At 38.4% G+C, this 134,206-nt stretch overlaps 8 protein-coding genes across 8 annotated transcripts in view; 4 read left to right on the forward strand and 4 right to left on the reverse strand.

The window, feature by feature from the left end:
* LOC140244459 (uncharacterized) overlaps nt 1–16,701 on the reverse strand; it is a 178,986-nt gene extending 162,285 nt beyond the window's left edge. Inside the window, exons 1-14 of the mRNA XM_072324097.1 lie at nt 16,640–16,701; nt 15,912–16,087; nt 14,976–15,062; nt 14,000–14,313; nt 12,663–12,825; nt 11,975–12,205; nt 10,762–10,914; nt 10,020–10,190; nt 8,539–8,654; nt 6,988–7,251; nt 5,985–6,171; nt 5,377–5,544; nt 4,250–4,845; nt 3,283–3,511 (exon numbers count right to left, since the gene is read on the reverse strand). Of these exons, the coding sequence (XP_072180198.1) occupies nt 3,283–3,511; nt 4,250–4,845; nt 5,377–5,544; nt 5,985–6,171; nt 6,988–7,251; nt 8,539–8,654; nt 10,020–10,190; nt 10,762–10,914; nt 11,975–12,205; nt 12,663–12,825; nt 14,000–14,313; nt 14,976–15,062; nt 15,912–16,087; nt 16,640–16,701 (2,917 nt within the window). The remainder of the gene's footprint in view (nt 1–3,282; nt 3,512–4,249; nt 4,846–5,376; nt 5,545–5,984; nt 6,172–6,987; nt 7,252–8,538; nt 8,655–10,019; nt 10,191–10,761; nt 10,915–11,974; nt 12,206–12,662; nt 12,826–13,999; nt 14,314–14,975; nt 15,063–15,911; nt 16,088–16,639) is intronic.
* A 2,682-nt stretch (nt 16,702–19,383) lies between these two features.
* On the forward strand, nt 19,384–26,319 carry LOC140244514 (transcription initiation factor TFIID subunit 9-like). The gene is made up of 6 exons (XM_072324144.1): nt 19,384–19,667; nt 21,104–21,240; nt 23,009–23,143; nt 24,473–24,512; nt 25,078–25,254; nt 26,162–26,319. Exons 1-6 carry the CDS (start codon nt 19,535–19,537, stop codon nt 26,278–26,280), a joined length of 741 nt encoding a protein of 246 aa, XP_072180245.1. The 5' UTR covers nt 19,384–19,534; the 3' UTR covers nt 26,281–26,319.
* Nucleotides 26,320–31,806: 5,487 nt separating this feature from the next.
* On the forward strand, nt 31,807–48,712 carry LOC140244612 (synaptic vesicle 2-related protein-like). Its single transcript, XM_072324233.1, has 14 exons — nt 31,807–31,938; nt 33,954–34,048; nt 35,017–35,187; nt 36,360–36,484; nt 38,690–38,753; nt 39,719–39,844; nt 41,106–41,240; nt 41,719–41,795; nt 42,936–43,012; nt 43,966–44,064; nt 44,689–44,800; nt 46,338–46,419; nt 47,927–48,016; nt 48,568–48,712. The coding sequence occupies exons 1-14, from the start codon at nt 31,827–31,829 to the stop codon at nt 48,682–48,684; spliced, it is 1,482 nt and encodes a 493-aa protein (XP_072180334.1). The 5' UTR covers nt 31,807–31,826; the 3' UTR covers nt 48,685–48,712.
* A 6,852-nt stretch (nt 48,713–55,564) lies between these two features.
* Nucleotides 55,565–56,580, forward strand: LOC140244460 (uncharacterized). The gene is made up of 2 exons (XM_072324098.1): nt 55,565–56,158; nt 56,374–56,580. The coding sequence occupies exons 1-2, from the start codon at nt 55,565–55,567 to the stop codon at nt 56,578–56,580; spliced, it is 801 nt and encodes a 266-aa protein (XP_072180199.1).
* A 2,340-nt stretch (nt 56,581–58,920) lies between these two features.
* On the reverse strand, nt 58,921–94,755 carry LOC140244623 (uncharacterized). Its single transcript, XM_072324243.1, has 13 exons — nt 94,488–94,755; nt 93,725–93,830; nt 92,977–93,067; nt 91,802–91,920; nt 91,175–91,397; nt 90,664–90,855; nt 89,916–90,116; nt 88,330–88,425; nt 79,140–79,220; nt 76,509–76,625; nt 61,006–61,119; nt 60,035–60,133; nt 58,921–59,371 (listed from the first exon to the last, which is right to left on the reverse strand). Exons 1-13 carry the CDS (start codon nt 94,744–94,746, stop codon nt 59,129–59,131), a joined length of 1,941 nt encoding a protein of 646 aa, XP_072180344.1. The 5' UTR covers nt 94,747–94,755; the 3' UTR covers nt 58,921–59,128.
* Nucleotides 94,756–96,804: 2,049 nt separating this feature from the next.
* On the forward strand, nt 96,805–112,175 carry LOC140244178 (S-formylglutathione hydrolase-like). The gene is made up of 11 exons (XM_072323808.1): nt 96,805–96,970; nt 101,625–101,703; nt 102,253–102,341; nt 104,157–104,255; nt 105,215–105,339; nt 105,574–105,638; nt 106,894–106,948; nt 107,714–107,812; nt 108,524–108,589; nt 109,423–109,524; nt 110,417–112,175. The coding sequence occupies exons 1-11, from the start codon at nt 96,874–96,876 to the stop codon at nt 110,489–110,491; spliced, it is 951 nt and encodes a 316-aa protein (XP_072179909.1). The 5' UTR covers nt 96,805–96,873; the 3' UTR covers nt 110,492–112,175.
* A 3,017-nt stretch (nt 112,176–115,192) lies between these two features.
* On the reverse strand, nt 115,193–121,582 carry LOC140244647 (uncharacterized). Its single transcript, XM_072324267.1, has 8 exons — nt 121,446–121,582; nt 120,576–120,798; nt 119,984–120,156; nt 118,652–118,805; nt 117,474–117,573; nt 116,938–116,998; nt 116,198–116,220; nt 115,193–115,478 (listed from the first exon to the last, which is right to left on the reverse strand). Exons 2-8 carry the CDS (start codon nt 120,766–120,768, stop codon nt 115,421–115,423), a joined length of 762 nt encoding a protein of 253 aa, XP_072180368.1. The 5' UTR covers nt 120,769–120,798; nt 121,446–121,582; the 3' UTR covers nt 115,193–115,420.
* A 3,557-nt stretch (nt 121,583–125,139) lies between these two features.
* On the reverse strand, nt 125,140–131,021 carry LOC140244624 (mediator of RNA polymerase II transcription subunit 4-like). Its single transcript, XM_072324244.1, has 6 exons — nt 130,934–131,021; nt 130,547–130,607; nt 128,884–129,054; nt 127,772–127,916; nt 126,950–127,069; nt 125,140–126,298 (listed from the first exon to the last, which is right to left on the reverse strand). The coding sequence occupies exons 1-6, from the start codon at nt 130,990–130,992 to the stop codon at nt 126,105–126,107; spliced, it is 750 nt and encodes a 249-aa protein (XP_072180345.1). The 5' UTR covers nt 130,993–131,021; the 3' UTR covers nt 125,140–126,104.
* Between the last annotated feature and the right edge of the window lie 3,185 nt (nt 131,022–134,206).

Below are 134,206 nucleotides of genomic sequence, written 5' to 3' on the forward strand. Positions count from 1 at the left end.
GCGGACACATCTACAGTCAATTAGAAAGGAGGGCTGTTCAAACTGCAACAATTCACATCGGAAGATAAATCCTGACATTTTGTGGGAAGTTGCAGGGCAGCTGTGCCACAGGCCAACCAACACAGCACCAGGAAAATCACAGACCGGAGCAATTTATATGTTGTTAGAACTTCCTATGAAGTTTGCAGTGACAGCATGCAAAGAGAAAACATGCAAAAGGGAAATATTGCGGCTCATATCATGTGACCTTCACTCCATGTTTGCATTCTTCCCCAGGGCGACACACATAACAAACAGCTAGCCATCAAGGCTATTGTTACTTGGTAGCTTTAGCTGTGTACAACAGATTGCTCTGCCAAACTACGTGCATGCATCGGGGTGACCAAACTTTTGAATATGATCTAATACTGTTTCTTTTCTTTCTTTTCTTTTCTTTCTTTTTCTTTTTTTTTTTTTTTGCTGCAGTGTGAATGGAAAGCCTAAACATTGTGACTTTCACTGATGCCAAATTTCGCAACGAGAATGGGCCTATCATATCCGGAGAGGTCACCATTTAATGACACTGTCAGCAGGGCTAGACACTAACTTATTCCTCTGGTGGCCCATTCGGGGCACTAAAATCACTGAATTTGAAATGTTGGTGGCTCATGGAAAAAAAAAAGTACAGTAGTGCTAAATAAAAGGAAATATGGCAATCAATTTGAATCTTGGGTTGCCAAATTGGGCCACCAAAACATACGCTTTTTGACAGTTGGTGGCCCCACATCGATTTTTAGTGGCCCCGGGCCTTTCTAATTGACTGTAGATGTGTCCGCAAAATGGACGTCCTTGGTTTCTTAATAGGTTGCGCTATTTCTTGGATTCCACAAAAGTCATTTTACGGTGGGTTGTGGGATATAAAAGGGAAATAGAGATATCGGTCTTTGGTGGGAATGCATAAATTTGGGGGTATAATATCTGATGTCAAACCCTGCTTACAGACAGACACACACACACAAGTCAGGGGAGGATCCAGGAATTCTGTTAAAAGAAAACTGTTCTGACATTTTCTTATTGTCTGATAATTCTAATCTACATTTTTTGATGCCTACTACTGGAAAGAGAGGATTCTAAAACCCAGGATAAGCCTGTAATGATTTTTTGAAAAAAGTGAAAACGAGCAAGCCATGGAACGATCCACACTATTTGGCCTACGTCACAGGTGCTCTTGGTGCACAACTCCGACATTAGCAAGACAAACTACATAATGCCAATTTACTGATGAAATCTCACACGAAGTACTGCAAAAGCTGTTATTGAGTATAATTGCAATATGGAGCTATAATAAACATGTTAAACAATATCTATTAATCTTTAAAAGCAATCTCTTCAACAGCTTTTTATTTAGATAAAACTTGTGGGGAAATTCCAGATATGCAAAATGAAATTGGCATCGTTATCCGAACGTGCTGCTCATAGAAGACTGTGTGTAAGTAACGTTACGCATTGATGATCATGATCGAGCGATGGTTCGCCAGTAAGTTCAAACTATCTAACGTAAATGAGGGCTGAGTGAATCTAAATCCAAATGTAGATAGACTCTCTTCAACGGCACGCACGATTTACGCTTAGTAAGATGAAAACGGTACCCAGTACACATAGACTCTGAAATACTAGAACTAGGACTAGGACTACTGAGCAGTCAAGGAGTAGGTTCTACGTGGCAGTCCAAGTTTTGATGAGTAGGCCCTACACCCACTCACCGTCGACATTGCAGCTGTAACGTTTGTTAGGCCCTATGTGCACAGCGCTAATAAGGCACAGCGTAACGTTACATACCCCTGCTGCCAGAACTTGAAGAAAGTCCAGACGAAAGTCCAGACTCCAGATCTAGATCTGGACCCTTGTCCTGCAGGCACTGTTGTTCCTGTGCTGGATTTTTCAGGTAAGGTATCTGCTTTATGGATTTCCAATGTTTTGTAGTCGAGATAAATCTCATAGTGGTGTTATTTACACCAAGGACTATAATGTTAGATCTAACAGTTTGTTTCAGTAGGCCTACTACAGGACCCATATCTCGGAAGAGTGGCCTGACCACGTAGATTCTAACACAGTGTCGCCGCTTCGCAATCCCAGCGCTGGTGTAGGTATAGTGCTAGCGTACTTCCGTATCCATGTAGATATCTCAAAATTCACCTTGCCAAATGGCACCAAACTCACAGGAAATACTTTATGATTCATATCCAACAGCTCATGTTAAGTGGAAACAAATCACATGTCGGGAAGCGTAAGTGTAGATGTCGACTTTCCTGTCGGCGTCGCTAAAAATAATCTGCTCTAGATCTACGACTAGAACACGAGTGATTGCGGCCAGGCCCTACCTACCTGCTGCGCATGCACAGACTGAAGTTAGCCATTTAATATCATGAGACAAATCTTTCAAGTAATCGGGGGCAATAAATAAATTTACAAATTATTTGTGGTAAGTTGAATGAAAAATGTAGTTCCTATATCACACAAGTCGCAAAAATCATTACACTTTTGAGTTTAGTTCTCGCGTAAATTCCCCGTTCGCACAGTACTAGTCGGCTAACTTCAGTTCTAGATTGTGCATCTTGCGTTCACCAAGATCTCTCGCGAAGAGTGAGTTTTTTTTGAGTGACGACTTGAAAGTCGACGTCAATATTGATACTTCTCGATTACTGATTTCATTCAAATATAAGAGAATACTTTGAAATATGCTATGAAGTATATCCTGTAATTTTGGTGCGATTTGGTTCAGTGAAATTTGAGATATCTACATAGATAGAACAGTACACAAGCGCCGCCTGCTAGCTAAATTAGGCCTAAGCGTCGTCTGCTACTCGATACGAATTAACGCACGCGTATGCGGGCACTTGTAATCAGTAATAGTGAGAGCACCTGTGACATCATAACCTTCGGGCTCGTCAGCTCATTAGCATAATTCTCACCTAAAAAGTTCCATTTTTAACATTAAATTACGGACTTAATCGTTATGAAATTTTGATTCTGTTTGCACTGCTGGGTGTTTTAGAATTAAAAGAACAACATATTAAAAAAAATAGAAAACCGGTACAATGCCCTTTTAAGAGGGGGCGCCTTTACAAACTTAAAGGGGGGCGCACGCACCCCTCCCCATTTTTTTCTTTTTCTTTTATTTCAAGCAAAAATAAAGGCAAGGGGGGGGGGTGAGTGCCCAGTGCACTCCTTCCTGGATCCGTCACTGCAAGTTTTGTCATGGAATTCATCCGCTCAATTCATTCATCCACTGAACGGACTCACCCTGGAAGGACAGCATCTCGCCGGAGCTGCCGGGGTCATCCTCCCTCTTCTCCTCCCCTTCCTCCTCCGCTTCCCCTTCCTCCTCCTCCTCTTCCTCCTCCTGCATCCTCTGACAGGACAGGTCCTCCAGATTCATCTGGGTGATGTCAAAGCTGGAGGAGGACTCCATGACAACGCTGGCCAGGGGCCCCGCCCCGGGACCCTGGGTCACAAGAGATACAGCTGGTGCCTGTGTCAAGAAAGTCACACACAAAGCCTGTTCAAGACATCTTTTTTTGGCAACAGGTTTTCCCTTTACAAGGGTGTAACATATCTAAGTTGTATACAAAAATAAAAGATTTAAACTGAGGGGCAAAACAAGGTCCATGTATATGAATAGTAAACATTCATTTATGCGCAAACCACTTTATATGCCAAATATTTCTCGAGGTTCTTATTTTCACAAATTTTGCAAGTCGGGTGCTATTTGCGAATTCAAAAAACTGTGACAAATATTGACTCTGATCCCGACATGAATGTGACATGCATGCATAAATTTCTTGTACTGTACACAACTGATCACAAATTAAACTACTCACGAAATCTTCCAAAGGTCCCGATTCGTGAAAATTTAGACTTGCTAAATATATGGCATATATACAGCATTTGATTGACCACGCCATGGACACAACACTGTTTCTCTTATTTAAGGCCACTGCACACTACACGACTTTCTGTGACACAACTGACCAACTCTGGATCCGAAACAAGATCCCCGGTGGTCTCGCGCTCACCCGAGTATTGCAAGTTCACCTTCCATGCATTCTTGCAGACTCTCACCTGAGAACATTGGAAACTTGTGGTGTGGGGTAGCTTTGAGAGCTGGGGGCACGGTGTCCATTTGCATATTCCATCACACTGGTAAAAATACCTGCCAAGTACACCATACTTTATAGAATACAAATAGAATGTTATGAAGGGGTCTTACCTGTTGCACCTCAGCTTTAGCACCCTCTGTTGAGACCTGTTCCGATGGCTCTTTGGCCTCAGTTGCAGCCGACCTAGGCGGCTCCTGCTTGTGGGTGGCTTTCCTCATGGGCGTTGGCTCCTTTGTTGACACTCCCTCCTCCACAAACTCGAACGGATCCACCCCAGTGTGCTCCACCTTGGGATCAGCCACGCCCCCCTTAACCTCCTTGGCTCCCTCCAGCTTGAATGGAGGAGAACTGACCTTTGGCACCGTCACTGCCTTCTCTTTGGACGTTGAGGCAATGCTTGGTGCCATCAGCCTCCGTCTCAGCTCGCTGTCCGAATCTTTTCCCTCCTTCTTCTCCTCCTTTTCCTCGCTCTCCAAGAACTGCTCAAACTGGTCCACAACGCTGGAGAGCTGGTCGGTGGAGAATTCCAGGCGCTCCGCCGATCCCCCCTGCACCTCCACGGTGACTATGGAAGGGTTCTTGGTTGGTTCCTTTGGCTGTCCTCCTGCTGCAGTGCTGGTGGTGGTTGTCGTGGCAACAGTTGAAAGGTGCCGGACAGCTGAGGGCATCATGCCCGGGATGACTCCAGGGATGGAAACTTGTTTGACTGCAATAGAATTCACAAGACAGTGTGTTCACTTTTCAATGGATCATTTCAAGCTCTATCCCGTAACTGATTCCAGATTTGACCAATACATCTTCTTTCAAGCAAGGGTGTGCATTCGTTTCATGCATGAATACCTCATAATAATTCATAATTTAAAATCAAATCATGTGAGCAGTTATGAGTTTGTGTAACTATTATCATATGTGATTTACATCAGTGGTCCCAGATTTGATCACTGTTTTGTGAAAACATTTGAAACCTTAAATTTGTCATAACTTTAATTCTGATTGCTGTTTGATTTTATTACACATATCAAGGTTACCTTAACCCGTTGAAGACAATTCCAAGTATACTCGGGCAGGTGTCTATGGGAAATGTGTGTAGTAGCAATATCAGCCTGTTCTCAATGGGCTAAACATGAAAAGGCAAATACACATTAAAAACGCAGAACAAATTAAGGCTGAAAAGATTCTTTACAAATTCAGAAAAAAAACAAAAACAAAAACAAAAAACAGACAAACATGGAGTCACCTGACGCTGGAGCAGGAGGTGCTTGACTTTTGAACTCCAGCAGAGCCTTGATGGCGGACGATGCTGACTGGCTGGCTGGAGGCGACCCATCATACTCAATCCACTCCGTGTTAGGCTTGCTTCCAGTCTGAAAGATGAGCGACGACTCTCGACCAGCCATCTTGGCAGCTTCTGCAGATCACGGAAGTGAAATCATCAATTGATACTCAGCAGTCAATAAAAAATATGTCTTCCTCCTAGTGTTTGATCAATCTACATCATTTACAGAGCAATTCAAGACTTATCATCACAACTCTAGAATGGATTAATTAAAGGCATTGATAGATAATTCTATCAGTTGTGAGGAATTAGTTATCTCATTCACCCAAGATATAAACCAATTGGGCTATTCGTTGTGCTGTAATCTGTGTATTTTGACACATGTGCTTGGTGGACACAACTTAGCACAAATGGATGAAACTATGGGAGAAACTATGGGAGAAACTATGGGAGAAACTACAGGGGAACTGAGGAGGACTTGGGGAAAAATAGCAATTAATGCTACTATATTCATGGAGATGCCTCGTGGCAGGACGTTCAATGTGACATACCTGGTCCACCGATCGCACTTCGCACCACTCCACCAGCGAGGCTCTCCACGAGCTTCTGCGAACTCTGACCCGGTGGCGATTTGGAGGAAGACCGCCTGTGACTTTTGATCTTTGCCTGCATCTCCGGATTCGTGGGGAGAGGACTGCGGGGGGCTGACAGTGTGGCGATGGTCTGGGCGATGGGCGACTTGGGTCGCACCATCACCTGCAAAGGGAAGAGGAGTTGTAGTACACTGGTTACAGCATTGGTCTTTACTTTGAGGCCTTCACTTAGGTCCAGGAGCACATTGCGATATGAGGTCAGGAACAACTGTACAGCGAAATATTCACGGATACTATGACGGCAGGTCTGCAGACATGATTTACCTGTGAGCATTCAAGTTTGTGCCATATTGTAATGACTGCAATTACAGTAACTTGCCATGATTGCAACTGTCGTATTATACACATGTCCCTAATCAGGCATGTAGTGTGTGAGCAGTAATTATGGCATTGTCCTTAATAGTATTATTGAATGCCTCGTCGGGTACTGTTCCAATTATGCAAATTCTCATTCCAACCTATACTGGAAAGCTGTGTTATACTTATTTTTTGGGTAATTCATAATTGTCAGAAGTTCCTGTCAGCTCTTATAGTTTCTCCCTGCATAATTTTCAATGAGAACGATTATATAGAATGCCAAACTCTGGAGACAAAACACAACACCAAACACCAAACAAACACCAATTGTACACAACACACTCTGAAGCCAAATAGAAATAAAGATATTTTGTTCAGAAAATTGGAATTTTGCAGCTATCAAACATATCAAATCAAATTTGTAAAGAAACATTTTTCATTTCAAAACCATATTTTCTCATTTTTTGCAGATCTGTATTCTATGTGAAAATACTGAGGTATGAATTTATAGATAGTCATAAATTCTCTGAAATTCAGCTCGAGCAGTTTAAGCCATAATTTTGTGTTTGCATACAGTAAAATATGAAGCTTTACTATGTTTATATGATCTACAATGCCTCACCTGCCCTTTGGATCCGATCACTTGTCCGACACTCAGTGGACTGGTGGGGCTCCGCCCACGACTCAAGGTCCCACTCACTGCAGTCCCGGCACCCACGGGGGAGGGGCCTCGTACCATCTTCTGGGAGGAGACGGAAGGGGATGGGAAGCGTATGGACGGCGAAGGACTACCGAGGGACGTGGATGGTAGTGGCACCACGCCTGGGTTACCGCTGGTCATCGTCATGGCGATCTTGGGGCGGGTCAGGATGGAAGTTGTGATTGTCTGGAATGGAGACAAAAGGTTTTTGTTCATTAATTCATCATTCTTCTGTATCTTGAGATCAGCAAGTTATGTTACTGATCTGTCTGGAGATGTGATTAATATGCTTTTCAACAAATGATGACATAAATGGTACCCTGGGGTACCAGAAAAAAATCGGCCATTTTGTTCAATTATTTTTTTTTTTTTAGGGCTGTACCCTGGGTTACCAAAAAGTGGGAAATTAATTTTTTTGTGTGTGATTAATTCTTCAACATTCAATTATGGCCATTGTTCTTGTAAAAAAAAAACCCTCTTCATCCTGTAGTTTTCTCAATTAATCCCTGAGCCAGCAGGGTCATAATAATGCCATCTGCCTCCGCCTTATCCCCGGCGTCACTGGCCTTCTGAAACACCTCCAGAACATCGGCGGCCCCTTCCTTCCCCAACTTCCGAGTGGCGCGAAGCCTCGCGTTTTCCAGCCTCTCCTCTCTGGAAATTTTCCTTCTTTTCCGGCCCTTTCCTTTCAGTGCGGCATAGCCCCCATCACCTGCTGGCATTTTTGCAGCTTGATCCTAATTGCGAAAGGATATTTTGTTCGGCACAAAGTGCACAAAGCTTACAAAATTACGGGATCGAAACTACGTCTACGAGATCGTAACTTTGGCACAGCTAGCGGGCTATTATAATAGTGCGTGTAGTCAGTGCATGAAGCGCTATACTGAGTATCGCACAGTACCACGGGTCAGTACAGTGCGCATACGTAACGCAGTAACTCTGCGGTTGTACTCGAGTGAACGTGAGAGGGCGCTACACAACGTGGTACCCCGGGTTACTACGATACCCCGGGGTAGCGCGTGGTGCATCAAATTATGGTCAAACCTGTCTATAGTGGCTACCCAAGGGAGACCAAAAAAAAAAAAGTGCCTGTTATAGAGAGGTGGCCACTAGACAGAGGTTTTAACCCTAACAAAGATTTTGGTATTTTGAAAGCGTTTACCCAAGGTCACATCTTTCTCGAGGCACCTGTCAATATTGACTTCAAAACATGTCTTGTTTGCTTCTTCTTTTTTTTTGAGAGCCTCATGCATCTTACTGTAAAGCATGAAATTGTTGTGGCATGAAATTTTCTCAAACTGAAGCCGACAGCCTTTTTTCGCAGCATAAAAGTTTCATGTATTGTCACTGGCATTCAATGCACAGAGTGTAGACGAAAACTTTTGCTTGCACTATGATTCCGTGAATCTCTGCCCTTGCAAAATTCGGTAAATCACAATGCACACAAAAATGTCTGGTTTTACAGTATCTCACCATGATTCCGGGAGCTGTTGACCTGGATGAGCTGATGGTCTTGGATTTGACCTGCGATTTCTGGACGACGATCACGTTCGTCTTCCCCGGCACCGTCCCTGGCTTGGTGACGACAACTGCAAAAAGTGAACAGATGCCACATTTGTCCAGATTATGGTTGTCTTCATGTTGTTTTCATTATACTGTCATCTCACAATTCCATATTTCCAACAAAGAAAATGACATAAACAGTGAGGATAACATGAAAGGTTGTTTGCTACCCCGCGTCATCTATGGTATTATTAGGGAGTTTTCGCTACACGACGGGAAGATCGAGAATACGCGGAAGCAATCAGCTGTGACAGTCCCCGTACTCAGACTCCTGTCCCCATATCTAAGCAGTTTTGCTTTCCTTAATAGGACGGAGGCGTGGGGACAAGATCGCTGATTGGCTGGCTGGCTGGCTGGCTCACTCAACTGCCCAGCATCGGGACTGAACGCTATTTTGGCCGAGTACCGTACTCGTTTTCCCCAGGACGGGCATTTCTCGGATTTGATCGTGCGCAGAAGCAGATTTTGCACACGGCACACTCAACTACCGGCTGCGTCGTGTAGCGAAAACTCCCTAATGTGAGCAAGAGTCAGGAACAAGTGATATACACACTAACTTCCCCACATCCTGCACTCACTGAACCAATTGCAGACAGCATGCTTTACTTTGGGAAGAATATAAATGATGTGAAGTCAGTTCATTTTTCTTTTGTACTGGATTGAGTGTAGAAGTTTCACCTTTTGGCACACTGCCATCGCCATTCAGTGACTTTGAAAATGTAAACACAAACTTCTTAAGGCAACACAGTGTTATACACTTAAAATTACAAGTGAAAAGAAAAATTATGGCGGGGTTGTTGTGATGGATTCAAATTGTTGTAAATGAGCAACAAATGTGAAGATTTATCAAATACTGTGAATGTTAGAATACTTTGGCTGTTTGATGGTAAACAGAGACTCCAATTCTCGCTCTTTTGGCAGGAGAGCTCTCATTTCAAGGCCATATTTCCCCAAATCTTCCGTTCTCCTGCTCGAGTTTGAATTTTTTCTGCTCTAGCTGTATGTTTTCAGTTTCAGTCATATTTTCTTCCACTTTAATATGATTTAGCTTTCTCCTCCCCAAATACCTCCTCAAAATATTTCTTTTAAAAATCACACAAAATAAAAACATTCATGCTCTTTATCAGTGGATCAGTGGATCAAAAAATCATTTTGTTAAGTCATATATGTTAGAGAATAAAGCAAAGATATCACCAGAGAGCATCTATAACTCTACAGCTGGGCCCAAGCAGCAAGGGACCTCATATTCTGGATTGTGAAGTGTGCTGTGTGCACATAATATTTGAACATGTCCACACAATCAGCATCTCAACTTCACTAGAGGGCATAGGCAAGATAATCTCCAGTTTAAGAGATGCTTGAGGTTGGAGTCTCTGGGAAAACCAGGGTACCTGTAGTTGTGGTGGACTTGGCTCCGGATTTCTGCAGCGCCATGGGAGATAATGTGATAACGTTGCTCATTGTTGGCGGGGACCGGCCGGTGATAGGACTAGGCACTGTCACTATCCTTGGACCCGTCGTGGAGACCAGGTTCCTCACCCCCATTATCGGAGATGACGACCCTGTGACAAAAATGGCAACATCAATAGCTGTATAAGTATGTGTGGATAACACACCTCTCACAATCAGGAGATATTTACATAGAAGACACCACTTGAAAAGTTACACATTGCTACACAAGATACTGCATGAGAAAGCTATGCTTACCCGACACTACACTATACCACATTTCCTGGCACTTTGCACGACATTGTGCAATGTAATGCAACACCTTGAGCATTATATTGTACCTCGCAATATACTGCACCAGTCATTACACTACTGTACAACACAAACTACATAGAAACAGGTCTTACATTGTGACGTTAACTGCACCACATTATACTTTACTACACTACATTACACTACACTGCATTACACTACACTACACTAAACTACACTACACTACACTGCACTACACTACACTACATGATCCAAAGCACCACACCCTGCAATGCACTGTGTACTACACTGCCCTTGGGCACTACACCGAACCTGGCAATACACTCCATCCAGATTCTACACTCCACTACACACAACACTACTCAAGGCCTTGCAACCATGCAGTCATCACGATTCAGTGCATCTTCATGCCCTTACCTGCTGACACCGAGGTCTTCGACGCCGGAAGAGCTATGGTGGTGGTTCTGACGGTCGGGGATGATGCTGTGGTGGAGGATACCTGGTAGGCTTTTGAAGGCATCCGCCCACCGCTGCTGGCCACTGTTTGTGTGATTAGCTTCATCCCTGACAATGGAGACAGACAGTTTTAATAATCTCTCAGAAGCCCTTGATTCTATCCAAGTTTTCTTCTTCATCTTTATTTTTCAGATTTTAACTTGTTTATTTCCTTTTTTTTGCTTTCATTTTTTACTTTCCAACTCTTCATTTAAATTTGACTTATCTTTTTTCTTCTATAAAGTCGGCATCATAAAGCTATAAAAAAAAATGTACTTTACAGATCATTCTCGATATTCTAAGAAAGTTGTTCCCCAATTTATAAGTAAAACACAATGGCATATTGATGTTAGTTCAGAATGGGTATTTCAAACAAATCAAAACACATTTGACTTTCAGCATGAAAAAAAATGGGAGCTACGTGTATTTCTCAATACACTCTTCTCAATAACAAACTTGTTATCCCTGGAGAATCACATGATCCTATATCACATCATGATCCTATTGAAAGCAATGCAAGGGGCCACAACCCCATTATACTCTAAGCCTTGTACTCATCAAACACGCTTTTGATCCATAATACAATTTTTCACAACACACTGCCTGCAAGTTTACGGCTTCTCAAATTTCACTTCCTGTCAACAGTGTCTGCCAGACTGCTAAAAACATGGCACTCACACATGAGCCACAGTAGTATTTACTACACACAAACAGCAAACTGCACCAGGCAAATGTACATCCAAACTGCTCTGTGCAATAGGCATACTGTAAAAGATGGCATTTTTGCAGAGTGAACACCTATATGAATTTTGTGCAACACGAAACTAACATGAAAATAAAAGTGTGCATGTTTGTCTTTGTTTTTGTGTTTGTGTTTCTGTGTTTTGTGGTGTTTTTTCTGGGGGGGGGGGGGGGCGGGGAGAATATTATAGGTTTTATTGTATGCTGCATTAGCACCATGTTCCTGGCAGCCATGACAGTCACATTTCAGCCACCATGGACAAACCAAATGGTTACATGCATCTGTTTGACACCTCTCCTACTTCAACCTCTTTGAATCATGGGATGTAGAAAGCATAAATCATGATCTTCAATGCTAGAGGAAAGTCAGTGAATAGGTGATACCTACCAGGTTCTGGTCGCTGAGAGCTTTGGGAGGTCCTCTTCCCACTAGCCCCAATCACAGTCGGAACAACACCGCTACCGCCGGTGCCGGTGACGGACGTACTGGTGCTCAAGGCTGAACCTTCGGTCCGCGAAACGACCGTGGCGGGCTTCGGCACTTTCTGCTTGGAGCCACTTTTTGATCGGTGGTGCTTCACAGCCGGTTGACCCGACGTGCTGATCCCAGGCATAGCTTCTGTCAAAGAGTAGTTTATGGAAGCATTGTCAAAGGGTGAAAATTGAATGTTTTAGCATTGGGAGTCAGTTTTTACATGTTAAACACCTCTGTCTTTGATAGCTTCGGATATTTGTACGATTAATGGGAGATATATACCTGATTAAACCCACTGCATCTTATTTGTGAGGAAATCTAATTCAACCTAAAGTAGAAGAAGGTACACATCAAACTGTATTTTAGTGAGCTTGTCAAAAGAGACCACAACACTGTAGATTAACTCTTTATTGAACAAGTTCCAGCCGGGAATTATATCGCAAAACAGATGTAGGAATTGGGGACTTTAACTAGAGCAGAGTTAATATTTTGCATTGCAAGTTGGAATAATTACAGAGAGAATTCCAACTGCCACACCATTAAAGTTTTGAAAATCTCTCAGATGCTATTCCCCATCTGCATCCCCTCAAACTACTCATACCTTCAAGGCTTAAGGGATGGCTGGAGGATATTGCTTGACTCTCAGATGCAGTTGCCATGGAGACCTTACTGGAGGGTGGCAAGCTGTGAGACCGGTGGAGAACGGCATCCGAGGACAAGGTCTGTGATTGGCTGGTGGAGTTGGCACTCGAAACTATGATTACCTGATGAAACAGGGGGAGTGAATGTGGAGAATACTTGAAAATTTATATGAAACAAGATTAGGTACAGGGAAGCAGAAAAATGTGAAAACATGGTATGTTCAATTATGCCCACACATTTGGAGGTGTAAGAATACTGACCTTTTGGCTTTCGCTGAATTGAACATGTGAATCGTATCATTTTGTTCAGTACTATTTTGAGGACTTTAAAGGAAATGCTGTATGAGACAATCTTGGAAGGGTAAACTCTTACAACATAAATGACACAAACCCATTCCTCTAATCCTATTAAAGTTCTCATCAGTTAACAGTTCTAATATACTGTTTGCTTAGACTAACAGGTAAATTGATGCATCACTTGGATCAAGGTTAAAGCGTTGAAGGAGTACCATGCACCGAGACCTATCAATGAGGGTTTTATTGCTGATAACCTCAGACTAAATATTCCCACCTGATATGATGTTTGTATATATTGCAGGGTTTTTCAAAAAATATTTCCTTCACTTGCCTTGGGCATGGTTCCTACACAATTGATTGGTAAGAGCCCTATCATGTTACTTGCAAAATGTTGAGTTTGAGTTGCACAGGGCAAGCAGGCAAGTGGATTTGTAGTGCCCTGCATTGTGCCCTTTATAGAATATCAGTCTACCTATACAGGCAAAATGTATGATGTGTGTGTGGGAGTATGTCTGGTTGAATACATGAGTATATACGCATATGCGCATTTTACACATTAAAGGGATGGTATAGTTTTGGTCGAGATGGGGGTCCAGATTTTAACTTTTTGCAAGACAATTAGAAGCCAATTTTGAAATATTAGAAAGCATACAATTCTAAGAGGATTTCTAAAGAACACCTGTTTTGAAATGGCCGAGATATCCAAAAACAAAGTAAAACAAAGTGGTCCTAATAAAAGGTGGGTCCTACCTTTTATTAGGACCTCTTTGTTTTTTAATATTTCACCAATTTCAAAACCAATTTTCATCAAACAAGTTTTGAATTCCTCTTAAAAATGAATGCTCAAGTATTTCAAGAGAGGGTTCTCATTATCTCACAAAAAAAGTTGGAAACCTGAAGTCCCATTTGAACCAAAACTATGCCATCCCTTTAAGCGTGCTGTAGATTCTTAAAGATGTGGTGTGAGTTCATCATGGAGGTCAGGGATCTGCGGATGCACCTTCTGTCCTGCCTGTGTGGTGGTCAGAGTGGTCCCAGTGGACATCTTGCTGAAGGTGATCTTCATGGCGGAAGAGGAGGCACCGCCAGTGATGGTGCTGCCGGTGCTGGCGGTGCTGCTGGATGACCTCACAGTGACCTTTGACCCTGACCCTGATCCCGAGCCTGCTGTAGAGTGGGACGATGTGTGCCTGACACTACTGGTGAGAGCACTCAGAAAAGAGGCTGGATTGCTGGTGAAGGGGGAAGCGGAAGAGGCAGCGGCCGCACTGCGGGACTTGGCTTGCTCCTCCAGGCTTTGGAGATCTGGGGTGGCTGTGGTTGGGTTGGGTGGTTTGAAAGAAAGGGAGGAAGGATTTATCACAAAAATGGACAGAATTATTTCTAAGGAATACAGTGACAGTGAATACAGCACGAACTATGCGAAGGTTTGAGCATAATTTAACAAAGGACAGGAGAGATATTACTATCTAAATGTTACTTTAAAGCTATGAGATGGGGCATTCTATAATAAAAAACAAAAACAAACAATGACATTTTGGTAATGTTGCTTTATTCTCAAGTAGGAAAGACTGCTCTGTATATGACTCAATTTCAGAATGAAATTTTACAAATGTGAGCTACCTTGACATAATACCTTTATCTTTACTGTTTGGGTTGCTTTTTTGTAATACCACGAGATACATACCAGGGATATTACATCCATACAAGTCTCAGCATATACATTGCAACTCATGAATCTATCTTGTTGATATAAAGACACGACATGTCCATTCCAGCATTCAGATTCATGAAAATACATTAATGCTGGTATCTAATTCTTTATTCATCTACTTAATTTCTGTTTTACAAAAATCCTGTAGTCAGATGAGTCACAAATTTCAGCCTCAATAGGTTGATACACTTTAAAACCTCCATTCCACAATTTGCTAACAAAGGGGTTCTGTCTGAAGTTCCCCATGGAAAATTTAACTTACTTTTCGGGAGAACGGTTCCTGGGGGCAGGACAATGTGATTAGGGCCAGAGGTAGCCGGTCTGGATCCATCAGCAAAAGAAGAGTAACCTGCAAAAGGTAATCAAAGTTAAATCAGAACGGACTATGATCATCTCACACCCAATTCACACCCATAATATAAGCACTGTCTTTTAAAAGAAAAATTAATGTGACTTGTTAAGTATGTCATCGCATTTGAGCAAAGCATTTTGTTTGTTTGTTTTCTTTAAATAGTCAAAAGAGAAGCAGTGAGCCTGTTGGTATGGTGCTTTCCTTACTGAGACCCCCGTCACAAAAAAGTTTGCAATTATCTTAAAACTTTATCAGTTGGAATCTCCACACTATCAGAATGGACAATGCTCATCTTACACCCAATTCACAACTTGAATTTGAACAATTTGTCTTTAACAACTTGACTAGAATGTTCACAGCTGATATACATTTTTTTTTTAATTCCACCTGCTGCCACACCACTGACTCATGTTTTAAGTTAATAAACTTCATAAAACAGACCCCCCTGGCTGAGTGTTGTGTTGGAACGTCTGTGTCTACTCTGGATGCGAGAGTGTTTTTACAAGTGAAAAAACCTACTCCGGGTGTTCCAGAGGTGTGTTCCAGCACACTACTTTCTAAAGACACTGTGTCTTCGGGCTCATACTGGAAGTCTTGTACGAGAAGAAATTACAATTAGGCACACAAATCCTATCAAAAGTACAAGCATCATATCAAATGTTTCATTCATTGTATATCTCAAAGACACCTTGCAAGAAGTCATTATTATCTCTGTGTAAATGAATTTAGAAAATAGAACACTTCTCTATATGCTTCATGATCTACTACCCCCTCCCCCTGTCCAAGTCAAGGGTGAGCACAAAGTGTTTGACTAGGGAAGGGGAGTGTGATGAAAGTCGGTCTTACCATCTTTCCGTGCCGTCTGCTCCGGATCTGGTAGCGTTGCATTGTGGGCGTGTGCCATGTTGGCCACCTGATTGGCTGTCACAGTGAACACTGTCTGCGGAATGTGTCGCGGCATAAGGGGAACCAGTCGTCTGCCCTCTACTGACCACTCTATGGAGCTGTTCTCGCCGCCGATCCTAAAGTAAGCAGCAACAGAAAATAATGAATCAAAAACTCATCTTCTCTTTGGGTCTACGTTTAGAAAGTTTTGGTATTTCAAATTTTAATGTTTTCTTGAAAAAATAGCAACCACATCATATGCAAATTAGATGAAGCAATGGTGCTATGGCTTCAAAAATCTACTGACCGACACTTGTATCTTTCTTAACCTGTTCCTCCCGCAATTTTCCGAGAGTCTTCAATGAAGTAATGAATCAATAACATTATTCTTTTTGGGGGCCTAAGTTTTGAAAGTTTTGGTATTTCAGATTTTCATGTTTTTATGAAATAGTAGCAACCACATTACATGCAAATAAGATGAGGCAATGATGCCATGGCTTCAAAAATCTACTGACCAACACTTGCATCTTTTTTTTTTCTTTTTTTGAGGGGGAGACAGGAATCAGAAAGAAAAGATTGTACAGTGTATCCTTGATATCATATCTTTGTTGTACTGCAGTAACTTAACAATTATGACTTTTAGGGGCATGATTGTATTTCCTGAATCATTAACCACAAAGCATCAATACAAAGTGAAAGTGTCAATTAAATTAAAGATCTCTGATTCCAGCTTGGCACCACCTAGCAACATACCTCTCCGCAACCGTTGTGAGTTTCTCATCGTTAACAGCCCTACGAACTTCAGCCTTGTGTCTCTCTGTTGATATGCTGCGGAAAGGAGAATCGAGAACAAGTAGAAATGTGAAGCAAGTCTTCTGGCCTAATTTTCTTGCCCCATATCTCCTAGCCACCTTTGATTGTTATATTAAAGATCTTGATAGTCAAATACTCAAATTCATAATAATGACATAACATCTATTCATCAAAATCAAGGTATGAAATTAAAGACAGCTTTGAATCAAGATGTTTTTAAAAAGCCAAATGGTTGAAACAGATATAAACATCCTTGACAAGAAAAAAAGAAAAATCATTATCTTTATAAGCCTATCTCTCAGCCAACCAGACTAAAAACATCTTTAAATATCTGTTATCAAAATGAAATGTTACAACTTAAAAGATGCTTAAAATGAACAAACATAAAATTACACCAATGCAGTATTATTTCATCAAAGTGCTATACATCATGGCATAGCACATTCTTCACACAAGGAGGATTGCCAAGTACATTTTCTCCTGAGAAATACAAGACAAGCACGTGTCTGACACTTGTACTGCAAAAGTGGAAATTTTTGCGGACCACTTTTTCAGACGGTGCCAATTTCAGTGAATTCTGCTTGTTTGCATATTCACAGATTGGAGTCTCTTTGCACAAATTTTATGAGTACTAAAATGCTTATTTGTTATTATTTTACCATAGTTCACAGTACAAGCATGTAAAATTTTGATTACCAGGTACCAGAAAACATTTTTTTTTTTTTTTAATGTCAATACAGAGAAATTTGAGAAATTCAAAGTACAACTGTATCTAGTACCCAATCATAAACACATCATCATCATCATAGCATGATTCTAATTTTAAAGTTCCAGACCTTGATAATGAGTTACCACCACACATATTCTGTACAGCTTATACACCTTCATGATTGTTGGATTGTACAAAATGTGACAGATTCACATTCTTCATCTATTAAAATTACCTTTTCCCCCTTTTTTTATGGTAGCATATGAAAACCTAGCAACTAAAAACTCCACTCCCTGATCATTGACTACAGAAATTTCTTTCCTTGCAACAAAAACTTCATGACATACCCAAGAGTAGAAGCCACATTTCTCAAGAGTTGCTTTTTCTCAGCATTGAGATCTCCCTGGGCCCGAAAAGCACTGACCACAGACGAATAAGCCTCTAGCTCCAGTCTTCGAAGCAGGAGCTTGCACTGATCCAGGTCCATGTCTAGTAACCTCGGCCACATTTTGGCAAATGTGGAAAATAGATCTACGGTGTACCTGGATATGGTGGAAAAAGAATGAATCACTTCATTTAGGATTTGGGAAGAAACACACAAGATTGTAAACACAAAGTTAACTAAATTTTACTGTAGTGTTAGAGCTACGGGTATAAAAGATCTCGAACATGTCATTGTATTATTGATGTGTATGACCTTTATTTTCTTGAGCACTCACATTAGTCACAGCTCAAAGATAGTTGGTGTCCAACACATTGACACTGTACATTGAAACTGACATCTCTGTATTTGCTGCATTGTGCATACAGGACGAACATTCACGCACGAGACTATGCACAGAGGTTTTGCATTCTTCGCTGGGGATGTGAAAATATCCAAATACCGTATTACTGAAATACCTGAAAATAAACGAGATCAACAGCAAAACAATGATACCGTACATTATAAATGCACCATTGGAAAAGCATTACGTGCATTTCACACTTATCATGCTTATTGTCAATACTAGAGTGTGAGGGTGTTGCTGTTCAAAACTACAGCGTTCGAAGCAGTGGTCTTGGAGCGTGTATTGCAAATCGCATTTTTAATGCATGCGTGAATTCAGAGTATTTTCTTGACATGTGAGTAAAATGTCGGGCAAATTGTGAGACATAAGTTTCTAATGATAGAAAAACATAGCATGATTAGGGTGTCAATGTGTTGACTGTTGCCAGTTGGACACCCAACCATACTAATTTGCTATATTATATTTGACTGCTATCGACTCTCCCATATTTCATTTCATCCTTACAATTCTTATTCACCCAACTGGGAGCATGGTTCCATTTTGCAATGTGGATACTAGTACAACGGCACGCTGACAAGGTTGACCTATCGTTTATCCAATAGGTTCCCCATCCAATAGTATACACTCACCGGTGTGACTGTGTGAGAAGAACTGCAACAAAGTTACAACTTTCGTGTTTCTTCTCCGTATTTTCTAGAAGCCTAGAACCTGGTCGACTGGTGGTCAACACGATAATAAAAGGAAATAAAGCATGATCACCATCAGGATCGGGATTTGCTTGTACTTAAGACTTGTGTGGGCCTTCTCATCGATACTAAATGAATAAGAAACGGCTCATATCAGCATCAAGCGAGGTATCCTTAGTTTGGTTTGACCACCCAGCACAACAATGAGTTGAACTTTCCGCGGGTATAACACTGGTACGACAGGTGCAGACACCGAGGTCCCAACAAATCCCAGGCCGACAATCCAGGCGGCGGACCTCCTCGAGTGTGCGTGGACTGCTTAGCTAGCTGCACGCACACGAACAAGCTTGACCGGTATGGTGATCGTGAGGCGCTCCAGTAAAGTTGGTTTGGAATCTGAGATTTGTTATTTCATATTGCTGTTTGTGAATGTATTTGGCATTAAAATTAACTTACAATAATAATTTAAGACCTTCTATAATACATTTATATATTTGAATAGCAGTTTTTATTTATTTTATGGTTCTATATTATTTCAAATAATAAGATCATCTTTGTTTAGGTCTAATCCTCAAATTGATATAGTGTATGAGATCCGTCAAAATGTCGGCCAACAAAAGTACACCGAGGGACGCTGAAATTATGACAGCAATTTTAAAAGACATGGGGGTGACAGATTACGAGCCAAGGGTCATCAATCAAATGCTTGAGTTCACATATAGTAAGTTCTGTGCTTTTGCGTTCCAAGGTATATGAGATTTATGAGAATTTACGCTTGGTAAAATGGTCAATGAATAATGTGCATTCACCTTGTATTTTGTAATTTTTGGTGCTGATGAAATTTGTAGCATGTATGCTCATTGCAAATGAGGGAGCGACTCAAAGCGAGTGCGGTAAACAACGGCTTGAATACCGATATAGTGTTTAGGAGTGGTTGGGTTTAGAAACTCTAAATTACTTGTGTGTCGTGTGCATGTCGTGAACCAAAGAAACACTGGGTGAACCTGTCCTATCCTGTCAGCTGTCCTGTCCCTTATCTGATAGAAAAGTGCTGCATGAAATTTGAAAGGTTGCAAGACTCGAGAACGAAGGAGGAGGCAAGCAGCCAGCTCTTCCGTCTCATTTAACTGTAAAGTGTTAACACGTTAGAGTAAAAGCCCCAATTTTTAGAATCGGTGCAACTATTCCAAAGTGCGCGCGTAACTATTAGGAACTGTGTAAAAAATCGGGGTGGCCGAAAAAGCGCTAAAAATTGAAAAATTACGCCATTCTGTTGTGAGATTTTTCGCTTATCACAAGCTCAGAGTGTGATGGTATCCTCAAAAACACAAAAGAAAAACAAAATCTCCGCACCCATACGTGCCGATGCAGTGAATATCAATGTACAGGGGCTGAATGCAAGTGCAGAGTCACCAAGATTTGGACATGAATGGGCGCCGCAACGTGCCCGATTGATGCAACACCTTGCGCCACCAAGGTGTGGCATGCGCTCATTTGTCAGCAGCCTTGTACAGCTTTATGCGTATTGACATTGAACATCCGAATTTTGGAGAGGCTGTCCGAAAAATTGGGAATTTACAAGGTGATAATACTTGGGGATTTTGTGAAATTTTATGATGTATTTAACAAAATCAATATTGGGAAAATGTAGATTGATGTAGAATACATTGTTAAGATATAATTTTGTAGGCCTAGAGTTTTTTGGGTTTTTTTGTATTGTATTTTTGTTTGTACCTCCTCCTTGGCTCAACCAATAAAACCTAAATGATGTATCCGTGTTAAAAAATTTGAAAATTTGACGACATCCAATTCTATTGATCGACAAGTGACAAACAAGTCAAAAGTGTTATAACCCCGTCCGGCTGTGCATGCAGAGACTGACCAGTTCCGATACTCTAATTTTCCATCTACAGTAATGCTACTAATGGATTAGAACCCCGTAAGTGACTGCGTTGTAAATTCGCCTTCTACCAACTCCCTCAGAGCTCAAGAAGGCCATCAATACATCCTTTTAGAACACCCTGCACCCTCTTTCTATCCAATGCGTTTACACCCAGAAGGACCCTGCATCGCATCTTATGGGGTTCTACATCCCGATCCAGATCAAGCATTAGGAGTTTAAATTTTTGTGATTTTCATTGCTGCCATGCTCTGCAGGGTATGTGACAGACGTCTTGGACGATGCCCAGATCTACAGCTCTCATGCTGGCCGCAAGGATGTGGACATTGATGACATCAAGCTTGCTATTCAGACCAGGTTGGATCACTCCTTCACTACACCTCCCCCAAGAGAGGTATCTCAATTTTGTCTGTTTTTGGACATGTAGAATTAGAAAAAGAGTAGAGATAGAAAGAGAGAAGAGTAACAGTCGGTGAAGAGTTGTGAATCTGTTACTGTTAGTCCTGTATTTATCCCTGACTTGTGAATTTACAGTTTACATTGGAGTAGCAAAACCTTAAAGATGATAAAAAGTTTTGGTACCTCAAAAGTTTCCCTGAATTTCCGTGTTTCAGGTTAAAGTACCTTTCATATAACTGACACTGTGAGACTTACTCGCCCCAAAGTGCTCTAATTTCTTAGTAATCATGCAATTAACTGCGACCAGCAGTCCCATACGCATAGCGACCAGCAGCCCCATACGCATAGCGTAATGGGGCTTCACATTGTAGCATTCAGGATCATGACAGATTTAGTATTGCGGGTAAATATCAACTTAAAATCCAAAAAATTCTTCAATTTGAAGACTTACCAATTAAGTTGAAGTCTTGAAAACAGGCTTCGGGCAACGTTTGGGTCTGCCAATAGTCCCTTTCTGTTCGAATTGATGACTGAATGTGACTCTGTCGAGAGGACCTTGGGAGAGCTACATACACTGATTACTGCGGCCAGCGCATTCGCACACATCACATGCGAACAAATTTCAAATCCATGAACGGATAAGATGTTTATGTGCGCATGCGCTGGCCGTCAATTCAGTGTAGCTCTCCCAAGGTCCTCTCGACCGAGTCACATTCAGTCATCAATTCGAACAGAAAGGGACTATTGGCAAAACCAAATGTTGCCCGAAGCCTGTTTTCAATACTTCATCTTAACTGGTAAGTCTTCAAACTGAAGAAATTTTTGGATTTTAAGTTGATATTTACCCGCGATACTAAATCTGTCATGATCCTGTATAAAGCTACAATGCGAAGCCCCATTTAGCTATGCGTATGGGGCTGCTGGTCGCAGTTAGCTACTCAGTATGTGTATGGGGCTGCACGCTGCTGGTCGCAGTTATCATGCAATAATGGTTTCTTACAATACGTGTACTACCTCGCCGCCGTACGGCGGCGGCTCTGGTACGAAACCATTATTGCATGATTACGAAGACATGAGAGCACTTTGGGGTGAGTAAGTCTCACAGTGTTAGTTATATGAAAGGTACTTCAACCTGTAAGACAAGGAAGTTCGGGGAAACTTTTGAGGTATTACCAAAACTTTATATTATCTTCAAAGAGATGGTATACAACTTGTAGTATTGGTGGAGATGATGATTGGGCTTTTAAATTTTTGCAAGATACTAAGAAACCACTTATGAAAGAGTACGGAGCATAACATTCTAAGAGGTATTCAAATTTTACTTGATGAAAATCGGTTTTGGAATGGCTGAGACATCTAAAAACAAAGTAAAACAAAGCGATTTTAGTAAAGGGTGGGTCCCACCTTTTTAGTTTATTAGTATTGCTTTGTCTTGGATATCTCAGCCTTTTTAAAACCAAATTTCATCAAATGTTGGATTCCTGTTGGAATTACATGCTCTTTCATATTTCATAAGAAGTTTCTCATTATCTCACAAAAAAATGTTAGAAACCTGAAGCTTGTTCTCAACCAAAACTATACAATCTCTTTAAGACTCTACAGAATGACGTGGTTCTGTTTAGCTACAAAATCATGTGGTTCTTGTACAATCTGTACCTATTTGAAAAAGAGAGACTCGTCTCGGCCTTTATAACATTCAGATACAGATATGTGCATAAGTTTAAGGTGTGGTAACTTCACTCGTATGATTTCATCCTCATCAGTTTTTGATGGAAGTCGCCAAACAGAAGAACAGCAGCCCCTTGCCCGCCATCAAACCTCACAACGGGCCCAGATTACCACCCGACAGATACTGCCTCTCTGCCTGCAATTATCGACTCAAACCGCCACAAAAGAGGGTAAGTTCTTCTTTCTAGTTACCTCCGCCAAGGAAGGAGGTTATGTTTTCATTAACGTTGGTTTGTTTGTTTTTTTGTCTGTCTGTGTGCAAAATAACTCCAAAAAAATTGTGCACGGATTTGGTTGAAACTTGCAGGAAAGGTTGAGAATGACACAAGGAACAGATGATTAAATTTTGGTAGTGATCCGGAAATGTTTAAATGGATTTTATGAAGGATTTTCAATATTTTGGCAGGTAGGGTCAATGAACTTGGGAGTTCAACCTGCACATTTTTTAGGTTTTCATGCACGCACTAAAGTGCATGCTCTAATTTCTGCTAGGGCGAGGCACGCCGCGCAGCTTAGGGTTTATGACGTAACATAGGCTTCTATATTGGGAAATCGGGTGATTTTTCAGTGGGTCGTACTATAGTAATCACTGATCTCTATGGAAGAGCAAGATCATCGGTGGAAAGTAGCTGCTTGGCAGAGGTCTGCGCTCTCGAGAGTGCTTTTCTAGTTATCTCCTTTATTTAAGAATGACCAGACAAGGGGGTAATGATTAAAGCTAAACCTTTTAAAAAGCATGGGGAAATGATGATTCCTCTGAAAAGTTCACTAGGGAGATATTTGTCGTAATTGAAATGAAAATGTTCATGTTGCATGGATGGATGCCCTCAAAATTAGAACCCTTTGAATATTTCATTATCAGAATCAACTGAATTGTGATGTGATTGCATAGTGGAAATCAAGTGATTCTATGTTCCATTGATTTTCACTTTTGTTTCTACAGAGGTGATTTCGCAAGAAATTATTAATACCATGTTTACACAAATCCTTTTCACCAAAGTTGTAATGTAAACACACAACAGTATTTATATCAGCTTTAAACTATTTGCTTGTGTTTTTGTGTCTTAAGTGTTATGCAGGTGAAAAGTTGGATGTCCAATACATAATTTACATGAAGCCAAAATATCCTAAGGAATTGATGATGAATATTTCATAGTTAAAAGAAACTGACTTTCTTCTGAATGCAGACTGTTGAGAGTTTGGTTATCAAACTGCAAATGGTAAAAGTGTTTGTTAGCCTGTGTATCTGTTGAAACATTTGTTTTTCAAAGAAAAATTGTTGATAATATTATCAGAATCAGGTAATGCATTAATGGTTAAGCTCCCGGACACTTTACACATTACTCTGCAATGTGAATGATAATGTACTGGCTCAATATGCAGATCAGTTGTAATGAAATACGGGTACTTCATTTTATTCATATATATGGTCATGAAATCTACCACTAGTTTTCACACAAAAATGCTCTTTTCTGCCTTTTGCAATTTCATTTCCACAGCCCACTCTCACAATCAATCCAAGGTTATCACTTAGCTCAGGTAAGAAAGAATCCCGCTTTTTGCATTGTCATGAGCACATCATAGCAGCTTGATTTCAAAACTGATTTCTGGTAAGATATCATCATATTTACCCCACATCTCCAAAAGAGAGTTATGAGATCAATGACTGCAGAGCTGATTGTGGCCATTTCTCCTATCTGTCCCTCCTTTTTTTCCAGGTGTTGGTTAATTTTATGCCGTTATTAGAGGACTTTATTTAAAACAGTACATGTTAAATATCTTGGAGTCAGAAGGGGCCTGAGCATTGGATCCTTTGCAGAATCTATGTCAGAGGGAAATGGTCATTTTTCCTCTAATGAATATTTTGCTTGGATCATAGCTTCAGGCCCCTTTTGACTCCATTTTACTCCACTGGCTCGGCACGATTGGATTAGCAGTTTTCAGCAGCTATTTTTTTTTTAATGCTACCTTAAGTTTCATTTCTTGTTTGAAATATGTGATCATAAGAGATGTAAGTGAATGAAATATGTGTACATGTATTAACGATTAACAGAAAAGACAAAAATGAAATTAGAAATTGACTGAATTCTTGTAAATACTGCAGGTTTAGGAGCCAAAGCGAGCCCAACGTTCTCACTGGTATCAAAGAGTGGTCAGTCCTTCAGTCTCAAGAGCAGCTCATATACCATGGTCTCATCATCCTCATCATCATCAGCAACAGCATCCAGCACTCCCAAATCATCCATTAGCATCATATCTGGAGGAGGGAGCAATTCCAAAGGTAGGTAGACCAACCCAGTGTGTTTTTTGGTTTCATGACATTTGCTCCTGCAACAATTGCTCCCATGAAATACTTGCATGTTAAGCCAAACATAAATTCTACCCACAAACATAACCCTAACCCTAATCCTAATCCTCATGCCAAACTAAACCTAAAACCCTATAACAACACTAACCCCAAGTCCTTGGAGAAAATAAGACCAGAGCAAATGTCGCAGGAGCACATGTCATGTCACCATGTTATATAGTTTGTTTATGTAATGGCTGCAACTGTATGTCCAAACGGGTGATGGATATTCTGTAGTTGATTAAATGCCTATGTCCCCTCTCATAGGGTGCCTGAGGCATTATGTTTTAGAGTTGTTAGGTGGCTGTTTCCTTGGTGGTTATCGTGACTCAGTCTCTGCTTTTGCTGCAGACCATTCCTCAGTTGGCAGACACGCCCATTGATGTTTTCAAAATAGTTCCCCTGCCACACCAAATTATTCTGCTTGAAGAACTCTGCTAGATTTCCCATTTCCTTATACAGACAAGGTGTACTAGACAGGTATGGTAGTGTTACTTCTTTCATTGCCTTTCACTGCATGTACAGTTCTGTTATCTTCTGCAAAAAGTCTGCACTTTTTAGCTATACTGATTTGTATGTTAATTGCCAAAAAATCTTGAAAAGAAAACATGCTACATAAAAAATCTTCAACTTAAAAAAAAAATCAAAAAATTTGTCTACATTGAAGAGTAGTTTTAGTTTGGGAAACATCCCAGACATTGACACGATGTGACAGCAAAACAAGTGTCATTGACTTTAGTGATGTTTTTCATGCAAGCGAATAGTTTTTTTCTTTTCTTTGTAGTTGATCACATGATGATGATCCACATGACTGACTCACATATTGATTTTTATGTCGCAGGAGGTGCATCAACGGGTTCCGCATCAGGCTTAGACATTAAACCTGATATCAAGCCCTCAGTGAGCATCGTGACCGAGATGAAAGCAGGCATGAAGCGGAAAAGAGAGGAGAATGACTAGCCAGATAAAGGAAACACGACAATTGAAGTCATCTCACGTGGAACACAATCACGTGGAACTCATCATGCTGAGCGAGACTGAATCGTGCATGATATCAGTCTATGGACTCAAACAAATGTGCAGGGATGCGATGCAATGTATGAATACTAGTAGCTCATCAACCTGTAGACCTCTACATTGTATGTCGCTTTGCCTATTTTGAAGTGAGGTGCTTTGCTGAAGTTGTTTTGGCAAATGTTTTGCCAATAGCTGTTGCTGCATGTGTATGGGGGAATCTCTATGATCTTTGCATGACAAATGGTGTGTCAACACGAACAAAGGGAACAGGGGGTGTTTCATCAACGTTTGACAGCGCTGACAATTTCAGCAAAATCCTTGGTTTTGATTGGCTGAGATGCTCTGGTCACTGACTGTTACTATGGTGATTCAAGTTGTCAGCACTGACAAACGTTGATGAAACACCCTCCTGATCTAACAAATCGGCCATGATGACAAACCTTTTTCTTTGGTCTCAATTTGATATGTTTGGGGGTTTTTATCTTACTTGGCTTCCGATCTAACAACTTCTCTGATGTAATGAATGAAAATGCTCCCACTCCTTGAAACTCATTCTCCCAAGTGTTTCACCATTCTGTAATGGGAGACATGGTTGGTATGTTTGATGGAAAGCACAAAATGGAGTTATTTGCCAAGTTTGCTAGCTTAATCTTTGTCTATGTCCCCACTACTAACACATGGATGCAAGGATATTACGAGCAGTCATTGCCTTCCCTTGCTGCCAGTTGTAAATTGAAATTTGATGTTTAAAGGGATGATGTAGTTTTGGTTGAGGTGGAGATTCAGCCTTTAACTTTTTGTGAAGTAATTAGAAACCACTTATGAAATATTTAAGACGATTTTCAAAGTTTACTTGCCGAAAATTGTTTTTGAAATGACTGAGATGTCTCCATCCCCCCCCCCCCCCCCCCCCCCCCGGCTAAATACTGGTAAAGTGAGATGGTTAGAGTGAAGATTAAGGTTAGGGAATATGTTTAGGGGTGGGTTAGGATTACGTTCAGGGTTATGATTAGGGTTAGGGTCAGCTGGGATGGGTGTGGGGTAATTGTCCAGGGGTAATTGCCCTAAAACCATTTGTAGGATAGAACAGATAATGAAATTCCATCATCGTCTGACTAAATAAAGTACACTGTGATAATTTCCTTGGCCTCTAAGTCATAAATACAGCAGTAATTAGTGTAATGTATCATAGATCTAATTGATTGGCGTATCATATACCAAAAAAAAAAAGTAAATGAATAAAGGTTTCCGTACGTGTGGGAAAGAGTTCTCGCCTAAGACTCGGTTCGGTGTAATAATGTCAGAGGTAAAGTTGTCGGTGGTCGAAATGTCAGTGGTCAAAATGCCAGAGATAAAAATGTCATTGATGAAAATTTAGTCGTAGAAATGCAAGAGGACGAGGTAAAAGTGACAGATTTTTTTCTTCATGTTTCTGACACCTTTCTCGCAATACGCGCTTTCTGTGCCTTCTCCTGAAATAAAGCACGAGGGAGACCGGGGAGAAATGGGACACTCATGTAACTTGAAAAATACTCGGCCAGTCAACAATCCAATTACATGTATATCAGTAAAAAGATGAGCCTCGGTACACCTGAAAATGGACATATTAACCACTATACAGGTATCTTGTCAGTGAAATATTAAACTTACTATAGATCTGATAGGTCCTATACTATGTTAATAGGTATTTTAATAAGTGTGCAAACTTCTGAAAATAAAATTGCCTGATAACAGAAATGCAGGTATGAAAAATTGGCAGGGATCTTTTACTGTTTCTGTTACCACTAGGAGAAATTTAATAGGGCAGTGTTACATTTCTCCCCGCGGCACATGTAAATCCTACTTTGGTCATGATGGTTATCCAATTTCTCTCCAGGTTGTCTCATTTCTCCCCGCTTGATGTCCCATTTCCCCCAAAATTAGGGGTTAAACAAATCATTAATTACATGAAAATGTTTTATACATGTATATATATAGGGGTATCACTAAATACTCTACTATAAGCTTCAGAACCTATACTACATAATTATGATTATGACCTAGCTTGACAAAATATTTTAAAAGTTACAAGGAATCTTTCATGATGATGCAAAAAATGTAATGTCCTATTTCTTCCCGGTCTCCCCTACACTTTCCTGCATTTTTTTTTTTTCTCACGGATACCCTCTGCGTTTTAATGGAAAGGACCAAACCTCCCACCCAGCCCCCAACGTCTCATCAAGTATTGCAAATGGAGCATGTACAAAAATTGTCCAGAATGAAAACTGCATTCCTTCACGACCAGTAGGACCTATACGTATACATGTACAAAATATTTCCCTCGTTTTCCTCACTTACAGGTAGAATGCATATCGCCTCACCTGGCCTCTTTCTGGTTTATCCGAAACATTTTCATCGGGTTATTAGATAAGAGTGCATAAATCATGACGTAAATTATGTACGTTATTATAAACATTAAAACGAAAAAAAAAAGTATACATGCGCTAGAAAACACGCGTAAAGGTTTTATTGCACGTATCATGTTAAAGGTGGCAAAATTGCAGAAGTCACCCCTGTTCTCAAAAAGGTGACCCTCATGAAATCGACATGTTTTTATCTTGCCTAATGATTTCAAAATACTGTACAAATAATTTATAATAGACAATATCACTTTTTGCAAACCCCTAAAATACTTTTTACTAAAGCGGTTCCAGAAAAAAAAAAATAGCGAAGCACTCTGAGAACGAAGACCTCCGCCAAGGATATCCTTTTTGTGAGAAATTTGTCATTTGTATATATTTAAGGAGCCTAATTTTAATCAATGATGAAAAAATGGCTTTACATCATTTTCCATGATTACTTCTCATGCAGCAGAAGTGTTGTAATCGATCTCAATGCAGGACAGAGCTCTGAATTTGCTACACGAGCAAACCCCGGAAATAACTATTCAAACTGAACTGCTAATAAAATAAAGAGTTCTCAACCAAATTGATTCTGATGTTATTTCAATGAAGAATGGATGCTCCACCCAACAAGCTAAACTACTATCGCATTCTATCCCAGCAAAGTCCTTAAAAAACCTGCTGTTCCATTTTTTGGGCCACCCTGTATAGTGTAAGCTCACCGTAACATTGGCGTTTATCTATTTGCATCTAATCATCAAAGTGCTACAGTTTTCGTAGCATTGTGGTCTTTCCAAGCAAGTGTAAATGGCCCTATAGTACAAACTCTACCAAATTTAGTGACTTCCCATGAAAAAAGTAGCATTAGTTCTCACCTTTAAACTGACATGGTGCAATCTGTATAGTCACGTAGATTATCAAAATTTGTAAACAGTTTTTGAATGCATACATTATAAATCAAAATCTGGAAGTCAATCACGAGCCCCAAATGTTCCTACACTCCTGTGCTACATACTACTTAACTACCCCTCCCGAAAAAAAAAAATATATGTTTGTGAATCTAATGAAATGTTTTTAACGATCAGAATGGTAAAATCTTGGTTTGACACCTGGGTATATCCATATTTTTGCTAACAAATATTAACGAATTTTGAGCCTGTATATATTTGTTACTCCCCTTTTGTAATTTCAACTGAAAGATTCGTATTACTTTTCAGTGAAGTTTTCTTACTGTTGTTGTATAATGAGTGAACAACGTCATTTTCGGAGGCTGAATCTACCAGTCTTTAGCAACACACCATGTAGATAAATTTACTACGTTAATCATAATGGAATCTGACTTTGGAGCAACAGCTAAGTTGAAAGGCATCAAACATTTACTTTTTTCCCCTGCGGATTCGTTCAACAATTATTGAAAGAAATCCCATGGCAAACTATCGGTTTTCACTCTCACTAGAACAGTCTATTGCTAAAGTTCGTCTCCAGTTTTAATAGGCATAAGTTTGTAAAGTGACCACAAAGTGTTCATTAAACTTCAAGATATTTGTTTTTGCGCCATGTGATACTTGAACAATGTATTAAAATATTTTGCAAGAACTTACTTATGTCTGCCGATACATCTGCTGTAGTTTGTTTGTTTGTTTGTTTTTTGCGTTTTGTATTTTTACTTCTACATCATGTCGTGATCAGGCCTTGTGAGATAAATAGGCTCCTACGAAACCTGAATGTGAGAAAATAACATAAAACAGGTGAAAAATTAGCGGTTTGTTTCGACTATGTCTCCTTCACTTCTTTACACTAAACAGTTCAAAAAATGAAAAATAATGACAATATAGCCTGGAAGTGAGCGGAATTCGTTTGTGTAAGAGTGTGTATGTGAGAGTATGTATATCTGCGTATAGAAGTATATGTTTATACCAAAAGTGGGTTCGTGCGTGTGTGTGTGTGTGTGTGTGTGTGTGTGTGTGTGTGTGTGTGTGTGTGTGTGTGTGTGTGTGTGTGTGTGATAACTTTATTGGGCGAAACAACGTAGGATTATACTGTTTAAGGGGTTTGCAGCATTGTTGGAACCCCCTTATAATGATAGATAATAGTAATAATAATGATAATAATAATAATAATAAGAAGAAGAAGAAGAAGAAGAATAGTAATAATAATAATAATAATAATAATAATAATAATAGTAATAATAATAATAATAATAATAATAATAATAATAATAATAATAATAATAATAATAATGATAATAATAATAATAATAATAATTTCCCATAGGCCTACTAGGCTCTTAGCTGGTTTAATATTCCTCTGAACAGACAGATTACGCCACTGCACTTGAATCAAACTCAGAATACTGAGAGTGCTCTAATCTTTTTAAAACAAATTCCATAAATATTCTTCAAATCTGCAGTTTAGATTTGATAATTCGATAAATAAAGTTTGCTCTGGCTAGGTTATTATTCAAAACCTCTTCATACGTTTACTTCTGACGAAATCGCTCTCATTACTTCTGACATTTTACCTCTGACATTTTTACCTCTGCCATTTTTACCTCTGCCATTTTTACCTCTGACATTTTTACCTCCGCCATTTTTACCTCTGCCATTTTTACCTGACATTTTTACCTCTGACATTTTTACCTGGCACCTAAGAGGTTACCCCCTGTTTAAAATATTAATAGCGAGTGTAGCAGCCTTCCAATCAACAAGAATGATAATACAGTGCACTATGTAAATATACTTGAGCTCGAATCTTTTGAAATCATAGAAGCGTGAGGATCTATTGAAATCACTGCAGGTTACGCTATGTAAGCGCAAAACGAAGTCCCAAGTGAATATAATCACGAAAGGACCTCGTACTAAGATCAGTTCTATATGTCATGTCATGTCATGTCATAGCTAATCGCATCTTTGTTTCAAAGTCGGTGAAACAAACAACGAATCAAGAAGACGACCGATAGTTTGATTCTCGCGTTATCGGACAACTCGCCCGTGGTTGGCGTGCACTCTGCCGCCGTCTGCTAGCTGCCCTTGTCTGCTGCAGTTCTCGTCGTCGTGCGGCAGTCGCTTGACAGTTCACTAGCCTGCCACGGGTGCAGCAATCAAAGAGATGGACGGTGATCTCGAATACTCGTCTGCTGCACAACTATCTCTCTCCAACGGAGATTCTGACTCAGACCATGAGACAGAACGGACACGGCTTCATAAGCCTGTCGACAACGGTAAGTTTTCTCTTCATACGCTTCTATCTCCCCCAACCCCCAACCACCCCCCCCCCCCCCTCAGCTCTCTTTCGTCAAGTTCGGCATACCAAGTTCATGGTAAATGCCGCGTAGCATAGCACCTTTGTACTGAGTACATTTTGTATATACACATATATTATCAGTCTGTTGGAGTCAAATTCCAAATCTATTTGCTTTTAATAATCGTTAATGCAAGTGAGTAATATGGGTTGAATGGAGAGGGAAACAATTGCACATAATGATATACAAGTATATACACACACACTCAAATACATGTATATTTTCATTCAGTATGTATTTACGAACACACATACACACACGTATATATTTATGTACATTATAATATGTGTGTGTTAATAATCACACACACACACTCACACACTCACACACACACACACACACACACACACACACGCACACACACACACACACACATACCTATATACAAACATAATAACACCATGCACTTATATACCTCAGTACACCCTAATAGAGGGATGATCACTTCAAGGGGTGAAAGCACGTAAGAGATTAGCGACTAGAATGCCCTATTCATTATACGTATATTGCATACCGCAACTTGGCGACGCCACCTGGATGGTTTCGCATTCAACGAGCTGGAATTTCTAGTATACGTATAGGATGGTGCTCGCTTGAGTACCATGATCTCAAAATCATGCGGTGTAGAATCCTATACCATACACTTGTTAACCACTAACCTGATCAAAAACAAGACCAAAAAACAAATGTTATGCCAATTATCTGTGAAGATGTTAAACTCATAATAATAATAATAATAATAATAATAATAATAATAATAATAATAATAATAATAATAATAATAATAATAATAATAATAATAATAATAATAATAATAATAATAGCTGGTTTTTATATAGCGCATTTCACACACACTTCAGGGTTTCAATGCGCTTTTACAGACTATTATTACCCCGGTCAACTGGATACATTATTTCCAACCAGCACTAACAGTGCTCATTCTCCACTCCCTGGGGAGCATTCCAGCCAGTCGCAGCCATTTTACAGGCGCGTACATGCTGATCAACCAACATAAGCTTTCTCATCCTGCCGGGTACCCATTTATACTCCTGGGTGGAGAGCAGCAATGTGGATAAAGTGCCTTGCTGAAGGGCAAACGTGTCGGGCTTGGCATGGGCTCGAACCCACGAACCATACCACGCTCACGAGCGCTCTTATCCACTCAGCCACGACACCTCCTCATAATGATTGTATGATCTCCATTCTCTCTACTCCACCTCTCTCATTTTACATTTTGTTTTCAATGATTATATTCTTTTGAAACTTTTGCTAGCAGCTGATATGCCTAACAAATGAGATGATTTTTGAACTTAGCCCTTTGAAAACTGCATAATCATGTCATCCAAAGCTTAAAAAGCCATTGTTAAGTCCAAACAAGGTAAGTCTATGCACAACTAAGAACAAAATTTAGAAAACATAATGACTTGCATGCTAGCATTCAAATATACCAGAATTTCCTTCATCCATTTAGCCAGCATAATATCTTTACCTTCCATTTTCCAGCTTACCGGCTAGATAGTTTTGACCTATGGTAAAAAAAAAAAAAAAAAAAAAAAAAATGGTCGGTGTATTCCGATAACTTTGTAAAACTGTGATTAATATCAAAAGGGTGCATTTTGGGTATTTTTTCAAGCGTTGTGTGTCTCGCGGCGAATTGCAGTTTCCATTTATTTGTAAGCTTACATATTTTATGCTGTATATTGTGTGTAGGATAAAGGTGTAAAGCTAATAAATTACATTTGTATGTTACTACCCGAAACGTTATATCAGAGCAAGTCAATGGAATATAAATTGTTCATGTTTGAATGTGCAACTATGGAAGAATAAAGATTATATTTCAAAGTGTATGTGTGTGTTTGTGTGTGTGTGTGTCAGTTTTGTCCTTTTGGCGCAATTAAATCATACATTTTCTTTTTTTCGAAATGATCTTACAGATGATGAGGAAGTTTTTACCGTGGAAGAAGCAGTGGATGCCCTCGGATTTGGCTGGTTCCAGATCAGAGTTTGCTTTATTGTGGGCTTCCATGGAGTGAGTAATGATTATGCTTTGTAATGATGATGAGGATGATACCACTGTATCTACCATACCATTCCTATACTACTACTACCACCACCACCACCTGTAGGTCCTATACTACTACTATACACTTCTACTACATAGGACTATACTACTTCTGCTGTTGTTGCTGTTGCTGTATAGGGCCCTCTGGCAGAACAGTGGCAACACTGAAGAGGCTACCCTGGATAAAGAAGACATTATTATTGTTATTTATGATAATAATGATAATAATGATAATAATAATAATAATAATAATAATAATAATAATAATAATAATAATAATTATTATTATTATTATTATTATTATTATTATTATTATTATTATTATTATTATTATTATTATCATTATTATTATTATTATCATTATTATCATTATCATCACCATCATATTACTACTGTAGTACAACCACTCATAACCAGAATAATGATGCTTTGATAATTTTGTAGAGATGACACTTGCAACAGCAATAATAGTCATTAAAACATTGCCTACGATTATTCTCACCTTTTCTCTATCACATAATCTCCTTCTTGCTCAACTTCTCCAGCATTTGGCTGATCAGTCCTAGTCTGTTTGTCACATTATCTTTATGGTAATCAGGCGAGGTTTTAGATCAAATGAGTTGGAATGTCGGAATCATGTACAAAGGAGCAGATTGATATTACTGTTTATAAGCTGTTATTTTCGCGTACAGATAGTTTCACGAATGAGGATGTTGCGTACATTTTCCCGAGATGTTGTTTTCGCGAATTGACGCCGACGCTATCCTAAATTCATTATTACAATATATCGCCAGGCAATAATTTAACGTGTTGTTAAATTCGCGATCCAAGCTGTGATTCGCGAAATTTAACCCTCGCGAAAATAACAGCTTTTTTTCATAGATGATTGACAGTATGAGCTAAATCTCTCTGTCTCATTTTCTTGTTTTGTGCAGATGGCCGATGCATTCGAGATCATGCTGGTCAGTGTCCTCTCGGACAAGCTGAGGTGTGAGTGGAGGTTGTCGTCATGGCAACAAGCCATGATGACCACGGTGATCTTCGGGGGCTACTTCCTCAGCGCTCCCGTTTGGGGTGCTCTGGCCGACAAGTTCGGCCGACGTGGTGTAAGTTTTTGCGCCACATACATTATGGGTTACAGCTTGTCATACTCTGCCCACTACAAATATACCTTTGATGAATAGACATTTTACTTGCTTGGGTTTTGTTTATTCTTTGAAAGGTGAAAAATTCGATGCATGAGAAACAACAAAGTAGTATAAGTATGTACCATTGTGCCTCTAAAATCCTCCCAATCCTCCCGATTGATAGGAGGATGGTTATTCCGTTATTACGTAATAGTAGTAGTGTGTCATCGAGAAGAATGTTGAGATAGACATGGATCTGTAGGTCCATGAGATAGATAACAAGTTTGCAATGTACGGGTTTTTTTTTTTTGTGTGTGCAATGAGTTTCGTAATTGACATACATTGTACTTCAATAATTTAGGAAGGGAACGCATGCTCTTATTACACTTTCTTTTCCATTTGTTAGTAATTGCCGTGTTGTGGCTAACATTCGACAGCTGTGTTTTATATTGATTTCTACTATTTTTAGAGAGAGAGAGAGAGGGAGTACTGTTTACATTAAGCATAATTATGTCTATACAGATCCTCCAATAATCAATCTCTCTCTCTCTCTTGCAAATATTACTATTTAGGAAAAAAAGGCCGGAATAATCTGAGGGAGTATTATGCAGACTATTATATTCATGCATTGTATATCTCTGCTGTATTCATCAAGGACTGTAGTCCATTCGTTACTACTCAGAAAATGGAAAAGGGTTCGTTGATCCAAATATTATTGTAGCGTTATTCCGAAGGTTCGTGTGTCCGAAAATGAAATAAGTTTCTTTTTTTTTCGGATAAAGGTTCGTTAATCCGAAAATGAAATAAGGTTTGTTATTCCGAAGGTTCTCAAGCCGAAAATGAAATAACGTCCGTTCGAAGGTTCGTATGATCCGAAAATGAAAAGAAGCGGCGTACTAACGCACGTTCGGAATTACGAACCTTACTTCGTTTTCGGATTAACGCATATCCTCGTAATGACGACCCTTCGGAATAACAGACTATATCTATTACATGAGTAAGGCAGTGTTATCACATTTGACTATGGTCACACACATTGTTTAGTCTCGGTAACTTTTATGGTTTCTTGTTGTTTGTTTGTTTGTTTGTTTATCTGTTTGTTTAGTTTTCTTGTCATCAATAATTTTTACCCTGTCTCTGATCTTCCCAAGACGCTTGGATTGTGTTCCTTCCTTGTGTTCTATTTTGGACTTCTGAGCTCCTTCTCACCCACCTTCACGTGGCTCCTGATCCTTCGAGGACTGGTCGGCACGTCACTAGGGGGCGCTTCACAAGGGTATAAAATTTAAACCATCACCCTATCATGATTATATATTATCATAAAGTCAATGCTGATAATTTACCGATAACTGCATGCAAGAGGAAAGAAACGTACTGGACTGTGCATCACTCCTAAATGTACACTTTGTTTGTACATGTAGGCCTGTGTATTATCAACTGATTATTCACGTGATTCTGATATACCATAATATGGGTCACAAGGTGTTAGAATACAATAGACATGAAAGCCGTTTCAGTTTTTCACACCATTTGTGGCATGCAAAAGTATGTCATTATGGTCAGGGACGGGAAGAATCATGGACCAAATTAGATACTAAAATTGCCAATTCTGCCATGTAGGTAAACTACTGTGGTGTGAATTCGCCTCATAACTTAACCCCACCACAACAAAGAAAGTCTGATTTGATTATAGTGTTTTGATGCCCCTGCACTTCGTGCTCAAGGTAAAGGTCAATGGTCAGGGTCAAAATCTTCAAATTTAACTATTTTCCCATATTTCTTCAATGCCAGAAGGTATTTTCCAAAAAAAAAAAAATCAGTGTATACCTAACAAACATTCTGTAGGAAAAAGGTTAAGTGAAAATGCTAAACCTTTTTTTTTTTTCATATCTCGGAAATGGCTCAAGGTGACTTCGTGAAACTAATGCATACTAAGATGATAGTATTGCCTTTCAATGACACTCTTGCGTAGGGAAGTGTTTGGTCATGAGTCAGAGGGCAAGGGTCAAAGGTCAGGTTTAAATGCTAAAATTATTCCACTTATTTCTAAAATTACATTTATTTCCTCCATTCCTTGGAAATAACTTAACATGCAATTCACTGTCTCACAATGATTTTGTAGGGAAGAATTATACTGTAGGCCATGGTGGCTAAGGTCAAGCAAATATGCATACATTTCATTATTTTTCAATATCTTGCATTTGACCCATCTTTTTTTTTTTATATATTACCTTGATTGAAGAACGTTGTTGGCCATTGGATCAAAGGGCAAGAGTAATGGATCAAGTGCTCAAATTCTTGAATACTTGCTCTCTGAAACAAGTTTGCCATCCAACAAAATTTGGTGGAAAGAATGTTTAACCATTCAACGCATTTGATATTATGCGATCAAATATGTCATTTCAATTTCTTGCCAGTCATACTGTCGTCTCACGTTGAAGATGTACTACAGACCTATCGGGATGATAATACGATGATATAGTTGAGGCATATCAGTCGCCATAAGAACTTTTCTTGTTTGTTTGTTTGTTTGTTTGTTGTTTGTTTGTTTGTTTTGGGTTTTGTTTGTTTGTTTGTTTGTTGTTGTGTTGTTGTTGTTTTTTTTTTTGGGGGGGGGGTTAAGATTCAGTGTCGTGTTAGTGAGTGATGAGTGAATGTCTTGACGGGATGATAATTAACTGCAATCCAATCAATGTAAGTTCCTCGTTATACACTGCCATTATCATGTGTTTTAGTACTCTGTTTATACACTTATCCGGCCCTTGTGTTTCAAAGGAAGTGAGTGAACTTTACACATTATATATTTCACACACAGGAAATTTTGCGTCTGTGCGTGATGAGCAATGTGTGTATGGGGGGTGGGGCGGGGGGCATGGATGTGAAATATAGGCCTATAATACCCGATTGACATTGACAGGTGTTGCTTGCACCTGTTGCATGCGTTTCACAGCTATATCTATTCATGTTTCTATAATCATATCTATGGAATAAAAATGACAAAGTGTAGGGCCTACCTCCATAATACAGATATCTCTTCGTAAGTGAATCAATAGCCAGCCATGCAGTTCAACTAACCGCTCAATTTCGGATAAAAACATGACAAATTTTCGACACCCTATATATCTTAGTCACAGACTATACACAAAGTAAAAAACAAACAAACAAACAAGAAGATTGGAAACAATCAGGAACAAAACATATGTGGTCCCTTTCTCCCATTCTCTCTCTCTTTCTTTCCCTCTTTTATCTCTTTTTATTGTATTTTATAGCTATCGATCTCTGTCTCTCTCTCTCTGTATTACATTTATTTATTCATTTATTTACCTATTTATATATCCACATGTATCAGTAACCTAACACATAGTTCATATTAGAACTACACATCTTTTTTTTTTTTTTGCTTACCATTGGTATTGTTTATTCTGTTGTATTACTTATTCAAACTTAGTTATTGCTCTCTCTCTCTCTCTCTTTCCCACAGGTTTACTATTTTAGCTGAATTATTGCCTTCCAAAACAAGAGGTCTGTGTCTTGTATTTCTTACAGTGAGTAATAAACATTGTTCTATATACACTTGTACATGGTATTGTATTACATTGTGTCCTGTTCTAGATTGTCTAAAGCTGTTTAAAGATTGAAAAGAATGGTGATATTTGCCAGCTTTAATTTTGATTTCTTGAAAAACATCAATAATCGAGTGTTGAGTCCTCACACATGATCTCGTTTTATAGCTGCGATAGTATTTTCTTCTTTGTTCATGTGGCGTGATTAGTAATCACAGTCACAAGAGTGTGTTCACGAAAAAGACTTGGGTCCCGTTTCATTAAAAAAAAAGAAAGTTGATTTGATAACAATTTTTGCTGGAATGGCAATTGTCATGGTAATAACAAGAATCCAGCTTCCTGATTGCCTGTTGCTATTGAAAGTTGCCATTCCAGCAAGAGTTGCTATCCTAACATCTTTTATGAAATGGGGCCCAAATGTCGCCGTTGCTTTATTATTCGCACTTACCCCTACACTGCATTATTTATTTTTTTCAACAAGGATAATGTGTTATGACCGATATCATATTCACAGATAAAACACGTTCAATGTAAACATTCTGAAACTTTTTTTTTTAATTGTCCAGACTTGGAAATACGATTTCTCAATTTTTGTTCAATATTTAATGGTCTCTTAACGTCGAATAACTATTGAGTAGAGTATCCATTATAATAAAAAATGACACAGGAGAGAAAGTATCCGAAAGTTGAGTACTATGTCTATGTGGCATTGTACAAAGAAAGTGAAATAACAAGACTGTGAAAATTAACGTGTTCTGTGATTGTGACTAAGCAGTTATTGTGGAACCTTATTCATATTTGAAAGACAATTTACTGAATCAAACAATTACCAGCAGGTATATGAGAAATTGTTCAAACATTTCAATATTATACGAGTGTGCGAGAGACCAGACAATGATCGATATCATATATATATATATATATATAAATAATTATTTTTCTACTAGGTGTTCTGGATCGTTGGAATCTGTCTCCAGGTGATTCTTACCCTCATCATTATGCCAACGCTGGGCTGGCGCTATCTCATGTTCTTCTCTTCGTTCCCTCTCCTCATATTTCTCCTGCTCATGAAGGTATGGATGCCCACCTTGATGTCACGTACGCGTGGTTGAAGTATGTTCAAATTACGTTAGTAACTTAAAGAAGAAATCATTCCCCAAAATGAATAATCTTTAAAGAAAAAGAAATATATTCCGTATACAGAATGATACAGAAATGACAAAATCGGATAAGAAATAAGAGAGATATGATATTTTGAAATTTCACATATTTTTTTTTTCGGAAAACATTTCTTGACCAGTCCTTCTGAGCAAGATGATGATGTCATATCCTCACAATTTTTCATGTATGTTATATATCAAATTCGGAAAATGATTGTCTTTAGCTAATTCAAGTAAAACCATGTTCCCGTACCAAGATATATTTATATTGTTATTTTTAATTTTGTATGGTTTTAAGACATGTAAGACAAGTTTTGTATTCATTCAGCTGAAATATGAGATTTTTTTTTTAGTCAATTCTGTATATGAAATGATTAAGAAATTGAGAGAGCTTGACGTCGTCAACTTGCTGATTTGAATATTCACCAGGACTGGTCAAAAGTGTTTACCGGAAAAAATATGTGAATTTTCAAAGTATCATATCTTCCTTATTTCTTATCCATTTTTTTTTTTCATTTTTATATCGTTATGTGGGAAATTTTTCTTTCTTTCTTTCGAAGTTGATTCATTTTGGGGGTAGATTTTCTCTTTAAGAGAGTATCTCATTTGCTTGGAGACTATACTGATAGTTGGAGACTTGGTGGCGATAATAGAATCTATATAACTGATCGCGGAGTCGTCTCCGCGACGTCTCTGCGACGTCTCCTGGAGACTCTATTGGCTTGCTCTCCGGGGAGTCGCGAGAGATTCGAACAAGTCCGATTATTTTATTCCGGAGAATTTTTTTTCCAGTCTCCAGCTAGTCTCAGAGAATCCTCAGCGAAGTCACCGCAACCTTGCGGAGAGCCATGACCCCATAATCCCTAAGCTAGCTTTATATCAAATGGAGTAAAAATCAGATGAACAAAGTTTTAGAGAATTCATCAAATTTGAACCTATGTTTAAGCACACACACACACACACACACACACACACACACACACACACACACACACACACACACACAAAGTTATATGCAGAACTGTAAGTTTCAGTTAACCTCGGTAGCATTAGTTGCGACTATACACATTCAAATCTGAGTAGAAAAGTAGAAAAGTTGGCAAACTTTTGATATGTTTGATTGTTGTTTGTTTGTTTGGTTTGTTGTTGTCGTTGTGTTGTTGTTTTTTTTCAGTATCTACCTGAGAGTGTCCTGTATCAGCAGACCATAGGTGACTTTCACGGTGCCATGGCAACACTCCGCCTGATCTCATCACTGAACAAGAGACCATTGCCTCGGGGTCATTTGTGCAGAAATGTCAGAGAATGGGTGAGGCATATACCAATGACATTTTGATGCAATCGGCTATAATTGGATGGTACCATTGGAGTTGTACTATGATACAGAACATAGGTCTAAGGGGAAAAAGTTGAAGAAGGATAGGCCCATGCATGCGCTATGTAATATGCTGATTTACAGCCATAATCATATATTACACCATGTATACATGTTCCATGACTTACTGATTGATAGTAATAGAGACTCATCATCCTTCATCCATTGGTATATTGGTTTGATTTTGTGTTATTTTTTTTTTGTCATTTTGGTCCATGAAAAATGGCAAACCATAATGTTTCTTTCAAATTTAAATCATCATGCTGAAGATTGTATCAGAAAGTGTGTTCGATCTTCTCTACCTAGTCATAAAAAAGAATAATAAGATCTTTTATTGCTTTTAATAATGAGTATTTATAGTTTTTCTTGTTTATTTGTTGCTTTTTGTTGTTTTTGTGGGTTTTTTTTTTAGAAACCCAAAGGATCATTACCAGAACTCTTCAAAACGAGAACCTTGGCAATAACTTCGTCCCTTCTATTGATAATATGGTGAGCACTATCAAAGTTGTAATGGATTAATGTCTGTGGGGGTTGCGCTCAATTTGTCTTTCAGATGCATGTCACGTGTTCGACACCCACGAACCCACGAATCATATAGCCCACGAATCTTATTGCCCACGAGTCATACAGCCCATGAGTTCTACACTAAGCAAACAAGGCCCACGAGACCGACACATTATGCCCCGTGTTGTAATGTCGAACTCCTGTGCTGTTTTTTCCCATAGTGTCGAACACATTGGGTCTCATTTGCCTTTATAGCGTCGAACTCATGGGCTGTATGACTCATGAACTTTTTTTTTTCAATGTCGAACTCATGGACTGTATAACTCGTGGGCTATAAGATTCGTGGGCTATATGATTCGTGGGTGTCGAACACGTGAACAACTATTGAGATGACCCAGTGTGCCAGCATAATTATACAGTATAGTTCCATTCATAATCGGACGCGCTACACTATACCACAATCTGCATCCCATCTACTTGCAGACTGAAAAAAAAAATAGTGCTATAGTTTTGGACTTTTATGTTAATCTGCTACCTCCTGATCTTCCAAAGACAGAACATTTGTCTTCGTGGAGTACACGTCAGATTTCTTGCTTTCGGATATCGACAGTAAGGGACGATGATTGTATGTTGATATCTATTGTGTCTGCATCGGAGATCAAAAGTTACAATAATTGTTTACACTGGAATATGACCTTCGTACCCAAAAGTGCCTTATGTTTTTTGATAGCTTCTTAATCTGCTCTACTGGGAACTCTTTAACAAAAAATAGCTATGCTCAGGGTGAATAAAGTTCGTCGTGTTGGATAATTACAAAGTTTAGGCTATTATATAGAATAAACACTTTATAAAGGTGTGATCGAAGAAAAAGCCATAACAGTGACACGTCACAAAGTCAGAAGAAGTTTGCATTCTTTTACAACGATGTTTACGTTTAACGTAACTCTTGGCCATGCAATTCATGATACTGCTTATAGTGATCAACAATCAAAATATATAAGACAATGTTTTGATAATTATTCGTCGGTCATATCAATTTGGCCATTTTAAATGCAAGATATGTTATTTATTTTCCTCATTTCCCAAGGAATTGGATTATGTTTTCTTATCCATGAATTCTTTCAGGTTTTGTAATGCTTTTCTGTATTACGGAATGGTGCTGCTTGCCACGGAAATCTTCTCTTCTGGCAATACATGTGCCTGTGAGTATGCGGTGCATAATACTGCTTGACATTTTTTTAATACTTATAATTATGTCTCTGTCTTGTGTAAAGCAAAATTGAATGGTTATACTCCAATGCACACTCGTTATAACGAACACAAAATTCTCGTTACAACTTAGTAAAAATCCAAATCCCAAGATAACTGTCTGTATGAATAAATTCTCTATACATTTATTTTGTTCGGCTTTAACGAAATTTCGATATAGCGAAAGAAAACTGTCGCTCCCGATGACTTTGTTATAACTAGAGTCGCCGATAATACAGTGTATATTAGTCATTCTGATGATTCTCATTATGATGCTAGTTATTATCAGCATTGATACATAAATGGTTTTCTGTAACAATATGTACAATATACAATGAACAGATCCTTCATGCAGTTTCTGCAAGTTTGCATTCTTGTATCAATTTGTATTTGCCATTCAATAATGTTCCTGCATCATGCCCCAAAAAGCCCAAACGTATAATGATAGGAATATTTAGTGATAATAATAATTATTATCATAATAATCATTGTCGTAACCACTATATCGTGGTCACTAGCATTGTCATAATCAGTGATAATCATTATTGATATCATTATCACTATCACTTTTATGATCGTTATCAATATTGTTGTTACTATAATCACTTATTTTGTTTCGCTATTGTTTTGTTTTGTTTTGTTGTTGCTCTATTGATGTTAGTAACTGTGCATTAAGTTATACATAATCATTAAAAAAAAGAAACGTTTCCACAAGTGCACTAGTGATGGTTGCAAATATTAGACTACAAAGAGATTTAGTGGGAAAATAAGGAAATGCAAAACAACACATCAATCTTTTAACTCCATCTTAAGTTAACTCACATCAATTCTGATTAGTGGCGCTTACCTTTGCTCCGAGCAATGCATAATTTCAGTTTCTAATAGAAATCGATTGTTTCACTTTCAGCTGAGCCTGCACCGGAAATTGAATGTTTTGCAGCGTGTAAATCGCTAGATGTTTCTGGCTATGTTCACGTGCTAGAGACTTCCTTTGCAGAATTTCCCGGTAAGAAGATGCTTCTGAAATGTGCACATAATTATCTATTAAATCCTCCCAGTCTATGATGTCTCCACTGAACGCTATTGGTCAAGGTCACATCTATGCAAATTAGATGAGATGTTGATATCCTCATCTCGCATACTACGTATAGTTGTAATAATTACTTAGCATTAGTGTGGGATGCCGTTTTTTTAGGAAGAGGATAGAGTTGGTAGTTGTGTTGAAACTCAAGACGAGTTCTTAAACTTGCACATCATGGACTTATCTTAGTTTCCTTTTTGTTTGACTAATTTTTTATCCTTTTATCTTAAGATCTCATTTGAACATAGATGAGAGTTTGTTGGAGCACTATCAAGCTTAAACTAATAAGGTCCAGTGTTCAAATCCTGCCCGATGCAGTCTATCTTTTACAAGACATATTTTTCCCTACAATGTTCCCCTCGAACAAGGTGTATAATAAATGCCTACGTGGAAATACTGGGTGGTAGCAATGGAATGATGCTCTTGTAGAACAGTGGCAACACTGAATAGACTACCCTATATATATAAGATTATCATATTGTTGTCAAAATATGAATCATTCCCACAATTTTTGAATGTATTTTTTTTTTGTCCGTTTTTATCTCCCAGGAGTGCTGATTACTTTCGTTATCATCGAAGTTTTAGGGAGGAGGAAAACTATGGCTCTTCAAATGGGGGCAGCTGGTCTCTTTACATTCCTTTTACTTATATGCACAACCAGGTAAAGTTTGTTTGTGTGATTGGGGTGCACGTCACGAGACCGACACCCATGAGTCATACAGCCCACGAGTCATACAGCTCACAAGTCATACAGCCCATTGGTTCGACACTATTCAAAAGCCAAGAAGGTCCACGAGACCGACACATTAAGCCTCGTATTGTATCTGTCGAACTCGTGGGCTGATTTTACCGAGTGTCGAACTCATGGGCTTTATTTGCCTATAGTGTCGAACTCATGGGCTGTATGACTCGTGAGCTGTATGACTCATGGACCTGTTTTCATTGTCGAACTAGTGGGCTGTATGACTCGTGGGTGTTGGTCTAATGGGATGACCCCGTCTAATTGTATGTTTGTGTTTTTGCTTGATGTGTGTTTGTGATGTGGTCATTATAATTGACATGAATACTTTTATACAAACACGGGTTCGTTTCATTAAACTTATGAGAGACTTCATGATATGGATTTCACACTTTGAAAGTGTTTCATAGCCACATGACCATTTTCAAAGTAACCTGTATATGTTAAGACTTTTATGTAATGAATTTATGAAACAGACCCCATGCAGGTATATATGAAGAGGTTGCAACCAAAAGGCGCTAAATCCATTAAAACATGATGGATTTAGCGCCTTTTGGAAGCAAGCTCTTCTTATATATATATATATATATATATATATATATATATATATATATATATATATATTATATATATATTATATATATATGTATATGTATATATATATAATATATATATTATATATATATTATATATATATAATATTATATATATATATATATATGTATATAACGCATGAGGTTTACTCCTTTAACACTCTAGAGATATCAAAATGGAAATACCACGATGGACCAACAATTCATGACATTTCAGGCGCATATATTACTGTCTATGTATTACTTCTATAGCTCTAAAGTAATCTCCAAATTCATGAATTCTTGTGTCGAGTCGTTTTCTATTACAACTAATTGCCAATCCACCCTGTACATCAAAGTAAATAAGCAGCTATTAATATTTTAATTAGAAATAGTCCCAATAAAAAAAAAATCATGTGCATACATTGGGCTTCTTGGGTTGGAATCTAATCAACGATACTTCCAAAACACTGAATAATCGGTGCTTATTTAAGTCAATGTAGAGAAACTTTTCAGTTGGTTGAATAGAAACAACTCGACTCAAGCATTCATGAATACGATAAATACACACTTATGCACGCTGCTATAAAGAATAAAAGTGTTATTAAGAAAAAAAAAACCCACCCCCCCCCAAAAAAAAAAAAAACCAACAACAACCGAAATCCACCCCCCACAAAAAAAAAACAAAAAAAAAAAACAACCCAACAATAACATTGGCAAAGTGGGAGTCAATGGGCTATATTGTTGTAAAGCAAGCTAAAACTGAAACTATATCATCATAGACAGTGTAGGGAGTGTAGGTTCATTTCTATGTTTATGTTTTCTTCTATATCTTTATTTCTATGTAATCTATTTTTTCTTCCTCTATTGCGACACTTTCTTTGCAGCGGGGCTCAGACATTCTTCATATTTGTAGTGCGAGGTATGATTTCAGGGGCTTTCCAAGCTTTGTATGTTTACACACCGGAGGTGAGCAAATATATAATATTTATTTCATTCATTTTTATACTTTTGATTAATATTTATTTTATTCATTATTCATATCACTCTCTCCTATTCTATGAGTATAATGATCTTTTGTTTATAACCAGTTCCCATGGAAGGTCAGGGGAATAATTCGCATCCACAGTAACTATAATGTGATGAAGAAAGGATATGTTATACGCAATCACAAATCTCAAATCTTGCGACAGGGTTGGAGATTCTATTTACTCGTTTTTGTGTTGTGTGTATGTGTTTGTGTATCTATGTGCTTATCTCACTTTGCAGGGCTATATGAACAGCTCTCTCTCTCTCTCTCTCAATATATACATATTTACCGAAAATTGGTACAGTGAAAAGTTAAAGAACATTACATTTGATGAAAAAAAAAAGAACCAGTAAGTTAGCAAGCAGGCTAGTCGAGGCCAGTCCTTTTCAATACCATTTATACATATATTGCGTATTTGCAATGTTTACAGAAGTACTGTTATACATACAGGTGTTTTGTTTTTGTTTTTGTTTTTTGATCTGTTAAACATTATTCGATATATTTTTCATTAAATACATTTTTTTCTTTAATGATTTGCGAACAGGCGTTACGTGAATTTATATTCTTTAGACCTCATGGAAAACCTCTCCAAATCATCCCCTACTCGCATAAAAATATACGTGACATGGATTGTTTACCAATTTCAGATTTGATTTTTGCTGGTTCATAATTAATAATTGTTGGGGTTGTTTGTCTTGTATCGTAACCATACTCAATTTTAAACAGTAATCACACACATCGTGCGGCAAATTTTTATGAATTAGGTCAAACATTACCGATCTAATCACAAATTGGTATAATCTGTGAACATCTAGCATTTGTAAACTATGAAATAAAGGGCCAGTATGCTCTTTCCGTCCGTTGAAGCAGATCGCACGCACTAATTTTTTGTTACAACAAAAAATACAAATTCTAGATATGAATGCTAAAGCATTTGATTTCTTTCTCTGCCGAAGGGATCAGTAAATAACACCCATAACTTCCTTTTACGGGGAAAAATTGTTGCATCTCTTCAGTTATTGATGTAAAGATTTTGCTTTTTCTCTTCAAACTAAATTCAAAGACGGAAATACAGGACAGACCGAGTTGTGGTGCAAGCCACTGGGGGAATTCTGAAGGGATGATGTAATAATCAATTCTAAGCTGCAATGTGATCCACGTCACTATTTTGTTAAAAACGTTTGAAAGTTGACAATAGTACACTCTCCTAATTTTGTTGCAAATCTTAATTAATATTTTACTGTTTTACCCGTCTGATTTTCATCTTTTGTGATTAATATCCTTTTTCTTTTTACATGAAGTCAAATGAATGTCCCCTTGAAAATAATTTACTGTGAAAAGATAATGAAAATCGCTTTTATGTCATTTGTGCGATGATGTAATAATCGATTCGGGGGTTGAACGGGTGATTGACCCTTTGCTGTGTTTACCGTATGACACTGGCAGGTCTTTCCTACTCACGTGAGGTCTTTGAGTCTCGGAGTGTGCGTTGCAGCGTCACGCCTTGGTGCCATAGTCACACCGTTTGTCGCCCAGGTTGGTGATTGGCTTATTTAAAAGAAATATTGCAGATTTAGACGGCTGATTACATCGGTCATGATTGTTATAATAGTGTGTGATGATATAAATTAATTGTTATACAAAACTATACAAAACGCAGCTGCACGCATTTTTGTCAACCAAACGCAGTCACGTTATACCCCTATCTGCAATCATGAGTTTTCATTGGTCGCCTGTAATGGGTTTAAAATAGGTTTAAAATACTTCTTCTGGTTTACAATGCCATTGAGTGAACAGCTCCTGATTGCAATGCATGCTTGTTTCGTCGTTACCAACCCACACAAACTCTTCGATCCTCAAACTCTGGTTTCTTACATTATCTGTCGATTTTTTTTTTTTTATTATTATTAGTACCAGTTGTTGGGAAAACAAAAGAAACAATTCTCATATTCTCATGTGTCATATACTTTTTACGCTGTGATATGCACAATGTGTCAGAATATGCGTCCCTGTTCTTGGGTTATACACCTTATCGATTCTGTCTGTCTGTTGGTCTTTTCCACAAACTGAAAAAAAAAATCATGTAGGTGATGATGAAGAATTCTTCAACGATGGCAATCTGTGTCTATGCTGGCTTCGCGCTGCTCGCTGGTGTTGTGTCTGCGATTCTTCCCCTGGAAACGGCGGGAAAAGTACTTCATTAGTAAAACCTGTCGTCTGCCGGAATGAAGATTGCAACTAGAAATGTCGCTATGGCGACTGGTATGCCTCCGCCATAATGCATGATTCTCCTAATAGGTCTAGATAGTACATGTGGACAATGTGTGATTACATTTTCACAAAATTGGTAAAATATTAAAATGACAAGTTTGTCACAAATGTGTTGAATGTTCACCTTGACCTAGGTTTAATTGGATGAACAGGAGAGCATGTATTTGGGGATTTCAGGACTTTAACTTGACTCTGACCCATTCATACATTTATGCATTGAGTAATTTTCAAGGTATGGAGAAAAAGTGCAATTTCTGTATTGAATAGTAAATTGTTACCATTTTCATCTGGCCTTTGACCCTAAATTCCTAAGATAATCACTGTCAGGCAGAACATGCATAAATATGTAGTACGTTTCAAGATAACCTGAGCCACTTCTGAGATGTGGAGGAAAAACTTAGTTCAGCACTTTCCCTTGATCTTTGACCTTTTGACCTTTGAGGCAAAAACAAAAGAAAGAAAAAAAAAACTTTCCAGAGAATCTCTATTAGGTTATACATGCATACACCAAGTGTAAAAAAAATAATCCTGCTGGCATTGCATAAACATGAGGGAAATTGTAAATTTTGAAGTGTTGCCCTTGACCTTTGACCCCATGAACCCTAACTTCTCTAGATAATCACTGCCAGTCAGTACATGTATATATACTATGTTCCATGAAGATACCTTGAACAATTTCTAAGTAACGGAGAAAAAAGTGAAGTTTTAATATTTTTACTTTACCTTTTGACCTTTGACCTTTGACCTCATGACCCCAAACTTTCACCACAGAATCTTAAATGGGTAATACATGTATGCACTAAGTTTCAAGAAAATATCTTCAGGCACTGCATAGATATGGTGGAAATAGTGAAATTTTACATATTTGACCTTGACCTTTTGACCTTTGACCTTGAGCATATGCACCCAAAAGTTGATAGGCACAACTTCACCCCCTAATACACATACATGCCAAATTTCATTAGGATACCTCAAAAGGTTTTGGTAGTTACCCTGTCCACAAAATTCATTACGGACGGACGGACGGACAACCCGAAAACATAATGCCTCCGGCACCACTTCGTGGCGGAGGCATAAAAATCCACTCCCCCTTCCCCCTCCTGCAAAGCTGTACGCCTAAACAACTGGGGGCTGCCAACATCTATTGCGGCAAAACCAAAAGGCTCCAAAGAGTACTCATTCTGGAAGATGCTTTTGTGCTTCATCCTTTTTTTACTATATTCACTACAAGACCAGGAATACTTGATAAAACTTGTTCTTATGCAGGGCATGAAGAGATTGTCTAATCTTCAAGGAGCCTTCTGCAGGAGGGAGATTTTGCAGCACAGCAACTACATTGTTTAATGAAGTGTTTATTTTCTCTTGATTACAAATTTCTGACATGCATCGCATGTGACTTCATTGCAATTCAATTCTCAGTGCGTTAATCCAGAAATAAAATCGTTTGGAGATACAGTTTAAAAGGTTTTACAAAGCGTAGCCGTACCATTAATTGAAAAGAACAGAGGCTTGTTAAAGGAATGTACCATTAAAGGGATGGTAAAGTTTTAGTTGAGATGGTGCTTCAGGTTTCAAGCTTTTTCTGTGAGGTAATGTGAAACCTCTTGAAATATTAAAGAGCGTACAATTCTATGAGGAATTCGAAGTTTATTTGATGAAAATTGGTTTTGAAATACTGTAACTAAGATATTCAAAAACAAAGAGGTCTCAAGAAAAGGTGGGACTTTGTTTTACTTTTTTTTTTATATTGCAGCCATTTCAAAATCAATTTTCATCAAATAAACTTTGCGTTGGTCTTAGACTTGTGTGCTCTTTTAATTTCAAGAGGTTTCTAATTGACTCCAAAAAGTTAATATCTAAATTCCCATCTCACCCGTCCGTTCGATAAGTCAAAACATTTCTAACTGCATTTGATTCTGTGATGACTGAAAATCAATGTAACACTGAAATGGAACTGTTATGTTGTTATTCATATATGCTTGATACTCATTAACACTGCATCAGTTGATTTCCAGAGTTTAATTGGCCATATAGATATTAATATAACTGTTAATAATATAAGTGAACAGAAGCAACAAATTTGAAGCAGCATAGTCATCATTAATGCAACCCTTTCGTGATAAACCCGCCATTGTTTTGTTTTTCTGCCTGGATCGGCTCCAAGCTTGAATTTTGTAAATACGATATCATTTTGCAAAACACGAGGCACTAACTTAGGGAGGATTTTTCATTCTACGGCCCGGTATTTTGGTCCGTCTTCAAAGCTTCAGGGATATCGAGTTAATGTATTTGCAAGAGTTTATTCAGCTATGTCAAGTACTTTTATTGATAATACTGGTAGTACTTAGAGAGCAAAGAAAAGTGCAAATGTATGCAACTGAATTTGTGAAGATATGATGCATCACTATACCATGTCATCAAATTTTAAACAAAATGAAGATAACAACGCAGTAGTACAGTAAGTATATTTGCTGTGTTTAAATGTTTGTCGTGTCCAAAATTGCCTGTTGTTGATTATTATAAAGATTCATCTAGATGTAATGAGAAATGGTCAGTGCAAAGAGAATAAAATATTACATCAACTTCTCAATGTCCTTTAGTGCAAGCATCTGTTAATGACAAATGACAATGCCCCATTCCTTTCAACATCAATACACCTGAAACACACACACATACAAAATCAACATACACAAACTCACTATGCAATCAAACAGTATACACATGTAATATATTTTGTATAAACAGACAATAAAGCTGACGAAGACATGAGGTCAAAAGCTTCCACCAGCCAGCATCGTGCGACATCTTCTGTCCTCATTATATACATGTATAATATATATATATATATATATATATATATATATATATATATATATATATATATATATATATATATATATATATATATATATATATACACACACACACACACACACAAAGCTCAAACAAACACTCAAACAGTGACAGCAGTCACATGACTAGGCCCTACTGTATTACGACTAATGTCCCTAAGATAAACGGTGTGCTGTGTGACTAGCCGTTCCTCAAAAAGCTCCAAACTTTCTCATGATCAAGATAATTTTGCTATATTATGTCTTGCAGCTTTCCACGGAAATATTTTTGACAACAGATTTTTAAAGACTTTAACCTCAATTCATCAAGGAACTGAGAAGTCATTTTCCAGTTTTCTGTAAAATAAAATAGGAAAACAAACCAAACTACTGCAAAAACCAAGTTTGATAATTCACATTTCAAACTTGTTAATGGTATTAGTAGCTGCATGTGCATGCCACAAAATAAACCATAAGGACTATTTTTTTTTGAAAGTAATGTTTCTATATGCATTCTGCAGTAGACTCTTGTCATAAATATTGGTATACCAAACTTGTCATGCCTTAGTAATCTTTTTTTGCTTTCTTTCTTTTAAGTTCAGAATTTCTTTATACCCGATATTACTAAAATCTAAGATAAAAGGAGACTGGTTTGTTAAACGGTGAGACCCACTCTATTTGTAAATTTGTAAATTACATGGGTGACAAGTGACTAGTATCAAATCTGTAATTAGAATTTAATGTAGAATGACCTGTATGAGTAGTTTTCTTGATGGGGTGGGCTTGTACATAATATAGCAAGACATTAAAAATCTCAGGAAGCAGAGAAGTATAGACAAATTGAACATTTATTTATTCATAAAATTTTGTAAATTTTTTATTTTCTTTGGGGGATTTAACACCACATAGGTGGAATCATCATTTGGATAGACATGTCCAATCAGGTTTAACCCTTATGAAGTCAAGAAAATAAAAGAACTCGATGATAGCTAGCTCTGCTGGAATTTTTGAAGCAGTCCCTTAATCAAAACCATTGTAGGGGGAACTGATATATACTGTACTTCTGCTAGGAAATATGAAATACAGAAAGAAATGCTTTGTTTACATTATCACCATATACATACAAGTTCTGAGGTCAAAACTGCATTGAAGGCAATTTAACCTTGAACTCAGATTTTATTGCATCAAGATGAAATATTACAGTGTTGTTGACCTTAGTTACAAATTAGCTTGGAGGAAAAAAAAAAACCTTTGTGTATAAACTGACGTGTTATCATTTTCATGGATATAACCCCCACACCACATCATCATCAAATTGTAGCAAGAGATTTTAGGCCCTTTTCAGGGCCACATACATACACGATGTTCTGCCGCCACAGAAACCTTAAGGATTTCTTTATATCAAGGGAGGGTTTACATTGCATCAACAGTGTTAGCAAGAGCCAATTCTACTTGCTTTAGATGACTGGGCTTTACATGAACAGAACTAGTATAGCCTAATGAAGACCTGATATTCACGATGGTACAAGTTAAACACTGAATATTATTTTACTTTGTATTAAAGGTATGATATGACACCAGAGCTGCTAACATTACCACACTCAAATCAGGTAGATTCCAAAATGCAATCAGGTAATACTTGTGTACTGTATATGCCATATATTTAGTGAGTCTAATTTTTTGCGAATTCCTGACAATGTCAGAAGTGGTTAAATTCATGATTGTGGTCAATTATGGTACTGAACAAAGAAATGTATGCATGCACGTGGCATTTATGTCAGAATCAGAGTTAATATTCTTACATGTTTCTAAATTTGCGAATAGCATCTGATTTGTAAAATTTGCGAAAATAAAAACCTCACAAAATATTTGGCATATACAGCAGTACATGCATCTCAATAGGCAGAAATAATTCCCAAATCAGGAAGGTTTTAGATTCTCCGACCAGAGCATGAAGAGATGTTCCACTTTTCAGGTAGCCTTTTCGCAAGGCCTTGTGGCTAAAAAAAAAGAGACTACCTGCGAGGGAACGAGTGAATGCGAGACCGAGTGGCGCAGTCAGGAGGTCTTCTAAAGCCTGAAATGATTTTCTCAAACCCTGTTTCTCGTCAATTCTGCTACCAAAAATGTAGCGGCCAATCAGCGATCGCAATAAATATCTAATAAATAATATGGTATGCATGTCAGTGGCTTGCTCATCCATATTGCAGCCAGTGCTACCCGCCTGCGGTAGCTGCCTGTGTAGCCAGCATTGAACTGTGAATCATTAGCATACCAACTGTGGGTTGACTCAGGAATACAAGAATAATCCATACTCGCGTATGTAGCGAAGTGGCAGGGAAAATATATCCCAGCTTTCAACAGGCCTCATGGTTGCGCCACTAGGTCTTGCATTCACCCGTGTCTCGGAGTGCTCAGTGTGGGGGCTTAGTTTCATTCCTCAGTCACGAGGCCTTGTCAAAAGGCTAGTTTCAGAGACTTTAATCCTGCCGAATCACATAGATTTAGCAGCTCTGTATTGGCATTAACGCATTTTGTGTAACAAAAGTTGTTTCATGCCCTAATTATTGGTCATCAATCAAATCTGGATGCATCTTGTTTACTTATGTAATACACTGAGATTGTCAGAAATATCAGAGTCAAATTAAGTAGTACAATATTTCAGTGTTCAATGAAAAATATAAATAAAGTATTATTTGTGCATTGCACACAGGCACGTTGTAAAAGAACATCCTATACTATATTACAAAATGAAAGCTATTCAAGTACTGATATCCAAGACTTGGTGTATAAACATGTACAATTTTTTGACTAGGCCGTGGTGGAGGAATGAATGTAATTTGCCTCAATGAATCTATTCAATATGTGTAACTGAGACAGATCTAATTCCAAAATGTATGTCTGGTGCATGCTTACATTATTGCAAAACACATTTTGTACAATTGCTTCAGATACAAATTGAACTATCTGTAGCTTGACAAAAAAGTTTCATGTGTTCAGTATTCATACAAATCTTTGGAATGGATGCAACTACATACAGTATTACTGTAACAAAATGATGGTCATTGCACACAGAATGCATGTATAGTAAGGGTAAACACGGACACACTGGGTGTGTGTGCTATTATAGATTTATACATTACAGGCTTGGCAATTATTTAATTACTTAATTCCCATAATTCAAATGGCATACTGTGTGACATTTGAAAAACATTGTAGACAAATCAATTAACAAAGTCTACTCAAGACAGCAACACTTAGGGTCAGTAGGGTGACAATCCACTGTATGAAAAAAAAAAAAAATACAGGCAACGTTCTATACACATCACAAAATGTCTTGATTGAATACATAAATACAATTCACTATTCAGGTGAAAATTTCTGGAATGTTTTTCACACCATGTGAATGCTGCTTGATTATCATCACTCGTTCATATAAAACAGAAAAATATAGGACTTTTATAAAGAAAGATTGACTCCACTGACAAATCTTAAGTACAGCAATTCCTAGTACAGTGGCCCCACTAACTGGGAGGATTTAGAAAACAAGCTTATTGTCCTATCAAGTTGTGGCTCCTGCTTAAACAGTCAGTGATACTGACCTGTACAAATCGATATAAATAAAACCCACATATGACTGATGAGATCTTCACGAAGTATGCAACTCTATTCCAGGGCACAGGAAAGGTGAAGGGAAAACAAATCAAGCTACACATCAACCAAGAGGTGAGACCAAAGCAACAGAAGCATCGTCGTATCCCGTTCCACACGAGAAAGGTCGTGGAGAAGGAACTGGAGAGATTAGAGAAAGAGGACATAATCGAGAGAATCGATGGACCTACCCCCTGGATCAGACCCATTGTTGTCGTACCGAAATCTGATGGACAGGTACGCATTTGTATTGACATGAGAGAAGCCAATCGTGCCATAGAACGAGAGAGAGAGACACCTAATGCCGACGCTGGATGAACTCATAGAGGACATGAATGGTGCAACAGTCTTCAGCACTCTAGCTCTCACAGCAGGCTACCACCAGTTTGAGTTACACAAAAGCAGCAGATACATCACAACATTCAGCACTCATGTTGGCCTCAGGAGATACAAGCGACTGATGTTTGGGGTCAATTCGGCTAGTGAAATTTTCCAGGCTGCCGTGGCCGAACTCCTGAGTGGACTAAATGGTGTGAAAAATGTGTCAGACGACATAATCATCTACGGGAAAAATCAGGCTGAACATGATTCCCGACTGAAAGCAGTGCTAGATCGACTCAACTCTCACAATGTCAGACTCAAGAGAGAAAAGTGTCAATTCTCACAACCCTCTGTGACGTTCTATGGCCATGTCTTCAGCAGGCAAGGATTGAGCCCAGACCCAAGGAAAATCGAGGCCATAATCAATGCTGACGCCCCTCAGAATGCCAAAGAGATGGAGTCACTACTAGGCCTGGCATCCTACATATCCAGATTCATCCCGGACTATGCTGCACTTACAGCACCCCTTCGAGCGTTGACTCATCAGGATGTACAGTGGACTTGGGGTGAGCCAGAAATCAGAGCATTTGAGAAACTGGAAGAGGTACTGACAAACGCACAGACAATGTCATACTTTGATCCAACCAAACCCACAAAGGCCTTGGTGCGATGCTCTGCCAAGACAACCAACCAATTTCGTATGCAAGTAGATCCTTGACAGACACCGAGACCAGATACTCCCAGACGGAGAGAGAGATGCTTGCTGTTGTGTGGGCAGTGGAACGATTCCACCTCTACTTGTACGGTGCTCAATTCCAGGTCATCACAGACCATAAACCTCTGCTCAGGATCTTTGACAAGCAAACCCCTGTGTCTGCCAGAAGTGAACGGTGGAGACTGAGACTGATGCCATATAACTGCAAATTGGTGTACAGACCTGGCAGAGATGAGGAAAACCCAGTCGACTACTTGAGCAGACACCCAGACAAAGTAGAAGCACACTCACCAGACAGAGATAGCCAGTAGCTGAACTATGTCTGCAGCCATGCAGTACCCAAAGCAATGACATTGGCTGAAGTGACGCAAGCCACACTGGAAGACGAGAATCTCCAACTTCTGATGACAGCCATCGAGACACAGAGACACGAACATTGGAACAGGCCAGAACTGAAGCCATACCAGTCAAGCAGAGAGCAATCTTCGGTGCATGACGGCGTGATCCTCAGGGGAAACAGACTAGTACTCCCAACAAAATTGGTCAACAAGGCAGTAGACCTGGCCCATGCCTCACACCAAGGAATAGTGAAAACAAAGAGCCTCCTCAGAGAAAAGGTTTGGTTCCCAAGGCTGGATCAGATGGTGGAAGAGAAGGTGAGGTCATGCATACCCTGCCAAGCTGCCGTATCAGATGGAGCTGAGAGACCAGAACCACTCAGAATGACGGACCTCCCAGATGGACCACGGCAAGAAGTCCCAGCTGATTTTCTCGGTCCACTACCATCAGGTGAATACCTGCTAGTTGTAATCGACAAGTACAGCAGATACCCGGAAGTGGTAATAGTTTCTTCGACATCAGCCAAAGCAACTCTTCCTATCCTCAACGCAATATTTGCTCGATAAGGTGTGCCGGTTACTGTCAAAAGTGACAATGGACCTCCATTCAGTGGCCATGAGTTCAGTGCATTTGCCGATCACCCAGGGTTCAATCATAGGAAGGTGACACCGTACTGGCCTAGAGCTAATGGAGCTGTTGAACGGTTTAACAGAGCCCTTGTGAAAGTCATCAGAACAGCTCATACCGAGAGGCGAAGCTGGAAGCAGCAATTCTTCAAGTTTCTCAGAGCTTATCGAGCCATACCCCATTCGACAACAAATTTGTCACCGTGCCAAGCCCTGAACAGATGAGAGATGAACTGTGAGCTGCCATATATCACACTTCACCTGCATGAAGTGGACTCAGAGAGCCTCATGAGGAACAGAGACAGCATCCAAAAGAAAAGGACGAAACAGACTGCTGACAAAGCTATGAACAGCAAACACAGTGAGGCGAAAGCAGGTGATGTTGTACTGGTCAGACAGCCAAAGTCGTCAAAGGCTTGCTTTCCATTTGACCACAGACCACTGATCGTTGTCAGGAGAAAAGGCAACTCTGTCGTAGCCAGGAGAGGTAACTACGTCACAAAGAGGAACATTTCGTTCTTCAAGAAGGTGATTGCTGAGGTACGCCATGATGACGACCCTCCAGACTCTGATGTCGACGACATCGCAGACCGACAAGACGACATCGATGACCTACCTGCAGATGACAACGCAGGCGATGTCAACCGACCCCAATGACCATTCCGGAGGACTCCAGTACGACGATCTGGTAGACGACGTCGAATGCCAGTTTGATTCCAGGACTACGAGATGTAAGCGCGACGATCCAGTAGATGACGTCGACTGCCGGTTCGATCCTACGACCATGAACTTTGAGCGGTTGCAGTATTAATCTTTGTAGGTTTTAGACCTTTTGGTTTTACTTGTTTGGTTTTTTTTTTCAAAAAAAAAAAGAAACACAAGGAAAGATTTGGTGAACTAAAGAATTTGAACATTCAGGAAGATTGAATGCAAACTATATGAAAGTTCATGCTGGACTTTCGATTGCATGATATGAACTTTGGACTCCACATTCCGCGGTCATTTTACGCTATGCTGATCCGGTTGCAAGTATCCTGCTCTGTATACCACAACACTGAGCTCTGAACTCTGAACTCAAAATTCTGAACTCTTTTTTTTGTGAACCCAACAATCTGTTTCATTCACCAGATTGTTACATATTTTTACACTCTCAAGACATGGCGCTTATATTAGACAATTACTGGACTGTGAAGTTTTTGGAACGTGAAGTTCACCCTTATGCTGTCAAGTGTTTCAAGTGTTTCAAGCATTTCAGTGTTTGAAGAGTTATCATGTTTTAATTGTTTCAAGTGTTTCAAGCCAAAACTTCTGGAATTCTGGAGTTATCTCGAAAGAAACTTTTGAAAAGAAAATGAACAAGAATTATTTGGAAACCATATTTCTGATAATGTGCATTACAGACACAGCACAGATTTCATATGTTTCTGAAAGAATGGTTTTGGATAAGTTTTGATACAAACAAAAATAATAGGATGCTTGGAGTTAAAAAAAAAAAACAACAAAAAAACAAACAAAACAAACCCCCCCCCCCAAAAAAAAAAGCAAAAGGGTGATGTAGTGTTGTAGACCACTAATGTGGTCTAGCGCCCCCTGTTATTGAAATGTATTGTGAACACCAGAAATGGCAGAATAAACAGCCAGAAGTGAAACGCCAGATTCGCTGTGATATTTCTCTTTATTGGGTCGTCCAAGCTGGTAGTCAGTAGATTTGTTAGCCTCTAACACAAATCACACAACTCTACAGGATTAGGGTTAACACTTGGATTACACATACACTCTAATTATATAGTACTGATACAATGAACCTGATTTTACTTGATTCAAATTTCATATCACAAAACCTGCTGATTCATCGTTGATACCAGTCATCCCAGTTGGAGAGATGATGCATGCCTCAGTGGTCTCCATCTCCAAGTTTTGGTTCCTTGAGGTCGGTCAGGAGCCCCTCAAGGGATTCCTTCGTCCGCCGGAAGCTGCGGTCAGCCGTCCTGCCGACCAACTGAATCCGAATCTTTGTGGCCACCTCCTCCACCCGCTGGTTGAGAAAGAACTCCACGTAGACTGCCCCGCCCCTCTTGGTCATCCGGCGAGATGGGCGGATGTAAGGGCGAGCCTTGATATTGTTCTCAGCATCTCCCTATCAAAAAGAAAACAGTAAAATCATTTAGGCTTTATAGGTATATTTCTGGTGGAAAAACATTTTTTTTCCTTCACTTCAACTGAAGTGTAGTAATACAATAATGAAAAAAACAGTACTTTTCACACAACCTCAAGTATTTTTGGCAAAAAAAAAGACAAAACACTGAAAAAAAAAATGTAGCAGTTGGCATCTCTGAATCCAAGGAATTATCACTGTCCGCCTGCACGCTGCCAACACAGGCACACACACTCAGGGAAGTTCTAGAGAACAATCATATCCTATACCTTGTGTTGTACATGCACTTGAATAGGTGGTAAAGATTCCTCAGGCATAGAGTGACGCTTTCATACTGTAAACACAGAAATTTTCACGGTACATTAATTTTTGCATATTTAGCACTATTTCTGGCTAGTGTGAATTCTGAAACCTGCGAAAATATCTTCGGAATTGCTCATCGCAAATTCAAGAACCTGTGAATATGTTTTTGAGCCACTCAGCGTGAAAAATTAATCAAGCAAAAATACCAACTTTTACGTTGGTATTTGGTATACTCTTTATGAAATATGATGAATTAATCAATTTTGGAGAAAGCTTCCTGCAGATAAATCACATTTTGGCAGGTCTGCTGCAAGTGACTAGTACAAGGCCAAAGAGGTTCACCTTAATCTGGAGTCTCACAAAGGCATCAAGTTGTCTCTTGTGCTCTGCCCAGTCCTCTCCATCTGACGTGATCTTCTTCTCAAGGTCCGCCTCACACGCCTGGTACACGGTGAAGAGCGATGCAGGTTAGGGGCATCGTCACGTCATAATCTCTATGTTACATCATCATCAGGGGCTACTTTCCCTCGGTAACACAGTAAAGAATTACTCTACCACAATTGTTCTGGTACTTGGGGCATTCACTGTCCTAACACATAGAAAATCACATGCATGTACATGTACTGTAATACTATCAGTCCCTGACTGTACATTTTGTATGCCTTACACACGTTGCGGTACCGTAGGAAGTGGTATGGTTCAATGTCCCATGCACACAAAATGTATGGTTTACATCCTCAGCCTACGTACTGTATGTGCCAGTACTTCGTGAGTGCAGGCAATATTCCAGATATTGAGATTTGTAACACAATATCGCAAGTGGCTGAATTAGTGATCAAGAACCACAGTGACGAAATGGAAATGATGCTAAGTATCAATTAGACATGCTTATCCCATCTCAAAACAACAACTAGTAATTTCCAACCTTGGACAGGACGTACAGAGCATTTGTATTATGGGAAGAAATCATTTTGCGAGTTGTTAACTTTCTATCAATTGACTTGTAAGATTACAGAACTATTGAAACACTGGGCAATATACTGCAATGTGTACAGATATATCTGTAATTGTTGAGTATACTGCCTTATCATGTAAACTATTGTAAGAAGATAGAAACACCCGCTATATGAATGTTATATCTAATCATTAACAATTACTTTGTACATCTTTTTACTGTACTGAGACACAAGTCTGTTATATATTTTGTCTGTGCCTTGTGTCTCCTATTTATAGGTGACAGCCTAGACATTGCATGTTACATTGTTTATTGACACAAGAAAGAATGTTGAACAAAAATTATGATTTATACACACCTCTGCCGTCTGTTTGATCGCTAGCGGCAGAGACTGGTTCAGCTTATACTTCATGCAGAGATGCAGACACTCGAACGCAATCTGGTTCAGCGACAGGCAAGCCGAGTTTATGGCCTGGACAAAATAAAAAGGTATGGGAGACAAACAGGAGTCCATAATTATAGAGAATAATTGCGTCATATTCAAGTGGAACGTCAGAGTAAATAAAGAAAATTCAAAACAATAACAGTTTCATTATGATTTGCAAGAATGAATTATTCACTTAAATATCTATGCTCTCCCAGTTGAATCATAATCCTAGAGGACTTCCAGTAGATTACGTTAATAACAAAAAGTTCAGTGCTCTATAACCTGCACTTGGACCCTGCACCCATACAACTTCATCTGAAAAATAGTCTTATCTGTGTCCTTCTCAAAACAAATTAAATGTCCACTGGACATTCATAGCTTAAGTTATGGGTGTAATTGAGAATTTTAGCCAAAGTATAATTACTAAATGACTTTGACAGATTAATTTGCCCTTTATATATTCTACTTGGTGTATTGATGCTTCATGCAGCATACCTATAGGCCAAGTTTTAAAAACCATACCATTAACTGTACAGTTTTCTTCTGTAGAATTAATTACATCTGGAGTACATAAATTAAAAAAAATATATATGTGATAACACTGTAATAATAATAATAAGGTCTTCTCTTTCCAGGGTAGCCTCTTCAGTGCTGACACGTACTGTTCCACTAGAGGGATTTTTAAATGGTAAGCAAACATCTGTTATAGTGCCTCTGGCACCCTCTCGGAGATGAGATACGGTATTACAAAGAGAAGATACTTTCCTCATAAATATTCTCTGTAAGCTACAACCTTTTGAATCATTTAAAGGGACTGTACAGTACTGGTTGAGGTAGGGATTCATGTTTTGAACATTCCTAAGTGAAATAATGAAAAACCTCTTATGAAATATGAAAGAACATGTAATTTTAAGAAGGATTCAATGTTTGTTTGATGAAAATTGGTTTTCAAATGGCTGAGATATCAAAAAAAGTGCTAATAATAAAAGGCGACATGCCCCAACTTTATTAGGATCTCTTTGTTTCACGTTGTTTTTGCATATCTCAGCCATTTCAAAACCGATTTTCATCGAATAAACTTTTGATACCCCTTAGAACTGCATGCTCTTTGACATCTCATAGAGTGGTTTCTGAATATCTCGCAAAATGTTAAAAGCTAAATCTACACCTCGACCAGAACTGTACACACCCTTTAAACAAACGGATCTACACGTATAGTCAAGTTCGCTATGAGCTTTCACCTTCTCAGTTAGTTGATCACGGGTGCTGTTCGTTCGATATTCCAAAGGTTCGTTATTCCGAAGGTTCGTTAATCCGAAACACACAAATTCCCTATACCTAGAGGTTCGTTAACCCGAAAATGAAAAAGGGTTCGTTAATCCGAACATATGTGACGTTATTCCGAAGGTTCGTTATTCCGAAGATTTGTTCATCCGAAAATGAAATTCGGAAAAAACGAACCTTCGGAATAACAAATCTTCGGACTGAAGAGCCTTCGGAATAACAAACCTTAGGAATAGCAAGCTATAACCGTTGATCACATTTACTGTTTAGAGATCCCATCTTCACAGTATTACCTTTTTTTATCATCTGCAATCACACTAGCTGAAACCAAATATCCTTATCCCTGTGTAGCCTTTTGCAAAGGCAGCTCGCAATGGACTCGCACACAGCGAGCAGCGGACTCGCATGCACACAGCGATCGCATCGGAGCGAGCTCGCTACGCTTGCAGCTCGCCGGTCGCGCGCTGTGTGTCCATTGCTCTCTGTGTGCATGTGCTGAAATTATAGCGAGCTGCCTTTGCAAAAGGCAAATCACTGTGCAACCTCTGAACAACCTGATCCATGACATGACAGGAAATCATATTATCAAACAAAATTAGAGAACTTTAAATCATACAGTTTGAAAACTGGAAAAAAACTGACATTCTCCAGCACAATCTTTGATCTTTGTTCTAAAAAATGACTTCTCCCTTTCCTTTGTTGATTGATATCATAACTTGCAACTATCTCATCATATGGTGCCTTCCTAGAATAAAGTCAAGAGCATATGGTGGAATTTATGGCAAGTTCACTCATCTTCGACGCTACATACAGCCTCACCCTGGATCCACAATCAAATATGCCTCTGCAGAATTCTTTATTTACTGATATTATTACAAAGTCCAAATCATGATATCTTCGTAGATTTGTTTCCATGGAAACACCTAGGCCATATTTCACAAAAAGTTGCTTATGACAGCAACTCTTGCTGGAATGACAAGTGTCACAATAACAACAAGAATCCAGCTTCATGATTGACTGTTGCTATGGGAAGTTGCTATTCTAGCAAGAGTTGCTATCCAACATCTTTTATGAAATGGGGCTCTACATTTCTCATACTGTAAACGTCAATATTTTCGAGCGATTAATTTTTCGCGCTGAGCGGCTCGAAAACGTATTCGCGGGTTCTTAAATTCGCGCTCCACAGCAGGTTACTTTACTGTAGTACACATTCACTGCTTTCATCCAAAGCCTCTGCTACATAGCTTGCTATGCCAGCGTACAACAAGCGACGTAGCGAGCGGCTCGACTGCGAGTACAAGCACTCAAATACGTAGTACAGCTGTGACTGTAGTACCGTAGTCACGGGGGAATGTAGCATCGGTGCGCGCGGTGCACACTGCATGCTACAGTACACAGCAATCTATCGTCTCTTCGCACAGTACTAGTAGCGTAAACATGCCTGTACATTGTACTACGTAGCAGTATCATCGATGAAGCGCACACAATTCATCCCGTTCAAAATGTGCATAGAAAATTGTGAAGATATATTCGCGCGTTTTTGAATTCGCGCTAGCCGAACGTAGCGCGAAATCCGCGAAAATTAATGTACCGCGAAAATTTCCACGTTTACAGTAGTCAAAACACAAGCATGTGATATATGAAGTTTGATTAGATACATAGACAAAACAACAAGAAAAACAGACTGGCACATGACACAATGGGATATACATTGTATGTGATTTCTCTTTATTGCATTGCAGTTTGAGTTACGTGGATTGTATGACTACTAAATAAAGGACAATGTATTCAAGTACTACAGGCAAGTATTAGTCAACACGAAGGAAGATATCGTCAATCAACATATGCATATATCATATCATATATCATATATCATATATCACATCATATCATATCATATCATATATCATATATCACATAACATCATATCAGATATTATCATATCAATTATGCCTATCATATTGTTATAGTAATGTGTAATGATGAAAACAGAGGCACAGCAACTACTGGCAGGACTAAGAGACTTCTGTTGTTAAAGGGAATATTGTTTGGATGGAAATGCAAATACTGGAGCAGGATCTTCAACTCTCCTAACCTAAAGCATGTTAGCCAATCACAAGCATTTACGGTCACACTTCAGGCATTAGCATGGTATGAATATCAAATCACAATCCTGTAACATTGCACTGGGCACAATATGTACTGGTAGTAATTAATGTAAATATGTCATACAACAAAACTTTCTGGAAGACAGCAACAGAATCTCTTTGGCAAAGCCAGGAAAAATGTTTTTTGAGCAGACAGCAGGGTATCAATCGAGAAAGCTGGTTAAATTATAGAATATAGAAAGAAACAAGAACTACAGACCTCTGTCAAGCCGTTTGATTGCACTATAAGAACAAAACCCTACACAGATCTTTCTTCCATCTCTCATCTTGAATTAATAATCAGCAAACAACTGCACAATCTATTAGATATGGTACATAGAATATGCTGGAGTGTTGAAAAGAAAATGATTTTTCAGCCATGATAAACTTTCTCTTGCAATTGAATTTGACATTCCGTGGAATACACAATGCTACAGCTTGTACACTATATATATATATATATTTCATTCCTATCCAGCCAGCAATTTTTTTTTTTCACGACAATAGCAGTCAGCAAGAGACAATTTTGTCTGCTTCCAAGTTTGTATAATATGATGTAGCTGCTGCTTCAATATATCTCAGATTCTTGCATGATTCTTTCTTTTTTTTTTCTTTGGTAGTCACTTTGATACTAAAACAAGGAACTGATTAATCTATCAGGATAAATACCACTTTGTTCCCATAAAATGCAAGCAGTGATATATATCTGTATGATACACATACAAGGTTTTTGCTCTCAGCCAGTATTGATATGAATATGATATAAATAGAGAAGGAGACTTAACGCCCTTCTTTCTCAACAATACACTAAGATCAAATACTAGCTAATACTACAAAGGCAAGAATATCATTCTTTTGTTTAGTTGTTGTTTTCTTAAGTATTAAAAGGTAACAATGATTTACACACCTCACTGCCTGCATGCAGTCAAACACAAGGAACAATGAAAGTGACCACATATAATATGGCCTTTCTAAAACACGCATTAAAATGTGACCTCTACTGATCAATAATGTCAAAAGTCTGAACATACAATTCTCAGTATCGTCAATACCTACATGTAGGTGCTGTGCGCAAAGCAGCATTTCAGATGCATTGTGGGATAGCTCAGGGGACAAACTCGCCTCCGTTTTGGATGCATATGCACTCAGGTCACATTCTGTCTTTATCCAGGGATATGTTTTGTTGAAGATTTTTTTTTTTTTTTTTTTTGCTTTTCATCATGTGACCAGCACATTGAAGCCTTGCAGTAGTGAGCCATGAGTCTAGTGACTGCATAATAAGTAAAATTCTGAAACTTTCAACTCTTTTAAAGCTGAATTATAGCCAAGAAAAAAAAGGAGTACCAGTAACAACGGAAAAGCAGACAACTCCATTGAATTGTATGGAAACTGCGATGCGCCTGCACAGAAGTTTTCTGCACATTGGCAATACGGAGAATTGTTTGCACATGAAGAAGGTTTACAAATACCACTTCTGTTACACACAACATTAGTACTAATAAAACTAGGCATGATAGACTCTCAACACATAGCTTGGAATTGAACAGGGAATTCATGAAATGTATGGAAAAGCTTGTATAATTCTGACATACACATATCGTATTCACCTTGCCTTAGTTTATCTTTGTTTTTTTCTCAAACATTTTAGTATGAAAGATAGCTCGAGCACAGACAGGAATGCACCTTATCAGACCTTGCCTGCAATTGAAGTTAGCGATTTAATAAGAAAAGAAAAACAACAACAACGCCAACAATGAAACTAATGTTTTGCAGCAACAATGGGACTTAACTTCTTTATTTTAAGTTCATGCAATATTACCTTTATGTTAACAGTCAACACACACCATGAATGTGGGGTATTAGGTAGGCAATATTAGCCTTACAAAACAAAGTCAGCTTTATCAAGATGCAGGTCAAACTCAATGTTAGATGACTTCTCATAACTAACCTTCCTCAACATCTGCCCTGTTCCACTTTAACATTAACTCTTTGTGCATAACGATTGCATGCCAAGCTTCAGTCAAAGGCTTGCAAACTCTGCATATTCTGCTCAATTGCACAACTGCCAACAAACGATCAATAAATTGCAATATGCCAAAAGACAATGAAAGCATCAAAGCTATAGCTTTGTGATAAATATACACATTACGAGCAAAACGAGATTTTTTTCTATAATTTTGTTGTACTGCATTTTCAGCTAAAATGCTTCTATAAAAAGTTAGAAAGCTTGCAAAAACAGAATGTTTTCTGAAAGTGTTCGTGCGTTGCTGTCGCAGAATACCATGGTACACAAAGAGATAAGTCCCATTCCACTCTGGGTTCATGTTCATTTTTTGTTGAAATAAAGTGAAATCAGTTGAATAAGATGGCGGAAGTTTCAGCAAGATCAGACACAAAGTTAAGAAATTCATGGAATTTTGAAATTGTTAAGTTTTCACAAAGAGTGATATTAGTAGCAATCACATTATATACAAATTAGACAAAAATTGCAATTGGTTTGTGCATCAAACAACATCAAATTAATGTTTTCAATTTGGTATGGGAAGTTTAACAAGTGCAACCCTGTCCTTCAATGTGAGTCATCTTTGTCAGACTTTTAGGGAGTTTTAGATTTGAAACATGGACATTAAGACGACGATTGCATTGGCCATTCATTTCTCTCTGTGCGTCGTGTTGCAAAGTTGCTTTAGATTTTGCAAAGATGTAACTTGTATGAAGTAAAATGGTGCCCCGATACAATCATTGCATCACCTAGCCCTCTACATTTTGAGAGAATTCTAAAATGGCGCAGAACCATCATAAAAACTCAGAAGACATGAGATCGATTTTGATGCGCATGCACAGAAAATTATTTTTTCCCTCAACATCCGCATTGTAAAAATCTAAAGCTCCCTATTGCAACACTCAAGACTCTAAGGCTGCGTTCATGCGAAACTAGAATTGCGTTTCTAAACGCGTTTAGTCGCTAAACGTGTTTAGTTGCGTTGCGTTCATGCGATTTTTCCATTTAAACGCGTTTCAAAACGCCGATCTGAAACGCGGAAAAAAGGGCGTTTTGAATCACGATTCTGCCAGAATCACAATCGCAGAAACCGCATGAACACAACCATGATTTCAATCATTATTTTGGACGTCATTGTGCGCTGTGCGCATGCGTGTCTCACGGGGTATCCCACTGGTTCTGTTCGCGCGCTTTATGTACGTCTTATGAATCGTGTGTTTTGGTACCATACCTGCACTAGTTCGTTTACATCAACGCCATACACCGATTCTATGCTAGTATTTGGCTGTTTATTGTGATAATACATGTAATTATTGTCCGATCGAGTTGAATGGCTCCAGCTGTTCTACCAATCATAAGATTATTCCTCGTTCTGTGCGCAGAGCCACAGCAAATTGGACGGTGTTCACCGAAATAAAAACGTATACAATAAACTCGCAGATACAGGAAGTCAGGCTCGAGTTGTAGAGACATGGTCAAACTGCGCAGTGCGCTGCGCAATGGCAGAAGGTGAGCTGAGCCAGAATCAGCATTGACGAAAGCCCGCATGAACGCTCTTCCGCGGAGACCGTGATTTGAAACGCCGTTTTGAATCATGATTCATGTTTGTGATTCTGGCTACGAAATTCGCATGAACGCGGCCTACATCAAAAAATAGTTTTTCTCTTCGCTTTCATGTCATATCGAGAAATCAAGTGAGGGACTATACAGGTCATGACATCATCACCTCTAATTTGCATATTCATATGTAGTTGCTACCTATAAACATGCAAATGTACATTTATATTCAACAGTATTTACGAAAAACATCGAAAACTATTGAATTCCACAACTTTCTTATATCAAGTCCAATAATGATGAAACTCCTACCCCTCTATTTTCTGAATTTACTTAGATTATTGACTGAGGTCAACTTGAAAATGGGGTGGAAAGCACTTTGAAATCATTCTGAAGTTTTTACTTCAGTGCAGTTTTTAGCATGATGGTTTCTCTCTCTAACTGCTTTGTCGTCCTCAAAATGAATGGATAAAAACAATACTGCATTAGAATTACAAAGAACAGACAAGGGTGGACATGGGACAGAACAATGACACCTGTGAGAAGTGACATGTGAAACAGACACATTGACAAAGGAAGTGCACTGAGAAACGTTTTAACACGAGTGAAAGTACAAATGTTTGGCACAGCTTCATGATGCACAAATGCACTTGAGGTCTGAATCTAGTGCAAGGGAACAGTTCCTGACTGTATACGCCATATATTTAGCTAGTCTAATTTTTCGCAAATCGGGACTTCCCAACAATTTCGCAAGGGGTGAAATTTGCAATTGGGAAGGACGGTACTGAACAAAAAAATGTACCTGGTATGTGCGCACATCACATTCATGTCTGAACAAAAGTGAATATCTTCGTGTGTTTTTAAATTAACAAATAGCACCCAATCCGCAAAATTCACGAAAATAAAAACCTCGCGAAATATTCCGCGTATACAGTACACAATGATGCAGGCATATCTAACAACGCGAGTATGATTCTGAACATCAACAACACTAAAATCTAACATCTTTAAAAGGCAAGAGAGTGGCAAATATGAGAGGAAAACTGAAAATTATCAGTATTAAGTCAAGATATCATACAGAAGAAGCAAAAAGCATGACAACATTTCAATTGCCATGAATGATGTAGCTTGTTACAGTTTTTAGAGAGAGCAAGAGCAAGAGCAAACTAGAAATGTCGCTTTGGCGACTGGTATGCCTCCGCCATAATGCATGATTTTCCCAATAGGTCTAGATAGTACATGTGGACACTGTGTGATTACATTTTCACAAAATTGGCAAAATATTGGAATGACAAGTTTGTCACAAATGTGTTAAATGTTCACCTTCCTTGACGTAGGTTTAATTGGATGAATAGGAGAGCATGTATCTAGGGATTTAAGGACTTTAACTTGACTTTGAACCATTCATACATTTAGGCATTGAGTAATTTTCAAGGTACAGGTGTGGAGAAAAAGTGCAATTTCTGAATTGAATAGTAAATTGTTACCATTTTCATCTGGCCCTTGACCCTAAAATTCATGAGATAATTACTTTCAGGTAGAACATGCATAATATGTACTAAGTTTCAAGGTAACTTGAGCCACTTCCGAGATATGGAGGAAAAAGTTAGTTCAGCACTTTCAATTGATCTTTGACCTTTTGACCTTTGAGGCAAAAAGAGAGAAAAAAAAAACTTTCCAGAGAATTTCTATTAGGTTACACACGCATACACCAAGTGTAAAAAAATATTGCATAAATATGAGGGTAATAGTAAAATTTTGAAGTCTTGCACTTGACCTTTGACCCCATGAACCCTACATTCTCTAGATAATCACTTCCAGTCAGTACATGTATATACTATGTTCCATGAAGATACCTTGAACAATTTTCCAAGGTACAGAGAAAAAAAAGAAGTTTTAATATTTCTACTTGACCTTTTGACCTTTGACCTTTGACCTCATGACCCAAACTTTCACCAGAGAATCTTAATTGGGTAATACATGTATACACTAAGTTCCAAGAAAACATCTTCAGGCATTCAATAGATATGGTGGAAATAGTGAAATTTTATGTATTTGACCCTGACCTTTTGACCTTTGACCTTTGACCTCATGACCTAAACTTTCACCAGAGAATCTTAATTGGGTAATACATGTATACACTAAGTTTTAAGAAAATATCTTCAGGCATTCAATAGATATGGTAGAAATAGTGAAATTTTATGTATTTGACCCTGACCTTTTGACCTTTGACCTTTGACCTCATGACCCAAACTTTCACCAGAGAATCTTAATTGGGTAATACATGTATACACTAAGTTTCAAGAAAATATCTTAAGGCATTCAATAGATATGGTGGAAATAGTGAAATTTTTATGTATTTGACCTTGACCTTTTGACCTTTGACCTTGAGCATGTGCACCCAAAAGTTGATAGGCACAACTTCAACCCCTAATACACATACATGCCAAGTTTCATTAGAATACCTCAACAGGTTTCGATAGTTACCTTGTCCACAAAATTCATTACGGACGGACGGAAGGACGGACGGACGGACGGACGGACGGACGGACGGACGGACGGACGGACGGACGGACGGACGGACGGACAACCCGAAAACATAATGCCTCCGGCACCACTTCGTGGCGGAGGCATAAAAAATATTTGTGGCAGTATGTTCTCAGAGACTCTTCCCCCGCCCCCAAAAAAAGTGATTTCTTATTCAACTTTTATTTTGTGTGGTTATCAAAACTGCAAACAATGCACAGAATTTTCAGCACAAAAGAGCCATGTTAATTGATACTTAATATTTCGACAAGCCACATTCTCCAAGAACTTTTCTAGAAATAAAACAATCTCTGGGCGGGCATGATAAATGGATATGATCCATAATCAGAACAAATGATAGTCCATAGACCAAGCTAATTTGCTTAGAACACTTTTACTGGTTGCCATGGTACTTGCAAATATCTGAAGCTTTCACCAAACATGCTCTCCCTGCACAGGAAAACTGACTACTCAGTGGATCAATCTACGAGTGATGGGGACATTCCCTTTCGTATTAAAGCCGTTTTGAGTCCCACTGTTGTTCCACACTGACAGAATCAGATGCGCTTTTTTAAACACGAGCAACGTCTTCTCTGGAGTAAAGTGCCATTTGAGTCTACGAAAGTGGCTGTCAGTCGCCCTCTCTCTACACCCTTGTTGCCATGGCACCACAAGACGTAGGTGGTTGTATATGGGGGAGAGGGACACTTAGCAGCAACCTCTTGGATTAAGTTTCGTATCGACGACATGCCCTAAGCCTCAGGGATTTGTGGCAATTTTTCCCTCTCTTACAACATCTGATCTATCAGCTCTTCTTATTCTTCATCTTCTTCTTCTTGCTAGATATCAAAAAGTGACAGTAAATGATAAGGAAAGGGGAATGCTTTGAATTAAAATCTAGACAATGAAAGTGTGCACAAGAACAATGAGGTGGAATGCTGCTGTATGTTTACAATGTCTTGAAAAAATGAAATAAAATTAATGATGATGGTAGAAGCTTCATTCAAGTGAGAAATGAAGCAAGGAAATTTTTGAATGTTAAAGATAATATAAAGTTTTGGTATTACCTCAAAAGTTTCCCTGAATTTCCTTGTCTTAGTTTGTGTTTCAGGTTAAAGTACCTTTCATATAACTAACACTATGAGACTTACTCGCCCCAAAGTGCTCTCATGTCTTAGTAATCATTCAATAATGGTTTCGTACCAGAGTCGCCGCCGTACGACGGCGGCGAGGTAGTACACGTATTGTGCGAGATAACTGCGACCAGCATATATATATAACTAACACTATGAGACTTACTCACCCCAAAGTGCTCTCATGTCTTAGTAATCATTCAATAATGGTTTCGTACCAGAGCCGCCGCCGTACGACGGCGGCGAGGTAGTACACGTATTGTGCGAGATAACTGCGACCAGCAGCGTGCAGCCCCATACGCATACTGTGTAGCTAACTGCGACCAGCAGCCCCATACGCATAGCGTAATGGGGCTTCGCATTGTAGCTTACAGGATCATGACAGATGTAGTATCGCGGGTAAATATCAACTTAAAATCCAAAAATTTCTTCAATTTGAAGACTTACCAGTTAAGTTGAAGTATTGAAAACAGGCTTTAGGCAATGTTTGGTTTTGCCAATAGTCCCTTTCTGTTCTAATTGATGACTGAATGTGACTCGGTCGAGAGGACCTTGGGAGAGCTACACTGAATTGACGGCCAGCGCATGCGCACACAAACATCTTATCCGTTCATGGATTTGAAATTTGTTCGCATGTGATGTGTGCGTATGCGCTGGTCGTAGTAATCAGTGTACGTAGCTCTCCCAAGGTCCTCTCGACAGAGTCACATTCAGTCATCAATTCGAACAGAAAGGGACTATTGGCAGAACCAAACGTTGCCCGAAGCCTCTTTTCAAGACTTCAACTTAATTGGTAAGTCTTCAAATTGAAGAATTTTGTGGATTTTAAGTTGATATTTACCCGCGATACTAAATCTGTCATGATCCTGAATGCTACAATGCGAAGCCCCATTATGCTATGCGTATGGGGCTGCTGGTCGCAGTTAATTGCATGATTACTAAGAAATGAGAGCACTTTGGGGCGAGTAAGTCTCACAGTGTTAGTTATATGATAGATACTTTAACCTGAAACAAGGAAATTCAGGGAAACTTTTGAGGTACCAAAATTTTTTATTATCTTTAAAAGTTTAACATGCTTCAGAGATATTGTACACAAACACATAAATGCAACTGAATGAGGTAATTTTGTCATGACCCGACCTGTAAATAAATCCTCATTACATTTCATTTTTAAATGACCTGAAGAAATAAATTTGGTCTTAAAAATCAAATCATTGAATAATTTATTGACCAACATAATATACTTGCATAGCATAATTTTTTTCCCCCACAAATCATTCCAATTCAATCCAGTCCCGAGTCACAGTTTCACTAAAATTTTCTCTGGCAGCATGGTTTTTCTGAGATACCCTATGTGATAATTTGCTTCTAACACTCCTACATATTATTCAGATGAACCTACATAACATACTGTACATTGTACATAAGAATCATAGGTGTGTCAATAAAACAAAAAGCCAAGCTGTGTATTCATGAAGACTGCTCTAAATGTAATGTCAAACTGGCAAGACCAGGATAAACCAATACGCTATTGGCAAAGTCCTCCAGAATTGCACTGCCCCTTTCATAGAAATTTTTTGGTGAAGCACAGTGGGTAATTTTTGCCCAGAAATACAGGCAAAACTCGCTATAGAAAGATTATGTATAATGATAGCAGTACATCTGTCACAGTCCCAAACAACTGGCAGGTAATTCTATAATGCCGACTTTCTCTCTTGATAAAGTGTCTAAAACAAGATTTCATTTTACTATTGCCAGCAAAATTTCATGGCCTCAAAGAGAAGAAATCCATTAAAACACTCTCCCAGTAAAACAAGCAAAACTCTGCGACTGATTGAGAAATTGCCTTTCATCAATGTTTACAGTAATAGCCATCAATAAAAATCGTGGGCATACCTACTTCGGTGACACTGAACCCACGAACTCCTGACTTCTAGACAGGCGTCATGTCCACAAGACTAGCCAGCTTCTGCCAAATAGCCAGTGACGGTTCTTGTTCCTTATTATAGCAGCGGCTACTGCATATTTATTCGCATTCATGATCCGCCACTGAGTTGTTTCTATTGCAGCTAATTGACAAATTGCCCTTCACGTGACATAAATAGCCACTGATCATTCAGTGTTTGGAGTGACAGCCATGATAATAAGATCAAGTGCATACCTACAAAATGTGTTGTACTCTGATGGGATTTGAATCTGTGATCCTCTGATTGTCAGGCAGGCATCATATCCACTTGATTTCTGCCTGATAGCAAGTGATGGTTCTTATCCCAGCAAAAATTTATGCAGATCAATGTCTTCCTTCATTTTTGGGGGCTGGCAAAATTGTAAAATGCTCGAATATTTACTGCCAAAGCTGCTGCGTTGTGATGAGAGAGGTCTTCCTAGTGTTAATGAACAGTGTGAGCCATGCAGGTCTGTCCAGACAAATCATTTGATCCAATGCTATGTAAATGTTACTTGCCTGTCAAGGGGTGGGGATGGGGGTGTTACAACATTGATACACTATCTGTGACCGAAGGAAGCAGTATCCTTATTGCAGATGCATAGGCCTACAATAAATGTAAATAGCAAAGATTCTTTGTGAAGGTGATACACGCATTGCAACTTAGGTCAAGAGCACCTGCACGCTTGTCATATCTTGGTTTTGGATGTGTATTTACTGTCTTTGGTCTGTGTATTACAAGAGTATTACTGTATATTGCACTGCACATTATCATTGCAAACTACTGGCAAGAGCTTGAAAGAGGTGCAGGTATGCCAGAGAATTGTGCTGCAGGTATGCTGCAGGTATGCAAGAGCTTGAAAGAGGTGCAGGTATGCCAGAGTATTGTGCTGCAGAGTATTGTGCTGCAGGTATGCCAGAGTCTTTGGCATTGTTAAAACTTTTTTGAGTGTCACAAGGAAGAAACCTCTACGGTTAAAGGCACATAGTCCCGGTGGTTTAGTCAAATGCGTACGCGGGCGCACGGCGCAAGTTGCCTATAGAGACCTATGCTATTGACTTCTCTTTAGCACTTACGCTTTGTGACCCATTTCCCCAAGTCCGAAGAAGTCCGATCCACTGTAGTCAGTGGTCCGATCACAGTTCGGCTCATGATTCGGCTGAGGGGGATGACAGCTTTAGCAAACTCCTTTTGTGATGTCATACTAAGAAGCACATATGCACGCACCCTGGCATTACCACAGACTGCATGATGCGCAGAGAAGACAACGAAGGCAACGTTACCTAGCAACACCTACGCGCTTTACTCTTGATGACAGCTGAACTTCAGTAATCTTCGTATCAATGCTAACGGTGATCAGCACTATCATTCAACAGCGCCCTCTACACTACAGGGACTATGCGTCTTTAAGTAATTCCACATCTTCCTCCTCCTCTGCTCCTTCTCCCCCTCCCACAGCTGTAATTATTTCTTGTCAGACCACTGATACACTAGTTCGCTGAGCCCACCAAAACAAAAGAGTGGTTGGGTAGTACATTTTATGACTGAGTGTCAGGACACTTGAAAACCATTTGTCACTTTGGTCAGTATGATTCCATAGTTTGTCAGTAGAAATCAGAGGAACGACATATATTTGAAGCTATGGGAAATCAAGCACAGTGAAGTAGCACATATGTAAGGCAATTAGTCCCACAAGTGCATGTTCATGTGTGTTGACTCGGAGATAAAATTAGTATTGGCTAGGACAAGAAAAACCTGCGTGTCCAAACAACCTCATTATAGCGAGTTTTGCCTGTGCTGCTTCTCGAGTTCTGAAAGACTTACTATGGAGAAACAGATAACTGCAATGCTTCCATGCCACTGAGAATTTCACCGTAACAATGCTCAAAAAATGTTGTAAAAACAACAAAAGCTTGAGTTCACCTGAATTACACAATCCCTAAGGTTTGTCGCAGAAAAAGTGACTACAAATTTCCTGTTATCTTTTTCTGAAGATCAACAACAACTAGAACAGGCATATACACCTATAATCACAGAAAGGAATTCCATCTCCACTCACTATGAAGGAATAAGTTTGATTTAAGTGAAAATAAAAAACACTGACAAAGAAAATCAAAAATACAACAATTCAACAAAGGTTGATGAATGATAAGCAATGAAATCTGAAATGAAAATAGACCAAGCAAAAAAGTTTTTTATTTATTAATTTATCATTATTATTATTTTTTTTTTTTGGGGGGGGGGTGGGTTAATTTGATGCAAATTTAAGAATGAATGTATGGTATGTATCCATAAGCAATTTTAAGGCTGAATTGGAATGCACCGCAATGCTCACATAATATTTGATTTCTGTGTTACTGATAGAGATGACTTTTCAAAAATTATAGAATCAATCGGATATGGTAATGGAAGAAAGGACAAAAGGTACAGATGGGAATGGGGTAAGCAGTGTAGATCTGGGGTATTTCATGAAGCACTTTGTCAGATTTTTTTTTTTTTTTTTTTGACGATGTGTTATAAGCTTTGAAAATCATTGCATCTGATTGGCTGAGAGCAAATTTGTCAAAACATGAGATTACTTAGGGTCAGTTTCCATGGTAATGAATAGCTATGACATCACAATTTGACAATCTATAATGTACATGCAAAGAGGGAGAGAGAAAGTGGTAACGAGAGAGTTTAAATACAGAGAAAGAAGGAATGAGAGAAAATTATTAGCAGTCACTTCAAGTGACAATGAACAAAATTCAACAGTTCAATTCAAGATGCTTTGTTAATCGAAGGGTGCTACCTGTAGCTACTGGTATGAATAAGAATGGGTGTGGTCAGTGTCACTTACCTTGGCATCCACTAGGCTCTGGATCTCCATGAGAACATCTTGAGGAGTGATTTCCTCCAGCTGACGTTTCAGCTTCTTGTACAGATTGTTCTTGTCCGAGTAGAAACCCACCTTGCACTGTACGGACATAAAAATTACAGTTCACAGACTTCATAAATCTTACTGCAATAATTTGACAAATTGCCCTCCAACGATGCAAATCATATCTACGTCATATAGGGCACTTTGTCAATCTGTTGCAAGTAAATCAAGTCGACACATGAATTTTATTAATTCGTAAAATTTCTCCCCTCTCCTACGTGGCACCAATAGAGTCCCAAAGTGTGATGTCATGGCCATTCATTGCCATGGAAACTGGTTCTAAACAACCTTTATTGTTACTATACCACGCTGGCACATGGTTCTGACCCAAGATGTTAGAAAACACTGTGACATCATCACTTTGACACTCAATGGTTGTGGACCCCATAATAGATTGAATTCTTCACACACCAACATGTGACAATCAAAAAACAAACAAACAAACAAATAAAAAACAAAAAACATTTTAGCCTGATTTCACTGGATCCATGACTTCCATCCAGTTACTATTTTCTATTTGTGATCAGGCAGAAAAGGCGTAACCTATGCATTCTGATCAAACGGCCATGAATGTAGGAGAGAATGATGATAGAGTCTATAAACCCTTTCTGGTAGAGTTTGCATTATTCAGTACAAACACATAATGCTTCTCCAAAGACAGCTTCACTTATTGGCTGATACTTTTTTTATTTTTGCTACCAAATGCTGGTAGCAAATGCGGTGAAACAAAAGCATGAATTACGGAAACAGAGTGAGAATTCTACAGCCTTCTTGCCATAAGCTTGGCTCTGGCTCGCTCTGCTAACTCTGAGCACTAGCAGATGAAATTGTGAGAAGGCCTTGAAAATGGCTGCATGCTCAACTAACAGGTAACTAAACTAGATCTGTCAATAACAAGACATACTATATGATGCTTAGGAGAGTGACAATTACAAACCTTCCTCAGTGAGAACTTCAAAGCCATATATGTATTTATAATCAGCCATTCACGTATAATGCAGTATTTTGATTTGTAGATTGACTTGAATTTGAAGATGATAATGATTATTTCTACATGTTAACACATGTTTTTAGTTGAAAGTGTATTTTCGCCCAAATGTAGATGAAGTATTGACATGTTATGCAGTTGCACTTTGTTAAAACATAAGGAAAACTAGAAATGTCGCTCTGGCGACTGGTATGCCTCCGCCATAATGCATGATTCTCTTAATAGGTCTATAGTACATGTGGACAATGTGTGATTAAATTTTCACAAAATTGGCAAAATATTGAAATAACATGTTTGTCACAAATGTGTTGAATATTCATCTTCCTTGACCTAGGTTCAATTGGATGAATAGAAGAGCATGTATTTGGGGATCAGGACTTTAACTTGACTTTGACCCTTTCATAGGTTTATGCATTGAGTAATTTTCAAGGTATGGAGAAAAAAAATGCAATTTCTGTATTGAATAGTAAATTGTTACCATTTTCATCTGGCCTTTGACCCCAAGATTCATAAGAGAATCACTGTCAGGTAGAACATACATAAATATGTATTAAGTTTCAAGATAACTTGAGCAACTTCCGAGATATGGAGGAAGAACTAAATTCAGCACTTTAACTTGATCTTTGACCTTTTTAGCAAAAACAACAAAAAATAAAACTTCCCAGAGAATCTCTATTGGGGTTATACATGCATACACCAAGTTTAAAAAGAAATAATCCTGCTGACATTGCATAAATATGAAGGAAATAATAACATTTTGATGTGTTGCCCTTGACCTTTGACCCCATGAACACCAAATTCCCTAGATAATTACAGTCGGTACATGCATATATACTATGTTCCATGAAGATACCTTGAACAATTTCCAAGATACAGAGAAAAAAGTGAAATTTTAACATTTTTACTTGACCTTTTGACCTTTGACCTCATGACCCCAAACTTTCACCAAAGAATCTTAATTGGGTAATACGTGTATACACGAAGTTTCAAGAAAACATCTTCAGGCATTGCATAGATATGGGGAAAATAGTGAAATTCTAACCATTTGACCTTGACCTTTTGACCTTTGACCTTGAGCATGTGCACCCAAAAGTTGATAAGCACAACTTCATCCCCTAATACACATACATGCCAAGTTTCATTAGGATACCTCAAAAGGTTTAGTTACGCTGTCCATAAAGTTCATTATGGACGGACAGAAGGACGGACAACCCGAAAACAATGCCTCAAACACCACTTCGTGGCGGAGGCATAAAAACAAAATGGGCACGCGTATTGGCACTTCACATTCCAGTTGTTTGTACAGTTATGCATAACTTTACGAATAGCTTTATGAAACGGGGCCCTGGGCCCCGTTTCACAAAGCTGTTTGTAAAGTTACGAACGACTTAAGAAGGACTGGTGATCAGTTCTTGTGCTGAATTATTGAAATTCTGATAAGTATAGCACATTAGAACTGATCACCAGTCGTTCATAGGTCGTTCATAACTTTACGAATAGCTTTATAAAACAGGGCCCTGGTCCTGCAGACCTACCGTAATGATCTTCCGGACTAGGGTTACCTGAGACTTGGTCTGCGGACGAAGCTGCTTGAGCCGTGCAATCGTGACGACGAATGCAGACAGATGGTCCGCCAGGTCGCCCTGTGTTAACAAGTTAGTATGAGGTGGGGAAAAGATGTGATTACTTCTAATATCAGCATGAATGAGAAGCCTTTAAAGACGTCTTCAAGAAAATAAACATTCATATTCAAACACTGAAAGAAAATATCTAAAACATAATTTTTAAAAGGTTGTACTAATTTAATACATTTGAAAATACATGTAGGTTGCACTGATAGTCATTGCCTTTCATCAATTAAAGGCATTATTTACCATTTGTAGTTTAACAGAGAACTGAACTTTAGTTCTTCAAAATAGTTCAAAAATGTGAGCTAGGGATAGAGACAACCATTGTAAAGATGTTAATTAGTATGATCAATGTTAAGTATTGTTAAATATAAAATGTGAACAGTAATCATAATGAAATTGTTTCTAGAATAAATCATCTACAGTTATGGGGGTATTGAGAAAAATATTGATATCTCCTTATGTGAGAGCTTGAACATTTTTAAATAACTGATCTAAATGGTAAGCAGTGCTTTTAATAATAATTATTTGCATCTAAAAATTGTGCAAACACAACCACATAAAAAAATGCACAATGAATAAATTCATCTGAGTCTTTGACCATGGGCTGATGTGATAGCAGGATAATGGGTACCTTGATATATCCCCCCCCCCACCCCAAGTATATTACACACTTCACATGATATGACAAAAGAAATCAACCAGAAAGACTGCCCTTAGCTTCAGGTGCTTGGCAATTGATAAAGGGATTTGTTTGTTTTTACAAAGTCCATGCTCAGTTAAATTGACCCAGCACTTTGTGAATTAACTAAATACCACTAATTTGCTTGGCAAGTTTGAATACTATATTGTCGCTAGGGCGACAAGACCTCATATCTATGAAATATCAAATATTCGGGAGAGCAAAAAAATATGGCAGTCAAGCACTATATCAAAAGGGATTCCCTTTCCTTTCACATGCCATGGTGGTTTCATATCTGGGGTAGGATTTGGACAGGACATCACTTAACTTATCATCTGCTCATTAATCCAAAAAAAAGTTATTTACACCAAAATTTGAGATACAGGGACTTGTCACCCCAGCGATGATATATCAATGTACATGCTGCACAGTGTCAATGCCTACGGCCCTACAAGTTCATGGGGGTTTCACTTTGTTTCACTTTTGGTTGCTGTGCTACAGCATTATATCAATACACTACCATTGCACAATTTTTTTTTTTTCCTTTTCATGTAATGTCATGATCACATGTTCATTAAAAGTCTACTATCAAAAAAATGTTTACTCTCATGGAGAGTTCATCTTGCTTTGCTTTCACTTGCTGTGTTACCACATGATATTGATACACTATCGATTGATTGATAATGGTTTATTGAAACAAACATGCAAAGTAGTAGCCCGAAGGCTAAATTATAATGCATCACATGAAAAACGTATGAATTACATCAAACAACAGACATTATATAAACATTTTAACAATAGCAAATACACCACATTTCCTTATGATTGATTCAATGCAATATAAAAATTCGATAAATATATTTTGCATATCATCTGTTAAAAAAAAAAAACCTCATTAACCATTAACACTTTGATACTCAAATAACTGTGTTTGCATTCATTTTTAACTGAACTTAACGTCAATTCCCCAAATCCAATTACTCATATCAATTATTACAGAAAACACAAAACAAAGAATACTTTACAATACAAATACACAAACTAATAAATTATTTCTTATTGCACAAGCACCGTATGATATAAATTCATGAGGGTGAGTATACTACTCATAAGATACCTGTACATTTAATGGCAAAATGCGATCTCTATCTTACACTATAGAGGGTGATCACTGGTGGGTAACAAAAGTGGGAAATCAGTAGGACTAATAATGCACCAGTATGTTGTATTGGCGTAATGGTGTGTATGAGAAAGAAAAAAAAAATAACAGAAAAAGCAAGTGATAATGCCAAAAAGGGAAAGAGGGGGAGGGAGTGCAAGTGAGGTATTGAAAGAGAGAGTGTGAATACCAAACTCTGATCACCTGTGTTTTTGTTATGATGTAATGTTTACAGCATACCCAATCTGTAAATCTACATATCATACCACAAAACCTCATCTCACAATAACCATATGTCACCTATTTCCCCCATATAAACACCTATTTCATAATCCCTACTATCTCCTCCACAGTACAACTCCATGTACAATCTAATCCCATAACTGCGAAACACATTATGTCTCAACATATATCTAATTCACATAAAAACATCAAACTGTAAAGGCATAAATTCATAAAATGAGCATTAACGTGAACATATACTGGCAATAAGATATTGATAAGAACTAAAAAAAAAAAAAATAGCATTAGCAAACAACATTAGCATTGAGTTAGCATTGATGGTTCAATACTGGAGGAGGTTGACAACTTCAAGTATCTTGGGGTGAGAATGCAGCAAAATGGTGATAACAGCAGGGAAATTAAAAGCCGACTAGCTATGGGTTTGAAGGCATTGAATGCCATGAGGAAACTGTGGCAAGGACAAGACAAGGAGACAAAACTCAGAGTTCTCAGAGCCTGCATTTTCCCAATTGCAACCTACGCATCCGAAGCTTGGGTTCTACGGAAGGCAGATGAGAAAAGAATTTGTGCATTTGAAAATAAATGTGATCACAGAATTTTGAGAGTCCCGTGAGTGGAACGACGAACAAATGAAGACATCAGAAAGGTACTCAATGTACCGAGTGACTGGCTACTGAAGTATGTAAAGAAACAGAAGCTGGGATATTTTGGGCATATTATGAGACACAGTGGGATGAAAAAGAGAGTCCTTATGGTCCAATTTCCTGGAAAGCGTAGTAGAGGAAGACCCAAATAGGATGGGACAGAACGGTGAGGGAGACATTTGGTTCTATGGAGAAAGCAACTAGAATGGCTCAAAACAGATGTTTGTATCATGCTGCCGTGTGGGAAGCTACGCTCTGACAAGAGTATGCTGCAACGACGACGACGACGAACAAACAACATAATAATTACATCATAAACAACAAATTATTCAATCATACACCGTGCATATTCAACAATCTCGTGAGGTATGGGACACAGCTGTTTCGATAGCGGTCAGTTTTACACTTTGGTTCAAAACACAGTCGATTGTTTCTTAGACTCCTCGATAGATTTGCAGGCAAAAACCATTGATTTGACATATTTGATTTGAAAACCTTCCGGGCAAACTCTAGACACAGGTACTGACGTCTTTCCGCAAGTGACTGAAGTCCTGCGAGTTCTAATGCTTGGGAATAATAGAGATAATTATACGACAGAATTATTCGGAGTGAACGTTTTTGTACTTTCTCTATTTTATTTCGTTGAGACTGAGTTAAAGCACTGTGCCAGACAGGGCAGGCATATTCAAGCAAAGGTCGAACAAAAATTGCATAAACAGTTAACAAATCTTTCCTTGCAACATTAAAGGTCTTGAGAGTTCGCAACATAAACAAACGTTGATTGGCTCGGGAAACCATAGAGGCTACTTGAGAATCCCATTTTAAATCATCCTGGACAACAACACCAAGAATTTTTATGTGTTTCACATTACTGAGTTTTTGGCCACACAAAGAAACATTTGGTTCGGGAACATGTACTTTTGAGAAAGAAATTTGGAGTACAGAACATTTCTTCGGATTCAATTTGACATAATTGTCATCACACCAATTTTCGAGGATTTGTAGAGAATCCAGCAAATCCCTACTAATTTCGGTCGGAGCCTTGTGGCTGTCGGCAACTGACATATCATCTACATATTTCCATCGCATAACAGGTTGGTCGCGGAGGGCGTCATCAACAAGTGATAAAAAAATCAACGGTCCCAACCGCGTTCCTTGTGGCACACCTGCTTTCATACGTTGCCAAGATGAGAGCGTCCCTTGGTAACGTACACAGCTCATGCGATTTGTCAAAAAGTCGCATATCCACGGGATGATAGACGGACGGGCGCCAAGGGAGACAAGTTTTTGAACAGCAATAGTATGATTAACCCGATCAAAACCTTTTGAAAAGTCCGTGCAAACTACCGTTGAAACATTGCGGGGCACTTCAGCGTTTTTGACGAGGTAATTGATAAGATCTACCATGTAGTGGACTGTTGAAAGAGAGGGACGACTGCCGTATTGTTTCATGTCTAAATTTCCGTTGATATCAGCGAGGAGGGCCTTTGATATGAAGAATTCGGACACCTTCGCGAAATGGTCAGTTAGTGAGATGGGTCGTAAATTCTCAATGCTACGGGATCCTGGTACTTTGGGGATGGGGGCTATAACGGCATTTTTCCACTGCACAGGGACAACATCAGCATGGTAAGACGCGTTGAGAATTTTACACAGCGGCTCGGCAAATTCAACTGCAAACTCTCTGATTATACGAGCAGAAATTCCATCTGGCCCGCTTGCTTTCCCTACTTTTAATTTCAAAAGCTGTTTACACACTTCCCAAGGTTGAACGGTGATGGGCGGTGTGGGGGAAGGCAAGAACGATGGCAATGCTTTGGTGTTGATTTCAGGGATGTCTATATTAACATTTACAAAGAAATCATTTATTGCAGCGGCAACACCCTCAATATCAGTAGATTCAACTCCCTCAGCTTCGACACTGAAAACTGAAGCGTTTCTATTTCCAGTCATGATCTTTAAATTCTGGTACCAACGGGATGGGTTCTCTTTCTTCAGTTTTCTTACTCGCTCAACATAAAATTTTTCCTTTTGAGCTTTTATTTCACGTTGCACTTTATTTCGGAGAGCTTTCCACCTAACACTTTCGCCGCGAATGAAAGCTGCTTGCCTTTGATGAATCAGAGCTTTGATATATGGAGTTATCCATGGTCTATCAGAAGAGTGTAGTTTTATTGTTTTGGTGGGGAAAAAATAATCAATCCTTTCACTTAGAGTACTGTAGAACGCGTCACACATGGACTGGACATTTTGTGTCTCCGAAATTTCTGGCCAATCATGTTGTACGACCCACTGACCAAAGCGCCGAATATCCGAGTCTCTCATTGGCCTAACCATGCGCTTCCGAAATCGAGAGTTATGCGCGATATGAGCGGGTTCTTTGGGAAGCCATAGCACTGTCCGGTGGTCCGAGGAACCGATTGGTGAAGATATCTGAGGTTCATTATAAAACATTCGGACATTGGTGATAATCTTATCCAAAATGGCTCCTTGTCTTGTTGGTTTATTCACCACCTGAAACATTTCGCTGCCCTCGCAGATCGGTACAGTGTTTAGATGGTTTAAATCGCCCAGTAAAACTATTCCAGCGTACACATGTCTGGTCTTAATCAAATCAATGGATGTAGTAAGGTAATCAATCAGTTCTTCTTCATGTTGATTTGCGGGCGGGGAATATACAGCTGCAACAAATAGAGAACTGACAGCGCGGGGCAAGCGGTTCGGTCTAAGATGAATCCAGAGCACCTCATGATGATTTGGGTCTGGGAGAAATTCAGGGACAGTAGGATTGAGGTCCGGTTTAGCGTATACCGCTACTCCTCCACCTTTACGTTCTTGACGTGATTTAGTGAAAACTCGGTAACCATTCACTGCATAACTCGACTCAGGTTGGTCTTTAGTAAACCATGTCTCCGTAACGACGCTTATGTCAACATCAAAATCGCGAATCAAAACGGATAATTCATCTAGTTTATTATTCAAAGAACGTGCATTACACAGATGAAATGAGGGAAGCACAACGGAACTTTTCTCTGTTCTTATTGGAAGAAGAGCAGATTTCCTCGGGGGAGAAAACACTTTGCTTTCGTGACGTTGGTGAGAAGCAGTGACAGATATAGGTCGCCGAATATGGCGACCCCCTCGGCGACCGCGATGTTTTTGTATGCCAAGATGCTTGATTCTGGCTTTCACATCTCCAGGTACGAGTAATGCAACGTTTGTTTGATTACGTAATGCGTGCAGTTCAGATGCGGTGTATTGTGTGAGAACCGCACTTGACTTTGGCTTTGGAATATCACACGGAGGTACCGGTATCAAGCGGGTCTTTTGCAAGGTGAACGGCCGAAGCGTGGCGCACGAGAATATCAATGCATGGACATACAGAACCACAGCAAGCTCGAACAGAAACGTCAACATTTTCACCTCCATAGTCACAAAATGAACTCAATATTCAAACTGCAATACGAACCAACAGCGTCCTTGGAATATGTTTCCTCGGATTCCAACGTAAAAGACACACAAGACTGACGTATACACTGACAAATGACAAAAAAGGAGGACAGCTTCCCTCGACTGGCGCAGCTAGGACAGCGCCATTGCCAATCATTGCAGACTTCTTTGTTTTTGCTGCATATTTCTCCTCCTTTTCTTAAAGTCTACTATCAAACTAGAAATGTCGCTTTGGCGACTGGTATGCCTCCGCCATAATGCATGATTTTCCCAGTAGGTCTAGATAGTACATGTGGACACTGTGTGATTACATTTTCACAAAATTGGCAAAAATATTGGAATGACAAGTTTGTCACAAATGTGTTGAATGTTCACCTTCCTTGACGTAGGTTTAATTGGATGAATAGGAGAGCATGTATCTAGGGATTTAAGGACTTTAACTTGACTTTGACCCATTCATACATTTAGGCATTGAGTAATTTTCAAGGTACAGGTGTGGAGAAAAAGTGCAATTTCTGAATTGAATAGTAAATTGTTACCATTTTCATCTGGCTCTTGACCCTAAAATTCATAAGATAATTACTTTCAGGTAGAACATGCACAATATGTACTAAGTTTCAAGGTAACTTGAGCCACTTCCGAGATATGGAGGAAAAAGTTAGTTCAGCATTTTCACTTGATCTTTGACCTTTTGACCTTTGAGGCAAAAAGAGAGAAAAAAAAAAACTTTCCAGAGAATTTCTATTAGGTTACACACGCATACACCAAGTGTAAAAAAATAACCCTGCTGGCATTGCATAAATATGAGGGTAATAGTAAAATTTTGAAGTCTTGCACTTGACCTTTGACCCCTGACCTTTGACCCCATGAACCCTACATTCTCTAGATAATCACTTCCAGTCAGTAAATGTATATACTATGTTCCATGAAGATACCTTGAACAATTTTCCAAGGTACGGAGAAAAAAAAGAAGTTTTAATATTTTTACTTGACCTTTTGACCTTTGACCTTCGACCTCATGACCCAAACTTTCACCAGAGAATATTAATTGGGTAATACATGTATACACTAAGTTTCAAGAAAATCTCTTCAGGCATTCAATAGATATGGTGGAAATAGTGAAATTTTATGTATTTGACCCTGACCTTTTGACCTTTGACCTTTGACCTCATGACCCAAACTTTCACCAGAGAATCTTAATTGGGTAAAACATGTATACACTAAGTTTCAAGAAAATACCTTCAGGCATTCAATAGATATGGTGGAAATAGTGAAATTTATGTATTTGACCTTGACCTTTTGACCTTTGACCTTGAGCATGTGCACCCAAAAGTTGATAGGCACAACTTCACCCCCTAATACACATACATGCCAAGTTTCATTAGGATACCTTAACAGGTTTCGATAGTTACCTTGTCCACAAAATTCATTACGGACGGACGGACGGACGGACGGACGGAAGGACGGACGGACGGACAACCCGAAAACATAATGCCTCCGGCACCACTTCGTGGCGGAGGCATAAAAACGTTTACTGTCATGGCGGACCCATCATGTTCTACTTTCAGTTGCTGTGTTACCGCATGATATTAACTCTTCATGTGCCACGTTCGCATGTCCGACTCAGACGACGGCATGCCAACTTCGCATATTCTGCTCAAACGCACAGTCCCGCCCAAACCGATCGATAAATCGCCAAATGCCGCAGTCCAATGAAAGCGTTTCTCCCGCTTTCTTTCCTCTCACATAAAGCTTGCATTTTATGTAGTGATTAACTAACAAGCGGTGTCCCCTACTGGATTTAGGTGTGAATTCTAAGTTTCTGTCACTGTTTTGTGTACAATAGTCATGCCTTTAGAGTAATTTAGCTATGTGAGTCATTTGAAAGAAAAACAATCTTAAATTTGTCATACATGTTACATCATAATAAAATTGGACATTTTCTCTACAATTTTACTTACTATAATATGTCCAGCTGAACAAAAATCTATAGAAGTAACATAGATTTGTTTAATACAGAATGTTTTCTCAAAGCATGGCATCGTTGGTGTCACAGAATAATGTGGCACACAGGGGGTTTCCACAGTGGCACATAAAGAGTTAATACACTACCACAGCAGATTTTTTTTTTTTCTGAATATTTCTTTTTCTTTTCATGTAAAGTCATGATCACATGTTCATTAAAAAGTCTACTATCAAAAAACCCTTACTCTCATGACAGACCCATCATGTACCACTTTCAGTTGCTGTGCTACCGCATGATATCAATACACTACCACAGCAGTTGTTTGTTTGTTTTTTTATGCATATTTCTTTTAGTTTTCTTGTTAAGTCATGATCACATGTTCATTAAAAAGTCTATTATCAAAAAAAAAAAAAAAGTTTACTCTCATGACGGATCCATCAAGTTCTACTTTCAGTTGCTGTGTTACCGCATGATATCAATACACTAGTTACCATTGTAGAGTTTTGATTGCTGCATATTCCTTATCCGTTTCATGTAATGTCATGATCACATGTTTATTTACAAAGCCTACTATCAAAAAGTTTACTCTCATGAAAGTTCCACTACATTTCCCTATCACTTGCTGTGTCATCGTATGACATCAATACACTACCATTTTGTAGAATTTTGAATGCTGCATACTGTAAAAGTGGATATTTTCGCGCGACTAATTTTTCGCGCTAGGCCGGGTCAGAAGAGTTTCGCATGTTTTTAATTCAGCGGAATCAAGACATCACGCACAGGAACGTATGACAAGCAAAAATATTCCCGTGTTTTTATTTTCGCGCTACTTTCTGGTTGCGCGAAATGCGCGAAAATTTCAACACCACGAAAATTTCCACTTTTACAGTATTTCTTTTCCTTTTCCGATAAAATCATAATTGTCATCACACAGGAACAAATTTGAGGAGTACAGGAAACAAGAAAATGAATCAAAATACCTGATGCTTTGCTAGAAGTTGCATGTTGTTCCGATTTGGCGGCAAACTTTTAGGGGCTCCGGCCTGGATTTCAAGCCCATCAATCAACTTCTGAAACTGTAAACAAATACAGAAATTGCTCAGAGAATTTTGTCCTGTTCAGAAAAGCAGACATAGGGGTATTCTGACAGAAAAGAATTGCAAAATTTATAGATCGAGAATAATATCACGCTATCACATCAATATGGGCATTATGGACAAACTTGCTCAAGTGAGGTTTAAAGCGGGTAGAGAATGGAATATTGTAATTGAATTGCCAAAAAGGTATTTTTGCAGTCTTTGTGTACACAACATTCTACAAATATTTGTAATTTGCTCAGCATTTGATAGTCTACAAGAATACAGAGAATCAACATATGTATCAATTGAAGGCGATTATTAGCCCTTTTTTTCTTTCAACTGTTTATTTTTTTCTTACTGTCATATTTTTTCTATTTTTCTTAAAACAAAGGTGATGGTGGGGGGGGGGGGGCATGACAGTTTTAGTGGAAAATTTCTAAAACAGTTGATATAAATACAGTGCACTCCGGTTACAACGAATAAGGTTATAACTAAATTTCGTTATAACGAAGTAAAACTTCTGGTCCCAAAATTATCGCCATTAAAGTCTATGTTACAAAATTCGCTTATAACGAACACGGTTATAACGAAATTTTCGTTATAACGAAGTCTTTTCCGAACACCACTGACAAATAAAAACAAAATAAATGTGCTCCATTATAACAAACTGAGGATCGCTTTCGAAAATATGTAGCAGAACAAGCATTTATAGGTGTGTAACTGCATGGGCGAATGCGTCACATCACTGTGTGTTCGCTTGGTGTGTCACACGCAGTTTCGAGGGGAACTTGCGTTATTTTAATACAATAATCTGAAATTGAATAACTATTTGTTTTATTTTCAGTGTATGACGAGTATTCAACAAACAGAATATCATATATGCTTGGCTTTCTTGTTTTCGTTATAACGAAAGAAAACTGCTGGTCCCGAGCATTTCGTTATAACAGGAGTGCACTGTATGCAAATAAATGTCACTGAGCTCATGATGTCACCTCTCACAATTTTCCATTGTGTACAAAAGACTGGTGCATAACTGCGTTTCAAATGACAAAAACCTGGAAATTTCATGACTTGTATATGAGCTACAAGGCAAAATGTGAGGTGATGACATCATCAACTCCCTCATTTGCATATTCAGACTGACTGTTCAATGAATATTAGCTGAACCTCAAAATTTTATAACTTCTCTAATTCTTAACTGATTCTGATCAAATTTTCACTGTTGTGCCCATTGAATTTTATTCTTTCTTTTCAAACTACCAGTAACTTTTAACTAGTCCATAACAGCTTTAAAATATCCCACGACATGTATATTCAATCTTCTACTAACTATCTGAAAAACTACATGGGTAAAGAGGGGCATTGTGGATAATGTCGTCATGTCCAAGGACACAGATGTCACAGTAGAAATTGAACCTTGTACCTCCTACACTGAATGCACACTGCACAATGCTCTGGACTACCATGACTACAGGACAGGCACCTACCTCTGGCATGCTGCCGTCAATCTTGGCCTGGATGGTGAGAATGTTGGCGTGGATCCCCACCAGCCCCTGCCAGCACAAGTAGACGGCTGCACCCTCCTCCTCCAGTTTTCGCTGCTCCTCCACCTGAATCGCCTCCAGCTGGCCCTTGCAGGTTTTGCACACCCTGAGGAGCAGCGAATGGTCTGGCTCAACTTCTGGACACTGTGAAAACAAGCAGACTACTGCTCATGATGCTATTAGACACTGGCCAACCTTAAAACTAAGATATAGGGACAATTTTGAAGTATTATCTTAAGAAGTAGGGACATTCTTGAATTTTCTTTACATTACTACATACAAATTTTGAAGAAAAAAAAAATCAAGACAAAAAAAAAGAAATTGAGGCAAAATTGAAAAAAAAGTCAAAAAATAGCATTTCAATTGCCAAAAATAGGGAAAGTTGGCAAGTATGCTATTACAACAGAATATCATATCAGAAAGAAACTTCAAGACATTGTGTTCTCCCACTAATGACCGCGGAAGTGAAAATCAACTCTTGGTAATATATGACAGGTCTTTCTTATCATTTCTACACCAGCTAATAAGGTCACATTTACAGAGCAGCAAAAGTAAGAACAAGAAAAGTTATTGAAGTGTTCATAATGAGAAAATATATACCCTTCCTTAATAAAAGAAGATGATGTAAAAATGAGATATCTTTCATGAGCAGGAATAAGAAGAAAAACTTAAGATAAACAGCCTTCCATACCCCAATGACACAAATGATGGCCCATCTCGCCTCTGAGCCCAGCTCCGCTCGGTCAGACTTGTCCGGCGTGTACACCAGGAGGTCCTTGGATGACTGGGCCTTGCAGACTAGCTTACCGCAGATACGACAGTTGTGCTGGGTCTCCAGGTATCCATAGGGACGGTCACAACACTGGCATTTAGTGCCTTCATTCTAATCAACATGATCAAAACAAACAGTATGTAATATATAATACATTAACATACAGCTGTACATACATACACACAACAAACATTGCAAGTACATGTACATCAAAGTTCCCACTACTGTAAAACCAGAAATTTTCATGGGCATGAAACTTATCAGATATCTAAACTTTCTACACAAAGCATTAAATGCTAGAAGCAATTCCCGAAAGGTTAATGCCGCAAAAAAGGCTGTCAGCTCCCATTCACGAAAGTTTCATGCTGCATATGTTTCTGATTTTACAGTATATTTACCAAAAGAACAAGTGAAATGAAAGCCCACTTACCACCCAATTGGGAGATTTCTGCCAGTCCGGTACACTCCACTTTACAACCTTTGACACGTTCCTCTTGAAGAACTTGAGGGGGTTCCCCACGCCCGCTTTCCCATTAGTTTGAGATCCGTTGGTGGAGGGTGTGGTCTGTGGGGTGCTTGGAGTAGGCGTACCGGGAACACTGTTTGTCTGGAAACCTGTAGTGAGATTCTTGCACGTTCGCAGAATAGCCGCCCTTTGGTTCCGAAAGAAAAATTATTCATATCTCTTGCATAAATATGGCACGAGTTAAATCTGGTTGTCCTTCATTCTCACACACAATCTATACTATGCACTGTAGCTAATTCAAAATGGAGTTATGAATTTCTCATGAATTATTATCTCATAAAATATCAGATGAAGTGATTTTGATTTGTTACCATCAGCCTGGTACCATCAATAAACCTTGAACAATAATGATGATGGTAATAATAATTTGCATAAGTTACACACATATGTAGGGCATTATAACCTAACTAAAAGACTTTCTCTGTGCTTTACATAACTTCCACCTTATACATCAGAAAAAAGGTAAGTTTTCAAAAATTATGTGAGACACATAAAAGGAAATCAGATTTCTTCTCGACAGGCGTACTTTACCTCGTCAACTCGGTCTCATCCTTTTTGTGAATTTCTTTCCTGTAATGATCCAAATAATCGGTCCATCTCCGAGTGACACCGATGCCTTGTTGCTTTGAAGAGAAGCACGCTTCACACACCTGAGGAACAAACAAACAAAAGAATCAATTAGCTTGAATCACATACGTAGTATCCTCACAAAACACCTACGTCAGGTACACTGGTTTCCAATTGTCAGACAGCACTTAAAGGGAAAGCCCATCCTGAATTTATGTTCCTTTGTATGAAAACAGAAAAATTGCAGCAGTAAGTCAATGAAAATTTTGGGGGAAAAAAAATCAGACACGTAAACAGGGTTTTAAACTGTTAAATTTTTAGGTGTAGAGAGTAAGATAAATTGGGAACTCTGCATGACCTAGTTGGTGAGAAGCTCTCCATTCATTTTGATTTGTACACAGAAATTCACCATATTTTAATACTTTCTCCTGATAAATATTTTCTTCAAAAATGTTCTTGGTATATGATAAGAGTAATACATTATGCATTTCTGCATTCGAAGGTAAGTTCTGTTTGTGCCCAAATATTTCTCTTTTCTTCTGTTTTCATATGAGCATCATATTGACTTTCCCTTTAAATTTGGATCATGTTCACTGAAGTTGTTTAATACATGGAAAGAACAACACTCAGATGTGCTTGGTGATGTTGTTAAAGTTTTCTCTTTTAGTGTAAAATGCAGTATGTTTATCACAGGTATAATTGAAAACAGCATAAAACAAAGCAGTAAAACATGGACAGTGCACACAAAACACACACAAACACACATTTTACAACCCGGTCATAAAATTTTGAAGCCTACAATTTCCATTCAAAAGATCCATAGTGTATTTCCATTGTTTGATGACACATGTAGTTGACCATGGAAAGGGGATACATGTATTTTGCACAAGTGAATCTGTCCATTCTCCGTCGATCAGCAAAAAGTATCTCGTTTGGGGGCATTGAAGGCTCTCATAGAATTGCAGAAGGAACAGGTTAAGGCTATATGATAAAATCTACACACTTAGAATGAGGTCTCCTTTGCCATGTACCCTGTTCGGACGGAGTGAACTAGGTGTAAAGATGCACTAACTTCACACTCAAGTGCAGATGTCCACTGTGTCAGTGGATTCTTTAAAGTTTGCAAAGTTCTCACTTACCTTGTATCTCAAACCACTAGGGTCATAAGCCGCATTTGGGGACAATCTTCTGTAGTACTGCAGGCACTTGGCACAAAATATCTCTCCGCATCTATTGGAAAAAAAACATTATAAAGGGTTGATAATAACATCTGAGCAATTTTACAGAGCAAATAATCACCCATTTCTTTAAAAATTCATAATTGATAAAAATTTAGATTCAATGAACCCTGTGAAACTGAAGAGCAGTTTGAATCCTCATTGAATCTTTCAAACAATCAAATTTCTCCAAAAGCCTGTTGTTACAATTTCTTCTTTTTTTTACTCTCTCTCTCTTCTTTCTATTCTCTTGGTGGTCTTCCTCCATCTTCTCTTAGTCATTCTCTAATCGGTCTCATTCTAATTTTGCGCTCTAACTGAAACATGAATCAAGAGAGAGATTTGAAATTTGTGTCAAATCACATTTAGTTCTTTTTGTTGATCTCCACTCACATTAAATATGTCAGGGGCGGATCCAGGAATTCCGTAAAGAGGGGGCGTGTTTACAAAAATAAAGGGGGGCGCACGCACCCCTCCCCCATTTTTTCTTTTTATTTCTTTTGTTTTAACAAAAAAAAAAGGGGGGCGTGCGCCGGTTGCTGTCCTCCCTGGATCCGCCCCTGTATGTTCTTTATGTTCATAGTTGCATCTGTGTCTTTGTATCTTGATGTATTTTAGAATGAGTGAAATAAACTCAACTTCAAATCAACTACCATAGTAAACTACTCACTTTCGACAATGATGCTTTGACATCGCCCACAGAGGGCGCTTGCATGATTTGTTGTGGCAGTGGCTGCGATCTGAATTCTTCACCCAGTGAGATGTAGTAATTATGGCTGGGGGTGAATTGAATATTAAAACATGTAAAGGATTTGGAAATGACAATCAATCATTATAATCATCAAAGCTTAACATATTACCACACAAATACAGCAGAGCAGCTATCTCAAGCCATTTACTTGTGTTCACAATTTGTTTTACATAACCACCCACATTAAACTGGCAAACAAGACAAGGAGATTTCAAATGGCAGGTACACTCTCGTTTTGAAGTTGGGTTTGCTTTACACCCCTGAAAAACAACACACAGTATTATTTTTTTATCTTTTCAAATCTAAAATGAAAGCCTGAGGTGGCACACTATTCTCATTTTCTCCAACAAATTTTGAGAGTTTACAAAAACTGCATTTCTCATGATTTTTTTTGGGGGGTCATTTTTGACAAACATGCTTTTGAAAACTCATGATCTTGCACGTATGTATGCATCCATGTAAAGCAAGACCTCTGGTATACCTCAACAAATTTTTTAATTGAAATATGTGATCAATTTGAAGCTTTATTTGTCACTCATATCTCGTACTGTTGCTGTGGTTCTTGATCAAGAATTTCTTTCAACTGAATTGTCCTAGGAAACAAGCTTCAGTCTCATTCCATGAAATGTTATGCTCTTGGTATAGAGACTATGTGGCATACACCAGATTAAGAATAACGTACCAGAGCCAACTTCCAGCAATTGAGCCCCCTGGTCTTGATTCTGCTCAAATTTGAGTAGGTCCTTCTGAACTTGCTTCCATTCCTGCCTGTCCTCAGGCTTCAGACTGGACTGTCCATCTTGACCCCTGCGCATCCCAAACAGCTGCCACACCCTCTTGCCATTGGGCGTTGCATTGCCAGCCCCGCCAGAAGGCGCAGATGGCGTGGCACCGGACTTCAAAATGCCAGCCTGGTTCTCTGAGCCCTTTAAGTCTGTCATGATGGTTCGTAGTCATGTATCATTTTCTGTGGTGCAAGAAAGTGAATAAAAAAAATAATAAATAAATAAAACGTGAATTTCCACCTTTTGTTCAAAATTTTTGAATGAATTTCTAAAAAGTAACACCCCCCAAATATACAGAGAAATGGATAGAAATCTGGACATTATTAAGACAAGAGCTATTTTCACATTTTCATTGTATGACTGTGCTTCAAAATCATCCTTTAAAATATTTTTATTATTTTATCAAAACTTTTGAATTCTTACTTGGAGATTCCATGCAAACTTCCATTTGGCATTGATCGTAAGGCAGTCCCCATACAACCTGATCTGTGTGACTTTATAATACATGACTTCCCAGCTTATCACATTTTGCAAGTTCCCTCGCATTACCCAGTATCACTGCACTGCTCAGGTACACGTAGTAAATATTTGAGGCAATGATAATGAAGAAAAAAAATTTCAGTGATATGCGAGGGAGCAAAAGGTGTAAAGTAGAAACATGCACTATAATTTGTTTTCTCAGTTCCTCAATCTCCCCCCCCCCCCCACTTTCTGATGGAGTGATAGGAGTGATTAATCATTCTCAAAGCATGCTTAGTTATAGTACTTATACAGAGTATTCATTCTACCTAGGTCTATACCTTCTAGCTAGGTTTATCTAAAACTGATCTTCTCTTCTGTTCTGTATTCTCATAGGTTTGTTGTTGCTGTTTTTTAAGGAATAAAAAAAAGTCAATATGGTCTCTGAGATCAAGTGCATCACCAGACAAACAAGCAATCAAAGGCAAGTCTTAAGTTAAGAGTGAAATGAAAAATAATTCCTCAATCCCCTTTCTCTTCCTCCAGTGCCCCAGAAAACCACAGCACTTGCCCGCTTCTCTCACAAAATTTCTTCTAATATCAAAGCAATTAAGCCATGATGGACTCAGTCATGGGAGTGTCAAAAGTAAACAATATTTCAACTTACTTGGGTTTACCTGGGTGTAGAGACGTAAAGCATCTGCTTTATGTGCCCCTCGTCACTCAATCACTCACACACATCACTCAAACTAGTTTGCTACCGTTTGCTACTCCGGCCGGATGAACTACCATCGACCAAGCACTTGCCAAATGTGATGTGTGCACCGATGACATAGTGAGTAGCTAATCGCTCCATGATCATTGCACACTGATGTGGGATTCCCCACCCGCGCGCTGCCCGTTCGGCAGCTGTGCACACTGATCGCCTCAGGAGATCAGTGGCTGTGCGCGTGCACGCACAGCAGCTGTGGTGTGGCGCAGGCCGTGGGTCAAGGCATGGGTGGGTAACCGTGTACACTACAAAAGCTTCCTTCCCCACTTTCCTTAGAAGTCAGAATGCAATAAAAAATGATAACACTTACAAATTTGTATCTGCAGAGGAAGAGTATGCGGGGGAGTGACTTACAGTGCACCCGTCGTTTTCAGCGATGTTCTTTTAATACAAAGTATTAACGTTCACGACCCAAAATAGAGTCTATATAACGTTACACCTTCCGTAATCTGTAATGACGTATGCATGCCGCACAGCCCCCCGTGCGGCGTTGATGATGGCTCATCGGACATCGCTTTGTTTACATTTCCGATTGGTCGCTAAATATCGTTTATCCATGCATGGAGGTAATTCCACGCCACATACAATAACATGACTCATGAGATCATGAGAGACACAAAACAGTTTCAGTTAAACTTCAACCTCCAAAAGAAACGAAGGGTTACAAATTGATACGGTAAAGAGTGCATTGGATGCCTTTCGGGCATCACATGATTTCCATCCCGGAAGTGCACTGTAAATTAGCTTTTTTTTTTACCTACCCTAGCCTGGGCCTTACGATAGCATGCCGATACCCGGTACCCTTGATGGCGAGGTCAAGCTCCCAGCGCACTGTGAGGGCGTTGTGGCAGCCAGGCCAGATGCATACATAACATGCACGTGTGCACTAGAAGGGAGTGTATGCACAGTATATGGGCAGCGTGTGTAGCATCGAATCGTAGGCGTGATTTCCCGGGGCGGACGCTCATGCTCTGAAAGGTTAGAACTGCTGGCATCATTATCCTCCATCCTCCAGGCCAGGTACGGTAAAAAAGTGCAGTTCGGTCCGGTCCATGTTCAGGACAGGTCTACAGACTCTCTTGAAGAAGGTTCCTAAGAGACTTCAGCTCTTTGAAAGCTGTACCAGCATCCGATTGTTTGGAATTCGAGGTGAGTTACCAACGGCCAACTGAAGGACTTTCTGTCCAGTAATATAACGACACGTTTAGAGGTTATTCTTAGTTCTAACGTTAGGCCCCTAATGCAGCTGTCATTTGTATGACGCACCTCTTGACCCCCGGGAAATGTGCGTCATGGTCGCGTCAAGTACCACCAATTTGATGACGCGTGGTGCCGTCACGGGAGCAAAATGTCCGTCACAATACTGACCCATTATGTGCGTCATAGTCGGTCATTTAACCAGAGTGTGTCAAAAGGTTCGTTAATGGGACCGTCATGTAATTTTGCGAGGCTTCTTGCATGGGGCATGGTATCCCTCCGTTTACAGAATAAAACAAACTCGCGATCGCGAGTCGGCCGAATTCACCGGCTCCTGGAAACGCGAAAATGACACAATTTTCAATCAGTTTTATTATAACATACTGATACTCACTTCATTCTCGTATGTCTTCTTTTTCTATCTGATGTCAGACTAAAGGTCTTTTCAGAAAGTTTGAGTACAAATTTGCTCCAAAACCACACTACCAAACACGATTTGTGATTAAAATCATCACATACAGCCCGCGGCATCGCGAAGCTCGCTATCCTTCAATCGCATTCACTGTAGTGTAGCATCGACCGTCGACCGTGGAACCTGCAGCAAAACCACGTGCGTGATGTCGACCATGCGGTACATGTATACATACAGTACACGCGTACATACGTATACAGAAGGCGAGGAATGGCAGAGGCCAGGCCCCAAAACACATACAAACGATTATGGAACTAACATCACTGAGAGTCTATTAAAACCTGCATTAACTTAAAATAGTAAATTCTATTTAAACACTAGCCATATAAACCATGTACCTAACTTGGGTTTAATAAGGTTCGTGTTTAAATAGGCAGGGGCTTCAATCAAGCTGTTTTCGAATCGGGGAAGGGGAGGCGGGAGGTTACGGAAAAAATTACTGTGGCCAGGCCGTAGTTTCGCGAAACTAGATAGTTTGCCATAGCAACGTGTATATCAGAACACGCGTTTCTATGGGATGTCCATGAACTAGGGAACGGTTTAGAGAAATTCGAAGTCATTCGAGGTTGAAGTGGTTTTTTCCTACGCATTTTTTTTTTTTTTTTGTTCATATCTAAAAAATTCGATTTCTTATTTTTTTTCAACTGGTATTTGGGAGTCTTGTAATATATTTAAAATGTTGATAGAAATTTCTGAATATATTCAGAAAGTACGCCTAGGCGCCTACTGTTTGGATAAACGGTAAACATGCAGTCTACGTTCGATACGAAGAAATCATTACGTCTTTTACGAGGAAAAACATACAAAACAAACAAAAAACACCTACGAACGAATGTTGATAGCCAAAACTTTGATAAGTAATAAGCAGTTATCATGAGCGTGAACTGAAATTAATTGTCATGATTTTGTTGTCTAACCAGGTGATGACTGCATCTCATTGAACCTACTCGTAGTGAATTTCTCTGGGCATACGAGACCTTTTTAAGTATTTCTGGCTCAGTTGCATTTTTAATTGACTGATTAATCGATCTTTTTTTTATCGTTCAGGGAACACAAGATATTCGATCAAGTACATTATATTCGACTGTTTGATGTTTCCTACTATGCGCCAAAAGAAAGGCTATAGAATCACGATATCTTTGCAATGATTCCTTTAATTCAACTAATGAGCTGGTTCTTCGATCGATATTTCCATGATATTTACACGCTGTTTATTCCAGTGCGCGCATTCTTCCGTCTGGCACGCACCTGGGTGTGGCACATGCTTTTGTGGAAATTTCCACAAGGGGAGAGGGGTGGGGTGTCAAGTTTCTTCGAGCCGAAGAGACTGCATGTAAAACAATCTCTTCGCTCTAATTTATGGTCATTCGTGCTTTCCCCTTATTCTTTGCTGATATTGAACATTTATCATAGATTTAACTTTACGAAGGTTGGTAGCACGTGGTTCTATTTTGTTGTGAGGTGTATGTAATTTCTTTTTTTTTTATCATTCTTGGAAAGGAAAAGAAGAGTAAGGGGGAAAGAAGAATAAGAGGGAAAGTAAAATGGAACGAACGGCACGTACGCTCAGCATTCACAGTAAGCCGTCTTTTTACACCAGCATAGTTATCATCATCACCATCAGACATCACTCAGACCATTTTAGCCTTTTCCTATCAACATTAAGAAAAATAAATAACAAATACAAAGTATCAACACCTCCCAACAACACAAATATTTAGAAAAGACAACACACGGCACACTACAGCGGCTGGTATCAAACTTCGTCGCTTCGATTCGAAAAAGTATTGCAGCAAAGCGGAGAAATCGCCGTTACGAAAATAGCAGTGCGAGACACTTGAAAGAATTACGTCAAATACTTCGAAGTATAAAGGGAACGGATAAAGTGATATAAAATGGAAGAAATCGTACCAAACGATGTGTGAGAAACGACAGTGGAGAACGGTAAGTTTAGTAGTAGGCTTAGGGCATTAGGCCCTAGCAACAGTTTACAGCACCGAAAGCTACGCGAAAATAAGGTGAAAATAAATACACATTGGAAACTCGGTATTGCGACAAGATCCTTAGGATCAAGTCAATAAACGATACAAAACAAAGGAAATCAATTCATTTTGACCGGAAAATAGTTTGTTATAAGTATTCTGTTGTATGAGATCTCCTTTGATAGGCCGAGAAATACATCGAGCTTCCACGATACTCGGGAAAGACAGTTCGAACGCTTTTCACCTGCACATACTGCAGTGCACATCAATACACGAACAGAAACTCACCTCTTCCTTGCAGAAAAATGATGCAATAACGTTACAAAAAACACACACAACACTCTAAACATCATTTCATACTTGGGAGGCAAGGGACAAGCGGATGAAGAAGAAGAGAAAAAGAAGCAGACATTGCACAACGGAACGCTTCTACCCCGATTCGAATCGAAACAGGGTACTGGAGTGTAGTGGCAGCTGGCTACAGTCGCCGTGTGCAGCTAAGCTACTATACTAACGCTCCCCAGCCGCCCCATTACAACAGGGGGATACAGTACCACGGCGATCGAAGTAAACATCCAGGGTCCGTAGGCGACATGGATTCACGCGGGCGAAGTTCAGCAGTTCCGTTCGGTGTACACAGTTCGCAGGCAGCGAATTGCGTGAGCGCACACAGAGCTCTGCAGCATTCCAGTCTGGCACGTACTGCGAATAACATGTGCGTCAAGGGTCAGTCATTTTCACGAAGAGGTGCGTCACCATTTTGACTGGTTAATGCGTCAATGTCTCATAGAGGTGGGTCATTTTTTGTGACGGAGGGTACGTCATGGTACCTAAAAGGTATGACGCACATTGGTACTTTGACGCACCTATCCCGGGGGTCAAGAGGTGCGTCATACAAATGACAGCTGCATAACTTGTTAGAGCTAGACTAAATTTTATATGGAATTGGAAATGAGCATGATCGTGATGATGTCATAGATGAGGTGTCCAAATTTATTAAAGTTACTAACATTTAACAGTAGGCCTAAGTAACATGTAGTAAAAACATGACCTGGTTTGAGCAGCCAGATTCACACTCAAAACCAGGATGAATTTTAAGGGATGGTACAGTCTTGGTGGAGATGAGAATTGGGCTTTTAACTTTTTGTGAGATAGGACACCAAGAAAACACTTGACTTTAACGTTAGTCATGATGTAGGCCTAGTATTTTACAGAAAATAATACCATTTTAACGTTAAGAGAAATTCAAAGTTTATTTGATGAAAATCGGGTTTGGAATGACTGAAAAATCCAAAAGCAAAGTAAAACATTGGAAGCGATCGTAATAAAAGTGTGGGTCCCACACAAATAGAATCGCTCTTTTTTGGATATCTCAGCTAAAGCCAATTTTCATCAAATAAACGTTGAATTCCTCATAGAATTACATGCTCTTTCATATTTCATAGGAGGTTTCTCATTATCTCACCACAAAATGTTAGAAACCTGAAATTACATTGTAGGTCTCAAGCAAAAAATAACGATCCAGTAAGAGTAATGAACTTATTTACAGAACATAAGAATGTTAAGTTAAGCACATTAATCAACCAAATGATAATAAAATACCAAGGTCCTGCAAAGAATTAACGTCTAGAGTTCTATATACCTATAGACTAAAATACCCTGTTTGCATCAGGCTTTGTACAAGGTGCCTATTTGCGTCAAGGGCCATTTCATTCATTGATGAAAAAAGCCCAATCGGATCGGGCACCCTGCCGCAAATATTGGGTATTTTACGAGTAGTACAGAGTGATCATTCATAAATGTAAACTTAACCTGGTAGAATCTACCTCAAAATTCAGTCAGCATTTAGCTGACTAAAAGTTTTACGTTAGATTCATTGGTTTTCTGGGTGTAAATTTACCATAACTGTGACCAGCCTGAACAAGGAGCGCCCTAGGGTTGGGTAAAAATTAGGAAAATTCAGTCTGTATTTTGTCATCTGGGATATGATTTTAAATTTACATTTCTGTGGCTAATATAAAATTGTGATACCACACACAGTTTAGGATTTTTTTTTTCACTTAATCAGACAAGACAACTTTCAGTGTACTGGTATGAATGTGATTCAGTGTGCATGATTTAATGATTTTGTTTTTGTTTTTTATCCACTCAGGATTCAAGATGACTGCCCTCACAGAAGTGTCTTGCAACAAGTCCTTCAATGGCCTTCAAAAGGTCTTCTCGCACGAAAGGTGGGGAATTTAATCGCAGAGTCTTGCCACACAATGCTGAAAAAAAGAAGACTTTTCCCCAACTGATTGACAAATTGATGTTAACAGATTGATGTGAATGCAGGGCACGTTGATGTAGTGTTGGTATAATTATATAATTTGAGTTGGCAATTTTTTTTGCAAACCTTTTTCTTATTTTGTGCAGATTTAACTGATTAATGTAACCAGTTTCATCTTTGGAGTTCTCCTAGAAATGATATGCAATAAATTAAATTCAGAGGTTCCGTAGTAAGGACAAGATAATAATTTCTGCAGCAAAATTTTCTAAGGACATGATTGGTTAAAAAAAAAAGCTAGTTTTTGTAAAAAAGAAAATAAAAACAAAAATAAACAAACAAACAAACTATGTACCAGTGGTAGTTATGAATTAGAATCGCCAACATGCAGTCAACCAATTTAAATACCAGTACTGATGATTATGTTTGATAAGTGATCATTATTTAGTTTTTACCGACGTTGTATGTGTTGAGGATCTTTGTTTTGTTTTGTTTTACTTTTTTATCTGCTTAGCTCTGAGTGCAAGTGTAAGATGACTTTCTCAGTCTACTTACCCAGTCAGTCCGAAAGTGGAACCTGCCCAACACTCATTTATCTGTCAGGTAAGTGGCATGATTAGTTCATGGGGAAACCAAAACCCAAATGATAATGTGGATTGAGTGAAAGCTGAAATATCAGTAGAACACATCAGTGAAGGTTTGAGGAAAATCAATATTGATTCAAAGTTTTCACTTTTCTAGCATAATGAAAGAGCACTTGACTAACCTCTTTCAGAAAGCAGGGGTATAACACATTGATGGAATGTGCGTTTTTCATGAAAACTTACATTTTGAGGAATTCTTAAGTTTTCTTTATATTCAATTGTCATCCATAACGATGTCATAGAAGTGTAGTAGTCTCCTTATCCAGGACTGACGGCAAAGCAACTTTTAAAGGGATCGTATAGTTTTGGTTGGGACCTAATTTCAGATTTCTAACATTTTTTGGTGAGATAATGAGAAACCTCTTATGAAATATGAAAGAGCGTGTAATTCTAAGAGGAATTCAATGTTTATTTGATGAAAATTGGTTTTGAAATGGGTGAGATATAAAAAAAGAGCGATTCTAATAAAGTGTGGGACCCACACTTGTTTACGATCGCTTTGTTTTACTTTGTTTTTGGATGTTTCATTCATTCCAAACCCGATTTTCATCAAATGAACTTCGAATTCCGTTTAAAATGGTATGCTCTGTACTATATCATAAGTGTTTTCTTGGTATCTTGCATAAAGTTAAAAGCCCAATTCTCATCTACACCAATACTGTACCATCCCTTTAAAAATTCATAATTTACAAATCGATTGTCCGATTTCCCTCAATTTTTCACTGATGTGTTCTACTGATATTGCTGCTTCACCAATCCATATTTATATTGTGGCTTTGGTTGCTTTCAAATGTTTCAATCAGAAGCAGTGTACAGTGAAAGTGTCATATTGAGACCCAGTCGACAAAATGACTCGGGAAGTGGAGGGCTGTGATGTATTTGATGTGAATTGTATTCAAATGCATAGCTGCTCGGAGAATGTTGATTCCAATAGAGTCTAGATGCACCCAGCAAACGTAATCCTTGTGTAAACATTTTAAGTCTCTTCACAAACAATGAAGTAATCTATTATATAAGGAGCAAAGTCATCAGTAGCTCAACAGGCACAGAGTCTCACAGCACATGGGTCACATTTGGGCCTTGTTTTATGAAGAGTTATAATTGATTATAAAAATAGTTGATTTCTATCATAAGTCTATGGCAGCCTGCGTTGCGAAGTCTATGGCAGCCTGCGTGGTAAGAAAATTTATAATCGATTACATCTTTTGATGAATGGGGCCCTGAACTATCACAAAAAATGCAATAAGTCAATGAAACGAAAAGAAAAAGATGTCGGGTGAGAATACTGAATAGAAAACATGCAATCGATCTATCTCAATGAATTGTAGAATGAAAGAAATATATAGAAAGAGCATCACTGTTAAATGATGTTATTATTTGGACACTGTATGGAGGGTTTTTCCTTGTTTCTGAAAGCTATAATGTATTCCAGATTCTGGATAATAAATGCTACTGGAGGAGATTCTGATTATGTTATGTGACAAAAAGCCAGTATGTGTATTCTACTTTGGATGGATCATCAGCCTTTCATCATACTCATTCATTCTTGTTTTCATTGTAGAAATAGTATTGATAATTCTAATTATTATGTTGTATGATGATGAAATATAATTAAAAAGTAATAAGATAATGATATTGTAATATTGCAATAATTATTGTAATGATAATGAATATACACATAAATGCAGAAATGGTATTGATAATGATATTGACATTTAGTAGTTGTTGATTATTGGTATGTCATTATATTGTGTTTCTGCTCTTATTCTGGTAGGCCTGACATGTACTGACCAGAACGTGACCACCAAGGGGGGCTTCCAGCGGCTGGCAGCCCAGTATGGCATGATTGTAGTCTGCCCAGACACGAGCCCACGTAAGTTGTCATGGAAACACAGGAACTCTTTTAATTGTCATGATGATTGACTCTTATAAGTGATGACCTCCAATTTCTATTTTGACATGGTATGCATAAATATTGTTTTGTTATATTTTTGTCTTAATTTGGAGCCAGCAAATCTGAATTGAAGTGTGAGGATATCACATTCAGCTCGTAAAAAAGAAGTTTCCAGCAAGTGCTGTGGATATGAATTGATAATTTGTTTATTAAACATCGATCAACCAAGGGACTTCTTCTGAGGCAAAACAACTCATGGTATTATCAGTTTTATCAGGTCAATTCATGCATTAAATTCATGTTGTAGCTGAAACAATATTAGTCATGTTTTCACAATTGCATGCAAAAAGATGGGAATATTACAGATGGGGCAGTATCAAGTGGATTTGGTTCCTTAGTAGAGCGATGATATGGCTCAGTCAGTCCTGCATAGTGCCTCTCAATCCAAATGACCCGAGTTCAATTCCGGAGTCCAGCTGAGCAATGTTGTGGGAAATCATACCGTCCCCTCTAGTATAAGGCAATACACTGTGTCCCTCAGAAGGGACATTAAATTGAGGTCCCGTGGACGAAAATTGGTCACAGCTCATGCATGTTATAGCTCCCACTTCATTAATTCATTCATCACAAAGATCAGGGTGCTACCTACTCACACAAGAAAATGGGCAAATGATGGCAACCCCTAATGGTTTGCCCCAGGTAACTGGCAATAGTCGGCAAATGGTATCAACCAGGCACATTGTACCATAATTGTTTGTATATTTTGTTTTTATTATTTATTTATTCAATCGTTTATTTATTTGTTTATTTATTTATCTAGTTATTTATTTATTTATTTATTTATTTATTTATTTATTTATTTATTTATTTATTTATTTATTTATTTATTTATTTATTTATTTATTTATTTGCTTGTTTGTTTGTCTGTTTGTCTGTAGGTGGGTGTGGCATCGAAGGAGAAGATGATTCCTACGACTTTGGGTCTGGGGCAGGATTCTACGTGGATGCCACGGAGGAGAAGTGGAAGAAAAACTATCGCATGTATTCCTACGTCACCAAGGAGGTAAGGTATTGTACAGTTCGCTTTAGGAGAGCGCTGGAACACACTGTGATACATTGCCATGACTTGTGTGACTTCAGACAAAGTTTACTGTGTGTTCTTAATATGCTTTATTATTGAAGCATTTTTTTATATTCCAATTCATTGTTTCTTTGTAAATGTACTTTCTGTTCTACATGTAGCTTTGTAAAGCTATATTCTACATACATTTTTCTGTTTGGTTCTATTTTCCTGAAGCTCTTTGACCTCATCGTCCAAAACTTTCCTGTGAACCCTGAGAAAGTGGCAATAACTGGACACAGGTAAGAATTAAAAAAAAAAAAAAAGAAGAAATGAGTGCCAATATTCTAGACTACCGGGAAGGGTAGAGGCTCATGCAGTCTACTGGTCTATGCAAAGCTAAATACCTGTTTTGTGAGAAAGGAAATATCATTACTAAAGGATGGGACAACTTTGCTGGGCTTTATATGTGGGAAAGTTTTTGTCTTTACTTTTGCCTCTTTTCTGGGAAAAACACAGCAACTTAACAAAATAATGAACAAAGTATTCCGTAAAGAAGATAAGTCAGAAACATACACTTGGACAGTTCTGTTTGTGAATATATACATGCTCAAATGGTTAGTGTTCCATTATTAGAGCTCACTATACATTTTGTTCAAAATAATGAGACTGGATCAAGTAATAAAAAATGCTGGCTGTTGTACTTCAAGTTTGCCTTTGCGAAATCCACTTGTTTGCCATTCCTTTCAGCAGGGCTCGACACTAACGGTGGCCCGGTGGCCCAGGGCCACCAAAAATGAAAGTCGGGCCACCAAATTTCAAAAAAGGGCAAATTTGGTGGCCCGCCACGGGCCACCAAAATTTTTTGAAAAGTATGTCAATGAATTCGTAACTTTTTGCGCCGGAAATTAGCAGTTAAATTTGTTTAAAGGATGGATGAAAAGAACTGAATGAGTGCCTGAGAGTGAGTGTTGCAAGTTTGTTGAAGTTTATTTATGAGTAGATATGTCCAACTTCTAATTCTTACTATCATAAAACTTAGATATTTGACTCATTAAAAAAAAGGGCTTCTAATGTTTTTTATTGTTTTTTTTCGGGCACCAAATTTTTCTCTCGGGCCACCAAAAATTTGAAATTTAGGATTTTGGTGGCCCCATCGGGCCACCAAACAAAAAAGTTAGTGTCGAGCCATGCTTTCAGTAACAAATCTAGCATTTAAACAATTTTACAAAAATCATCTTTCTTGAAAAAAAAAAAAGTATCAGAAAGAGATCCAGGGCATAAGCTTGAGTAGAAATTAAAGGCACACAATTTAGGGGTAAAGTGATGTAAAACACAGATATTCTACATATCTAAGGCAACATCTGTACAGGTTATAAAATTGTGGTCATACTGCATGTAAAGCGTGCAAACTGGAGGCGAGTACAATTTCATGAATCCTGTGTAGAATCTAGTTACCCACTCTTTGAGCTATTTTCGGAACAAACTGAACCTGATATGATGAATGCTGCACTCCAACAAATCATTCTCCCTGCCATCTTTTGTTTTCCACCCCAGCATGGGAGGCCACGGAGCCCTCATCATTGCCCTGAAGAATCCAGACAAGTTCAAGGTTTGGTGCTTTGTGATATTTTGATGGGGTTGTTCTCTGCTGTTACTCCTTTCTTAGATGAGAGGGGGGGGGGGGGGTATCTGGTGATTATTGTGATTACTGTGTATGCCAAATATTTCGCGAGGTATTTATTTTTCGCGAATTTCGCGAGTCAGGTGCTATTCGCAAAATTAAAGACTCGCAAAAATATTGACTCTGATCCCGATGTGAATGTGACATAATATATGCGTGTACTCTTCTCTGTTCAGTACAAGACTCCATGATCCCGAATTTAACCACTCGCGAAATCGTCGAGAATTCCCGATTCGCGAAATTTAGACTCGCGAAATATATGGCGTATACAGTATTGTGTCTACACCAGTAATATGCTTGTCCACGTTGAAATTACCAACTATTACCGAACATTCATAGTAACATTTGATGGTGGTTGTGTTGGCTTTTTTTTTTAGGGGGGGGGGGGTAGCATGTTTCAATTTAAGGCAGTGATAAATGTTCTCAGGCAAGTATACATGTAGTTTTTATTGAATGCTTTGGGTTTGTTTTTTTTCACATTTCCAAATTGTATTGTGAAATTGAGAGTTACTACTCAAATGTAATGAAGCCAACATACCTGTATTTGAGGTAGTGTTGCCCTGTCATGAACAAGTTGAAGAGTTTCTAACAGTAAACATCTCTGTGTCAGTGTAGGTTATATATATATATTTATCTTTCATGTTATGTGCAGTCATTTGTTTGTTTGTTTGTTTGTTTGTTTTTTGTTTACAGTCTGTGTCTGCCTTTGCTCCTATCTGCAACCCCATCAACTGCCCGTGGGGACAAAAGGCCTTTAATGGGTATCTGGGACCAGATGAAAATACATGGAAGGTGAGTAGTAAAGACTACAATGATGACTTGTTCAGCATACATATATCTTTATCCCGGAGAATTGTATATTGAAGACTTATGAACATCATCTGGAAGATCCCTCGTCCATTCTTCTTGCAATCCGACATCATTTCACAACTACTGATTTGATCCAAAACTGAGCTGTATGATGTTGACTGATGGTACATGTATGCCTAGTCTTTTTTGGTTTTGTTTGTTGATTTTATGTGTGTATTCTAAAACATATTATCAACCTTTTGGGCTTAAGGCCAAAGACTTCTAGGAAATTGATAGTATTTAGTGAAAATCTTTGATGAGATGATAATTAAAAAAAGAATAACTTGTGTGAATACGGGTTAAATGCAGATAGGGTGTGTGTGAAATGTAGGAGTATTCAAGATTTTGTATATTATGTGGTAATATGATCTAATTGCAAACAAATGTGACCATATTCTTAACACATACATATTTATATGGGATGTACATATGAGTGTAAAGTGCACTCCCAATATAACAAACATGGTAATAAAAAAAATTTTGGATACTACAAAGTAAAATTCAGGGCCCAAAATTATCATCTAAATATCTTAATACACTTTATTTGTTCGGATATAACAAAATTTCGATATGACGGAAGAAAACTGCCAGTCACCCGGACTTCATTATAACGGGAGTCTTCCGTACTTTCATGGTATTTCTTTTCTTTTGCAGGAATATGATGCATGTGAGTTGGTGAAGGCCTATGATGGAGCTCCCAGGGAAATCCTCATCGATCAAGTGAGTGAAGATTACCTCAAGAAATTTTGAATCGTTCTAAAATGATGTAATTAGCAAGAGCTGCTCACAGTGGAACCTTGTTACAACTAGGTCAGATAAAGCAAGATATGTGATATAACAAGGTAATTTTGTAGGGCCCTTTCTTTTTATGTTCTTTGTTTTTATCCTGATGTAACGAGACGCTCCATATGACAAGGAAATTCCTGTGGTCTCAAACAGCTCATTATAACAATGTTCACAATTACACCTACAATTGTAATTCAATATAACTTTTCCTTGCTGTTTGGTATTTTCTTAGTTGTGTTAATCTTGACTTGCAAGGTTGAGCTGATAAAGAAAAAAAAAAAGGCTTTGTAAAATGTTTTATATACTAGGAATATAAAGGTTCTTAGTGTGTGGGACTGGTGCAGACACTAATTGTATTTTTTTTTTTAATTTCCTCAAAGACCATTGTGTCAGAATTTTGGCTGTGTACAGTTTTCATGCCACAGTAGGTGTTTTTTTTTTTCTTCTAAATTATAAATAACAATCATCCATGTGCAATAATGTTTGTTTGTTTGTTTTTTGCATTACTGAAGAAGGCAGGTAACCTTATGTCGTATGTACACACTTCCTTTGTGATAATTCTGTAATCTGTTCTCAGAAATGAAGAAACTGTCCTAAAGTCACATATCAAACTTCAAAGAGATAGTAGAGTGCTATGTTTATAATGTCATGCAGGCTGTACATTGACAGTTCTCATTGATAAGCCTGTATTCAGTGTTTTATTTATATATTATGCTACACATAATGGTTTACCCCTGTATCTCAACCTTGTTATTAACCATACCCAGGGCCAAGCGGATAATTTCTACACCCAAAAGCAGCTCCTCCCAGAGAACTTTGTGGATGCATGCCGGGTCAGCCGGACAGCTTGCATCATGAATCTGAGAGAGGTCAGTATCTGTTTTATAATTATTTGTGATTTCACCTTTTCATCTCTTTCTAATCATCAGCCACACAAGCAGTGTCCCTACCTCTGAGAAACCTCATTGCTCAGTTTTTGTTTTATTTTGAAGTTTGGTGGTGTATAGTGGACTGAAAACATTTCGAAAACTGCAGGAGAGTTTATGCCTAACCTGTCATTCAAAGAAATTATGTTTGTCCACATAGTTTGTTTGTTTGTGTGGTGTTTGTTTTGTTTGTTTGTTTGTTTGTTGTTGTGGGTTTTTGTTTTTGTTTTTGTGTTTGTTTGTTTGTTTGTTTTTTTTTTTTTTTTTTTGGGGGGGGGGGAGTTGTTGGGGTTTTTTTGTTTTTGTTTTTGTTTTTTTGCCAGCATGCCCATGCAGCAGCAAGTGCAAGTTCATGTCTACATATATTCGTAGATGTATAATAGTCAAACCTTTGAATGCTGGGTACAGCCAAGGCAATTTCTGCAGAAATATACAATGCAATTACCATGTTGCATGAAATTTTGTTTGCGGCAAAGGGTATTCACCAAATGATCCCCATGTTCACAAACAATATGCATCCAGTTTTTTAATAGCTCAAGATTGAAAGGATACCGTATACTGATACCTCATTGGTGGCAGTGCTAAATACATGTATTTGATAAATAGACACAAATATGTATCAACCATTAAACATTGATACATGTATGTGCTGGATTTTAGATGCGCAATTGTACAGAAATAATACTGATGCATGCACTGCAAAACTGAACAAGGGATACAGAAAGAAAGCCCGTACAGTGCCTTCAGTATGAATAATTCTGTGTTGTATGTGACCTCATTGTAATGGTGGTATATAGAAAATTAATTTCTTCACTTGACGTTTCTCCCACCACAGGGCTACGACCACAGCTACTACTTCATCGCAACGTTCATGGAGGACCACTTCAAATTCCACAGCCAGCACCTCTGAAAGGTTGTCTGCAGGTCACTTAGCAGTGATGGTGGATTGCGGGAAAAATTTCAGATCAAGTCGCTACTAAATTCACATTTTTAATCGTGTCATGATGAAATTCTTTCCAGGCCTCACAAGACTGTTATAAGCCAGTCTCCCCCTGGCTCCATTAAGCTTGAGCTTTTCCCATTCAGTATTTCAGGGAGCAGTCCTTCCACAATCTTCAACTCTGATTTAGCTTTTGTATCTTTTTGTGTGTGTTACTAATCCTCAAACATATATTTTGTGTTTGTATCACTCACAAATGAGCTATTGATCAATATAATATTTGTTATGTGTGTTTTTTTCTGTCTATTTTGTGAGTGCCTAACTCCTTTTAAACATTGAATATGGCCATATTTCTCTGTTTCTAGGGGGAAAAGGAGAAATGAACACATATGCTGTGAGCCTTTAATGAGACGGCTATTTTACATCTTACACGTATGACTCTAGTCTATCCAAGAACTATCACTGAGTCGGGAAAGAAAAATATGCAAGAAAAATATGCAAGGAAAAGATTCACTCTTTGGAACATGTGACAGCTATTATTGTGTTCTACTGTCTGGTGATTCTAGGGGGGAATTTATTAAGTCTTGCAAACATATTGGTCACAAATTTTGAGAACAATTTGCCTATTTGCACTAATTGTGCTGTTATGTATATACATGCGCACAATTGAGGACATAGTTACACACGCGTACGCCGACAACCTCACCGCCTTATACTGTATAGGCTGTTATTTTTGCGAGGGTTTAGATTTTACAAATTTTGCAAATTACAGTTAGATCGTGAATTTAACAACACGCAAAATGCCTCCATGCGCTTTGTTGATAGAGCATTAACGTAAGTGTCGGCATCAATTCGCGAAAACAACATCTCGCGAAAATGTCTGCAACCTCGTTATTCGCGAAAATATCTGTACGCGAAAATAACAGCGTATACAGTACACACATCATTATGAACTTGTTCCATTGGATGGTAGGCATCCAATTTAAAGTGTGACTGGACATAAGTTACACTTACAGTTTTCTAGGCCTCAAGGACATTCACTGTGTATTTCAGTGATACTTCTATTGTATTTCACTATCCTTTCCGAATATTAGTTTTGTGTGTCAGAATCAGTTTGCTGTATGTAATGTAGTACTTCACTACTTGTATGAAGGATAAAATTCAAGTTCATAAAAAGATTATTCCAGATCATGATGATTGTTTATTCTAACCAAGGGCTCAAGCAATCAATCTTGATATCCCTGCAGATCAGCTATCAAAAATGAGCTCTGTCAAAAATTATAAAAGCTGCAGATGCTTGCTGCAAGAATACAGATCTACTTTTGAAGACGAGTGAATTGGCCTTGTAACTTGGTAATGCATTTAAAGTCCAGATGTCCCATAGGATTCTATGAAGACTTTTGCAATTTGGGAGTGGCTGGTTGCCCTGCTCTATATCTTGTTTGTGAAAAGACAAAAATGATGGGCGAAAAATGTTTGTGGGCTTTTAGAAGTTGTGTCATAATTGTAAGGATATGGGTGCTCCACAGAGTGGGCCATCTTCTGTGAAGTTGTTTAACAACTAAATATCAATTTTGATATAGTGTATGTTTTTTTCTGTATCATTGTGCCATCACATTATTTTTATGAGAATAAAATGAGACGATTCAATCCAGTGCAGTAGTGAACTTTACAATTTTTGTGTTACATTCTTGAACGTCATGAAATGAGAAAAAGCTGAAGAGGAATGGGGAAAGAAATGAAGACCCTCTTTATAAAGTGGTCTGATATACAAAACCCTCTTATAACAAAGTGATTGTTGCTGGTCCCAATTCTTTATATTCCTTTGTTTTTTGTACCCCTGTTTAGTAAGAGACTTGATAAAACAAGGTATGTCATGGTTCTTTGGCACTCCATATAACTAGATTTCCCTGTAGTTTCCTAATCTAAATACATGTACATTACTGTATTCCATCACACAGCATTACTGTTTAATATCCTTAGCATCATATTATGGATTGCTGTGATTACTTGACAGTAATGACTTTTGAAGAGGAAGGGGTTGTAGTTATCTTTCAAAACATTCATGTTTTTAAGACTACATTTTTATTCAAACACCAATGGGAGAGTTGTGCCTTTGTATGTGAAATTTGTTGTTGCTATACAAGGGACAAGCTGCTTGGGACTGCTGAAATTCCCCTGTTACATTGTGTATCCTGTAGCAGGAATAAAAACAAAGGATAAAAACCAAGGATATAAAATGAATTGGATGTGCAAAATTACCTTACTATACCAGCTAATGACTTTGTCCACCCTTGTCGTAACATGATACCTGTAGTTTTGTTTACAGTCTCAACTAACTGCACAAAATCAGACGTCAAAAAACAAAGAAGAGGAATCTAAATGGTATAATACATGTCACCTTTATTCAAAAATACATGTTATCCGAATTCACACGAAACAGACATATTCATATGGGCCCTATATATATAAAACACATGTACTACAACATAAGTCAGCCAAGTTCGGAGGCATGGAAGGAATAATTCAAAATTGCCTACACAAGTTTAGATGTTTGAAATTAAATGTAGAATTGCTGGGTGGTAACACAAATCATCAACTTGACATCAACAATTAGGTCTGAGTGATGAAAACTGCTTCAAACAAATAGAAATATCATACGGGTTAGTCAGATACCAACCAGCAACTGTAAAGACCTGATCAAACAAAATTTGACTTGCTCGAGAATTCTGGGATGTTATCCCATGGTCAGAACATTCTGGGCTGTTCTCCCACGGTACAACATTCTAGGATGTTCTCCCATGGGTAGAACATTCTGGGATGTTTCCACATGTCAGAAAAGTTTTTGGGTATATGTACAAACAAATGGCAATCAATACCAAACAATGGAAGAATGATACATATATTCTTAGAGCGCAATTCATGGAATAAGGTTTATTTCCCACATAATGCTTAAAAAAAGAAAAATTAGCATCAATTAAGTTGCAATGCATTTAGAATCGTGATTTAGGGAAGCAGCATAATGTGATGGAGTACACACTGAAATGATGTGCAAAACCAGTGCTTTGCATGCTGGGACAATGGCCACCATGGAAAACACAAGTTCATCAGGGTATGAGCCTCAGTCAACCTTGCTTGACCCTAACCCAAAGGGACTAGAGAAAATCCTACAACTTACACAATAGAATTAACATGTTTATGTCCATCTCGGATAGGATTTTTCCTTTGAAGTAGCCTATTTTTTGACTTGTGCAAGGTTGACTTAGGTGAGACTGACTGTTATTTTCAAGTGTTTTTTTTTTAATAACCCACATCATATAACAGATGAATGTTGTTGGAGAATACACAGAATGTTCTTCCCTCAGGAATTCATATGCTATGTTGGGGGAGGTTTTTAAATCCGTCAGTGGCATTTCAAACCCTTCATATGGAATATTCCGTATGTTTTTTCCCCAAATGTAGAATGTGCCTTTGGCCTTCCTGATATGCCTTGTTTCTTATCTTCCCTGTTTTTCACAAATTATGAAACACCCCATTTGGAATGATAAACAACTTTGTAAATTTTAAGATTGAAAAATGATAATAATTTTCACAAATAAATCATTGAAGCATATAGCATAGACAGTGATATTACGACACACATATTGCACTTTAAAATATTGTATTCTGAAATACAGTCATGTATGTTCATTAAATGTGAAAAACAAATACAAGTGCACACAGAAAACATTATAAGTAGTGCTTGCAGATTGTACACAGTAACATTTACAAAGGGGTGTTGTAGGTTGTTCAGCAGCACTATCAACCCCTAAAAGAGAGATCAGGTGTTCCATCCCTTTACAAAGGTTTAATACAAAAGGAAAGGTATTTTTATGCATATGCATCATTCTGTTTTAACCCTTACTGTACTGGGCTATTTGGCTCCATGAAAATACTGGGGGGGGGGGGGGGGGGGGGGGGGGGGGGGGGGGGGAGCCCCCCCCCCCCCCCCCCCAGTGCAGTTAGGGTTAAACTGTATTGTGTGTTATAAAACTTATGCTCATACACTGTAGTGTGCATGCCCTTGCAACATCTACAGCAATATAATCTGTGTCAAACATATTAGACATGACTTTTCACTAACAGAAGGCTGTAGTGCTAGAAGAAAAAAAAGAAGAACAGGAATGAGACTGGTATGGGTGGGGGGCACCAGGCGCACACCCCCTCTTTACGTTTTGTTACAACAACAACAACAAAAAGGGAAAAAGTGAAAATGGGAGTGCGTGCCTCCCCCCCCCCCCCCCTTATTTTGTATAAAGGCGCCTCCCCTTTACGGAATTCCTGGATCCACTCCTGAGTTTGTGTAGGTGGGCAGGTCATAACGTTCTGATTCTAAGATGATTCAGTATTTTTTTTTATAAATGACCACAAGAAATGTTATTATCCCTACAGGATATTTGCCCCTGGCATACAGAGTAGGTCAATCCCATCAAGAATACAGGTTGCTGTTGAAAAGTGGAGGATGGAGTTGCTGTGGTGACGAGGGATTACAGTGGGGGGGGACACTGGGCATGTGTCCCCCCCCCCCTTTATTTATTTATTTTTTCTTTGTTAGAATAAAAACATGAAAGGGGGCATATGCGCCCCTATTTTTTTTTTGTGCCCCCCCCCCCCCCCCCCCCTTTCGGGAACTCCTGGATCTGCCCCTGGATTATTTGACCCCAGGGCCATGTCATGGGTGGGTAGTTCTTCGCTGGGTTTGATGTCTACGCAACAATCATCCATCTGCATTTTATTCTGTCTCCATCAAAAGGAATGAAAATGAAGCTTGTGGAATCCTGACGCCAAATGGCTCATTGCTCGTGTGCTGCGGTTGGAATGTAATCCATGTCTCTGAGAAACCAATCCCTGGGCGTGGCACTACATCCTGGGCTCTGGAGCAAAGATGTCGTTTTCTTCAGCGGGATGCAAACTCCGTCTTGTTTGAGGGACAAGTAGTCAAGGCATATTCAGTGAGTTGTTGAATGTACAGACGAGACCAATATGTCTGCTATACACGGTTGTCTTTGATGCCTCTGCCTTATAATTTGATAACTATGTCGCCCTTTGAATATGCCCCAATATATGTTTATTGATCTATACCTTTAAAATCGAGGATTGACTTTTAATCCCCTCATCAAATCTAAATCTTGTGGTGCATTTTGGGGATGTGTTGAATTTTGATGTCTTAATTTCGATACTAAATAAACCTTTTTTATTGCCCCATATCATCCATGAATATAACTTGCAAGAAATGGCTCCTTCACTTGACAAGTTAGACATCAAGGCTTCAGACACAAATATGGTAAATCACAATTTATGAACAATTGCTGTTATTGCTATAATATATTCCACAGAGCTGCTACTGTTGGGGACTTTCGCAAGACAGGTCGGCCTACGGTTGTCAAGAAATGATCACTTTTATCACAGAAACAGCACTTACATGCACATATCAAGATCATCCTTCACTGCAACAGAGTACACCTACATATCAATTGCAGCATTGTCTACAGTACTGGACATGACAGCACACAGTGGAGGAAATTCATGCATTGATCAAGAATTTTTTCATGGGCACACACGCACACACACACAAATATTCACTTCTCCAGTAGACATGATGCACACATATGATACACACACTTAACAAAAGGATACACTGCCATACTCAGCTGGTCCAGCTACAGATTGAAGTAAATGAAAAATACAACCTCGAAGTTAAAACAGTGATTTCCTCAAGTAAATGAAGTCAATACATGTATCTCCATATCTTGGAAATAATAATAATAACAGTACAGTAGGTGGTATTTATAACACCCTTTACAACTAGGTCTGAGTGCTCAAAAGGCAAAGAAATGAATGCATTTTTTGAATGAATACATTAGGCATGGTGACGCTTATTTTGGCTGACTTTACTGTTGATGATGTTGTAAAAGGCAAGAGAGTTACTTGTTATTTAGTCAATAGTGGTGGAGCTTCATGTGTACAGAAAATATGACATAAAATTATCAAAAAATCTGAGATACAATTTGAAAATTGTAGTCATACTCATCATATTAGCAGATGTAATGATGTCATGGCACCTTTAAGTCTGTCTCTTGGGTTGTACAAATGCAGCTGCAGTTGCAGTGGCGGATCCAGAGGGGGCGCACCGGGCACGCGCCCCCCTTTATTATTTTTTAAAACAAAAGGAATAGAAATTAAAAGATGGGGGGCATGCGCGCCCCTTTAATTTTGTAAAGGTATCTCTCCTTTATGGAATTCCTGGATCCGCCCCTGAGTTGGTCTTATTTTTATTTTTTTTTTTTTTTACATTTCAGGATGCATCATTACTGATTTTATCAGGAGACTAGCAAATTCAGCAGAATGGACATAAAAAATGTTTTATTGTTGCTTACATTTGAAAGAAGATGGTCCATGTTTTGATTGGCGAGTGTGATTGCTTCCTTACTTCCAACCCTGTAAATGAAGAGACACCAAGATATCAAATGAAAGGAAAGAATTAGAATAAATTATTATGACACATGTCTTGCCTTCTAGACTCTGGAAACACAGGTATGAAAAATAGTATCAGGCAATACACTACAAAAAGGATACCACAGTATGAAATTTTAAAGTCCACTTTCATATTAATTATATGCATGTGGCCTCTGACCAGCAGTTTTCTTTTGTTATCTTGAAATTCCAATACGGCCGAACAACACAGTGTACAAAGATATTAAAGATAATAATTCTGGGACCCGACTTTCTACTTCATTGTAACAAAATTTCATTATAACCATGTTTCTTATGACTGGAATGCACTGTACAGGGTAGGGAAAAGCAAATGAGAAAATGGTTTAGTATCCTATGACTGCCTGAGAAATGATCCCCCCCCCCCCCACTCCAAAAAAAAAGAAAAAGAAAAAGAGAGAAAAATTAAAAAAGCACACACCCCTGAGCATGTACTTGGTCATCCATCTCAAAGTGGAGTCTGGCTAGCTTCTCCTGAAGATCCCGGACGTTGCTCATCTTCTCGTAGGAGCAATGCTCATCTGGAGACAGGGAGACAATAATAGATATGCAGTTAGCACTCAACAATCCCAGACTATCATTTTATACACAAGGCCTTGTACTCCTAAACGTCAATGTGTCAGAAAGTCGTGTTCCGCTTGTCAAGTTTTTAGTTACAGTGTACTCCTGTTATAATGAACACCGGTTATAACAAAATTCCTGTTAATACGAAGTAAAAATTCAGGCCACGACATTATTCACTCTATGTATTTCTATTGTTTATTTGTTCAGTTATAACCAAATTTCGATATAACGAAAGAAAATGGCCAGTCCCGAGGAATTCGTTATAAAGGGAGTGCACTGTATTGTGAAATTTAGTCTTCGTGAATTCTTGGGAAGTTTTGCCAGTTTGCCTTATAAATAGGGTGATTGTTGTGCAAAAGCTCACTCATCCAGAGATAACATACAATTTTCCACGCATGAATGAACAAGGTATTTCAGTGGCAGTTAACCCGTTGAGGACGGAGTGATTTCACTACAACACGCATTTCCCATACACACTTGCCAGAGTATACTCGGGACTCGTTCTCAACGGGTTAAGATACATGTACCTCTGTCACCTGGTAACATGAAAATGTCTTCAACGTGGCACCCTATCAGAAGACACAGACAAAAAGACAATGATACACTGGTGTAGATAGACCGTATTTAGCACCGCCAGTGATAGCTTGAAAAACCCTGCACACTGGCACTAGTACTGGTCAGACAGTCCAGATGGGTAAAAATCACTGTCGAACAAGTGACATTTTCAGGAATTGACCTGTAAAAAATGGAAAAAAAAACTGGGTAGTTAGTAGTTTGACAGACATGTCAGAGCAGCAGGAAAAAAAAATGGATTAGAGTGCAGCCCTGTTTGAAACAGGTATCTTGATTTGTACATGAAGTTAAAATGGTACCCAGACCACTGTAATGAAACTGTATCTATGAAATTACAACTATAAAAATGTTCAGGCTGGGGAATAAACATTTTTAGAGCAGTTTCCCCAATGGTTTTCTTCATTCCAACACATACATAGCCACTGCGGACAAAACATTCTTCAAAAACAGGAGGTCACTGACCAAAAGCCTGGAGCTTGCCGGAGTTGAACTCTTCCAAGAGGTTCAGCAAGCCATCTTGCATCTGCCTGATGTCATAGGCGTTGGTGATGAAGCTGTGCTCCTTGCAGCCCCCTTCCAGATTGCCATCAACTTGTGTCTTGTGCTTCAGCTTGTCCTGTAGTGTGGATTGTACAATGTATATTTACCAACATTTAATAATAACCGAGTTATTTGTTGAGGGCAAAAATTCTATCTATATATTCCACTGTGCTGCAAGAGCTCCTTGATGCCAATTTGCTGTCATGTACTAAATAATCTATCGAAAAAGTAAATAAAAAGAATAAATATCAAATCCATTAAATATATCAATTTACAATACCAATTTTCTCAACACCAAGAACAAATAAAGAAATGTTAATGGATGAATGGAATGGTTTATTGATCAAACTTCGCAGCTGAACGGCTGAATTATGTCTGATTTACATCGATAAAAATACAGTTAGACAAAATAACTTATATATACAAAACACGAACAAAATACAATCATTACGACAACAACAAAATAAATCATCAGTACATCAGTAGTGGAAATACATTCAGTATATAAATTATATTGCAACAGAAACAGAGTTGAGTGAAGAAAAAAAAAATGTTTTACATATATATGTATATATATATATATATATATATATATATGTATCTTATATCCTCCATCCTATATGAATCAAAAAAATAAAAAGGTAAATAGTAAATGGATCTTAACAAGTAGATGACTTGAATGCAATTTGATGTCCATAAAAATAGTGCCAGTAACGATAGAATATCAAAGTGTTGACTCACACTGAGTAGTCTTGTTCAATAAGTGGTAATACTTTCATTTCAACTGTAATTTCATGTACTCAATTTCATAAACTCTGCCAATGGCTGTACAACGTTGTCTACTGCATTGGCTGAAAATGATATTTTCTACATTTTTTTTTTTTTTGAAATTTGCAAGACTGAAGAAAGTGCTTGCAGATTCCATTCAAAATAATTCTGTTGACATGGTACTATATCAATCCAATTCAACTTGTCATGAAGTATGCTTTCATTGGTCCTTCATACTAACTGCCTTACAAAGAGAAGCAAAGAGGTAATGACAACGACATTGAGGAATAAAGATACTGTGGTTTGAAGTAGACGAAAAGGAGGAGCAGTAGGAGGTAGAGGGAAAAGAAGATAAAGGAGAAAAGGACGAAGAAGGGGAGAAGGAGAGGGAGGAGGAGGAGAAGAAGGAATGAGAGGAGAAGGGATGAAAATACTTTCAATCATATGACTCCGTGCCAGTTGAATAATTCTTTATTCTTAATGTACCTGTGCCTTGTTCTTCCCCGCCCGGCCCTGAGCACTGCCTGGGGGCTGCTTGATATGCTTGGAGGGCAGGTGGCCCACGGCATGACTGCTGCGTGCATACTGGTGGCCCATCCAGGCTACCCCACTGTGGCCACCGGCCCCACGGAAGTCCCTGCCCATCTGCATCTGGTAACCTTCCCCAAACACAAACAAAAACATTTGACTTTTGACTGAGGTTGCCAAACTAATAACATTAATTTTCCGAGTGTTGAAATGCAATGAGTGTTGTTATAAAGACTTGAAGTAACTTATCAACAGTGCAGCATGCTTCAACAACTAAATGTAGTGCAATTCACCATTAAAGACATCATTTACATGAAACCATGTTAAAATTCCCAAAATCATGTACAATATGATGTATGTAAGGTTCAATTTTCTCCTGACTGTTGATAATTCTGCAGGTGTTAAACACAAATTGTCTAAGACCGTAAAAATGCATAAATACTGTGCCACTGGGATTGATAATGGGAAAGATCTGACTCAAAAATCTTAATCTTTAATGGTAGGTCATGAGATGTGCTGTTAAATTTTGGTGTACTACATTTGTACCCACCCACTGGTGATGATATCTGGCCCAAGCTGTGACCTCTGGTGTGCCTCTTGACCCCTGACCCTGAGGTCAAAGGTGATGGCACTACGTGGGGAGTCACCAGGGAGGCTGGCCGGAGGATCTTGCCGGTCTCGGAGCTGGACTGGTGGATGAGTTTGGGGCTGCCATGCATCTGTGTGAGTCTGGAGGCAGCCATGCTGACAATGGTTCTTCTCCTTTCACAATCCTGGCAATAAAGAGTAGACAGACGAAGGCACTGATGGTGTGTTTACACTAAGCACGGTAAAGGTGACGGGCGGGGTTTTTGCTATGGTACACCAAAAGGAACCATGTCTGGTTCTGTTAAAAAGGATCAGTAATTTGGTACACAATCACACAAAATGTTATTCTTATACCAAAATCAAGAGCAACAAAATCAACAGTAGAAGTTTAATTTTGTGACAAATGCTGGTGGAGTACAGTTAATTCTGAGTATACCGACGGAACCGGAACAGAAACAGAAACAGAAATTAGCGGGGAAGTGATATTGTAACAAAAACAGACATGGCTCCTTTTGGCGCGCCATAGCAAAAACCCTGTTCCGTGATTGATTACAAGGATTACATATCACCTAAATGAGACCTACCTCGACTTGGGCATAACAAACTATTTAAGGTAGATGTACATGCCATGTCCTTTTCTTCACGGACAATCATAGTTATGATTGTCCATGAAGAAAAGGACATAGCATGTACATCTACACTGACGCAGATCACCATATGTGGGACTACACGCTGGTTTCAGCAGTATCACTGTCAATCACGCATCCCGGCACGGTTCTCACAAACGCATCTGGCACAAAGTTACAGGAATATGAAAAATGCATGTTCTTACCTCAGTTCGTAGACTGTCTAGAGAGGAAACTGAATGTCAAACCCACTATTATCACACAGGATTCATGTCCGATGTGGGCGGTTTGGAACCGACGAATGTTTGAGCAGCCAAAACCAGCAATAACAAAGGAGGGCGAGTTGGGGTAGGGCTGGGGTGAGGGCGCAATGGGTAAAGGGGGGGGGGGTGGGAGGGGGGGGCGGGGCAGTGATTTTCCCGTCGCTTCGTCGGGAATGCTATTTATCATAAAGTGAACTTGACCACTTCTCACATTATTCGAAAGATTATCAAAAATGTAAATACAAATCACTTTTGAAACAAACAGAAAGTAAACTTGTAACACACAGTACACACAAAGTACAATCATAATAAAGTTGAAAGTTATTGTTAGGTGAAATATGTTTCTAGGATGGAAGATATTGTAGATGTACTTATACTTGATCTTCAATGGCAGTACAAAGGGTAAAAGTGGTAGCTGGATATTTTTATCTTTTGTGTGAATGACTTCATAAAGGTGCATATATACATGAACATGTAGCAACTACCTTGAAACTATCTGCTACGACCACCTGCCTATAACAACAGGTTTGACTGTACAGTATGTGACGAGTTTAATTGAAAAAAAATAAAAATCAGATATATCAATTTTTATCTACTTGAAATATTTGGAATTGAATCTTCTGAAGACTAAAGAGAATAAATAGAATATTTGTGATAATTTTGATCACATCTTCAAAAAAAAAAACAGGTATGTAACAAGTGTAATATCATTGAAAAGATTTCCTTTATTTCTTTATTTGATGATGACCTTACTTAGAAAACTTTGAAAATCGTACTTACCTTTTTTTTTGCTTTCAAATTCTTGATATATACACATACATACACACACACACACACACACACACACACACACACATATATATATATATATATATATATATATATATATATATATATATATATATATATATATATATATATATATTCTTAGTTATGTACAGTATGCATAACTTTATTCCCAGCATAGAGGGAAGAGGTGAACAGTGATCAAGGTGAATGTCATTAAGTTACATATTTTATTGACAAAATTCATCTCACTGAATGTTTACACCTGAAGAAACATACTATCTTACATTTATAAGCATATTTATGTATCTCCCATTTTCCACATCCCCCTTCTCTATCTCTCTCTCTCTCTTCCTCTCTCTCCTTTCTGCATAGTGTGTGCTGTGAGTGCATGCTATGTGCATGTGTATCTTCAGTTATGAAAACTTATATTAGAAAATTTAATGTTTGTATTTATGTACAACTGTATCTCATGAATATGCATGATTTGCAATTACATAATGCTAGAAAGGATGTAGTGCCAAATGACATAGTACAATGTATAGACTATGCCACTTTAACTGCACAATTGTTCCTCAAGAAAGGCTTCTTGCAAATTAATTCCAAATGCTAAAAGAGTGGAGTTTTGTAAATAATCTTCCTGGATGTCACAAAAAATTGCACATGAGCTTAAAATCTCACACATAGGAAACACAGCCATGAGCAATAAAAAAAGAAAAGAAAAAAGAAATGAATAAATGTTTTCATCGCCATCACAGCACAGCCATCAATCTCAAGAATATGGCACAAGTAAAGGACAAAATGCACATCAAAATGGGGCAATAAATATCATGCTTTTATTTAGATATTTGATCTCTTGCTTTTCTGGTACCAAATATCCTGCATATTCAAAGAACTGTGAACATTACTATACATTTCAACTGAGGTTACAGTAAGAATAATTATATTAATTGCATGCACACCTCTATCCAGCCTACAAAGTTGATGTGGGAGACGTGATTCTAATGACATGATTTAATACCAATACTGGATTATTGTTTTTCAAAGATGCATCAAAGTAAAGAAAAGTCCTCTGCCAAAAATAGTGATACTGCTCAATCAATGTTGCCTTGCGATTTGAAGTACCGTAAGTTATTTCTATCAAGCATGTAATTCTTCAGAAGAGAAATTGAAAACGTACACCACTTTATCATGTCTGACTGAGATGTTTCAGATTTAGTACGGAGGAAAGGAAACAGTGTGAACATTTTACAAGGATGTAGTGTATGGTTACGTTGAGTGATCACAAATTATAATCATACTTTCTTGCATGCTTTCATGGTATAATCTCACATGTTTTGCAACTCAAAACTATGGTAGACATGTTTGTATAGCAATCCAGACTACACAGACAATTGCCCCAACATGCACAATGGGATTTGGCTTATTTCAGGTTGTCACTAGCGACATGTCTATGTCACATGAAATCAAGAATACAACAAACTAACAAACACAGAATAGGACATGGCTTGGGCAATACAAGAATACACAGTACGAGTTTCAGGCAAGACAAAAAAAAAATGACCGTCTTATCCAAGGTATTATATCATACATATTCCTGCCCCTCATTGGAGGGCCAGGCAATATCACAATAATTAATCATATCTTCTGGCATCATATGCAAAGAGAAAAAATAAGGGGCAATTATTTTGCCCCTTATTATAAAAATAAGGGGCAAAAGGGCCCATTTCTTTCGAATATCAATATTTGCAATATTGATACATCACTGAAAATCCGGTAGCATGACAAGACTATGTATACAATACATTTTTGGGGGCCCAGTTCGTAATAAAATTGAAATTTGTAAGTTATTGGAAACTATAGTCATACACTTGACTTGCTTGCGCTGCATGTTTTGCAAGACCGAACATCTCTGTGAGTGTGAATTCACACAAAATGAAGTGCATACTCTAGAGTTCTTTTCTCTGACTCATACCAGAGTTTCATCACATAGGCAGTAGATGTTGTTTTGAGAGTTTGTGGTATTCAGCAGAAAGATTTCGATTGTACATGCATCACTGATCCGTGATTTCTTATGCTAATTGCTATGGGTTCTTAAAGGACAAGTTCACCTTCATATACACGTGGATTGAGTGAATGCGCAATATCAGTTAAACATATCAGTGAAAATTTGAGGAAAATCAGACAATCCATTCAAAAGTGATGAATTTTTTGAGTTTTTGCCCAGTCATTGCTGGATGAGAAGACTACTACATTTTATAATGTCACACATATAAAATGATATACGAAAAATATTTGAAAGAGAATTTCACAAAATTTCAATTTCTGAAAAAAAAAAGTACAGATTCCCTCTACTTGTCACTCATGTATGGACAGGCAATATCATTCCCCCGCCTTCTGAAAGAGGCAAGTCAAGTGCTCTTTTATTATGCAAGAAAAGTGAAAATATGTTGCATTTTATTTTTATCTTCTTTATATAGTTCTACTCATATGACATAACAAGTTATAGTAGCCTTCTCATCCAGCAATGGTGGCACTGAAACTTCCAGTATACAAAGTAGAAAGACAAGAAGCAACAAAGATTAAGCTACTTAACTCATTGAGGACGAGCTGATTTTGTGAAAACACACATTTTCCATAGACACCTGCCCATGCATGCTCGGGACTAGTCTTCAATGGTTAATGAGTCACAGAAGTACCCGATGCTACCATACCAGCTCAAATTGTTCTTGGAGTTCACTAATAACAGAAATGGTTATTGTTCAAATTTGCTCAAAGACAAAAAAGCATCAAAGATTACTCAAACAAAACAGAAGTCATTTTACAATACGTATTTCAGTCATTGCCCGCACCATCAAAAATCCAAATGTAGAAAAAGCTGCTGAAAACTGCTTATCCAATAATAGAAACGCAGTAGAGTAAATTTGAGACAAAGGGGGCCTGAGCTTTCAATCCCAGCAGAATCTTTATCAGAAGAAAAACTCAAACTGGTGAAATTCAGAAAAGTACATTTCAGCAGCAGTGTAAGTAGCCACTGAGATTTCAATCACTGATTGTTTGTCACAACAACAAAACAAAACAAAAAAAAAATTGGCAGCTTTCTTTGTCTCAGTCAACTACCACCCCTGTCATTTTTAAAATTGTGCAACAACCTCATCTCCACAAAGCTGCCTGAAGGTGCATTTAAACCCTGTGAATCTCTTATACTGACACATACAAAAGAATGAGATGCATGGTCACAACCCTTTCAGGAATATGGGCTTTGACACTTCTCTCAATTGAGGGGGATGCAGCAATCTCGCCTCCACTCAGCTCTCTGTGGACAATGATGAGCCTTTACATCATACACCCTATTTGACAGGAAGTGAGTAAATCTTCAACATTTCTGGGTCCATGTGGTATCATTTCATCTCTGCATGTTTGGGAATGTAACATGGCAACCTCATGTCCACACAGTTGCTTCTTGATGCTTTCAGCAATGCATACTTCATGCAGAAGGAGACACACACCATATGGTTGGGTACATGCACAGCATTTTAAATGGCCAATGTCTCTTCCTGCTCCACAGAAGTATGTAGGAGAATGTACCAACCTCATCTCCAGATGGTTGATGAAGACACCTGGCCTTGCATGTCTTGCTCAAGGGTATGTGTGCAAGACATCCTGCAGGATAAGGTGCATGCACAAGACATTTTAGTCTGGCAAATTTTGTGCATTGATAGACATAAGGGAGCAGGGCATTTCCAAATGACTTCAATATCAAACAGAAATGCCTTCGTGTTACTCTGAGTTTTCGGTCTTCCCATAGGTAAGAGGTCAGAAGCTGTCACTGGAGCTGCTGCTGTCGGAATCTGATGACATGATTTCCACGTCGTCCTCATTCTCCTTGTTGTGGCCCGGCACATTGAGGTCAATCCCAGCATCCCCCGCGAGGCGGTTGACCCCCGATGACATGCTGAGACTCGCCGTCAGCTCGCTGGACGGTTTCCAGGTCAAACCTCCTGCAGCTCCTGTCATATCAAAAAGATGTTTGTTTGTAAGTGATAATATGGATATAAATAATGCACAGGTGTGAGTGCATTAGTGGAGATGCAGCGAACTTGAGCATATGTACAGTGGCACAACCATGTGCATTTTGCACGATATTGTGAATGCCTGATGAGAGTGCGCTTCATCTCCGTTAATGTCAGAAACTGAAACCTGTGCATTATTTGTTTTATAAAATGGGTCTATAAACTATTCTTCATTTATGACATGCAAACATTTTGCCAGCATTTAATTGACATCTAGAATTCAAATAATGGGAACTTTATCTTATGACACAAGCAAATTTACTTCATAAATGATTTGAAACATAGCCTTCTTAAATTTACCTCCCCTATGAATAACTGCTGCTTACAACTCACAGCCCAAAAGAACCTAAAAAAAAAGAAGAAAACTCTTCCATCTTCTACTTTTAAAATCCTATCTCCCTGCTACAGACAATTTCCTACTGAGACAATGAAATACATATATAGCATCTTGACAAAGACTGAAAAAGTATCTTGGAGCAAACATTTTTTAATGGAGAACAGTGAATACTAATAAAGCTTCTGTCAAGAGCATTGCCTCACAAGAATAATTTGCATAATCCAGAGACAAGACAAAATGGTGGAACACACCTGTGCTTTGGGCACCATTTCCTGTGGTCCCATTGGCCCCAACGGTCGGCAGGTTGCTAAGCCTCCCCAGAACACCCATCCTCATCTCAAGGTCAGTCGGGTATGGCCTTCGGGGGTCACCTGTGGCCAGATGATTAAGAAAGAAACAAAATATCACTTATCAGGACGTTCTTGGCATCTCCCATAAATATGTCACAGAACACTTCTCATTCAAACTTGTCACATTCGTTTCATCACAAATTGCCTTATAACATATGATACTCTTGCCACTCATTATTTCCACTCTAACCATCTATTCTTGACAACAGATTAGTTTGAAACTTGCTTTGTCGCATCAACACAGCAAAGCACAAAATCACAAGTTGCCAAGTAGACCAGGGGACCTGAAAAGTTGTGTTATGTAAACTAACAGCAGAAAAAAAAAGATGTAACATTTTATTTTAGATGCCTGGACCCAAACTTTGAAAGATATCTAAACTTTACACTTCAAATCCTCAATATACGATTTTCCAGTATAAGTCACAGCCTTTATAATTAATATAGAATAATAGACAGAAATCATGACTTCAACAATGCACTTTACAAATTTATATCTTCTCTTTAAAAAGGATGAAGTGCATCAAGTAAACATGAAAAACAGAACAAAAGACATGACACATCTATTATTCCAAATGTCTTCACTTCTAAATACATTACAAATTTGGGGGAGCCAAAATCAAAAGGTATTCAGCTTAGTTCAATGATCTAAACAACAGATGGAAAAATCTCATTTTGAGCAGTAACACCACTTGGTGTATCCCCCAGGCAAAACAGGATACTGACCTGGTGCCCACGTGAGGGGGGCTGCTACAGCATTCGTTGCACTGATGCGGTGCGCATACTTGATGAGCTCCTCGGATGAGATGGCGCCTTTCTTTGCCTGTTTGATTGCCTTCAGCTTTTCCTTGGCCTGGTAGATAGCTGTGGCCTGCCCATGAACATCAAATTATTGTAAGGATGTTACTTAATCTATGGAGGGTTGTCTTTTTCAACAGCCATAATGATATACTGATATTTTCATTGTATTCCAAATACAGTACTGTAAACTTGGTACATTTTACAGTGTTTTTATTTTCATGAATTTCCTGAATCAATCAATATTCATGAAATTAACAACTTGAGGAAATATTGCCTTTTCTGACATACTTACATGCATTGTATACTATAAATTATCCAAGATCCAGATGGGAACTCACTCTTATTTATTTTGAAATGTGAAAACACTGGATTCTCATTCTGTCAATGTGGATCTACATGTACACGTAGATGATAAGCAATTTTATTGATATTCATCACCTTAATATTTCACAACTCCATCCCCCCCCCCAAAAAAAAAACACAAAAAACAAAAAACAGCAACACTATTCAAATACACAATAGCTGTACAAACTTTGATAACAATGCTCCAATGCCTCAGGTCCAGAGCAAAAACTACGAGGATTTGTACAATAGAAATTGCACATTGCACAACTGTCCACATCAATACTGGGGTTCAGGACAAAGCACAGTTTGCATCAAGTTTTTTTTTTTGCTTTCATTTCACAGCATTCATTAAACCACCCTCGTCACTTTTGTTTCATACACTTCAACACATGTTAAAATGATAATAGAAGTAAGCATGTACATGTATTTTCAACGGTTTACTGCTCTAATTCACAGCTCATGCCAGAATAAGCAAACAGTGGCAGATCAAGGTGGGGGTGCACCGGGCGTGCACCCACCCCTATATTTTTTGTTAAAATAAAAGAAATAAACAGAAAAAATGGAGGACCCCCCCCCCTTTTAATTTTTTAAAGGCACCTCCCCCTTTAGAGAATTCCTGGATCCACCCCTGGCAAATTTCATACAGGACTTGATCCCCCAGCATCTTTTGTGCTCCCTGGGTCTGGACTCACCAGGATGTACTCTGCCTCCTTCAGCTGCTTCTGGAGGGTCTTGATGTTCTCGTCCCGTCGGTCCACCTCCTCCTGGAGACCCTCAATCTCCTGCTTCATCTTGCGCTGCTCCTCCGTCTCCTTTAAGGTGGCCTCCAGCTCCTCGTTCTTCTTCATCAGCACCTCCATGATCTGGGCCAGAGATGAAAGGAGATGAGGTTTATGATCAAGAGACTCCAATCAACTCCAAGCATCTCTTAAAAGGATCATATAGTTTTGGTTGAAACCTAACTTCATGTTTCTAACATGTTTTGATGAGATAAAGAGAAACCTCTGAAATATGAAAGACAAAGAGTAAGTACTTCCAAGAGGAACTCGCCATTTAGCCTATTTCATAAAATCATAGTAGGCATTTGATGAAAATTGGTTTTGAAATGGATGAGATATCCAAAACAGTGCAAACCTAATAAAAGGGGGGTGGAGGAAAAGACAAAAACATTGTTTTGCATGAGGTACACTATGGAGACACCATGGATCAAGAAATTATCAATTAAAGGAGACCTCCGGATGATTTTCAAATTTTTACATTTGAACATACATATATTAGTTATACTGGGTACAGAGTTTCAGGATTTATGATGATTGGGATGAAAAATAAGAATGTTTTCGAAGTTTATAACAAATTGCAATGAACAAGGATGATGACATGGCAGCCTCACCATAAGAATGCATGAGATGTGGCTCAAGGAAGCAGCTCAAAAGAAGAAGGCATGCATAGATTACACACAGGTGAGCTTGCAAGCATGCGGTATTGTAATGGAATGACACTGCCACATTTCTGAGATATGTGAGGCTCCTATGTCATCATCTTTGTTCAGTGTAATTTGTTTAAGGTTTTTGATTGTACTGTTTCTCTGCTCAAGAACCACAATAAATTCTACAAATCTATACATGAAGCTGTTGATTTATGTACTTCATGATGTGAAATTATGAAAATCGTCCGGAATGCCCCTTTAATGTGGGTTGAAATTCATCACGTCATAAAAAGTTAAAACTTAAAAAGGACAAAGTAAGACTTCTTACAAACAAAGAAATGTGCAATTTTAAACTAAAAACTGTCAGAACAGAATTAGGGAAGCGATCAATAGCATATTCAGGTGTTAAAATATGGAACAATCTTTCAACTGATTTACGTTATACATCCTCTCGTAAAAAATTTTGTAAAGTCTTCAAGAAGAATCTATTGGAAGAATACACATAATTGGAATAAATTTGTTTATTGTAATCCACAAAGCAAAAACTTCAATTCTAGTAATGTAAGTAATGTAAGTACACTTATCAATTTCAAAATGTTAATCTTGTACATAGTGTAAATACACTTGTTTATAATGTAAACAATTTTCTTGTTGAATTTATATATTAATTCTTCTTCTGTATTCAAGGGCCAACGTCCACTAGCGTTGCTATTTGTAGGACCCTTTTACCAAATTTGTAAATATGTTTGTACTTTCATATTCATATTGTTGATAAGTTTGATTCTATACTTCCATGTCTTGTATTCCTGTTAATTGTATTATTATTATTGTATTCTCAATGATTGTATAAATTATCTGTGATTGTAAACTTGTAGACTTGAACTTAATTTGCATTTGGTAATAAAAATCATTCATTCTTAAAAACTGACCTGAGGATCATCTGAATGGGAGACACGTTGTCTGACCGCTGACGTGGCTTCACCAAGGTCTCTGCAATAAAAGAACATGGAAATGTTTATTCAGCTACAGAATAAGCAGTCTTCCTATTAAATTTATAATTAGGGGGCCTATACCTGAGCACTTTAACCGAACGCTCCGACGCCTGCGCCCGCAGCCCAGCTCATCGGCTATCGGGAAGCTTGAAGCACAGGCACCCCGGCCGCAGCGCTGGCTGGCTCGAGAGTCAGGAGCGCGGGCGTCGGCGTCTCAAAAGTTTCCGTCACATTTGAATGAAAATTCGTGCAATATCTTGGACAAGTGCAGTACTAAATTCAAAACTAAAGACTGTGGGCAACTTCTAATATCAAAAGCCTTACTTGGTCAGCACTTCTGCCTCTTCCACAAGGGAAAGTAGTCTCGATTTTGCACTGGTCATCGTTTCTTTGTAATTCTTCACTCACTAGCATGCAACACAGAAGATCGTACATTGTACATGTACACATAAAATGCAATGTACACACGTACACACGTACACAATACACACCACACACCGCACACTTAATTGTCTATGGTGACGTTGAAGGATCAAATCCAAAACTAAGTGCAAATCCTAGGCTTACTTCTTACTTCACTTTTGGTGTTCATATAAGAATATTACAGATCGAGCATACGATCACAAAACAAAACAAAACAAAACGAACCGCTGTCACCTGGCAAAACCTCTCAAAGTTAAAATTTCCAAAGTTTATTTATAGCCAGTGTTTTATAATGAGAACATTTTATTTTTTTTTTAGACAAGAGTACTTTATGTGTCTCTCCATCTAGGTGATCGAGACATACAGGTATATTCGAGTCATTTTGAAATTATCACAGTTTATCTTTAACCTGAGCGAATTCAGAATGCTTGTCGGTATTTCAGCCGAGAGTTTAGTGGAATGTTCTTATCATTTTCGATGACACGTACTGAAAATAATCACTTTCAATATCTTGAATCAACAGGAAACGGAAGTATGCTAATTTATGTAGGCTTAAAGAATAAAACGTTAATCGTGTGTATTGTCTGTTTTGTCGGAACTAACGAACATCATATAGTTTACATTGGTACAGATTTGCATTACATTTTTTTTTAGGTGACTTGGATTAAAACATTGATAATATAGACAGATATATCGTAGAGGTTTTATACTAATCGGACCAGAAATAAAAAGAAAAAAAAATCAGGGCTAGGATTTAAAAGTGGATTCAAAATTATCTTGTTGTGTGTGTGGTCCATGAATTAATGATTTTTTCTGTTTGTCATTTTACATTTGATGAAGATTCTGCTACATGCTACAAGGTCGAAAGCTCGAGTCCTGTTTGGCTCCATTTTACTCCACTGGCTTGCAATTTATGAGATGTGAAACAGTTATATATATATATATATATATATATATATATATATATATATATATATATATATATATATATATAATACAGTTTTGTTCCTGCCCGAAAGTTAAAGGTGTCGCTGCTTCCCCCAGCAAACTGTGATACTAAGTACCTGTCACAATCCGTTAAAATATTATCAAAATTGAAAGAAGAATAAGTTATTATCTTCAGAGTATCCCATTGCTCAGTGTTTAGCACCACTGAATTCACTTGCTTTGTACGCGAAATCAAGAAATGAAGATCTTGCTTCCAAAAGGCGCTAAATCCATTGAAAATAATGGATTTAACGCCTTTTGAAACAAGCTTTTCAAAAAACTGATATTGGCCCTCTAACATCATGATATGTACTCCTTTGCATCAGATTACTGTTTCGTTATAATAATCGAGCCATCAAAGCTTTTAGTGGAAAAGGGTTATTGTTGCTAAATTTGCGACCAAAACAGGATTTTCGAATATATTTTGGCACAAACTAATGGGAGAGATGTAAAGGGAAGACATAGGTCCTTATACCGATCGCCTCTTCAGGTTTGCATGTGCTGTTGAGACCAATATCACTCAAAAATGAAATTATAAGAAAGAAATTAAAATGCCAATAACTCTTTCTTATATAATTTAGGTCCGCTTTTTTTTTAAACTTCTGGCTTTATACAAGCTGTCTGATTTTATACTCCTCATACAAAAAAAAACAACAACAACAACTTTGACATAGCATCGAACGGCACTTTCGATACAATACAAACAAGGAATTCTTTCTTTTTTAATTTCATTTTCTCTTTGCTGTCCATTCTGACATGGAGGAATCCCGGTGACCTCCGACACACACACACATACTTCATTAATTAATTAATTAATTCATTCATTCATTCATTCATAATCAATAGCGCTAGTGGTACACACAAGTGGTACCACTAGCTGTAATAATTATGTATATGAGAATGAAAGGAAAATTAAAGTTGTGGAAGATAAGTCCGTGTTGATTTTCTGATTGAGGATTTTAGTATACCCCTATCCTATTTGCACATTATATAATACATGCACATATTATACTGAATCTACACTAATGATTTTCTTTTCGTTGCTAAATCACCAACCTATAAAATTTTTGTCAAGTATATACTTTTGTGTTTAAACCAATCATGCCAATGGACCAGTTGTGTGGTCACAATGGCGTCATCGCCTCCTCTTGTTTGCGTACCGTCGTTCTTCCCAATATCACTGCTTCCAGAAAAGATGTGAAGAGTTTGAGACGAGAATTTTGTGAAGAGATTAACATCATTTTCAACATTTGAAAGTAATCTCATCGTTAACTATTGTAATATATATATATATATATATATATATATATATATATATATTCCATATTACTGCACTCGTTACATAACAAGAAATATTTCTGAAGATACCATTAAGGTTATCACAATCACCTTAATTATTGTCTTTATTTTGCAGCGGCTTCAATCTGAAATATCTCAAATCAATAATAGTGGATATAATTGTTTTTCGTGTGAACGTTTAAATTCCACGTATTTATAGTATTTTTTGCTTTAGGTCCGATTTTGATGAAAGTTTTACCATGTTTACCATTCCGCTCGTCTGATTTTAGTTATCATTATTATTATTACTATTATTATTATTATTATTATTATCATTATTATTATCATTATTATTGGAACCAACTAAATGAACCTGATGTGGGAATTATACTTTCTTATAGTTTATACTTGTGAGCTCGCACACACACACACACACACACACACACAGACAAACGTTTATATTGTGCATTCAGATTCCCTTCTGTTCTATTCCTTCTGTTCTGTTCTATTTTACCTTTTAAAATGTAAATACTATTTTTTCACTGTAGATTATCATAGACATTGTTTATGTTTTTGATATACATGGATTAGAGATTATTATCAGTAGATTCATTACGTCACAAACTGTTCATTTAATCAGATATTTTTTCCTTTCTTTAGTATACTAGAGTTATTGATAATTGGTAATCGTAACACATTACTGAACGGTAATAAACTAAGAAGTAATCATACTTTATAACTGCATAAACTGTAAGGGGCCAGACTTGACTAGCATTCATGCTATTTTCTGGTTCCCATTATCCTCGTTTTTTATGTAACTGATATACGACTATAAACATGTACAATGATTGTTATTGCATTGGATAATAAATTCATTCATTCATTCATTCATTCATTCATTCATTCATT

The sequence above is a fragment of the Diadema setosum genome, chromosome 21 (assembly GCF_964275005.1).
Source record: "Diadema setosum chromosome 21, eeDiaSeto1, whole genome shotgun sequence".
NCBI lineage: Eukaryota > Metazoa > Echinodermata > Echinoidea > Diadematoida > Diadematidae > Diadema > Diadema setosum.

Excerpts from the sequence above, each read along its gene's own strand:
- LOC140244612 (XM_072324233.1), top strand. The coding sequence starts at position 31,827 with ATGGACGGTGATCTCGAATACTCGTCTGCTGCACAACTATCTCTCTCC. Across the intron at positions 31,939-33,953 it reads TCATAAGCCTGTCGACAACG|ATGATGAGGAAGTTTTTACC; the intron begins GTAAGTTTTCTC and ends ATGATCTTACAG. Across the intron at positions 46,420-47,926 it reads TGTATGTTTACACACCGGAG|GTCTTTCCTACTCACGTGAG; the intron begins GTGAGCAAATAT and ends TGACACTGGCAG.
- LOC140244647 (XM_072324267.1), bottom strand. The coding sequence starts at position 120,768 with ATGGCTGCCTCCAGACTCACACAGATGCATGGCAGCCCCAAACTCATC. Across the intron at positions 116,999-117,473 it reads GACCAAGTACATGCTCAGGG|GGTTGGAAGTAAGGAAGCAA; the intron begins GTGTGTGCTTTT and ends CTTCATTTACAG. Across the intron at positions 116,221-116,937 it reads TGGACCATCTTCTTTCAAAT|CTGGACCAGCTGAGTATGGC; the intron begins GTAAGCAACAAT and ends TTCAATCTGTAG.
- LOC140244624 (XM_072324244.1), bottom strand. The coding sequence starts at position 130,992 with ATGACCAGTGCAAAATCGAGACTACTTTCCCTTGTGGAAGAGGCAGAA. Across the intron at positions 130,608-130,933 it reads GAGGCAGAAGTGCTGACCAA|AGACCTTGGTGAAGCCACGT; the intron begins GTAAGGCTTTTG and ends CTTTTATTGCAG. Across the intron at positions 127,917-128,883 it reads AGGAGGCAGAGTACATCCTG|GCCACAGCTATCTACCAGGC; the intron begins GTGAGTCCAGAC and ends GTTCATGGGCAG.
- LOC140244514 (XM_072324144.1), top strand. The coding sequence starts at position 19,535 with ATGAGATCCGTCAAAATGTCGGCCAACAAAAGTACACCGAGGGACGCT. Across the intron at positions 21,241-23,008 it reads CTACACCTCCCCCAAGAGAG|TTTTTGATGGAAGTCGCCAA; the intron begins GTATCTCAATTT and ends CATCCTCATCAG. Across the intron at positions 23,144-24,472 it reads TCAAACCGCCACAAAAGAGG|CCCACTCTCACAATCAATCC; the intron begins GTAAGTTCTTCT and ends TCATTTCCACAG.
- LOC140244178 (XM_072323808.1), top strand. The coding sequence starts at position 96,874 with ATGTTCAGGACAGGTCTACAGACTCTCTTGAAGAAGGTTCCTAAGAGA. Across the intron at positions 105,340-105,573 it reads ATTCCTACGTCACCAAGGAG|CTCTTTGACCTCATCGTCCA; the intron begins GTAAGGTATTGT and ends ATTTTCCTGAAG. Across the intron at positions 108,590-109,422 it reads GGGAAATCCTCATCGATCAA|GGCCAAGCGGATAATTTCTA; the intron begins GTGAGTGAAGAT and ends AACCATACCCAG.
- LOC140244623 (XM_072324243.1), bottom strand. The coding sequence starts at position 94,746 with ATGACAGACTTAAAGGGCTCAGAGAACCAGGCTGGCATTTTGAAGTCC. Across the intron at positions 91,921-92,976 it reads CTAGTGGTTTGAGATACAAG|GTGTGTGAAGCGTGCTTCTC; the intron begins GTAAGTGAGAAC and ends TTTGTTCCTCAG. Across the intron at positions 90,856-91,174 it reads AGAAATCTCCCAATTGGGTG|AATGAAGGCACTAAATGCCA; the intron begins GTAAGTGGGCTT and ends CATGTTGATTAG.
- LOC140244460 (XM_072324098.1), top strand. The coding sequence starts at position 55,565 with ATGAATGGTGCAACAGTCTTCAGCACTCTAGCTCTCACAGCAGGCTAC. Across the intron at positions 56,159-56,373 it reads CATTTGAGAAACTGGAAGAG|GTCATCACAGACCATAAACC; the intron begins GTACTGACAAAC and ends GCTCAATTCCAG.